Here is a 144,179-nt window from a genome sequence, read left to right as displayed (position 1 = left end):
ACACGAGCCATCAGTGTGCCCAGGTGCACAAGAAGACCAATGACATCATGGTCTGTATCAGCAATAGTGTGGCCAGCAGGACCAGGGCAGTGATTGTCCCTCTGCACTTAAGGATGTACCTTGACTTCTGTGTTTAGTTCTGGGCCCCTTACTACAAGCAAGACATTGAGGTGCTGGAGTGTGTCCACAGAAGGGTAACACAGCTGGGGAGGGGTCTGAAGCACAAGTAGAGGAGTGGCCAAGAGAGCTGGGGTTGGTTAGCCTGGAGGAAAGCAGGCTGAGGGGAAACCTTATTGCACTTACAAATACTCGAAAGGAGGTTATGAAGTGGTGGAGGTTGGTCTCCTCCCTGGCATAGTTAGGACAAAAGAAAGCAGCCTCCAGATTTACCAGTGGAGGTCGAGATTGGATATTAGGAAAAATTGCCTTACCAAAAAGGTCGTCAAATATTGGCACAGGCTGCCAGGGAAGTGGATGAGTCACCATCCCCAAAGGTGTTTAAAAGATGTGGCACTTGGGGACATAGTTTAGTGGTGGACTTGGCAGTGCTCAGTTAAAGGCTGGACTCGATGAACTTCAGGGACTTTTCCAACCTATTCTATGATTCTAGACTCAGGAATTTTTTCCGGGAAATCTTACAAGTTCTTCTTGCCTAGGTAGCTTTGGCACTGCTAAAATTAGCCCTTATGATAAAGTACTTGCACTATCAGGAGGTCAAATTTTTTAAAAAGAGGTCTCCACAGTCCATTCTTAGTCTCATTGCTAATTCATGATATAACTCCTACAACTGTGCTTCTTTCAGAAGTCCCCATTTTGATTGCATTTGGTGTATGAACCAGAAATACAAATGCTAAACGCTTCTGGTATGTGCAAGTTAAATTTTAATGAGATCTCAATGCTTCCAATCTTTAAGGATAATCCTGAAATAATCAGTGAATTAGTGAATTCTTGAGGCAGGACCTACCTGTGGGGTGGGCAAGGAAGGTCCTCCTTGGCCAAACCTGGCAGATGGCAGTAAAATGCAGATCTGCCCTGTTCACCCCAGGCTGGGACTGATGGCCTCAAACTGGGCTGAAATGGGGTGTTGGGCCATGGACAAATGAGGAGGGAGGCTCCAGCAGAGCTAAGAGACAAATCTCTCAAAAATCCTGTAAATCCTAAACTAACATTAGATTTACTTATACTTGTGACTTGTTTGTTTAGTGTTGCAGGTCACGTTGAAGAAGTGTGTTCAAATTTTTTTAACTTCTGTATGTAATTGAATTAAGGCAATAAATGCTTTGTTCCTTTATCTTAATGGGTGATTTCTTTGCTTGGTTTGATTTTTTTTTCTTTTTTTTCAACATGAGTTGCACTGCAGTGAGATGAAAACTAACATCATAAATGTCACCATAGAAATGAAGTATGGATTACAATTCTAGGATATATTAGAAAATTGGATTATCCAGATTCTTTCTTGTAAGAGACAGACAATATTTATATTTTCAGACTTAACTTAGCAGAAAACAAGAAATTATACTGTAGCTTAAATGAACACTGGATTTGGGCCTGTTAAAGATTTGGGAGAGAACATTAAAACGAAAGGATTTTTTTTCCCAGCTAAACTGATATTAGAAAGTCAAACCCACCAGATTTAAGATTTTATCTTATTTTATGTAGAGAAAGAGACACAGGCAGAATAATTTGTCAAGCTAAGGTTCAGATGGCTGTATAAAGTTGAAATCATAAATATATTTTGCTGACAAAAAGCAACCGTAATTTTCTTTCCCCACATTGTTTCTAAAAAAGTAAAAATATGAACCTTCACACTGCACTCTAGACTGATGCTTGTCACTGCACAGCAGTCTGTGCTAAAAAACAATTGCAATAATAAATCATGAAATCTATCAACCCTTGGTAGGGAAAAAAGCTAATGGATCCTGGACTGTTTCAGGAAATCTAAAAGAATATTGAATGAAACTTGGAAAGAAAACTTCTAAGAAAAGTAACCTGACACATTTTATTCAATCTATTAGGCCATTGTTTGACCTCAGAAGTACTGGATTTTCAAAATATTTACTTTTTTGTGCCCAGCAAATTTTTAAAGCCTATTAACTCACATATATTATCTGTGCTGGTTCTAATTTTCCTCTGATCTTAGTTCAAGGTCACATTAGGACAGAAACCTTTCCTAAAGTATTGTTTCCATGTTTCCAGGGTATAGAGTAGCATAAGATGAATATTTGAATACATGCCAGACAGTGTACAGAAAAATATCATGACACTTTACTTCCAAGAGAACATACCGTCCATATATACAATTTAATAATATATACATATACAATTTACAATGTTTTACACTTGCATAGGAACTCTGAAGGATGGTTGCTATACATGTTTACTGCTGTGTGCAAAAGCTAATTCACAGTGTGTTCAAATGAAAACATATGGACCAAGGCTTCTTCTGGATAAAATTAGAACAAAGTCTTTTATTCCATTTGACATGCAGCATAGCTCATTCCTGTTGTTCAAGGACAGTTCTGAGGAAGTTGTTACACTTTAGAATAGAAAATGCTTGAAAGATTTTCCAGGGTACTTTATTTATCTTAATTTTACTTTATATTAAAACTTCACTTTATATTAAAATTACTGAAAATATGAGACATCCATAACTGAAAATCGAATTGCTGTATTAAGAAGAGACGTTTTTTCTTCATGACAGTTTGGATTTTTCTTGGAAACATGAACCAGTGCTTTGAATCTTCAGCCAGATGACTCACTAATTCCATAAAATTTAATACTATTTAATTTTATTTTATTTTTGGTACCCTATTCTTTGGCAGATGGAAAATTCAATTTGTAGGAGTTTGGAAGCCTATTGAATTTGTGATAAAATTTAAGAGAAAGGAGACCACATTTTCCCTCTTATAGTAAAGAAAATAGTTTAGCATCAGACCCTTTTGAAAGGAAATTGAAAGACTAAGATTTTTCAGATCTAATTAGTAAAACAAATTTAAATAGCCCACCAGTCATTATTCACTTGCCATCAAATTAGAGGGTCCCCAACAGGGAGTATTACAAACGGTAGGATTCTGCCTGTGTGTGAGTTCCACACAACCACTACCACAGGTGGTAAGGGTTGAGGTGATGGAGCGCAGAGAAAATGTGCATGAGTACTGCAGGTTACATAATAAGAACCATGATGATCCTTTAGTAAACATTAACATATGTAAGACTGCATTTAGATCACCATAAACTGGATTGGAGACAGACAATGCCAGAAACCTCACCCTGTACCCTGTACCACAATTAAAGAAAATATGCTTTGGATAAACTGCTGATAGATTTTGTATTATTATTATTTAAAATAAAATATTATTGATTCATTGTCATTTATTATATTATTAGTATTCTTCCTCAATTTTCCTGAAGGAAGAAATAAAGCTAGAAAATATGCAGAATTAATTCCTCATCTAGAGGAATTTTAGGGTATTGGAGAAGGGAAAATGAAAGAAAAAAGAACTGTTCAGAAAACCCACAAGGTCATTACTAAAAAGGAGGGCTGTAATGATTTAGCTAAAGAGATCAAGGACAAAAAGGTAACTAGGTGCTCCAGTTGCCAGATGTTCAGTAGTTAGGCTGGCTGGATGTAGCAGAATGAAAGAGCTGAACCATTCCACTGTCTGACAGAGCTAGAAATAGGATGAAGTATGTACAGTACCACATCTTTTCCTTTACTCTGGAAATGTCAGACACTGCTAAGGTATTGGCTTAACGAAAGCACACTATATGGAGAACGTGTGAATTCAGAGTGTTGCAATGGGGAAGAAACAAGTGGGGTGCTTGAAGAAGGGCAAAGCACTTTTAGATGTTCCCTCAATCACCAGATCCAGATCCTCTTCATTGGCAAGGGGTCTTTCCAGTTACTTAGGAGATTCAGATTTGACAAACATGCCTCTTGTGAAAAATGTTTGTAGAGTTGGACAGGGATCTTCACACACATATTCCAAGAATGAATTATGTTAGAAGACCTACTGTTAAAAAGTGTGACTGGGTGGCTTGAGGATCTGCCTGTGGGGCTGTTGGTTCCCTTCAGGCACAGAAGCTGGATCTTTTCAGGCCTGAGTTTGTCATCCACTGGCAGAAGCCATGGGATGCCGAGGAAAGAGTGAGCAGAGGAGAGAAGCGTCTTGGAGCTCAAGAGTGGAACGGCGAGGCAAGAGTGAGACAGAAGAGCAGCAGCTTGGAGCTGAAAAGGGAGCATGAGAAGCCCTCTGGCAAAGTGTATTGCTGGCAGGGCACCTTCTTGGTGCCACAGCTGGCTTTGCGGTGGGCGACCGCCCCATAAGCAGGGATGGATTTTCACTATCATAGGCCTTTTGCCCTTGTGCTCTTTGGCTACCCGGAGAGAAAGGGCAACCCTATAAGGAGGGTGAGAGCCCCTGTCTGCACAGCTGAGGGGGGGAAATGGAGCTCTCCTGGCCGCTAGCCCAGCCTGTAAGAAGGCCAGGGCTTTTTCCCAGCCCAGTGTCTTTCTGCCTGCTGCTGGGCAGTGTGACCCCCTGTATTGGAGCCTTTGTCTCTGTGCCACCACTGGAGCGCCTCAGTCTGTCGAGGCCCCTGTGTCCGTCCTGCAGTGCAGGGGCAGGTCTGAGGCTTTCCTCTCCTACTCAGCAGGAGGGATGGCTCCCCAGCATGTTGGCCGCTCCCTCTTCTGGGACTGTGTTCCCCTCCCCTGTGTTCCCCTTAGTTGGTGCGGTGTGTGAGTTTATGCGTTAGGCCTCCTTTGGAAATAGAGCAGTGTATCTTAGACGTCCCAGGAGGAGGAAAAGAGGAGCTCTGTGCAGCCACAGGGAGGTCCCCAAAAATGCATGGGTGGAGAAACAGTCCAGCCTTGCCCCTGCTTTTTGAAGACAGAGTGAAGCCACTTAGTCATATCGTGGGCACCATGACCCGCCTGCAGCCAGAGCCTGGGTCTCTGCCTATGTTGCGTGGCTACCAGGGCTGTTGGTGATCTGCCAGCGTGCAGGATCTGTACTCAGGGCAGGTGTCACAACTTTGTGGAACTCTTTGTCCCCAGAGCAGGCCCAAGTCCCTGTAAACTGGGCTGGGGAGATTTCTCTAGCCAGGTGACAGGAATGAGCACATTGGCCCTTCTGAACGAGGGGTTGAGCCATTGCAGGCTGAAGAAATGCTGTGCTGCAGGGCGCAATCCCACCTTTGGCACTGCTTTGGGCTGGTGTGACCACCCTGGCGCCATTTCTCCCTGGGCCTGGGCTCCTGTAGATGGATGTGTTGCTGTGCTGCACTGAGATGGGGCCAGGCTCCAGACGGCCCGTAAGTGGGGCACAGGCCAGAGCCTGTGCTCCATGGCGCTTGCTGGGAGTGCCCGGCTGTGGGGGCAGCCCTGTAAGTGGGGTTGTGTGCATCTCCCGCCCTTGGCAGGTGGTTGGAGGGACCCTCTGTAATCAGGCAGTATCCCTGGCCTTGGCCTTTCAGAGGTGTGGGGCCAGGAGTCGGGGGACGCGTGTCCTCCCCGTTCTCAGGCCTGCCCCGGCCCCTTGGCCTTAGACTGTGAGCTGGACCGCCTGGTCTTGTTCTGTTGCTGTGGGGGAAGGCCGAGCTCTGTGGCTCCCTGGACCTGGTAACCAGGCTGTGGGTTTTGGAGCCTTTGTGTTCCCTCAGCTGGAAGCCTCCATGGGGTGACCACCCCGTCAGTGGGGTGTGCCCTGGAACTGGAGAGATGGAGCCTCTGCAGGCTTTGGGGACCAGGGCCTCCCTGTAAGTCAGGGCCAGTGCACTGGAACCCCAGGCACTTTTGCAGTTTAGGGAAATTAATTTTTTTTTACACTATTTTATACATTTTACGGAAAAAGGTCCCTCCATATTTATTGGTTACAGATTAGATAACGATTTCTTAATTAATACTCAAACTCATATTTTCTAGTTTTCTCTGTCATCTGTCATGCTAATAAGTCTGCATGAGCAGTTCTTTCTTTTGTGTCTGGGGTTCCTTCTGAAGAATTGGTGAATGAGTTGATGATCATTATCTCCCACTGCTAATAATACCTTTCCTGAATTTTTTTTCAGTTTTTCTGACTTCAGTCCTGGTGGCTATCATCCAAAGAACTCGTATTTCTTGGCATTGTCTTCCCCTTTCTTTGTAATAAAAGATTAGCTAAGCATCCAATGATCACTATGCAATTGTTTAGTCCTAAGTGTCTAGCTGAAGCTACATTTAGAATGATAAAAAATTTCAAAGTTTGATTCTTAGAACTTCAGGTGATCAGACCTTAAGGGGCTTGATATCACTCATATATGATCAGTAATAAACCTATTTCCCCACATTAGGTCTTTTTTGCTGGTGATGCAATTAGTGAGTGATCTCTCCCTGTCTGTATCCTGACCCACGAGCCTTGTATTTTATCTCTGCTGTCCAGCGAGAGAGAAGCTTTGGTGGTCACCTGAGTTCTAGCTCAGGACATCCTCCGTTCAAAGAGCTGGAGTTTGTCATTCAGTTGTATAGAAATACTCCATTAAATTGAGTTTTTAGTCTTTTTGCTATATAATAATTCTTTTTAAAAAATAGAGACTGAGAGAGAGAGAATTGGATAGTGAACTTCTGACAACTTTTTCCCATAATAAAGTATTGAGAAAATAGTTAAGAAGATCTATATTATGAAAGAAGGTGTTAAACTGTATAATAAAGTTTTAAACTGTAAACTGTAAATAGTTAATCTGTATAATGAAGCCCCTTGCTTTCTTCACAGAGGCCTACCCCAGAAAATCCCCAGGAACTCTGAAGCTACAGGTAAAGGAGATTTTAAGATATTGTGGATGCACCTAGCTACTCACATGGCCATGTGTCCAACAAATGGGTTGCTGCACAACATGCAACAGAAGCAACTTTTATACTCATTAGAAGAATGAAAAGAGTAACGCATTGAATGATTCTACAAATATTTTAAAAGTTGAATGGCAAACATGAGTTGAAATCAGTGTTCTTTATTTCTCTATGGCACAAACTCCACATTGCCGATGTCTTGTATATATATGTACTGACGCTATTTGATGGTAAATGGTTTTTTATGAATTTGAAAAATCGTCTTTGATGGAAATAAAAAGTATTTTTTCTTTATCACCTTAAGTTTCATAGTGCTGCAAGTTCCAATATTATTATTTTTTCAGAAGAGTTTATGTTCTTTTAATTACAGGTTGCAAACTTCTAATTGAATTGCACTGATCAGCACTGATTAGCAGCATGGCAAAATACAGCGTGCAACTCATAAAATTACCTTTTTTCCTACAACCCTTGTAGATTAATTAAATGTCTAAAAGAAGAAAAGATGATGCAGTATATGTCAACAAATTCAAGGGTTACTTCTCAAAATATTTTGATTTAGTGACCCATTATTAGGTTAAGTATTTATTCTTTTGTATTAAAGGATTATTAGAAAAGGCATTTTGTTGATTTCATTAGCTATTTACACACTGCTATATTCATTTGATGTTATCACAGAATTCTATATTTTTCCTGGGCATTTGTGAAACTTCTCTGTCGTTTTTCAAAAACCGATCATATTTCACCATAGAGCTTTAGGCAGAGCAGTAGAAGCATCCTCCTAGACAAGAGTCACTTTAACCTCAGTTTTGTTTCAGTATGGAGGTAATGAATTACAGACCATGAATATAAAAATTCTGGCTTTTTGTAAATATGCAAGTTTAAAATATAACTTTATGATTGGATTTACATTCAAATGAAATTTTTATTAATGGAAAAACAGCAGATAAAAAATTGCTTTTTAGGATTATTGGGGATTTTTTCTTCTAATAGATGACTGCATCACCTATAAGAGAAAGCTGTGTGAAGTCAGGAGAGACAGGAGGAATTTTGCAATCATGTGATATAAATGCTTTAACATTTAGAAAGGAACTTAGCAAGTTTCCTTCTCCTTGCAAAAATTACTTTGGAGTGTAATGATTGGTCTCTACTTATCTACACGGTACATTTATATCAAAGCTCATCTCACACTTTTAAAAATGAAATGTTTTACTCTTTCTGAATAAAAAGATTTTACAAACCCTTACCTTTTCAACTCTAGACACATAGAGCTTTTGATGATATTTTGAACTAACATTCTAATATCCATATGATTTAAATATTATCATTTCTTATGTAATCACACTTAACATTTTTTTAAAAAACTGCATGGTTTTATATTTCTAATTTCCTCTTCCTTTCCTTTGCAAGAGAGTATTCTGTGATGTAAGATGCCTGAGGATAGCAAGTATAATTTCAGAGAATTTAAAACCTACTTTAAACCTACTTCAAGTTTTGAGCCAAATGCAAATGAGAGATTACAAGGAAACCTGTCTTCCAATTAACCTAGTGTTCAATTAAAAAGTGGGTTACCAAGATAAATGTGTGTTCTTGTGTATCTGTGTATATGTGTATCAGCATATATATGTATATTTTAGCATTTGAAAGCCAGTAACTGACAATTAATAGGCCTGCTTTACAGTTTTGTAATACTAACTGGAGTTCAAAGCCAGAAAATATTTTAGGAGTATCTAAGCCTTGTGAAGAAGCCAAATATTTTTCTGGTACTTTGGTTGCCCTAATGAACTGGAAGTTACTGAGGCTTATTTTAATCATTTGTGACCTGCAACTGCAGTTATTAACCAGAATAAAATGTGCATAATGCGAGTTTCAAGGGATTGAGGCTGTCTGAAATGGAAAGGAAATTTTGTTACTTAAAACTTTGGCTCAGTGATGTTTAAAATGTATTTATCTCTGCACACAGATATTAAATGGCCCATGAATGAAGTTGGATTTTTATACGAAAGGTGGAGGAGGATCTTGCTGTGCTAGTCATGCATTCCACACTATCTTGTATTGCCTGAGGAGATAGGTGTCTGTTGCATACACAGTCTTGAATATCCAGCTATGAATCGCTTAAATGATCAAAAAGATAAGCCTCAACATTTAAATGTCTAATGGCTCAAGACAAGTTTTTAAAGCCACTAAGTGTTTAAAATACTTTTACAAAGAGGCTGTCTCATTCTTTAACAGATCCTGAAAACAGCAGGTAGACTGGTAAATGGGAAAGAAGTTTCTATTTGCCAGGATGGTAACAAAACTCAGTTTTCTAAAGGAACTGTCAGGTGTGGTCATGTGACAGCAGTTCTAAGGGAATAAGGAGCCCAACATGGTATGTGTTAAAGTGCAACCTCCTCCAATACTTGCACCTCAATGCTCAGGAAAACAAGTGACCAAAGTTTGATGCGAAGTGGCAGTATAGAAGAGCTGGAAGCAAGATGGGTTTGACACTAATTACTTGACATTGTACTTGGCATTACATCTGGGATACTGTGTCCAGTTTTGGTCTCCACAATTGAAGAAAGACTGGCGCAATTTCAGTGGAGGGTCCCAAGTTGCTTGAAAGCTGAAGCAGTCACCAGAGAGGCTGAGATTCTAGCCTTTTTCAGTATGAAAAGAGGGAGCTTCAGGGATACATAACAGCAGTCTGCTAGTACATAGTGGATGTTATAAAAAAAAAAAAAAAAAAAAAAAGAAACCACTAACATGATAATTAAACATTGTAAACATTGTGACAGAGTGCTCTGGGAGGCTGTTCTTGGAGTTTACAAAAACTGATTGGAGGAAGGAGGAAGTCCTACGCAGTCTGGTCTGAATTCAAGGTTGGTTCTGAAATGGAAGTTTTAGGAGTTTGCTTAAGTTAGCAATATGAATTAAGCATTTAAATTTTAGCTTGTAGAACTGTGTGTTGAATTTTAACCTTTTACTTAAGAAACCTCTGCCATGGTACAAAGGGCATAGGAAAACGCAAATTTCTGAAGCTTCTTGCAATAAAGAACAATACCGGGAGAAGACTAAGGAATTCAAGAAACCTAGATAAAGGAGCTCCTCTGTGTCCAAGCTGATAAAAATCAACAGACATACTCAGATAAGCACCAAGGGACCAAAGCTCACGCACAAAGGAGAGAAGTTCAAAAGCTCAGTCATGAGGAAGACCACAGCCTTCAGCCTCAGAGACCATCAAAAGACCCCCATGCACCACCACCGCAAACAACGCATGCTCAGAAGGGCGTGGATCTACTTGCCATGCGAGGTGAGGACAGGCAGGGCCAGGGATTGAATATGCATAGAAAAGTTGGGCAATGTAATGTATATGGAACACCTTTGTGAATAAAGATGTGGCTCAAACCAGGGCTCAGGGCACAAGTTTTCACAAGAGCTATCTCGCTTGTGCTGGGCACTGTCATACATACACACTTCATAACTACATCATGTTGTGGAGTCTATTTATTCCATATATTGCTTCAGTTCTGCTCTGATCAGGTGGATGTACTGGAGTACCCCCATGCTGCCTTCCAAAATAATGACTGTGATTTCATAATTGAAGATCTGTTTACACATAACCTAAAGGTAACCCAAGAAATGGGTGACAGATTTCAAATGTCATTTATAAAATCAGCAGATTAAGTTCCATGTAAATAATCACCTGTTAATCCATGTCCATACTTCTTCTAATGACATTCTGCACTGCTTTTGTCTGTGTTTTCTTGGTTTGTGCTTTGAAAGAAAGAATCAAGATTAACATCCTAATGCTAACAGGCAGGCACTCCCAACAGATGTGTTCATTAAACTGAGAGCACTTGGCCACCTATGGCATCAAGTTAGGAGCAGGAAACATTTTAATACTGTTCATTTTCCTATACACTATAATCTATATGGTGTCATACCTCAGTTTTCCTGAATTAAGAAGACAGAAGAGTTTGTCTTTGCTCGCTTCCTGAAATTTTCTTTCTTGAGGGAAAAATAAAAAAAAAATAGGGCATAAAAAGAGACATATACCTTTTTTTGTGCCCCTGCAGAATATGAGGATCTCATTCCTTTACTTGTGCAGAGATGTGAGGGTGGAGAAAGAACCGAGACCTTACCTCGACTGGGATAGTGATTTTGAGGACAGCGGGAATTAGCCAGTATTTTGCACAGACATAATATTTCAATATATAATTAAAACAAACTTTCAGCTACAGTAGAGTACAAATGAGAGTTTTTATTATATTGCTTGTTTGATTCTTGTGGGTTGTTGTTTTGTGTTTGGTTTGTTGTTTTGTTTTTTTTTTTTTTTTTTCAGTTTAGATCTGCTCATTTGTTGGTTGCTCATGTATTTAAAGCTCCTGGTTCTATTTTTGCTTTAATTTCAAGTTCATACAAAATTAACATGCTGGGTGTATAGTTCCACATCCAAACACTTTAATTTGGGCTAGAATTTAACTTTTTGAATGTAAAGACAAAAGTAATTTCACCTAAGAACTGTCCCACTTCCAACTTGTTCACACAACAAGGACAGTGAAGAGCACAAGTGAAAATGGACTTTGAGAGTTTGTAATTACTAAAAACTTAATGACTAGGTTAGTCACTGGAAAGCTTGACCAGGAGCTAAATTGTCTTGAGTTTCAGTGTCAAGTGTCAATGGCCCAGACTAGTTATGCAATCGAGTTGACTGCAGATAACTGAAGTCTTGAACAAAAACTCATTAACCAATGCTGAACTATTCAGGCTGAATCTCTATGAATGAATGCCAGTTTAAACAGAGAAGAGATCTGTCTTCCCCTTCTTAACTGTTTTAGCTGTTTCTGAGATAAAATTTTAAATTGTTTGGACATAGCTTCCCAAAATATAAAAAAACACCCCACAACTAAAGAATCAGAAAATTCCTTGGGTAAAACAAATTCTTATAACTCAATCTTTAAGTTTTTAGCCCACATATCTCTCAGTAATTTCCCATCACTAATGCTCAGTTATTGAAATAAAGAAGACTAACTAATGCAAGACCAAAACAACCCAGTTTATAAAATACAGTATAGGGGACAATGCTTTATGGGAAATACAATTATAGGAACTTTGTAATGTTTCAGAGAATTACTTATGACTATGTGGTCAGATGCTGCTGACGTGTTAACCAAAACTATTAACTCCTCAAATCTAAGGAACTTTAAGTAGCATGATAGGCCAAACAAAACTTGACGAATAATAAGGTGAATTCCAACACTGACACAAGATCAGCAAATACCAATGCTGTTATCCAGTGTGGAAAATTGTCAAAATTGTACAGTGTTGCTTCAAGATGGTGAAAAATTGATGAAACTCGTTGAGAAAAACATGAGATGAGCCTCTTCCTTATCTTGCACCTGCCTGGATTAGGGCCTAACAACTGACTGTTGTCTGGAGTGAAGTGGAGGTCTGGCAGTCTGGTGCTGTTTCAGTGAGGCACAGAATAGCACCTGGACTCTGCACCAGCTAATAGCCACATTTACTTTGCTGAGAAAAGCAAGCCTTGTTATGAATCTGCTTCATTAAGGAGATAAGGATGAACTCAAAGAACCTGAGGAAGGCCTAATAGCCTTTACTGTCACCTCAGTAGTGGAGGGCCAAAGTGTTTACCTTTTCTGTCAGCTATAAATTCTGACCCAAAGTAACTGATATCCTCATTAAGCTTCTTTAACATGTTCACTTGCACACTCTTCAGGATGCAAATGAAGGAGAACATGGATGTGTAATGCATGTATGACCAAAGTCACCCAACTCCACTTATAACATGTAATTGTTCCCCTCCCTCGGGAGAGGCCAAAATTTATACTATGAAAGAGGAGTTTCAGGGTGGAAAAGGTGGGTGCAGAAAAACCCCTCTGGAGGAAGAAACCATCTCTGCCTGCTCAGTATGTGTCAATAGGCTGTGTCTTTCTGGAGGGAACACCTGTTGGGTGAGCTTTGCACCTGCAAGGGCATTGGAACACATGCCAGAATTCATTTATATGTCCAGGGAACTATTAGAATCTCTCTTGCTATATTTTCTGTTGTGACACACATTACTGTTCTGTACTTAGTGTATTTATCACCAGCAATCCTGAACCTGCTTTCCTGGTGTTTCAAAAAGCTGTACTAGTCATGAATCTAGATCATGCAAAGTCCTTGTTGAACATGATCATATGTATAGTACAGGATTGGTAAACTGCACTGTTTATGCATCTGTCCTCATGCAAGTTTTTCTTTTGAACTCAACCAGATTTACAGAGCTTAATTTGGCAATAACCAGAAATTAAGCTCAGCAGCATCCAGTTCCTTTGATCTCTGAGGATCAGCTGGAGTGCAAGGGGGTTTATTTTCTGCCGAATTCTTATACCCATAATGAAACACCCTGAAACTTTTAATCTTCCTTATCAGAAGCTGTTGAACACCTTATTTGATAGAATTTACCAGTGTCCTTAAAAATGACAAAAGCTTTTCCAACCTTTCAAATTTCATACATCTTTTATATATGATAGTCTGAGAAGCAGTAGCTGTTCTCATTTCATTCACCAGATGTGAATGTCATACTTTAAAAAGTTTTGCCTTACCTAGGTTCTTATGTGACTACTTTTTGTTGAGTTTTAGTGTATTATCTGTTGTTGCTCATGATATTCCAATGACTTTAATATGTGCATTCCCCACTTTCTGTGTTTAGCTTGAGCCTTTATTTGAGTGTACTGGTATGAAATAATGCATTCTCTGTTCAGTTTCTGTGAGAAACAACTGCTCACTTTGAAAATTTAACAAGGTTTATTAAACTTTAATAAAAATACTACAGCAGGATTACATAAGGAAAAAGTTGCAGCACTGAGAACAGCCCATGCACACACCACACAGCTGGTTTGTCTCCAAGCTGGTCGCTCAATCTTTTATACCTCTGGGGGCTGCATCAGCCAGCCCTGGCCCCACCCAAAGTCTGTCAGTCGGCTCTTCTTTGCCATTTATTGGTGGAAACTGCTTTCTTGTAACTTGATTGGAGATCAGGTGTTGCCATGCCACACCCCTTAAGCCCCAAGCTTTTCTATTCCCGGCTGCCCTAGCTAAGGGATGCCTGCACACCTCCTTTTTTACCTGTCCTAGACAACCCCAGCTGTCTAATGGTCCCAATATGGTGGTGGTGGTGGTGGGGGGGCAGGGAACTATGGGGAGAACAGAGGACATCTAAACTGCAATAACATAACTATACATCACTAAAGCTTTTATTAATATTCACCCATTAGTTATCTTTTAATTGTGAGAGCCAATCATCTCATTATCTATCTATAATATTTTTCATGAAGTAAACCAACCCTTATTCTTATGATTTCTTTTTAAATATGTTTTTATGCTTTGAAAACATATGCACACTGTGTCTTTAAAACTTAAATTTTATGTTTGTATTTATTTTCATGTCCCTTTTTTATAACATTTTTGCCATTGAGTGAAAAAAACAAATTTTCCAGGAAGTCTCATTCTTTTCATATTAATCACCAAGTGCTGTTTTCTGTCACAGTGCAGTGCAAACCAAAATAAACAGCAGGAGCACATAACTCTCTTTTTTATATTTCTGTGATGTTAGCAGTTGCTCTTTGAAGTGTTTTTCCTTGTTTATAAAATCTGTGACACTAATAAAGCATTGCACTATGACTGTACTGTGAGCTATGAATCCCACTGAAACAGAGGGATAAAAGCCACAAGAGTACATTTAAACAAGAACATATCTGAATATTTATAGAAATTACTTTAAGTGTAGTTGAGATAGAAACATGGTGACTCAGTTTATTCTTTAAAATAAAGGCAGACTCCCAAGCATGTTCTGCTGTAAATTCTTGCCCAGAATTGTTGAAGCCAGACATGATGCTTCTTCATTGTCTTTTCTCACATTCAGGATGAAGAGAGGAAAAAAAGTAGTAAAGTTAAGTACTAAATGCTTATCTTTGTGGTGATTTAATGGTAGGGGGAGCTTTCAGAAGAGAAAGATGTGTATTTGTGGGTTGGCAAATAGCCAAAGTGTCACAAGGAGACACTAGGCAATCCTGTACCATTGATGTGGAATTTCTTTTACAGTCTGACTCCAGGGTAATTTTGCTCCCTCTGTTACCCTTACAAAGCGTAGCTATATACCAGTATCTACTTTAAAATTAATGTGGTATTTTCTTTTCAGTTAGTTCAAAGATATTCTTTCCTTAATAACATAAATTTGTAACTGTATTTTGAGTTTCCAACATACAACCCAAAGACCAATTTTGCTAGCCAAGTTTGCCCTTCTGTCAAATCCTGTTTCCAAGCATAAATAGAGGGGTTTTTTTAAGCTAGGTTCCCAGATTCTCCAGTTTTAATTCAGCCTATTATAAAAGGTATTTTTAATTATGTGCTATTATACTTGTCTCATAATATCCATATATTTATACTCACATACCTAAACAGTAATAAAGCTGGAACTAAAGTTAAAATTAGTTAACTTATAAATAGTATTTGTTTAAAAATGTTAACCATTGCTGAGTGGATTGCATTTCCATAATGTCTCAGAGGCAACATTATGTGAACTCATATCCCAAACAGACAAAATCTCCAAATGACAACACATGCTTTGATGTCCCATTGATGCCATTGTCCCACTTTGACCAGGAAACATTAAATAAAATCAAGCCTAAGAAACAGAAGACGATTCACAAATGACAAAATAAATACCATATGTTATTAGCCAATTGATAAATAAAATGTGTCCAGATGTGTTTCTGTAGTGGTGTGTTTACATCATCAATTTCTGCTGGAGAGGTGGGTTCTTTTCAGCTGCAAGTTCATTATTCCTCCAGGAGTCACTATCAGATCCAGCTCTGAGAAACTGCATATATAAGGAAATTCTAAAAAAAAAAAGGATTTTTTTTTCTTGCAAAAGTTTCATACAACATACAGATTTTATAGCATTTCAAATAAAAACTTATACTTTTTTTAAAAGTTGAAGATATTTTTGCAGTGGAAAATATGTCCAAAGTTAGAAAAATTTTAAAATGTTCAAGAATTGCATTTTTTTCATTACCATGCAAATAATTGTAAAATTAAGACATCTTTTAATGAATTTTCATAAATTTTGCTGTTAATATTTAAATGGTAGCTTAGCAGTTTTTGCAGCTGATGCTCTGAAGTGCATAATAAATCTCACAAGAGACAGAAGTGCCTTGGTGGTAATTGAGAGACACAAGATTTTTAAACTGATTTGTGTTTCTTTAGTCATGGGGTGATTCCAGCACGCACAGTGTCTGATTCAATGGTGTATCTTACCTGCATGTCAGAAATCTGTTTTCAACAGAGCTGACTTCAAATTTTCACTTTTGCAAACTACATATGTAGTGAAACCTCAGTTCACCACCAAGACAACGCCAGTTTTTTTCAGAAACTGTTGCTCTAAAAAGGTGTATTGATTTCAGAGGTATTTAAGAGGCATAGAACATTTATCCTTGATCAAACCAGTAGCTTAAATTTAATTACTGTCTTCATGCTGAAAACGTGTAACCTAAAAGTTAAATACCCAATTCTCCTCTTTTCTTTTTTGTTAAATGCACTCAATACTGTTGAACCCATCTTCTGCATGTTTGATCTATAAACAGATGAATATAAAATTGACTTAATAAATCACTAGTGACAGGTTCAAGAGAACCCTGCAGTTCTTATGAACTGAATGCTAAATTAATATGGCTAAACATATAAAAGGAATTTGTTAATGATGTTGTATTATTGCTCTGAACTGCTTGTAACCTTTGCCATTCTTTTGTAAATTTTAATAAAAACATAGTACTGGCTGTGTCACATTAAAATCAAAACAATCAAACTGTAGTCAGTTTACCTTTTTGGTGGTGTTTACCTGGTTTGTATGTGCTTCTTTTTTTCTTGAGTAAAGCTGAACTTCAAAACTTCCATGTTTCTTTTGAGACACAGCAACTTCTGCTGCAAACAGGCAGAATGAGATTTAGCCTCAGTTTTAAGTACACAAATTTGGCATACCCTACAGGGTAAAATGCCCTAGTTCCCTCCATGAATGGAGATGTGGACTCAGTCACACAGCCTCAATCTTTCCATAAAGCTGTGGGTCTTTTGTTCATCCTGTCTTTTTTTTGTTTTCCTCCAGTTCTGTGCAAATGTCTCAGATATCATGAGAGCATTTCAAAAACCTATAGATGATAGCATTTAGGCAAACATCTCAACCTAATGTAAAGAGAGTTTTAGCATTGGGCAAATGTGCAATCATCTTCACACAAACACCTTGATTTTATGTCATTCATATGAACTGATTCTCCCTTTTTGAGGTCAAAGCTGTTTTGCCTTGGATATCTGTTCTTAAAGCCCAGGATGTGTTTTATCATGAGGTCTATCAACTTAGAACAACTTATAAAAATTTTGGGCCAAAATTTCTGTTCAAAGAAATAAACAGTGGCAGGTAAAGATCATCCTGCCCAAAGGTCAATTCCTTTTCAAGATTTGTAGGTTTTTTCATATTTCAAATGTTGGAAAAAAGAATCTGCGTTTTTTTTCAGGTATCATTTAAATCCTAATTTATCCTATTTTTTTTCTCCTGTTTTGAGTATGGGCAAGTAGGATAGGAGAGAGCAAGTAATTCCTTGATTAGAAAAATGACTCTACAAACAACACATTCATCAAACAGGGACCTGCACTTCCACCTCTACAGAGTGTCCCAATGATAGGGCATCAAGAAGGAAAGTAAAATTTATTGTGATTAATGTCCAGGAAATTTTCTTAAAGGCAGAGATATTCTCACTGAACTTTCTTATCAGTGCATTAAGTTCCTTTCAAACTTAATCCCTTCTTATTAACACACTGCTCCTGGGTAGTTCCAAGGAGGGTTCTTTGGCTAATGTTGAAAAGCGTTTCAGCATTGGACAAAATCTCTGCAAGTTGAATTCGGATTCTTCTGTATTAATCTGCCTTATATTTTCTTTTTCTGACTAGAACTTCACTTTAAACAAGTCTCATACAAACATTTTTTTTTACTGATATTAAGTCATAACCAGCTATTTAACAAGTTATTGCAGTTGTAGGGTTAAACCGTGTTTCACATATCCAGAAAGATGCCTCTTTTTCTAAACACTAGAAGTTGACAAAAAAGCTTCTCATATGTAACCTCCCTGTATTACAGGCAGAAAATAGGCTTTGAAAACTGAACAAGAAGTTTTTCAATAGAGGCAGTAATGAAGCATATCTTTCTCTGACTGTCCATTTCATATCTGAATTGTGATGTTACACTGTCCTCTGTCAAGTTTCTTATATTATTCTGTTACAGCATTTTAAGTTATCTTCTGTATTCCTTTCGGGGATTCTGCCAGGTTTGTATGCAGTAATTTGGCCAGTTAATAAGAAGTGCTGATTGCCTGTCTGTCCTCTGCTCTTGGCCTCTGTGTAAACTCCACAAAACACTTCACCTCACAGCAGCTGATAAGTCAAACCAATGACTGTGACCCTGTACAGGCTCTGTGGAAATTCAATATTTTACAGTAGTTCTTCTCTGACCAATCTTTTAAATGTTCAGTAGCTTTCCAAATTTTGAGGGGGAGAAAAGGAATGGAGCAAATGGATAATAATGTATCTTTATGTTCTGATACATAATAATTATGGGTGCATACATTTTTTTTTCTTTGAATTGAAGACCTAATCTTACAAAATCAAATTTCAAAAAAACCCAAAAAAATGTAGTAACACATTTTAAAATTGTACTCTGTATTGGACCAGCTAATAGCTCTGAGGAAATTTATTTTCCTTACGTCACTTTTTTAGGCTCCTACTATCTGCTCAGCTTTCAGTTTTAATTATGAATATACTTATTTCTTTCAGATTACATAAAAATGTGCCAGAATCCTAACCAAACACGCATGGAGTCCAGTATTCTTTTACTATGACTTAATATTTTTGACCTTTATAAAACTGATCTAAAATTCCAGAAATCAGAATCTTAGTCCTGGAAACTAAATTTGTTTTTATTTTTACTCAATTACATATTTTCTTGACTCATCTATGTGGAAAAAGGTATTCACATGTCTTGCAACAGGCATGTATTTGTCTTTCAGCAATTTGCATCAACCTGTTGAATATTTGAGAGCAGCAGAACACATTAATATAGACTGAAACATCTTAGCTTTACATCCTACCACCTTCTTCAGAGTCATTTGTTGAGTTAGGAAGCAGGGACAATGCCCTGAGACTCACATCACTAGCCACTCCATGTAAAACATTAACAGTAAATGGCTGAAGCAAACAGTTGGCAAGCACTCATATGCTAAAAGGCAGAAATGTTCAGCTGGGGTAGACTTTTGCAGTTAGAGTACTGCAAGCAAGCAAAATGACAGAAAGCAGCATTATGCCAATGGATGCAATGCTAATTAACTATCTTTTGGAAGAATTTCCAAACCAAAATGGTGATACTTCCAGCATTCATCAGGTGAGGTGTCTGCTCTTGCACAGAAAACTCAGCTTTAATTTCTAGCTAACTGTTGGTGTTGGGTACAATTTGAATCAATAAAAATTAACAGCAAGATTATTTAGATAATCCTCAGTTCCTGGAAAAGGCAAATTATTTTCACCAGCAATAATTATTTTCACCACCAATAATCACTAGCAATGTTTCTGCAAATTTACTTTTCTCACTAGCATCTCTTGCAGACATTTAACAGTTATTTGGGTTTCACATAATGAAATAGAGTAAGTAATTCTTTAATAATTATTCAACCTACTGGAGATGAAACTGCTGAAATATTCAGTCAGCACAGTGTTAAAATGGGAGACAAATTTATTGTAAGCTCCAAATCTGTCATTTTGCTACGTGACTAAAGGACTCATAGATTGAAGACATAATAGCAATAAAGACTTTGATAAATGTGGTTTGGGGTAAGGGAAAATTATTCCCTTTAAGGGAAGTTTGTTTGCTCAGAGAATATGTCAGCTATTGTGAACAAAGGTGGCAATTATCTACCTTAGCCTTTTATAAAGTTTTGCATTACTCTCACATTTCAGAAATTAAATAATTAAATCAGCAGCAGTCACTAAAAGTCTTTAGAGAGTTTCTAATACTCTTGGTCTGAGGAAGGAGCAGGAAAACCAAGATCTTCCAATAAATTCCAAGATTACTGTCACCTCATCTCTAAAAATATGAACATATTTTGTTCCAATTCATTCTCCTATCATCCCTTTTACTGTGTCCTAAATTTCAAAAATAACAAACTAAAACTTTTGCAAATTTCAACAAAGCTGAATGGAGGAACAAAAAAGAGCAGGTGTGACTGATAGAACAGTCAAAGGAAGACTTCATATCCTCTTCTGCAGAATAATCCATACAGAGGGTAAATTTTTCAGCAACAGGCAAACCTAAGGTTGTATCTATCTTAGATACAAGCCTGTGCAAGTCAATCACAAGCCACAGCACTATTGGAAATCAAGTCAGTTTCCGAAGTGCAGCAATTTATGGTTTATGCCTCTTACAAAACAAACTCCCTTCCCTTTCCTGAATTAGTAATTAAGTGTCTGCAATTTGAAACCCAGAAAGAGAAAAACAGTTATGAGCCTGTTCTCTTTTTCAGTTTTTCTAGAAGCTGCATGTATTTAAGAAGCTCCAACATTTAGACTGCTCTTCAAAAAGTCCATATACTGGTGTGTCTGTGACATCTATTCTTACATAAATTACTCTTAGTGCTTTAAAATTAATTTCCCAAGCTTGAAACTTCATCCACGTTCATCTTTCAAATGTTGGAGATTCTTATGTTTGTCTGCAATTCTGAGCACTCCCACTATCAGATCTCTTTTACTTGAATGAGGATATGCACTCTGGTTAAATCACCTTTTAACCTTCTCTGCAGATCTGCTAAATTGATTGAATTATTTAAACCTCAGATAATAAGACTTTTTCTGATTCCCAGATACCTTTTATGTCCATTCTTTGAACTATCTTCAGTATTTTCATATTTGTCTGGATGTAGACACTAGCAGCAGACACATCCTGGCAGAAGTCTGTTTCTTGCATACTAAGTAAAAATTATTTCCTTACTTTAACTTGATAGTCTTCTCTCACATAGATAATGTTAGGCCTTTTGCTCCAGTATGAGTTTAAAATGTCACACTAAGGAGCTTCTCTGATGATTTCAAGTAGGTTTCTGAATAATTACTTTCTGAGGTAGTGTCCTCTTCTGTAGGTATAGATGTAGTTACTTGTTTCCTTTGTTACTACCCATAATGAAGTGTGTTAAAATACATTTTGGGAGGTTGTGACCATTTGGTTTCAGAGTGACTCAGGTAACTGATCACTTGTCCTCCTCATTAGTTGCAACTCCACACCTGAGTATGTCCAGCTCAAAACAAGGTCTAATACAGACACTTCATAAACATTTCTGTGTGTGGAATCCCAGTCAAAACAGCTCCACTTACTGATCCCTGTGCACTTAGAAATACTAGGTTTAACCAGAGGTGGTTTTAAGCTATTTATTATGTGCCATCTTTATTTTCTACAAGTTTTTAATCAAGATATTATAGGATTCAATGACAAAGACCACTTTATTAAGGTAGAAATTTCTCAGACTGAGCTGCATTCTTTATAAAAAGTATACAATTAATACAGGCATTGTTATGAAAACTGAATCCAATGTAATTTGTTAGATGTGTGATCTATTTTCAGTTACCAGTATGAATGCATACTTTGCATTGTATTTCTCTGATATCTTTGTTGATAAAAGGATAATTTAATCCAGCTGAATTTAACTGGGAAAAAAGGTAACTAGTTTTATTGGAAAGAACTTCCCTGATGCCTTGTAAATTTATTTTTCCAGGTAGTCAAACTTGAAGTTATAGTGGATCTAGTGCAGTGCCACTGTCATACATGCTTGGGAAGAAAAAGCCAATAGCAGCATATCTCTTGCAGGGGAAAGCAGGCTGGAGGAACAGGCAAGGCAGCTTGGCAGCTCAGGAAGTGTGTAAATTAGCCCCATAGTAACTCGAGCTCTGAGAGTCTGTAAGCATAAATGCCTCCTGGAGTTTTAGGTGCCAAACTGTTTGTGACTAGATGCTAAAAAATAGCCCACATCATGTCAAAACAAGATCAGCCTACTCTTCACAAAGTAATCTTACACACACAAACATGCAAATATCCAAACACCCACAACCTGCTGGACAGTTTCTGAACAAAACAATGCACATAAGTCCATGTAGATACTGTGGTCATCCCAGGTTTTCTCATGGATTGAGCCTTGTTTGCTGTCTGAGCTAGAGGCATACGGATCAAATATGTAGGTTCCAGTTACTTGTTCTCTGTCTATTCAGGATGTGACTTTCAAGTATTATATAGCAGATAATGAAAAGGCAGAAGGATTTAACTCACTTGAGTAATCCTATTTCCTAACATTCATTATCAGTAACTTCACAGCTGCTGTATGGCTTACTTATTAAAATAAAAATTAGGAGGAGAAATCTGTTGGTGTCAGATTTATTCTGAGTGGCAAGACTTACCACCTGACATATCTAGGTAATTAAACGGGGCCTTTAACAGAAGGTTAGGACTCAAATATTATACAGAGTTTATTGTTTGTCATGCTGAAATGAGTCTTGGCCAGTGCAAGGAATTTTCTCAGTAGTATTCTGCACCGATATTATGCAGAGATGTTTGAAGAGTTTCTCTCTTTGGAGTCCTTTTCTCCAGATAATTATCTTCCTTTATTCTGTCTGTCCCTGAAATGCCAGTTCAGTGGTTGATCCTTAACTAAGAATAAGCACATGAATGTTTTGACAGAACCACACTTTATTCAGGGGAAACATGTAGATGAGCACAAATTTCTGAATAGGGATTATATCAAACACATATATTTTACTGATTTGGAAGTAGCATCATCAGTTATGCATTTTTTTCTTCTTTCATTATTCTGTTTTTCCTTTTTCTGAGAAAAAAATGGCTTTAAAAAATATACACTCTGTAGTCCTATCTAGTTGTCCTTCTGGAAAGAAGAAGAAATTTGAATTGATTAAGCATAAGTTTCTTTGCTGTGTATTACTCACTCTTCTGAGAGTGAAGAAGAATATAGGTCTTCAAGATCCTTCAATCTTATACAGACATAGTAACAAAATATGGGTGGTATAAACAAAGTACTTGCAGGAAGAACAATCTCCAGTCATTCTAGAGGTGATGTCTTGTCCAAACACAGTCCTATGCATGGCTTTGTGGAAAGGCTATTTGGGCTCAAGCTTTTGTCACTGGTATTTGCATTAGCCCAGAAAACATTAAAGTGTGTACAACAAAGCCTGCTCCATCCCCCCGTGGTGCCAGATTTACATTTCAATCATATCTGACAAGCAGGTGCCATTCTATCTGTTTATATTCAACTCTGTCACTTAGTGATGTTTACAAAATAAAGTGTATAGATGACAAGAAGAACATCTTTTTTATTTAGGTAATCAAAAAACTGCATGATAATGCTTTCATGCTGATTTCCTTCCTCCAGGATAGCAGAACATTTGTCATCAGCAGGATTGAGACAGGTTTTTATAAAAAAATACAAAACTTACAATTTAATCGTCTTTCTTCAGTAAGCATCTAATTCCTACTGCAAAAGAGAAGAAAATTATAAGCCAGCAAAATACTTTGTTGTTTTCCTGGAGGGAACAGTATAATAGAGTGGACTGGGTATGGTAATAGACTTTTCCCCAATATATAACTCCAGCATGTCCCCTGTGGTTCTATAAAAACATTCTAAAGAATGTTTCAGTAAACAAAATAAGAGAGTGATAATGAAAACTGAATTAGCAATCATTTGGACAGCCAGCTGTTTTGGGTTAATGTGTATGCCAGTTTTTGGAGATATTCCTTCTGGTTTATTTGAACATACTTAGTTTGCCAAACTGTCAGATGTTTGCAGTCTAGCATACAACAAAAGCCAGCAGAATTCGGTGAGTGTTTTTGGGCTTCAGTTCAGCATCCTCACAGCCGACCCACAGTGTGCAATATCTAGTAATGACTGATTTGTCTTAAACGTGTTCATTAAAAGGAAGGAATTTATCTCTTATTAGCCTTTTCATTGATGCTGTTGTTTGGCAAAAGGAAATTTAGTATTTTGGATTAGCAAGGTTTGGGATAGTGAACTGTTGGAAGTAATGTTTTTTTTTGGTATTAATCTTCTGGTTGGGTTAATTTGGGCTTATTTTCAAATAGCATAAATAAAAGTTACACAGAAATATTTCTTAACATGACATTTTTTCTGATCCAAACAGAAATGCGTACCATCTGTCATAGCAGAGAAAAAAGCCTGATGTTGAAGAGCCATTGGGGTTTTTTAACTGTAAATGTTCACGACTTTTACAGGTTCATTTAGTACTTCCCATGTAGAAAAGTGCTTTTAACTCAGAAACAGTGATATAGTTCCTTACATGAAGTAAGGGATACAAAAATAAAAATTTGAGTGATGGGCCAAAGAGGGACAGCATTTCACTGGTAATTTCCCTTTCCTCTCCACGTGATATGTCAGAAACTGCACACAACCACAAAAAATAGACATGCAAAAATAAATATGTTAATAAACTCATCTTTTATACATTTAGATTTATGAACATTAAGAATCAGGTTGGTTGCAAAATATTAAAGTTGGATAGCTTCAAGTTCAGTAGTATCCTTTATTACTAGTGGCACAGGAGTTGAGTTTTCAAGTATAATGCAAATATATTCCAGAGCTGAACTACATAACTGCCAATAAAGAAATAAGAACTTAAAAGATCTGTGCTGAAACTTGTTCTCTGTGTTGTCCTGGTTAAGATGTCCAACCCTAGAGTTGCCAAAAACTGTATGTATATTCATGTTCTCTCTACAAAGACAGAAATTGGATTCTTCTTTTTGTACTTAGGGATATTCATTAAAAGAGCTCCTTCTTACTTCATGATGAGCTGTGGTTTAGAGATAATATTTGCCCTGCAAAAGAAACAGGATATTTTTCTACAGCAACAGAGAGAATATTACACAAAATGGTCCACTGTGTACCAACACAGGAGAACACAGCATAAACTGCAATATGAGGAGTATCTCTACACCTTAATTAATCAATGCATCAAAAGAGATGATGGATGGGAAGTATCATCAATTCCACATCTCTAATGTCTTTCCATATATGTATTTATTTTTTTAAATTTAAGTAATGTATATACACCCTACAGCATTAAACTTACACATTAAAGCAGAGATTTAACAATGACAAAGGACCATAAAAAGTGAACAAAAATATATTGAAAACATCTTCCTAATTAGGAAAGATAGACTGACTTCAGGAAAAAGCAAAATCCAACACAAAATAACTCAAATAATTAATGAGTTATGTTCTGTGAGAAAGAGAAACTTGGAAATAATTCTTATCAGCAACATTTAAATTTATATTAAATTAAGCTTTAATGTTTACTGTAAAATTTCAAGTACAACAATAAAATCCGCAATGCAATATTAACTTCTGTAGGTTGTTGCATTATTTTCCAGAAGAAAAGGCAATGATTCCTTTGGCAATTTTGACTGGAACAGTGAAGCTATTTGTGGGCTTGTCCTTAACAGAGCAATGAAGTGTATAAAATTAAGTCGAAACACTGATACATGTGCCAGCAAACAGACTTCACATATGTACTGATCCAGTGATCTATGTTGAGCAATGAGCATATTCTCCTGGATCATTGGAGGGAAATCACTGCAGAACGGCCTTTCTGGGCCATTGCCATGAAGTAGGGTGTGTTGACATGTGACATTCTGAGGGATAGGTCTACCCTTCCTGTTAACCCATACCCACCTGTTAGCTCACTCACTATCTACAGCAAATGGAAGACACAGCTGACAAAGCCGCTTTGGAATCTTGTTTCTGACAAGGGGCACATCTTTCATCAGGCTCTTTATCGGCCACTTTGAAATCCTTAGAATGATCCCTAGCATTGCTTTGAATCAGGCCAAATCACATGTTTTCTGAGCAGTTCCTCAGCACCAATCAGGAATTACCACTGATCATGCTATTGTGCACATGACTGCTCTCTGCTGTAGCTTGTGAAATGTTAATGATATAAACACAGGCCATGTGCTGCTACTTGTTCCAGTCAAAAACTGCCAAAGCCTTCAGGGCTGTTTGGGATCACTAATGTGTCCCAAACCAGGTGCATATGGCCTGATACCAAGTAAGAATTTAATAATTTCTACTTGAATCTGATGCTGCTTTCTTATGTAGTTGTATGTGGCTTCAAGTAAAATCAGTAGGGACTGACAAGCAAGCAGGCATCTGTCTAACCTGAGACAGGAATGTCTTTAGGCAAGAAAATGAAATAGAGGAAGATTTCTTCCATAATCCCATTTATTGGGCATCATGGAGGCCCAAAACTGGTGAATTCTCAAACTGTCAGACAGACACTGGTATTTTATTGCCCAGTGGCTAGCCTCATTACACTCCATTTCTGTAGGGGATTATTTCATTCCACGTGGTTCCCTGGAACACACACTCTCACTCATATGCTCTTGCAGAGTGAAAATGGTAGCCAGATGAAAGGGGACGCTCCTGGGGCCCTTGCCACCTGCTACGCTGTCCCAAATTTAGCCTCTTTTTTCAACTGTAATAATTAACCAGGGACATTTCAGTGCCTTTTCATCACAAAGGTACTTATATGTACCTTATATCACTGAGTAATTCTATACTGAGAAACAAATAAATAAAAATTTTTCTGTGATACGTTATACTACTATCTGAGGGATTTGGTTCAGAACAGATTTCACAATACAGTAATGCTCATGTGGATTTTAAATCTGAGTGTTTTGGAGATACAGGACGCAGCATCTTACTGTACACTAAGGATATAAGCATCATATAATCCAAAATAGTCTGGCCACAAATCTTATAATTTTAAGGTGTTTTACTTAAGTATTTCAGAGAAACAAGCAACAGAAATTAGTATTTCTGGATCCCAGAGTTAGGGCAAGAGTTCCCCTTGCAGGCAGGGTGAACTGGGAGTTTGAAAGGATGTGGGTGTGGATCTCCAGGGGAGGCTGATTAGGATCACTGGGGCCTCTTTTTCTTAGGGTTCTGACATTTCATACCTCAATGTATATAGGGAATTTCTCTCACATATATAAATCTAAAGAAGTGACTTTCACCTCTGGTATACTGGAGCAAGACTCAATTGTTTATAGCAACACTTATTGACAAACTTTCAGTGCTATTGACATCTAAGGAAAAAAATGAAGTAAATTGAAAATAGGTCTCAAAAAAGAGCAATTAATTCACCCCAGGGTTTAAAAACAAATTTCTGTTTTCTGTATTTTCTTATGTAACAGAACACATCAGTTGTGGTACACACTACTAAATCTCTTTACTTCTGATAGATGTATTATAGTTGCCTCTCCTCCATCCACCACAAGCTGCCTTGTGGGATGGTGGGATTCAATCAGTGAATATACAGCTACTTGAAAATAGGTTTCTAGTTTTGGGCAGCCCACTAGGCTCTCCTTATATGGGGACTCATCATATAACCAAAAAATAGTTTGTGTTGGAAGGGACCTTTAAAAGTCATCTCATCCAACTCTCCCTGCAATAATACAGGAACATCTTCAGCTGGATCAGGTTGCTGAAAGTTCAGTCCAGCCTTGAAAGTTTCCATGGATGGAGCATAATTTCTTTTATAAAAGAGTGAGACTTTCCATGTAAGCTTATTCTAAGGGAGATATTCAAAAGAAACACAAAAATGCAGTCTAATTCTGCCTTGCCTCACTTTTGCAGCCACTCAGGGAACATACTAACTAGCTTTGTAGATCACTAAAGTTATCTGCCAAAAGCCCTTTGTCAGTAAGGGGAATGCTCTCTCTGCCCAGTAAATGTTACCGCTTGTCAACAGTTTATTTCATGAGAGAGAATCTTTCCCCTCATGGTATTATACTTTCAACATGTCTCAGTCTTCATTAATGTTTTAAAAGAGTTATATTTTTCTTTTGCTTTGGACCAGTCACTTTTAAAATATTTTTTCCACCATAAATTCTTTCTACTGGAAAGAATAAAAAAAAAGTTTCTTATCATTTTACTAGTGAGGATCGGTCCGTAATAGCCAAAATATAAATTAGAAGCAGAGCAGTGTAGATATTTATACCAAAAGTATTACATGATATGGTTGTATTTGATGGGAAATAGCTGGATTGACAATCCAGGAGGGCCTAGGCCACTTCTTCTAATTTTATGAACACATAGTATTAGGAGAGGTATTTATACTTACTATATTTATTATATTGTACCACTAGGTAGAACATGTCTTAGCATTGTCTTACAGAGGTAACAGAATAAAGTATCTCCCAGAAGAACTTAATTTATGACTTCAGAACACTCCTTTGCCACAAGATTCCCTTTTTTAATATAAATATAAGCAAGTCAGTCCATTGTTACTGTACAATGTAAAACCTTACAATTAGGTGGTGTGGAATCCTCACTAAAAAATAATGGTTCACTACTTTTCACAGAAGCTGATACAAAAACAAGATGCTGATAAGAGCATCATGGTTCTTGTGAGATGATAGAGCAAACAAACTTTTAAATTGAGACATCCTGTGAGAATCAGGTTCATGATACGCTGGTCTGTATTAAACTAACTTAATTACTTCATTGAAGTTTAAGGAATTTTAACTTCTTTTTTTTTTCCTGATTTTCTCTCCTGGCCTTCTCCCAGTAAACAATTTTAATATGCTATTAGACTGATGATCAAGTCAGATTTACTCATAAGCTTCTTAATCCTATTTAATCCCATGGAATTGTTTTCCTATAATAAAGAAAAGACAGTGCTTTTCCAAGCATGTCGTGGTTTTAAATGTAGATATGATTTGCCCTGTAGTGAAGATATGAGATATAAGAACCTACTATGTAGTTTGATTTTAGTATTCTGTTTTTGTTATTTGGACTAATCTTTTGTTAGTTTGCTTACAAATTTTTGCTTGTACAGAGAGGCCAGTAGGGCTGCAGTGTCATTTCCTTAATTACAGCACTGGATTTTTTTCATTGGATAGCTTATGAAGTCATTATCAGGCCAATGAACTCATTGTTCAAAGCAAACAGGATTAAAGTTCCACTGTGCTTCAATAATAAGAGACTTCCTAACCTCCCTTCAGAACCCACAGTTTTGCCTATCTTCACTGGAATTTTGCAAATTAAATTTTGATTCTGACCTTGTATAAGACCAACATTTCCTCTAGGAAAGTTTCAACAAATCCATCTCAACATTTCAGCTCTGACCTTCTCTCTCAGTGGAAGAAAGAACATTTCAAAAAATGTTAAGCAAATACCATGTGAAAATATGGGTGGTTTTTTACCTTCAAATCAGGCAGAAAGTTGGAGCTTTGACTTTATGGGATGACTTTCTGTAGGACAGATAATGAAACTCAGATAAGGCTCTCCAGCTGCTTGAAATAGAAAGGTAAGAACTTAAAACCTTTTTTTTTCTTTTTTTTTTTTACTTGACAACATGCCTGTAAAACAGAAAAAAACCCATTTGCTCTTTATCCATGCTCAAAGGCACTGTTGTGAGTATCTTATTACAGATACTAAACCACATGGTTGTAGTCAAGATGAGTGTATTCTTCGAACAGAAAAGACCAATGGACATGACAGTGTTGGAAAAAATATTCTGTCAAAGGAATTAAAGAGAGAAATAAAAACCTTAAACATTTTGCTTTTGAAAATTGGCATGATGAATCTCAGTAAAACTTTCTTTTATATCTCATGATTTTGATTTGGGGACTTAAAATTTTTTAGACTTGAAGATTTAACAACTTACTTTACCAACTCACATGACTACTGTCACATTTAAATGCCACTGATTTTCAGCATACTGTCAGAGACTATTCTACCTAGAGGATCAGAATCTGTTTTACCTGTGATATCAGTCCTCGTTCACTTGGGCATGTCACTTAGGCATGAGCTAAGAGATTTTCTTGCTACTGAACTGACTGAACAAACAGTCCATGTTCACTGTAATTGCAAATAAGATGAGAGTGTCTGTGTTTGGGAGGAGAGTTAAAACTATTGCAGCTTTTCATGCCAAAAAAAATCTCCCTGTGTATGAATTCAGTGTTGCTGGCAAAACCCCAGTCTGAAATGGGTTTTCTTACTCACTTAACATATTCTTCTGGTGTGAAGGAATAATTTCCAACTAAACATCTTACAGAAAGCTGCTTGCTGATTTTGCTAAGCACACTTACTGAAAATTAGTTCTTCTAATTGCCAAAAATACTTCTTTTACAAATGTTTCTTACCTCGATTCTAGCCAGCAGGCAAGACATACTCTGATGGGCAGAGGAGGTATGAATCAAGTCATGAGGTGAGTTACTACCTTTTATATTGCTTCTAAAATGAATAGATCCTCACAGGTATCAAATTAAATTAAAAATATAATTCTGTATAAATAATCTGTTAATGAGATTTCTGTTTCTGTTAATTTCCATCAGAATGGAATGTAATGATGAGGTAAAAACTAATTACATTATATATGTAGTCTTTCACTTCTGATTGCGCCTCAAATTATTGTTTTAGTAATGTACAGAATACGTGCTTAAAAACTAGTTTTTCAAAAGCAGAACTTACCTGAACTATGTCATGCTTGAGTTCCAGTGCTTCTGAGAGTTATTGAAAAGTATAATACCTCATAACTACATTCTATAGTCTTCTGTTGGAACTATTTTCTTTCCATAAGTGTATGACATTTTTCTCAGATTTTATTAATATCTTTATAACTACTAGAAGGGAAAAAGTAGCTGAGATTACAGTGCCTCTGACAACTTAAGTTCTCCTCCCCAGAAAAGTTTTATACCTGTTAAAATCACGTTACTCTTAAGTAACAGGGGAAAAAAAAGAAAAAGCCTTCTCCGTTTTTACTCTGCTATCTTTTGGTGTTGTGGATACCTGGTAACACTTCAGCAGATGAAAGATCAATGGAAACATACACTTTGACTGTGACAGGGTTCGGATCCAGCCCTATGTGTATGATTGATTTTATTACCCAATTAATCTACTCCTCCTCTTTGAAAAGGGTGACATCCCAGATATAGATTTGGTTTAAAGAAATAAAAATAATGATAAAATCTCAAAACTCAGTAAGTACAATACTTTGGTAATTTTATTCTTAACATTAAGGAGATCAATTTTATAATGGATATCAAATGTTAGCTAAAGTCTATGAATATATATATAGAAATATAAAAATACCTGTTTTATATATATATATATATATATATATATGTATGTATGTATAGGCATATATGAATACATATATATACACACAAAGATTTCATTTGGATTGAATTTCATTTTGTGATGCTTTGCCTACCATTGTTAAAAGTTTGCTTTTTAATCAGCACTTCCAATACTAAAACAACTATTTTAAGAAACACAGAGATGAATGACAGATTTTCCATGACCAGACTGTGTATTAGTTAGCATTCAGATAAAAGCTGATGGTTGCTGGACTTTTGATTTTGAGATGTGATTGTAATGTTTCAAGAAAATCAAAATTATAGGAAAAGGATGATTAAAGATCTCCATCTAAATTAAGCTTTGTTAAGATGTTTAAACTAAAATGTATATACAGAAAAAATAAGAATGCAGCCCTGAAAGTTGTTGTGTAAAACCTGTTTCAGTGACTGCACTCAAATTATATGTCAGAATTACTGGAATAGAACTCTATAGGTAAAGAAATCTTCTCTTCGCTTCTTTGTTTGCTTGGTTGTTGTTGAATGCAACAACAAAACTAACTTTTTATGCAAACTTTAAATTTGCATAAATGTTTCAATCCAAAACATTTGGGTAAACTACCAAATATCTTTAATTTCCCAATTTTTTCTAAACATCTCTGTTGATCCCCTGACCAGCTACATTAATGAAGTTTGAATATGTGCCTGGTTACTGTTACCAGTCATTTTGATGAATAATATGGCTGCAAGCAATTAAAATTTTCATATAAAAAGGAGTTGGCTTAGAATTTGAACTTTCAAATGACTACCAACCAAGTTAAGAAGAAAATTTCTTCTTTAGTACAACAGTATGGTTATACAGGTATGAGAAATTGTGTAAAAAATACTTAAAACAGGGAGTTAGATGACAGTTTTTCCAATTATTATCTTTTCTCTTCAGAGGTGTCTGCTGGAAAGGGAAGGTGATGATGCTCACTGATGATACTGGCAGTGACCTAAGGAAGGAGAAAAAGCAACAGAAATAAATTCTTGTAAAAAACCAGCCTGACTTGAGAGTCTTTATTCAGAGAGCACATAAAGACTTCTTGTATTTTAGTATCATCTGGCAGAGGTTAGCAAAGTAAAGATTCAGGAAGTAAAGATGAAGGAATGCTGGTTTGGGCTGGAGTGAATTTCTTCCCAGTGGCTCGTATGGGGCTGTGTTTTAGATTTGTGCTGAACACAGGATTGATAATAAAGCGATGGGGGTTTTTTTATTGCTAGAGCCAAGACCTTTTCTGTCACACTGTGGGGGAGACTGGGGCTCACAGGATGCTGAGAGGAGACACAGTCTGGACAGGTGACCCAAACTGACCTAAGGGATATTCTGTATGACATCATACCCAGTATATAAAGTGGGGGGAAGAATGAGGAAGGGAGGGGACAGCCAGAGTGAAGGCATTTGTCTTTCCCAGTAACCATTATATGTGACAGGACTCTGCTCTCCTGGGGATGGCTGAACACCTGCCTGCCCATGGGAAGTGAATTAATTCCTTGTTTTGTTTTGCTTGTGTGCATGGCTGTACTCCCTATTAAACTGCCTTTATCTCATCCCACGAGTTTTCTACCTTTTACCCTTATGATTCAATTCTCTCCTTGGTGCTGCTGTTTGTGTGAGTGGCTGCATGGTACTTGGCTCCTGTCTGGCATTCAACCATAACAGAAGGTAAAAAGGAGTGTGGAGCACATTGACATTTAAAGATATCAAGAATACAAGGGTGCAGAATAATACCTAGAGCACAGAATTTTGGACTTTGATATTTACCATGCATGCATTGCAGAGGCAGAGATAGTTGCAACTAACAGTTCAAGAGCAAATTTGCTGGACAGCAGTGATAGAACAAGAAGAAAAAAAAAAAAAGAAGACAAGAAGGAAAGAAACATAGGGAAGAAAGATCAAATGGCAGAATCATTTGCAGGCAGAAAGAGAGAGGGATGAGAGATAATCATGCCAGAAAACGGCAGACATTTGTGACCACGAAAGAAGAAAATCAAAAGGCATGTTGCCAAAGCATATTCAGGAAATAGAAAGGTTTTGCTATCTGTCAGGTGGTATCTGAGAATAGTTCAGTCAAAACAAAATGTCTCACAGACAATTTTTCCTCTTATAAAGCTTTGGTTCAATTGCTAAATATATAGTTTACATCAGTATTAATGTCTCTCGTAGATTTCTGTTGAAATAGGTGAAAAGAATGAAGTTTATGTATTCAAATGGAAAAATACAGTAGAATGGATTATGCATAGAATCCTACACCACATATTTTTAGCAAATTGGTGCAGTAAATGCCAGTGAAATTGATCCTGCAAACATAGAAAAAACTTACAGAATTTCAGATAGTCATGCACTGATTTTATGGATCTCTGGAAAAAGACTGCTGAAGTCACCAAGGATTAATAGCAATTCAAAAAGCAAAAGAACTAGTCTCACATGGAGGGCTTTATGATAGGAATATTCTGTGGCATCCACAGAAAAGGAACTTCTCAATAGACAAATATCATATCACCCAGCTTCAGGATTATGTGGATTATGTGTTGTTCACAGATGAGAAGAATTCTAAACTAAGTAATTATGTAAAATTGTATGAAGCCATGTAGAATCTGATGCTGATTTCCCAGGTGGTTTTGCTTTCCTCATACTTCTCATTACCTTTAAGTTTTGCCTCCTGCTAGAGGTAAACAGGATAAGAGTAATCAGCCACTAGTCAAATCCAGAATGGCAAACAGCCATATTCCTACTACAGAATTTTTTACTAAAGGAAGGTAACAGATTTGTTCAAGTTGCTACATAAAATATGAGTTGCTGAAATATTTTCTTCTTTTAAATGTTCACTACAAAAGGGATCAGAACAAAGGTCTGTAAGCTGAGTGATCTGCACCTCATCTTTCATTTTAAGATTTAACAACCTTGCACAGTTGAATCCATCTAACCAACAAAAAAACAAGGCCTCTAACAAAATCTTTCTTTTAAAGTGTGCTTTCAAGTTTCCTATTTTCACTTGGACACTGAAATAAAACCAACAGTTTTAGTGCTAGTCATTTCCTCCCCACCTAGAAAAACCCACAGCATAACTCCTTTGTGGACTATATGGAATATTGAAATATTTCTGTATTCATAATCCTACAATATATGCTAATTGAATAATACCACAATGAACACTACAATGATTTGTCTAAATTCGGTTTTTCTTTAGACAATATTGAAGACTTCTATGAATTTGAACAGAAAAATACAGTCAACAAGTTTGCAAGGCTTAAGCTTAGTGCACAGAATTTTGCTTCAACAAGGCTTCTAAAATTGACAAAATATATAACATCACATTTGTTAGAGCAGTTTACACAGAGAAAGATATCCAAAAAAATGTACTTCTGATGAAGGTGACAAGTAATCTAATGAGCTTCCTTAGAAAGAAAAGAAAGTCCTTCAAGGATGACTGAACCAGCCTAACTTAGATATTTTCTAAGCTCTTTCTGAAAGAGGCTTTGTTTCTGTGTTGAGTGTAAAGAAAACACAGTGGGAGAAACAAACCAAGAAAAGCAGCCTCTGTGACTAATCTCCTTTGAGTTAAAACATATTGATTCAAAACTTTGTGGTGCAGTGTTTGTTCACTGGTCAAAGCCTGAAATGAGTACCAGAGCAATTCAGCTACAGAATACACATGACTTTGATTAACCATCAAGCTAACAGAGAGAACAATCCCATCCCCTCTAGAGAAGGGGAATAGAAAACAATTTCTAGAACCTTTCAAATCAGGCAGTTAGTCTCTTCTGTCCTCTAGCTAATAAGCTACTCCCTGCATGAATCCTCTTTTTGACTGGAAGCCTTTTAAATCTGCCAGCTGGAAAGCAGGCTTCCATGTGGCTTCTCATCTCTGGCACCTATTTGTCTTGACAAACAGGGCCAGCTGCACTTCTGGGTCTTTAAAGAACTATGTGGCCTCATATATTTGCCCCACATATATCCCTGCAGTTAAAGAAGATGCTTTAACATCCCAGCAGAGGATTCACCTAGTGCAGAAACTACCCTGTACTTGCACAGGCCTTTCTATAGCTCTCCTCCATGCAGAGTCTAACAAGGAGATTTACCTTAAACTTTCAAACCTGTAGACATTCAGCTCGTTTGAAAAGATTGTTACAACATACCATCTGTTCTCAGTCAAAGCAAATTCTAAACAGAATAAAAATAACTTTAAAATCATCTTTCTGCTCCTTCTGACATCTCTTGAGGTTGAGCACAGAATTAGACCTCCATGTTATTTATACAGCATTCTGAGGCATGCTGGATGCTTTGTAGATCAAATTTAATGACATTTTCTCAGACTTTAGAAGATAGTTTAATTTTAAACTAACTGCAAGTTATAAAAACTGAATAAGGGAGGAGTGAAGGAGGAAAAATGTTACACTAATATTAAGAAAATATAAACATACCCATGCTTTGTAATTATCATGTAATAATTCTGCTCACAATTTTTGTTGTAGTTTATTTTTAACATGCTCTCTTCTAGGCTGAAGGTTAAAAAATTGCCCTCTATATTATCTCCGTCCATGATTTTGTGGCATCCTGAACTGGCATTTCTCTCCCTTTTATTAAATTACCCATAACAGAAGCCTATCAGTCTCTACTTATATAGCTTTACAAAGCAGACCACTCAAAAACAAATTTGTGGTGTGCATATAGCGATATAAAAAGGGAGAAGCATGCCATATGGGGGAACGTACTCACTGTTTATCTTAGGTTGAGTTTCTTAGTAAATGGCAAGACCAGTTTAATGAAAAACCCATACTGGAAACACACACAAAGCCATAAAGACTCAGATTGTCCTTTTTTTAATTAGTATTTTCTGTGATCTACTGTTATCACAAGTATTGTTACAATGTGCATCATCACCCTACCAGAGCAAAAACTGGACAGATGGGACTAGATATGGACTTTTTTCTTAATCTGTTACAAAACTTAGAAAATAAAGGAAAAAAAATGTTTGAGTGTAATCTATTACACTCAGCATTCAACAAACTCAGTTGCCAAAGTAGTCAGTCTAAGTCACTGGGCAACTCCTTTTTTTTCATAGTTGAGGAGGTATGATGCAGAGGATCAGCTCACTTGCTCTCCCTCTTTGGCAGAGGCTTGTCTTCTTTGCCACATCTTGGTCTACATATCTGGTTATTTGCTTTCTTCAGAGATCTGCAGTTTTCATTTGTTCATACCAATTGGGTATGAGTCTTATGTTTCATAGGGCAGAGGCATTTTACTTGTACAAATATTGTTTCTAATGCACATTGGACTTAAATAATTTGTAGTATATTTGTGTAAAGTTATGAAAAATACAATGGATTTATTGAGGTAATTGGAACAATGAAAGTTTCTACTTTATACTATTTTTTTCTACTGCTAAAATATTTTACCACTGTACAACTAGTGATACTTCAGTGTGTAATCTGTATTCAAAATCTCAACATATGCACAGTTAGCATGAATCTATTTACTAATGTGCTCACATTAGAGCTCACAAGATTTAACATCACATTTGTGTTGATCTTTATACATCAGCTGCTCCTATTCCTCCCTTGGCTTGTAACAAGGGTTCAATCCATCAGACATTTCAAAGTGTGTGACAACTGAGCAAAACAGATTGGTTATGCTGGATTGGCTGCCAATAAGAAGGACATGACCACCATGAAGCTCTGGTAGATGTTTGATGCTGGTAGATATATACCCCAGTGCTTGCTGTGCACTCAGACGTAGTGACCATCATTGTCAGCTTGATCAAATTCCCATCATGGAAGAAAGTGTAGGACTGCAGCACAATTCCATTAATGTGTGTGAAAAGGTTTGTGAGTCATGAGCCAGTGTCTTGAGTCTTACATCCTGTATGACACCTGGCACGCCTGTAGTGTTACAGTGCACGTTTATAGCAAGTTATGGAAGACTGGATCGCCAAAAGACCAACCATGCATACATGATATACCAATCTGCAATGTAGCAATAATTTCTAACAACTTATGTTTACTTATATCTTCTGCATAATTGGAGAGCAGTTGACCACATGACAATAAAAAAGTTGTATACTTGTAAGATGGGAACTCGTTGAAAACTTCTGTTCTAAAGCAGTTTAACAGACTGTGATGAGAAAGTACCTCTTCAATATTGTTTTCTGCATAGCTTGGTTCAAAATCTCAGTTAATAGAGTATTCTTGACCTGGACAGAAGCTTCTTCAAAAATTAAGTACGTCTGAGATGTTGTAGAGATTCCGTAATAAAAATACCAGCAATCCTATGGCATAGACTCCTCTTTTTATAAAATACCATGATATATGCCGAACAAAGAACAATAAAAGGCAAAATACAGAATTGTTTATGCATTTACATGCATAAACATTTTTAATGTGTAAGCCAGATGGAAAATTTCACTTCCCACGTTTTAATATCTTAAAAATGGCTTCTTTTCTTCCACATAGTCCCATCCCTTTCACCATCACCACCATCCCGCACCCTGGCCCAGGGAAGTATTTCCAAGTCTTTTACAAAGAACTGAAAGCTAAAATACTTTGATCTAGAAATTCCACGGCTGTATTCTCTGGAACTTTTAGTTTGAAATACCCCATGATTGAATTTCTATTTTAGACCCCTATTCAGGCTACTGTCTGTAATGCTTTTATGTGTTTTCTCTTCATTGAGTGTAACAGGTGACATGACCTTACCTATACCACAGGAAAGGAAATCTGGTGGAGGAGTAGAATTTATGCACTATTACTTATATTTAAAGGTTCCCTTCTCCTCCAGCACGGCTCTAAACATTTCTCATGACTCAGCTGCAGAAGAAAGATAGAAAAGAGAGTGAGACATTTTCCCTTAGTATAAAAAAATTGACACTAAAATAAAGAAAGGAAAACACTTCCTTTAACAACTATGAGGTTACGCTATGAGAAGAGAATTAAATATTTTTTTTGTTTTATCTCTCAATGCATTTCAGCTAAGAGAAAAGCTGAATCTTTCCAGACTTTTTTCTAACATAGACATAATTTTTATGAATCTTGAAGGTTATAGTGGCCTTTGACCACAGAACTATGATAAAATAAGTGACTAATCAGTATTCATTCAACTTTGTTATACTTACTAATTGTTATGATACTACTTGCTGTTTCAGTATTGATATTCATGCAATGCAATTTACAAGTTATTTATTTCACACACAGTGTTTGCAGCATTACCCAGAACACAGTGACTTTAATTGAACTGTTTCCAAATGTCACCACTTACTAAGGACATGTCAAGAGATAAAGGTGAATGCATGATAGATGAGCAGATATAAAGGTGCTTAATTTCCTGTCAAGCTGCACTAAAAAGTCCACACAACAAAAGTCCATACCCACTCACCACTTCTGTCTCAGTTTACAGAAATTATAACGGTCTGCCTCTTCATTCAAAAATATATCCTGTTTCTTTTCAAATTTCTTTTTGTTTCTCTTTTTGATATTCACTTTTTTACAAAAAGACAGGTATCAACCTTTTGAGAAAAGATCTTGACACTAGTCAAAGATGTTTAAAAATGGAAAACATTCTTTGGGTGAGAAAGACACTAATTTTACCAGTTTTATTGCTGTGAGACAAGACAAATCTTGTGAAATTCATATTTGCTATGAACTTAGAAATCTGACATGTAACTTAAAGCACTTTTCTCGAAACAAAGACAAGACATATTTGAACTGTAGGCAACATGCCCTTAACAGTGGATAGTAACAGAATTTTCTAAGTATTGTAGTACCAAAAGAATCAGCTTGCTCTCAAATGGAAAAAAATACCCCTAGGAAAAGGAAACATTTCCTTATTTTTCTGTAGAATTACAGTTGTTGTTTTTTTTACTGGAGAAAAAGGTTTTATCAATTGCAGTGAAATATAGCAATCAAACTGTCAATATATTGCTTTCTGTGATCTTCTCACAGATAATATTATTACTTAAACACATTTGATAGTTGAAGTTATTCACCAGCTGAAATCCCAATTTATATCTTCATTGTCATAATTTGTATTTTAGTAATCCCATAATGGAGCAAACATATTTGCTTGGAAATATCTTTTTAAAAAATTAAAACTTCCACCATACAAAATATGGTTTTTTAACTGAAAACTCCATTAGAAACCACAATCCCCAATGTGAGAAGCAGGAGTAATTTGCTCCACGTGTTGATCTGCGACATATCGGTTCAGTTCTTCAGGAGTGAGTCAAGTTCCCTAACCTATCAAGAAAAAATTATTTATGTAGTTTTCTATTTAATCAACCAATAATTGTTAAAAAAACCCCAAGAAAATGTGCTGTGTTTTTTTTTATTTTCCTCGTGATATCGCTACAGAGTGCAGGAAGCTATATATGGGCAAACAGTGAAAGTCAGTTCAAGTCCTAGAGAGCTCTCAGTCAAACACTACTCTTCTGTGACAGCAAAAGAAGGTTCTCTCTGAAGCCATTTAGTTCCTCAGCTTTAGTTAGATGAGAAAGTAACCATTAGTCTATTTTCTGGTGTGGTAAATTTAGACAAGAAGGAGAAATGAGTGACTTCATGAGGCTGAGGAAAGTTGATGAAATCAAGTGGGAGCATATAGTTAATTTGGCTTAACAAAGAGGTCAGTGCTGTAAACATCATTCTGTACACCCATTGTACATAACTGAGTTATGGGAGTATTTTGTATCCAAAGTTCAAACTGCTTTATTCAGACAAGAAGCTTTTGTTTGAGAGGTTTCTCTTTCTGACTAAATGAACACAAATTACATTACAAGTAATTGCCATTAAGAATTTTGACATCACCTTCTATGTGTTGTCTTTAACATCTGCAGAAAATATTATTTTTCTTTCTTTCAACATTTGTAGTGGTGTATTCAGCTGAAAGAGTATCTATTGACATGAACTAATGGAGGTGAGAACACAGCTTTCAAATTCATTTTAATCTCGAGACTTTCCCTCTCTGAGTACTTGATTTGAGTGAAACTTTGATTGTAATGTTTCAGATTAAATGAAAATTTTTTTGCTCTTGGAAAATATTAGTGGCACACAAAGACATACCTTTTTATGGGTTACAGCTTCACCTATATGAGCATTGCTACAATGTGTTTGATCTGTTTACATTATTTTAGGTAAATAGTGGAGGAGCATTTAATTTATTTCCAAGTGCTAAAACCAGGAACACTGATCAAATATATGCAAAAGCATGTCCATTTCTGTATGAGAATAAGGCTTGCAAGTTGCTACTCAAAATTTGTCTTTTGCCCATGTTGTAATTTGCATTCTTAGTGCAGGTCATAGGTGTCCTGTAAATTTGTCAGTATTTTCATGGGTGCACATGTAACAAGTGTGGCAACTGAATGGTTAAATACATGTCAGATACAAATTTTTAATTGAATACAAATGAGGGAAAGAATCCCTCTATATGTCTAGCTCTTTGGTGTAATTAGGAACATGATTCAGTGGTAAATTAAGATACAAGAGGGATAGAAAACTTTCAGGCTTTCCAAAATTAAGTTCCTATGAACACCCATTCTTCTGCACATGTAAGAAAGATTAGAAGCCACAAGCAAACAAAATCCAGTGATTACATAGAAAGAAAACAGCCATTAGTAGTGCCTTTTGGGAAAAGGTCTATGGCATCTTGTACAGATATTATACTGTGGAATGACACCGGGGAAAGTAATGTTCATTTCTATTCAGTTCTGTATTTAAAAGCTGTGGTTTGATGCTTGCCAGTAATCCATACATTTATGTCCATGGTACTGTATTAATGAATAGCCCCTGGGAATTTAACGTCTTTTGTTCATGTAGTCATAAACTTTAAAACAGATACTAAAGATGTTTCATATTTACAATATTACATATTTGCCTGAGATTTTAAGCAAGGGTCTTGTTTAAACAGGATAATTATCATACAATCATAGTTTGGAAGGGAGGGGACCTTAAAAAGATTGCCTTGTTCCAATCTCCCTGTCATGGGCAGAGACACCTTCCACTAGACAGGTTGCTCAGAGCCCAGTCCAAACTGGTCTTGAGCACTTCCAGGGATGGAGCATCCACAGCTTGTCTGGGAAACTTGTTTCAGTGCCTCACCACCCTCACAGTCAAGAATTTCTTCCCTAATGCCTAATCTAAACCTACTCTCTCTTGGTTTGAAACCATGCCCCCTTATCCTATCACTGAATGCCCTTATAAAAGGCCCTTCTTCAGCTCTCTCAAAACCCTCCTTCAGGTACTAGAAAGCTGCTCTAAGAGCCTTTTCTCCTCCACATTGAATATCCCAACTCTCAGTCTGATTTCAGAGGAGATGTGGTCCAGCCCTCTGACCATCTTGGTGCCACTCCTCTGGACTCATTCCAGCAGGTCCTTGTCCTTCTCATGTTGGAGGCCCCAAAGCTGGATGCAGGTGGGATCTCTCCAGAGCAGAGCAGAGGTACAGAATCACATCCCTCAATTTGCTGGTCATGGTTCTTTTGATGCAGCTGAGGACACATTTGGCTTTCTGGGCTGTGAGTGCACATTGCTGGGTCACATTGAGCATCTTGTCAACCAACATCCCCAAGTCTCTTTCCTCAGAGCTTCTTTCAATCCATCCTTAATTCCCATAATTATATGGGGAACAATTTAGCCTAATACCCTTCTAAGACTATTCATAATGGATTAATTGGAAATGCTATTCAAGAGAGTCTGCTTTGAGATTTGCCAAAAGTGAATTTTAATCCAAAATGTGTGGGTGTTACTTTTCTTTGATTGTTTAAATCCCCCATCACATGCCACTGCATAGCATTATTACCGCTTCTTGCTTCCCAGCAGCAACTTGATGCCATCCAATTCTCCAAGAGAATTTTAAATATTTAGAATACTGTCCAAGTATGAACTCATCTGGAACACCAAGAACTACAATTAAACTAATTAAACTCTTGCAATCTGGCATTTCAAATTATTGCAAATAGGTAGAAACCTTTAGCTGAATGACAAAATCTGTAACACACTGCATTCTCTTTTGTTAATTGCAGTTTATATTGTCAAGATTTTAATGAGCTGATAAACTTGTTCTCCAGCACTGTTCAACAAATTATGTTGTGTTTATAAGTCCATAAATTAGTATATTGAGTAAGAAAAAAAGCCGTTAAATTCATTGCATACTTTTCTTCTACATGTATTGCATGCAAATAAGACCAGCTAGAGGAGATTCTGTTGAACAGTCATATCTACTGGGGCAAAACTATAATTATTTTTCTCACTTCCATATCTCCTTTAAGTCATATATGTAGGAAAATTATTGAGATGCTAGTTTGCTATTTAGGACTTGAATAAACAAGAGCTAATTTTCTAATGGTTAGAAAGTAAAAGAATGCAAAAAAAAGACAAGTCAAAATCAAAGACAGTACCAGTCATACGTAGCACAAGTACAGGATTGGGCTCTTTGTCATTCAGCTCTATACACTCTGTCAAAGTCATCCAATATTTATATTTTTTTTCCTCTTTAAAATGGTCACAAATACTATCTCACTTGCACCCAATATATTCACATCTCATAGCTGAACAGGCTTATTGCTCTCAGTTTCTGACTACTTTGAAAGTGTGAACTGTTTAGTGAGACATAAGTGGTGTGCCAAGAGCCTGGAGCATCAGCTCTGAAAGCACAGGCTGCTTCACTGATCGCCTGCAGAGTCCCAGATGCTGGGTCTCTGTTACTGTGCAGAGCAGCCCTCAGGGAAGCCTCAAGGCCAGAAGAGCTTGCCATCTACCTTGATTGCTTGTTCAGTCATCCCAAAGGCGAGCTCTGGGGCAAACCTGCTGATACTCCTGGACGGCACTGGGAATTGGTGATGTACCCAACCCATCAGCAATATTTGCACATATCCTTTAGATAGTCTATTTGCCATTTCATTTGACATCAAGTAGGGGAAAAAAGAAAATAGTCTGGGGATTATTCCTTGAAGATGCCCTCAGGTTCTTCCCAAAAGGACTCAAAATGTTTGCTCTCATAAGGGCAACAGGGACCTTAGACAACCTTAATTTCTACCGCTTATAAAAGATAAAATGAATGCAAAATATGTACCTCTTATTTACAGGAAATCTGAAGTCTTCACCTTTAACTACAGCATGGAGGTATCCACAGAACAGATGAGTCTAAAATAATGAAATATTCTATATAATTTAAAAATATTATCTTTCTGAAAAGCATGGTGCCATGATTCAAAGGGAGTTATACTCAACCCATTGATGATGCATGTATTCCTGGCCAGATAAAAGCACAGTGCATAAGTTAATGTCAACCATTAACTACTGATGAGGGTGACATGGTGAAGATACTCTAAGCATACACATTTTATTTCATAACTTAGATAAGATAGGGACAGTCATGAATAACTGCTGCAGCTCATACAGTTCACTTAAGTCTAGCAACATCATTTTATTGCCTGCTCAGATGTGAATTTACCAGAGCAAGGAACCTGCAGCAGTTGGGCTTTGGTTTTGCCTCTCTGTGCCCTGAAGTTATACCCTTGCAGTTCCTTTTCTTGCTGTCTCCCCTTGTATCTTCTTTCACAGAAAAAAGCAATGGGATTAGAGTACATTTTTTCCTCTGGAATCAGACAAGATCATGAGTCCATATGAGCTTGAAACAAAAAAAAAGAAAAAACAACCAACCAAAAAAACCCCACAAAAAAAAAAAAAACCAAACAACCCCCCCCCCCCATAAAACAAATAAACAAACAAAATAAAGGGGTATATGTAGATATGCCACTAAAGACAACAACTAATTCAAAAAGACAGTTGATTAAGTTGATCACTGCACTGGTTCCATTGCTTCCTTTCCTTCCTTTGTCCTACCTTGTGATAAGCATCATGCTAGAAGAGGGTTCTGTATTCAATCAAAGCACAACTTCAAGAGACAGTCCTCAGGCTGGACCTTTTGACAAAATAAAAATCCATACCTCCAACCCAATAATTTATAACCAGAATAGGAATAAAATATTTTTTAATGAAAGATCATTTTGGAACACCCATAACCACAATGAGAATATTCTATGGTTAGTTTGCTTTATGAGACCATAACATGCTGCTTTCTTTTTCTTTTTTCACTTTTACTAAATGCTATTATTGTGGTGCATAATATTTTGGCATCTCTAGGGTATCTGACTAAACACAAAATGGCACTTGATTTAAACTCAGAATATTTGAAATTAGGAAGGCGTAAATAATATATCTTAAAAATTAGTTACTGGAGGATCCAATGCTTTAAGTGTTGCAAGGGAGCTCTTCATAAATATTTCTGGTTAAGTGTCCTCTGCTATATTCAAAAAATCCTCTTTATAAATAACCTAGGCAATGCTACTGAAATCATTGTGATTAAATGTACAAAAAACAGATTGCAGGTTCAATGGATAGTGAGGTTCACCACAGCTACAAAAGTGATTGAAGCTCTTGAAGACATGGTTACTTCATTTCTGTTAGAAAGTGTCCTGTTACATGGTATCTGGTAGCTTATTAAAGAGTCCATATTTACAAAACTGAATGTGCAGACTTTTAAAGGAGTGAGTTTAATTATTTGATGATTCTGTTAGATGATTGTCTCATGTATTCTTAATGTAATGCTCAGTGAAATTTACCACTGAAAATCTTTCAAAAGTTGAATTATCTTGCTCCATGGTTAAAGTAAGCAAGTTTTGTGGTGGAATACCATTTATTCTTATGATATCCACCATTCAACAAATCATTAGCAAAAATTCAAATTAATTCTAAAATGATCCAGAAACTGTGAGAAAGACCTCGACCATATAGCTTCATAAACTAATACAGTAATCTATGAGAAAAGAGATTAAGAAATGAACTGGATCAAAGAATGTGGGTGCTTAAATATGGAGCAAATATTTAGATTGAAAGAGAAAAGCTTTCAACATTACTAAAAAAGGAATAAAAAGTTCAGTAGTAAATAAAGGAAATTTAGAAAATTCAACTCTAAAGTGAAAAGCTCCTAATAGTAATGATACAGCTTATTTCTGAAGATTGTATCTTCAGGATTGCTTGCACTCTCTAAAGAAAAACTTGTGATTCTCTGATGCGAGTTTGAGAGGCATTCTTCAGCCCAAAAAGCAGAAGCAGTGCTCTTTTTAGCTCTGAAGGGCTGTAAATATGGGCATTTCTTCTCATTCTTGTTCTTCTGCTCAGTTTATATTCTGAGTGATTTCTCCAAGTACATTTAATTGTTGGTGTTTCATCGCCATTTATAAGGAAAATGGCTTTAATCAAATTTCTTGCTTTATGCCTGTTCTGGTTGTGTGTTTTGGCTTCTGATTTTATGAAGATTTTTATTTGGGTGAGTTTTAATATCATAGAAGGTGTCCTGTTTGTAAATGTCCAGACAAGCTTCTATTTGGCTCATTTAATTGTCTCTTTGTTGGCCTCACTAATCAGATCTGACTACTTTTACAAGCATTGTCTGTGTCCAAGAAGCAACCAATGTTATTTCGTTTACTTGAGCATAATATTTTTTGTCATCCTCACATCAGTGAAATCATGTCTTCACAGCTGGTATTAGCTGGATCTGTTCTGGTCACTTTTCTGTCTTGTTTTTCTTTGAACCAAACACAAGTTGATGTCCTGAGAAACTCATGTCCCTTTCTCCAGCAAAAGGTGTTCTATTCCCATTGCTTTATACTGCCAGAATCTCTACACAGATATTCAAATTTTAAATCCTATTTGCTTTGAACTGAAGGACAACAATTTATTTCCTCAATTGACCTCATGCAAGTAAAATTCAGAAATATTCTACTAAGGTGTATAACTAAAAGACATGCATCACATAAGCATAAACACATTAGATGTTCAGCCATTTTAACTAGACATGCTTGCAGCTGCACTTGCATTTGCAAGTGTTCTGACACTTTGCTTGTATTTACCACTCAAACATGGTTTTCCTCAAGGTTTGGAGACAACCAGGACTGACTTTCAAACAAAATTGTATGTGTACCCCTGATAGACATATAGCATTAATAAAGGGATTATTTTGCTCTGAAAGAAGTTTATACAGTAGGCAAAGTCCTTAAGCCAGTCCTTAGCTTGCTGTGTCATTAATATATAATGTAACAGGACCAGTATCAAATATAAAGTTAATTATGCATGCAGATGAACCTTTAATTTTGTTGCCCTGGATTACAGCAATGTTAAGAGAATTACAATGAAGCTATTACAACTGAAATGAAAATAAGATGCATTTTCATATTGCTGGTTTAGAGACCTGGCTTTAGCAGTATTCAAATCCTGCTCCAACTTATTCATTCACAGAAAATGAGTTCAAAGTAACGCCATAAAATGTGTTTGCACTCTCTCTGGGCTTTACACAGCTACTTTATGGTTTGTTTTAATAACAAACATTTTTACTGTTGTGATGTGTAATAAGTATGACAGACCACACTCTGCAGCCTGCAAGGCATGAGGATGAAGAGGTTCTGTATGAACTGAGGAGATGAGGTAGCCTGTGTAAGACTGGAACTCTGAGGCCCATTTATCTTCATATAGAGCTTGTTTCTGTGTGGCAATCAATAGATAATTTGCTTTAGCGGCAAATATTCCTTTATGAACAGTCCCAAGCTTTTATCATAGGATTCATTTCACCTGATTAATTTCTTTTCCACTGCTAACATAATTCTATTACTTTGGTAAAATCAGATACATTTGCGGCCTACATTATGGCAAAAGATGAATTTTTCTTCCTACAAGGACATTAGAGGAAGATGTAGGTTAGGATAAATATATGAGCCATACTATGAAAAGTTTTATTTTCTTAACTGGGGTGTTGAAGATCCTTACTATTAAGCAGACCTCCATTTCTACATAGGGATTTAAGCAAACAGAGCATATTGCCTTTGCATGACAAAGTCTTGGCAGCAGGGCAGATTGCAGAGTGGCATTTGTGAGAAGACTCCAGAAGCTGTCCCTGTGTTGGAAGAAGACCATTCCAATAGGGTCTAAGATGAGGAGGTAGAAGAGTTAAGAATTGAGTTGAGCCCAGGAAGAAAGGAGGGGTCAGGGAAAGATGTTTTTAGTTTAATTATTACTTTTTATCCTGCTCTGTTTGCCAATAATTTGCAATAAATTGAATTCATCTCCCCAAGACAAATTTGTTTTCCCTGAGACACTAATGGATATGTCAACTCACTAGCGTATCACTGCATTTTGTCCCTCTGTCTTGTTGATGGAAGAGGAGTGCACCTGATGTCCAGTCAAGAACAATCTACCACAGAAAGGTCTCTCACTCTCCTTTAGAAATGTCTGATCTCTTCATTACTGATTACATATACATCCAGAGAGTGAGGCAGATTTGGCTTTAATGCCCTTTATACCATAAAGAAAGTTCAGTTCACGTTTGTCTTCCTAGAAGAATGTGTTGTGTACAAGCATACAGAAAAACTTGTTTTCCAAATTTCCAATTTTATCACTTTCCTCTGACATCAGGATCCCAGAACAGAATTTGGAATTCACTGAGTAAGAGAAAACAAAACAAAACAAAACAAAAGAACATGCTCTAACCCAATAACTGAAGAACTTAACTGGCTTCTGTCTACTCCATCTTACTTAAAGACATTTGGAGATTAGAAGTCAGAATCCTTTTTGCAAGATGAAGGCTAAATTCCTTGAAATGTTTCGTAAAACGCTATGTTGAGATCCCTAAATATATTTTATCTTTTCTACAGGAAATTTGGAGGTTTTAGATTCCATTCCAAAATACAAGACTGGCATTCAACAAATCAGTTAAGCAGAGCTTAAGAGCCTAATTCGAGACTGATTTGAGAAAATACTAGCTAACCTACCATGTAGCCTGAGATACTTTGGATGCTTGAAATAGGATTTATTTGCCTGTCTATTTGTATTTAGTGCCAATTTAGATATGCAAAAGTGTCCTATTTGGTTTCTGTTCGCCTTTCTAAAACTCTCTTGAGCCTTTGTGTCTGATACCATGTATCAAATTTGCCAGCCATAAGAGAACAATGGGAGATGAATAAACTGAATTCAGCCTTTAGGACCAAGGAGAAAAATTTCTCTGAGTACATGTACTTGTGTTTGTAGGATCCTAAAGGTAAGTGGTAGATCATTTGGTTTATAATTATCCAAGGATCTAAGCCCAAAGAAACAGATTTCCTTAAATCATGCCTACCTCACTAATGCTTAAAAACACTTGAACTGAGTGCAAATTTTCAGCAGGTTTCTGCTAAAGTGTTTCATGTATTAGAAAGTCTAGCTTTAATATTCACCTTCAGCCAGTTTATAGATGAAAATAAAATTTCAAGGAGAAGCTCAAACAATAGGACTGCCATTCAGAGGAATCTTAACAAGCTGAAGAAAGGGGAGAAGATGAACATCATGAAGATGACGAAAGAAAAGTTTTAGGTCCTGTATCTGAAGAGGAATAAATCCACACACCAGTAAACAGTGGAGGCTGATTGTCTGCAAAGGAGCTTTACGAAAAAGAGTCTAGTGTTTCTGGTGGGCCATGAATTGACCATGAATCACAAGTGTCCTAGGAGTGGAAAGAAAGGGCTAGAGCATCCTAAGCAGGAAAAGCATTTCTAGCAGATAGAAAGAGGAGATCCTTCTCCTCTGCTCAGCACTATTGAGCGTGTCCATCTGTGGGCTCTCTGGCAGAAGAGTCCTGTACTTGCTGGGGACAATCTAGTGCAGGACCACAAAGACATTTATGGGACTGGAGCACCTTTCATGCAAAGGCAGACATGTAGGACAGTTCGCTTTGCAGAAGAAGGTTTGGGGCAAGGGGCTGGTGCAGGTCTTGCCATGTTTATAAATATTTGATGGGATTGAATGAAGAAGTGGGAGCCAGATCCTTCTCAGTGGTGCCCACTCACTGGCAGTACAGAAGGCGAGATAGAAATTGAAAAGCAGTAAAATTTCATATTATCATAAGAATAAACAAGTCCAATGCTGGAAGAGATTGTCCAGAGGCTGTGCAGTTTGCACCCCTCAAGATATTCGAAACCTGAGAGGACAGAGACTGGGCACTCTGCTGTGGTTGATAGTACACTGTGCAAGGGTGTTGGACTCCCTCCATGGTGTCCAAAGGCCCATTAGGACTTCAATCAGTGGACCTTTTGAACTGAGCCAAATGAAGCCTTAATGGAGAATGCACATTCTCTTATCACCAACTGAACTACACTAGATTAGCAAATATGTCCTGCTGTTTGATCAGTCATCTGTGTTTTAAAATGTTTCTGTGGGAATTAGAGCAATATTTCAAGAATTTTCATCATTTAAATTGCACAGAAAAAATTCTGTAGAGAACAATCTTTCATTGGCAGATGTTGGACTTTGTGACTTATGGAATAATTTTTAAGCCAAATTTATTATTATATCAACAAAAGATAAACACAAACAACAACTTGCTCTAGTAATTTGTTATATCATGGAGTGAATCTCTTTAATATTGTAAAACTGTATAAGTAATGACATCTTGTATTAATATTAGATCTGCATTTATAGTACCATTGCTGTTACTGCTGTTATGTTTTATGCTTTACTTGTCTATGAAAGTTGGGAGATGTTAATCAACTGAACAATGCTGGTTTAGCAGGCATGAGATAATAAAAGTACAGGTTAATAACAATCATTACTTTAGAACTAATAAAATCTGTTGTGTGCAATTTACCTATAAAAGTTAAAGCTCACTGTAATAGGTCTGCCATTTTTTATTACTGCAAAATATGCTCCTGTTCTCACTATAAGAGTTGTTGTTGTAAGGCAGTTTGTAGGTGCCATAGTCTGGCTCAGTTTGACCTCTCAGAAAAATTATAGATGTCATCTCTAGGAGAAGAAAGCCAGAATGGGCCGTATATGCTCTTTGTGCAATATCTTCAGGAGGAGGCACACAGTAGAGAGGATATCAGCCCAAAGTTTCTTAGCTGTGAAAAAGGTTAAGGCCATTTCATTGCATATCATTAAGTTGAAATGTTGATATATGAAAGTTTTAAAGCTAGTTCTTGAGGAACATATGCCAGATGGTTATGGTGAGATGAGGGTAATGATGTGAAGTACGTCCTTGGACAAGTCTTCCATTGTATTTCAAGGCTGAGAGATATTACCATTATGTCCTTTTCCTTTCCATTTTTCTCACTTCTGCCTGTGATTTTTGGAAACCACTTCCTTTCTTTTAGTACTTTACTGTACAAAAGAAGTCAGAAGAAGCTTACAGGAGGATGAAGTGAAGGCTAATTATGTGCTGAAAAGAGTGCCACCATAACTAACAAAATAATACAAGGTCTGCTGTTAATAAAATGAGGTCAATTCAACTGAGGTCAAGACTCACCATGGAATTGGATTACAACTTCATCACACTCTGGTCAGTTTAAGATGTAGTTGTGAAATAAGAAAATAATTGTTGCAGTAAAATGAAAACACAAGGAAGGAAGTAAAAAAATTTGCCTTTGGATTCAGATAAGTTATTAAAAATTAGGAAAACAAAACACTACTTTTGTAAGTATTGCAAATATTTTTTTCTGTCTTGGGGTTATTAAACTCCAGCACTGATTGCTTGTGATGGTTCAGTAATCATCTGACCAGTGATAAAAATGATAAAAAGAATAAGACATTCCTGTTTTCCTACAAAAAAAGGGGCTGATAGACCAAGAAAATAAGGGAATATGATTAGCTGCCTGATCAGACGCTACATCTCTTATTTTATGAAGCAGCACACTAAGCAATTATCTAGTTTGTGCTTTTAATCCAGTCAGTACAAGATAAGTAAGTTTTTAAAACAAAATGATCATATTTCATATGACTATTTTTACTGTCGCAAAGAATTGATTACAGAATTCAAGGATCATTTCAGTTGGACAAGACATTTAAGATTATTGAGTCCAACTGCCACCTAATACTGCTGTGTCTGCCACTAAACCATGTATTTAAGTACTGCATTTACACATCTTTTAAATACCTCCAGGACTGGGACACAAGCAGTTCCCTGTGCAAAAGGTTTAAATTGCAGAGAAAATATTGCTTTCTCACAACTCAGAATTTAACTGTGAAATTTCTTCACACAGAAAAAAAAAAAAAAAAGCTAGAACAAATTCATAAAACTAAAAACAATTGAGTCAAATTAGAATAATTATTGTATATTTGAAGGGGTTTTTGTCCAGGTATGACCTGGACAAAAGCAATTCCTACGGTGGTGGCTGACAAACACTAGAAAATAAAATTGACTTATGCATGACCTTTCCCTTATGCTTCTACTCCTGGCATGCAAGTCTATTTTGAAGAAAAATATCAGAGGAAGCATTTTGATGAAAAGTACCAGAGGAAGCAGAGGTCCTTTTTGGTCCAGCAAGGTCTTTGGTAATTCCTACATCCCTGGGAATGTAGGAATTTTAATCTTACCTTCAGATTATGAACTCTTTTATTCTATTTTTTACAATAGTTTTTGGATTAGATGTAAATTACATTTTAACTTTGATTTTTATTTATAGAATGCTAAATATTTACTAATTACTTAATAGAATTTTTTACTTCTTTGTTATAAGTTTTCACTTTTCCATATAATCACAAAACTTAATATTAAATATGAAATTTTGTTACGCTATTTTGCACATCACTTTTGTTCTTCCTAAATTTTAGTTCAATTTCATGTTACATATTTCAGCTGTACTTCAGGTATTGATACCTAATAGTCTTTTTCAGTTTCCATTCTTTTGAGGCTTTAATAGCAAGTATGTATCTTTCTGCTTGAAGCCAAAGTGGCATTACTCCATTATTGTTTATTGAACATGTTATATTGAAAACAGCAAATATAATTTTCATTTCTGTGAACTCTGTAAGTGAATGTTAAAGACCCAAGGGCCTAGTAAAATTCTTACATGAATCAATGACTTGAGGTTACTTTGGAGAAAATGGTCTTTTCCAACCTAAATAATTTTATCATTCATTGATTTACAGTAACACCAAACAGTTTTTCAGCCTTCTTAGATGCTCTCAGAAATATTTTACCTTTCTTAAATAACACCAAATAGCATCAAATATTTCTATATCAGTTGCAGTGAAATGAAATTCTTTTATTATGAGTGTAGAGTTAGCACCAGTGCTCTTCTCCCATCCTTTCTACTCTCTGTAGGTATGGGTTTTAATTTTTAGATTTGGTACTATTTCTGTAGGGTACGCTGATGGAAAACCTTATTAAGCCTCAGTAAATATATGCACTTCTAACAATTAGATCTTCATTATTCACAAAGTTTGGGATGTATTAACACCAACATATTTAATGTGCTTACAACTGTTCTCTGACACTTGAGCTCAGAAAAGGGCACAGTTTTAGTTTCATATTCTCCAAATCACGTGGCTTCATGTTGAGAATGCTCTTTGGGGATTGTGTTAGTTTTTAAATTGTGAACAGGACAGTGATAGTTGGCATGAGTCACTAGCCTTCCGTAGAGTATTCTCACAGTTTACTGGTAAATAGAATCAAGCTCCACTGCCTGGGAATGTTCCCAGAGTAGCCACTGACTTTTTTAGAGTATCATATTGATTTTAGATGGAAAGTATGCTCTCTATAGAATCTCCATTGATTCTTTTCCCTTTTCCATCTCCCTCTCTGTCTCTCTCTATCTCCTCTCTCTCTCTCTTCTTTCTCCCCCACCACCCCCATCAGTCTTAGAGTTCCAGTCTTTACAGTTTGCCTGAAGTTAAATCAGATTTGTCAGTTCATTTTCCTGGTTCTCTCCTGGAGTCTTTTAAAATTGATGTCCTATTTGATCCTTTCCATCCTTCTGATTTTAACTGGAAGTTAGCAATGTCATATTTGATTACCTTTAGTGTTCCTGGCTGAATATCATCTCTTCACGTCAATGTCCTATTAATCTTTTATTGGTGTCTTAATAGTCATTTACTGACAATTTAATTTGAGACAGTTCCTAAAGTCTTCTCTGATTAAAAAAATAGAAAACCACTATGGAGACACATTAGGAGAACAAATACACTACATTTTTAGCTGTTCTGATAGACATATTTCTTCCTTGAGTGTTTCTTTAGCACTTGTATCATCCTTTGAACCTCATTTAATCTCTGACAGTCTTCCTGTGCTTAAAAATCCTCTATTAAAAGTTTTAATGATGTTAGTAATTCCCTCCTAAACACTTTAAAATGGCAACATTTAGCTCAGAATCATATATTCTCTTTTCTCCTGCTTTCTTTATTTAGACTCAAACTTTATCTTTTGAATAATTCCTGGGGGTTTTTCTTTGGTTGTTTGATTTTGTGTATTTTTTCCATTATTATTCATTTTGGATGTTATTTTTAAAATTTTTCTAAGAATCCCCTACATTTAGCTGTTTACTAGCACCTTTTAGCCTTTTAAATCAGTATTCATAGAGTTTGCCTCATGTAAGGTTTTTATTTTTCTATACTGTCTCTCTGAGAGAATTTAGACATTGACTCACTTCAGTTTCTTTCTGACTTTAATTGTAACTTTTTTTTTTCCATATGTAGCTTATTTTTCTGAAGTGAAAAATTATAGAGGTAGCTTTTTGTTCCAATTTTATACCGCAAAGCTTTTTATCATGTTTAATTCTTATATTTTTTTAAAGGTGATCTATTTAGTTCTTTGCTGGACACTTTGCACTAGTAAGGCACTGTAACACCTCAGTCTAAGGAGCCCAGCAGGGATATTACACAGGAGTTTAGACTCATAATTCAATGCTTGACTTCTTTTACAACAGCTCAAGAACTAAGCATCTCACAAAATTAATGCTAAAACTCCTATGATCAAAAAAGGTAATTAAAAATTCCAAACAATCAAACTAAAGAAGAAGGCTTAATATGGTTGCCTGGCTTAACTTCCCATTTTCTCCTTGCCTGCAGGAGGAATGTGAAGATGATCTATCAGCCTGCTTAAGTTCCTCTACATTATGTCCTAAAACCAGGGAAACACTAACATTCTTGGATAGAGTTTATTAAGCATTTTGGGCTTAAAATAGCAATAAAGGTAATGGTACTGTCTGTAAAGCAGCTTGGCATCCAAGCAGACTTCAGCTCTTGGCCTTTATCCTGTGGGATTTCAAACATTTATGAAGTCAGTTGAATATCTTCATCATGAAGTTAACATAGTACATTCTACTCTGTCTCAGAGACGAGCATGTAGAACACTATTGGAGCTAGACAAGCAAGAAAAAGCATGTGTATCTGTAGAGGAGAGAGCCCACTGTGAGTCAGGAGTTCTGCTTCTTGATCTGTTTATACATTTAGGTGCTGCAAGTTAGACCCATATAAGGAATTCTTTTTAGAGCTAAAAATTCTCCCTGCTTCTGACCTACTGCAGGGATTTCTGATGTCTGAAATACAGAAACAGGTAACAACAGTAGCTCCCTTTGAAGCAGCAGCATTTGAAAAGGAGGTTCTTTGAAACAGACTGTTGACAGTAAAAGAGAAAATATTTAAAGAAGACATAATGGTGAGCTGATTCCTCTTTTTTCTGTCCTCTGCACCCTCACTCCAAGCACAGTTCTTTCTGGCCTACCAGCTGAGTGACTGTCCCAGTTCCTACTTTCATGTTCATCCCTCCAGAGGAGCCTGGTTCTTTGCACAGATTCTTTACAAGGCAGTCTTCTGTTTCACATCATCTTGTTCAAAAGTGTTCACTAAGCTAGTATACTAATTTCTTTATCTATATTCTTGGCCCAACCTTCCAGAAGCCATTGCGAAATCAGTGTTTGTTTGTAAGTGTAATTAAAACATTTTTTAAAAGGCAAAATCTCTAATATTTCAGGGAATTTGATTGTACTTGTTTACTTGTCATTTACTTGAGAAAACTTTTAATTTTCTCAAGAGGGAAACAATGTAAAATGGTTACTCTTAACTTTTCTTGCTTAAACATCAAGTTTATTATGGGTTATGAGCTAGTACATAAATAAGGAAAGAAATAAGCAGGGCTCTCAATTTTGAAACAGCTATTTACTTCGATAGGTGTCAAATTTAGACATAATCATCATCCTATTGTTTCAAGAAGGTTTGGGGTTATGTCATAAACTCCGTGCAAGTTTGTTACTAAATCAGTTCATGACAGCCAGCTGTTGGATAAAACCAAACATTGAGACAGAGCAAAAAGATTCTGATTTGCTTCAAACTTCTTCTTCCAGTATAAAATGTATCGAAACAGAACTTACCATGCTACCATGAAACATGAATCAAAACTCTGTATTAGATGAAGGATAAGAGAAGATTGGAGCTTTAGTATATCAGCTAGTGGAATAATCCAATGAGTTTTTTATATATGAAAAATTTATATGTGTCTTGAGAAACATAAAATTTGTGCTTGAAGTACACCAAACAACTCTAAAATAAAGAGCAAATATACAGCAATGGAGTGTTCAGTGTGTTAAGCAATAATTTCATTATGCCATTCTGAAGCACAATTTGGTTTATTTTTTGTTGCTTCCAAATGCTATTAGGACAAATACTTTTTATTGATGTTTATGAATAGTAACTGACATTTCAAACTAAACCTTAACTCTGCAGATTGTTCTTTGTTAGATTTGTACATGACTGAAGGCACACAAAAATGTCCTGTAATGAAAGCATTTTACAGTGGTTGAATATCAATGTGGAGTATGCAAAGTTCATTATACTGCTGAGCATACTAGGAAAGGTGTCAATTTGTTGTGTTTATGGCTGATAATGTCATCAGAATAAGTTCTGATTTGTTGCCACATACACAACAAGAAGAAGATGACACTTAAAATTAGTGTTTTCATGTTTCTTTTTACTGGTTTGCTACATAGCAGAAACAAACACTTATCATTAAGAAGGTTGAATTAAAATTTAGTGCAATAACCATGAAAATATTGTCATTCACAGCATACCTGTAATGTAATACATCCTGTGCAGTATGACTCTGGAGAAATTCTCCTTATCTTCTTTTGTTCATTCACTTCTATTTCAGAGTGCACTCTATTACAGTATCTTTATTTAGGACAGTAGTGTGGCTACCAACTCCAGCTGTGTTTTGAGAATGACTGAGAGAATTTTAGGGTCTTAGATGTTCAAAACAGATATCCCTATTGAGTAGCTACCCAGAAAAGCATTAAGGAATTTGACAACATGTTGCAGTGCAAGAAGTTATTAGAATTGATACGTGGAAAAGGAGATAAGAAGCAACTCTAACAACAGGTGAAGAGACTCAGCTGTTAAAAGAAAATGCCAAAATCACAATGCTACTTTGCTTTGTGGCAGATAGACATAATTTGTTTATTTTCCAAAGAGGAAAGGAATGCCTTTGTTATCCTTTACTCAAATCAAACTTGAAGTATATCCAAGGTACTTCTATGCATTTTTGATAACAGAAAAGAACCCACAATTTATATAGTTTGAGAGTTTTCCCATTACTGTCATAACCAAGCTGCATTTTCAAAACTAGCTTCAGTAGTTTTGAAATATTTTCTTTCTGTACCAAATAAAGTTTACAAATATGGTCTAAATGTTGCGACTATGTATAAATAATCACATTCACCATCCTAAAGCTTGGATTCCTATCCTTTCCTCCCTTTATGTTCTCAGGTAACAAAACACAAGAATGATTTTTTGAAACTAATTGGGATATGCTTCTGCATTATAAAAAAAAAATTACTTATGAAAATAGCAAGGTTTGACATCATGAAAACAGCATTATTTTTGAAGAATAATCTAAGGAGGACACCCTCAAGACCTCATACTGAACCTACCATCTTAGGTCTGAGTCCCGTGTTAAGGTTTCTGATTGTCATTATCCATTTCAGCTTAGTTTATCCTTTCACGGAAGTTTTTAAAGCTTCTGCTTATGTGCAGAGATGACCTAGCCAGAACAAGAGCTTAATTCTCAGCTGCTGCTCTCACAATTTAGAGTTAGGTTCAGATATATTTAATAGAAGTGTCTCCTCTGAGATACTTGACATACAGAAGTTGCCAAATACAAGGTTAAGAATTGTTCAAACACCCAATGTTGTAGCTGCAGGTCGAAGAGGGTTTTGCTGCTTGGTCAATGCAATGGGACAGAACTGACTTCGGCTCCGTAAAGCTGGAGAAATCACCTCTCTGTCAGTGACACTTTTCCTGTGCTTTCCATTACGTTACAAAGACAAGTAGAAAGGATCAGACTAAATGGTAAAAATTTTTACCGAAAACTTTTTCCTTTCTTTTCCTTTTTTTTTGGAAAGGAAGACATAGCTGGAAATAGCTGAAGATTCATATGTTAATGATTAGTAACAATTACTAATTAATATCCATTCTTAAAATGAAGAAAAATCTAAGACGCTTCTTTGAAAAAAAAAAAGATTCCATCAACACATCATGTGATACAGATTCCTCCATCATTATGGCTGTAAAGTTGAAAGAATTGATGAGTTGTTTCTGCACGAGAAGATGGTTCCTGCAGATTCGAAGACCTGCCCTGGGATATACCTTGTAAGATATTGCTCATCCTTAATCCTGTAATAGTTATGATGGGGTCAAAGTACTCTGTGCCCTTGCTCTACAAAGAGATGTAGATAATCTCTCTTGACTGCAGGGTATGTTGTACACCACTCTCTTCCTTAGAGTCTGGAAGTAAAGGAACGAAGGATGTAAGTACTTTTATCTCTCTCAAGGCTGAAAGATAAAGAAGCATCCTCAGACACGGAAAACCCAACTAATTGGTGGACAGTATGTACAACATGTTTTATTTACACTCCTTATCAATTTCTTAAGAACCAAAAATTAATGAGAGCTAAAGCTGGCTGCTCTCAAATCCTCTGTGGCCAGAGAGCAAGTTCACTTTTCAGGCTGCAGCAGTGGTACAGGATTGTTCATGTAGGCAACAGCTGTCCAAGGGTGGAGAAAGGACCCTGCATGAGGATTTCTGGTCTGCTACCGCAGGTTGCTTGCCAGCACATCTGTGTCAGTTCTTGATTACTTCTGGCATACAGTACTTGGGGGAGAGCTCAGCAGGGAAATCTCATGAAATCTAAAATAACCTTGATCAAAATAAGTAGGTTGTTTTGGACTGCTTACTTTAAATGTCTAAGAAACAGTTCAGGATATATCTACAACCTCCTTCCTTCTCTGAAATTTAATCTGACTCAGATATTCCACATGATCAATCCTTCCTCTCAGATATCCAGAAGAGATTTGTTGTTGTGTGTGCTTGGGGCAGGAAGAGGGCTCTGTTTTGCTTTGGGCACAGTGAGCTCCTGTGCATGCAGCAAATAACCCTCAGCATGTTTTTTTGGCAAGGGTTAGCACTACAGGACTATGACTGCTGTCCAGGATTTTGTTTTCCTAGATGAGAAATGTTGGATCAAGGCAATGTGATTTAACCTATCTGCTCAGAGCAAAGGCAATTATTTCTTTCTCTCCCTCTCAATCCTTCATGGCTTTGGAAAATCTATTAAAGTAAACTTTACCTTTGCTGTTGCCACCTGCCCTTCTCCCACAGGAACACTGTCTTCTTCTATTTCCGTCTTCACTATCAGGGAATTCCAAAATATTTGACCACTTGCACAGTTTTCAAGAACACAGAAAAAAAAAATCAAAGGTCAAGTGAGAAAGAGGAAGGACTGAATCAGTAAAAGTCAAACCTACCCAGAAGACCAACTGTTCCCACTCTGTGGTATTTTTGGCAATATGTAGCAGGTGCAGGTTTGCAATGTTATTTCAGCAACAGCCACGGTTTTAAAGCATTACCAACCATGTCTGGAAAACACATGTGCTCTGGCAAAATTCATCCATCACAGCATCTTCAGCTGTGAAGCTTTCCTAGCAAACTGTCCTGTAAACCAAAGTTATTCCTCTGAATGGGAGAAATATTTGTTAACCTGAAGGCATCTGCTTAGAGAAAAACTGTGATGGCTATTTTAGGAAGTGTGTCTAACAAATGTTAAACTCAAAACTTTGACCTTTTAGACACTTGCAGTATATGGTGCAATTTCTTCAGGCTAAAACTATCTAGATGTATAAAGCTAAAATAAAGTCAGTTAAAGCAAGTTAAACTCTAGTCACCCAACTATTGTCCAAATTTCTACTTCAACCAAGATTAGCTACATTAAGATCAGACAAGTCTAGAAATGGCCAAGCAAATGCTTAGGCCTTTATATACCTCTCATGAATGAGTGTTTTAAGGTTGTTTAAAGAATCACCATCAAAGGCATCAGCAAAAACAGGTTTAATATCAAAGAAGCAGCATGACAAACTTTGCTGGCAAGATTCAGTCTACTTTTTACTAGATGGTTAAAGCACACCAAGAAAAAGGAAGCAAAAATCTCAAATCAATCAATTAAAACCCAAAACTGTGTATACGGAGACTTGAGGGGGGTGTTGGGGGTGGTAGGGTGGGACAGGAAGAAAATTATAGGAAAGGATAATGGAAAAAATGTACAGAAGCCCCTTCTGTTGAGTCACAAGTTTCAGAGTAGATGCCTGTGCTAACTGAACCAAGACTTGACTCATTATGCCCTAAGGCTCAACAGCACTTAACAACATTTAAACTTACCCACAGCTGGTACAAGGCTGTGGTCCATTAATAGCAATGGGATCAGCACAATAAGAGCTACACCACTTTGAACCTTCTTCTGCTAAGGGAGTTCTTCTGCTAAGGGTTGGACTTTACAAAAAAAACTTGTTGATTCCAGGATTTAATGTGTTTACTAAAAACTGTGCTAAGCATCACACACCTTCACTGTCACAATTTATTGCAAAATAAATCATATTCAGTAAATCAACTGCTAAATCATAGCACTTGTATATAAGAGAAATAATTTTAAGCATTCTAGATCAATGAATGTGTTCATTTGTGTTTTTCATAAACAAAGTCAAATAACAGGATTGTGAGGCTTAGTTGGTAAATATTTTTTACAAAACAGAAGTGTTATTTTCATGCCACTAACAGGCTTAGCTAAAGACAGTACACCATTTATAACACCTTAACCACAAAGCTTGTGTTTTCATGAACTGTGTTAATTTAAAATAAATCCTCTGCTGAGCTGATTAAGAAGGTGTATTAATCCCAAATAATTCCATGTTGAGCTCACTTCTTCTTAGATGAAGGGCCTAAATTCCCATTGTTCTGAATCTTTTCTGCTTGTTAATATGATAATGGTGGAAATACTACTAGAAAGATTACACCAAAAGTTGCTGTGATTACTAACACATGTCATATTATACAGCTAGATTCTTCCTCCAAATCCTCAATACGTGGTAATGTGTATGTAATAGGTGCTGTGTACACAACCCTGATTCTATACCTCAAAAGAGAAGGGTCAGGTATAGTAATGCTCCTGAACAATACCCTGAGGAAAGCCAAGTCACAAGTTAGTTTGGAAACCTTAATTTATGAAATCTTAAATAAAAAAAAACCCTCTCTATTTACAAGGAACACTGAAGAAATTCTCTCTAGGATAAAAGAAAACTAGAGCACTTCAGTAATGTAAGCCTTATTATTATAATACGTTTCTGTTATACTAGAACACCTCTGTAATGCCACTAAAAAACCAAGTTAGTGTAAGTGTCAAGTGTGTGTGCTATTTAGCTTGGTTGTTTTACTAACAGATACTGATATTTTCTCCCAGGCATGATTGAGAAATAAGGAAGGTGGAAACTTCCTATAAATGAATAATGCCCAAATGCCCTCTCAGGAAATGTTTGTCTAAATGTGAAATGCTCAATTATTTTCTCACACCAAAGTTTCCCATACAGCCTAAAAGATAAAAAGCAGGACATAAATGTTTAGTCGTGATCTGGAAAAAACCTATTCCTCTCCCTGAAGAGGAACTCTGATTTTCATGTCAGATCATAAATGGTTTTCCACCCTCATAAGGCTAAACAAAACATAATCCTAACTGAATCAAGCTTTACAAAGTCACTTTCCAATGTTGTTGACATGGCCTCACTCAAAGAGGCCATTTACTATGTAGAAAGACAACCCTTCTGAAGGCTCCCCAGCTGGCTCAGGGCCCTTCTCTTTGACCTGGGAGTAGTCTATCACACAAAGCTCTGAAAGAAACAGAGGCTTCAGTCTTCACTATTCCAGGTAATCTAGTCAGATTGTCCATAGGGAAAGCTGGTTGAATATCCATTTACTGTAGCTCATTCACATGAATTTGTCACCAGTTCAGCTGCCAATAGCTGGTCATGGCAGTCCCTCCTTTCATAAGCAGTCTCATTCCAGACACCCTCACTGCCTGACTTTCCAAGAATTTTGACTACTCAGAATTCAACTCCGAATTTAGAACTAAAAAAGTATCTTAACCTATCCAACTCCAGTTGAATATTCTGAGACTAACTTTCCCCTCAGACAAACAGCATGAAGACAATATATACCAAAAAGTTTACTTACAAAGAAGGCATAACAAAATTTTTTTATAAATATATGTGCAATCATATTTGTTTGCAAATAAGATCTTTAAGATTTTAATCTTATAGTACTTCTTTGAAGTTTGTAGAAAATTCTTTAGAATTATTTTTTGCTTTCCATTGCTGACATACCGCTGTAATGTGTAATTGTATAGACAGTATAGAAAGGCACAGTGCTGCGCTTAGGCCATATAGTACTGCCTTAGAGGAGTTCCAAAGAAGTGTATACACCATTTGACCCAACCTACAGTGCCTACAGAATCCCAGGGAATGATTTTCTAAGTGCCACTTAGAGTTCAACTTCTACAATCAATTCATATAGGCAACTGTCACAATCAAGTCTTATTGTGTCTACAGATGTGCATCCACTGACAAGAGCACCTGGTTTAGTACCAGATCTTCAGCAGTCAGGCTACCAGATAGATCATATTTCAAGTTGAGTTTTCAAATATGCAAAAGCAATGCTAGCAGAACCAACATGGTAAATTAGTTAAAATCTTACTTTAGCATTGTCTTATGCATCCTTTTTCTGCATCCTTGCATCTTCCATGTCAGTTTTTGGTTATGTATCAAAAGTTACCTTAGGAACAAAAGCAAGCTTTAGACAACTGTTCCAAGATCAACTGTTTAAAACCACTGCATTCTGGGCATGCTAGTCTAAATTTTGCTTACAGAGGCTGAGTATATTTAGGGCAAGAAATGAGCATGTATCATCTATTAATCAAAATATTATTAAGCCATACAGTGTCTTCACCAGTTAGGGAGGAAAACATCTATAAATATCATTTGATGTTTAATCATTATAATGAGGTTTTGGCACATTTTTCAAAACACCTGCTAGCAATACTGCAACATCCTTTCTAAGAAAGTGAATTGCTACGAAATTATTTCTGATTTTGTAGATAATATTGGATTGTCAATAGGCTTGAACTCTTTAGGGTGCAATAGTTTTTCATCACCATGTCTAGACTAGTTTATAATTTGTTAGAACGGGATAGTTTCTGAAGCTATATCATCATGCAGGAAGTAAACATGAAGGGTCCTGGTGTACAAGTGATCCATGGGACTGTCATGGTCAGGCCACATATACCAGTCTTCTTGTTTCAGCATTCAAATGCTGTAGCAAATTGTCATTCCTACAACAATAAGAAACATAGTTACAACCTGGAAGTTTGACTATGATCTATTGTCCTTAAGATAATTTTCTGCCATGAAATCTAAAAATGCTGTCTTTTTACATGTCGTTGCTTTCTAGCCAAAGAAACCTTTATTAAACTGCAAAGAACTCATTCTCTTCCATATCTTTTCAGTAACTTCATTCTTTGTCAATCTTTCTCCAAGTGTTCCTAGAGAAAGCAAATTAAGTAAAGCAAAAATGTAAATTGCATGTCAAGAGTTATTAGGACAGAAATGAAGTACAAAACATAGAAAATTACTGCGCTATGGAATAAATTTATGTTTCACCTGCTACTTAAATCCTGGTTCCCTATCCCAGGGATATAAGGACAGGTTGAAAGGTTAGATTCAAGAAGGTCTCTACATTAATCACAAAAATGGGCCTTCTTGCATCCAAGAAACAAATAAATAAACTAGGACTATCAAGCAATCAAGGGAGATACGATACAGGTCTACAAAGTCAAGGTGGTTATAAGAGAGTGATTCAAATATACTATCAGAAATTAAGTAGTGATGGTAACAATATCAGTAAAGGTCACAATTCCTCCTACAATATCCACTCCAGAAAGACAAAAATTTAAACTAGTTGAAGGGCAAAATAGATGGGTGTAACAAAGAGAAATCTAATGGTACATAGAAGTGAGGCATGGCTTAGAAATCTTCCAAAATGGTTATGGATTGACAATGCACAAAATCGACCATACATGCTAAATTTGGTTTCCTATCTTTGTAGTTTTTTAGCTGCTAATATAGGCAAGGCACTTAAATCTTTGACCTAAGCCAGTAGAGCTGGTTTTACATGCTCTGTGACTTTTCCTGCCATTTCTTTCAGTGCCTCTGAAGCCTTACCAACAGGCCTACAACCTCTTTATCTACTGTCACTATTCTGGTTTTGCTACAGTTTTTCAGAGCAGATGTCTGCAACTGGGAGCTGTCGCCGGTAGAAGTGGAGATCATTCACCAGGGCAGTGGAGGAAAATTCACTGCATTACTATAAGGTTATCATTAAGCTAAAACTAGTTTGATTATAATTTTATGAAGTTCATGCTCTGCAAATACTGACATTGAAAATCATTCCATAGGTTCATTGTCAGTTATCTGGTTCAAGTACAAGAATCTGTCAATGATGAAAAAGAAACAAGCTAGTAAAACATGCACTTTATGTGCCTTTTATTACTGCATATAAATACTGCTAAGGACTTGAGTTTGAGACTGCACACCCACTTCAAAACTTACATTCTTTAATCTTGTTCTTTGAGAGAAACAGTCTTTGCTCATTTGTTAAACTAGTTGATGTGCAAGCTGCTACATATTCAGAATGACTGGTAGGTAACACAACATCTTCTCTATTAGCAGTAAAGCATCCCTAAGATTGCTTTTTCCTGTAATTATATTTTAACTTTATCCTTTCCAGGTGACTCTTGGCAAGACTCTAGAAGCAGCTATTTGAAGATTAAATGTTTCAGCTCTTTGAGAAGTTATTCCTGATTTGTCCTTCAATCACAGATTTTCTACAGAAACTGCAATTTTACAAGCATTTTGGCTTAGCAATCAAGGAGTGGAAAATGATTGGAAATAACCATTTTTTTTTCTTTTCCGGAGACAGTATTTCAGTAGTCCATAAAAATGCTCAAGGAATTCCAGAATTGTCATTACCCAAAAGCCAAAGTTGCAGGAACATCGTGACATAAATGTGATGAACTGATGTCATCCAATACCAGTGGAAACTAATTGGATCTGCACAGCCAATTCAGTCCCCAGTGACAATGGAACACAATGATATGAGACTTCTTAGGATGAGGAAAAAAAAAAAAAGGGCTATAAATATTCCTGGAAAAAATTTGTAGAGAAATAAATGTCACTGCAAAAACCATTATCTATTTTGTACAGAAGAAAAATAGCTGCTATTGAAGGAGTGACCATACAGAAGTTCTACTTACAATTCCTGGCCTTCAGAAAAAGTTTTCTTTGATTTATTTTTGTATCTGTTTCAACTTATAATCATACCTGTTTGTACTGAACTACTCAGCCTGCTGCTCACTTCCTGGAAAGAGTATTTTTGGGTTTTGAGTAGTTGTTGAAATAAAGAGAAATAATATTTTGACTAACACATCCAGATCTTATGACATTGTCAGCTGAAGGTTACTAAATTGAATGAGTAAAATAGATTCTCTGGGTTGAAAGCCTTGTAAAATTTAGAAGCACAAAAACTTATCAACTCCCACTAGACATTTCGAATTTGAACAATAATAGTCTTGTATTTAACTGATTAACCAACAGCAAGAATTTTGAAGTTTAGATTATTTCATAATGCCATTGATCTTATAATACAAGATTTAATCTACAGATAAGAGCTAATTATAGAGCTCAGAAAAGAAAAAGCTTACATTTCAGGATGTGCTAAAACTGTTTTGCATAATGTATCTGAAAAAAACCTTCGTGAATGTAGATTTGTGGCTGAAATTTCATCTGGTAATGTCTGATTTTATACCAGACCACCTGTTTTCTACTGTAAAGCTAGATTAAAAAGTAGAATATAGTAGCTATTGTAATAATCTCCAACTGGAAACAGTCATTTTTGTGACAAATAAATGCTTGTCTTTTATGAACATTATTAAATATTATTTGAAAGACTTGTTAAATACATCTATAGAATTGGGTTTAAATAATAGCATTCACCAACTTCTTCAGACACAGGGTGGGAAGGACTTCCCACAGCTCTCCAGAAGTATTTATTCAGACACAACAAGACCTATATGGATGAGTCTTCTCACAGACTTCCATTATCATGTGCAACAGGTGCACTTTATATTCCTATGTGTTTATGGAAAGTAGGTTTGGTAGCACTGAGTTTTGCACTGCAATATGATGAGAATGTCAAAAGAGATCTGAAATTAATAAAACTTTAATTTTCCCCAAACTTATCAAATCATACAGAGAAACATCTGCATGAAAACACGTTAGTCAAGCAAAGAACTGAGACTGACTGAGAGTTCAACCAAAAATCTGTGGTGTATTTTCTTTAATTTTCTATTTTCATTTCTTGATCAAGTCCTGCACACTCATTTTCGATAATTTTTTCCTTAAAGACATATAACATACATATATATCTCTAGAATTTTGCTTACAAAAATAGTTCATGATCATTGAAATAAACATACAATTTTGAAATGTATTTCAAGAAAACTCATCCTGCAGAATTTGAGCTAAATTCAATTTTATGATCAGTTCTTTATTGTTCAGAGATTATTTTAAAATAGGTTCATGAGAGACTAAAAATCATTCAGCAACTATAGTCTTTCAAGACAATAAGAAAATATTGGAGAGCAGATCCTGAGGAAGGATAATATCATAAACAATGTCATTTGTGTGATTTTAGTCAGTTGATTGCACCCCACATAGACCATGCCCCTGATGGAGGCTGTGACAGCAATGCTGCTGAAGGTGGAGGAACTTTCTAGAATAAGTAGAGAATTTTTTTTGCATGGCTCAGTAACATGAGAAATAGGTATCATGAGGTGTAGTTTTTGATGTAGAGGTTTCTCAGCTCGTTGTAATAGTCACATGTAAACCAGCATGTGAATAGGTAGAACTATTAACATAATCTAGCATAACTTCTGAGAACAATATTACTAAATAATATTTTTTAAAAACCATCAGTTTACCAAAGAAAAGGCAAATTTGTGCCAGTGAAAGGAAAAATAGCATACTACAGTGTCACCCATAAACATTAAAGTGGATCAATTAACTCTGAACTTGTGGTCTAAAACCTACATATTGCTGAAATAATACATCTTGACATGACAAGACTATCCTGTATTGCCAACCATTTATTAGCTGTTAGTTGAAATGGTCATCTTTTTAGACTAAAGCTTGATCAAAAGACTGTAATTTTCTCTGAAGTAACTCATGCCTTAAATACATGGAAATATCAGAATATTTTAAAGTTTTTTAATCACCAGCCACTTGCAAGAGTCATAGTCCATTCTTTTCTTGATGACTTTCAGGCCAGTAATGAAGCATCACTGGAACTCTGTCAGAAGATTGATAAAATCTTATTATTGGTAAATGATAACTCTACTGCTAAATTTGGGAGACATAATTCTATCCAAAAATTAATGAGAAATGAGAATAAAGACATGTTCAGTTAACAATTCCGTTCATATTCTGCATGATATTGAAAAGTAAGCTTTAGGTGATCCGTAATTTAATCTCGCAGGCACAAGTCACTAATCATTATTATTCGTTTCTCAAAAAGTTTTAGAGTTATAGGAGATATACAATTTGTCAGATGTGGAAGACATGGAAGTTTGTCAGACATGGAAGTTATCAGGCAAGGCCCTATATTAGCTACCTCAATATTCTCCAGTTGCAAGGTTTTAAAAATATTAAACTACAAATTTACTCTTTTTTTTTTTTTTTTTTTTTTTTTTTTGCTAATAACAATTGCATAGTTGCTGTTTTTGTGAAAAATATGATAAATTTAGGAAAGTTGGAGTCATCCTTTTTTTCACAAAAGGCAAAGAGTTTTTTATTGTATAGTCTTTACAGCTATCTGATTTTTTATGTTATTTGTGACATGGTGCATTACTGTGTGTTAAAACACAGAGAAAGATATTACTACAATTCTTTGTTGCAAATTTGCACCATGGCAAACAGAAGAAGAAAAAAGGAATTTAATTTTGTGAAATGCATCACATTTCAAATGCCTGACCCTATATTTTGATCTACTCTAACTGAAGCAACTAAACTTAGAGTTATATTGGTTAAAAAAAAAAGGAAAATGGCAACCATTTCTGAGAATATATACAGAATAGTTAGAAATTTTAACTGAAACATGTACACTCACACAGGTCAGGAGTTATGGATTAGGTTTAAAAATACATAGTGAAATGCTATTTTTCTTAATTTCTCAAAAAGCTGTATAACTTTTAATGCTTGCTTCCATCTCAGAAATAGCATCAATATTAGTCACTGTGAAGAAAATTAACTCTATCCTAACCAAACCAGCACACCTCCCACCCCCCTGCATGAACTGTTGTGATTTTCCCCTCAGGCAATTCTCCCTGTTTGTGAGTTTGGCTACTTGGGCTCTGCAGTTTGGATTTCTACATTTCAGCAGTAATTAATTTCCTGTAACTAAGTTAGTTTCAGATGAAGGTTGGAGAGGAAGACCTAATGTGTATTTTGTATATACTGAAACATCTGAATCAACATTAAAATGAGGTCACATCTTGGTTCTGGCATAAATAATCTGTTTTGTCTCATTTGAATCTTTCTGGCTCTCCACCGCGTTCTGCCCTTATTATGAAATGTGTGTATTTTGTGACTGCACTTTTAAACAGAATCAAGTGTATAAATCTACTCAATACATAAAATGTTACCATTTCTGACTAACAGATAAAGGCCCCTGAATAAAATGTAGTCACTTTTTAATGTTAATGGAACTGAGAATCACACATATAATAGACTTTGGCTTTTAAAAGGCTTCATATCGAAGCAGATTTGGACCCTGCCTTTTTAATTTACTGTATAATTGAATCTGTAAATTACTGTCTCAAAATGCACAACAATTCCAAAAGAGCATTTCTAAAATCTTATACTCAAAAACTGTGAGGATGAAACAGGTGCTTATCACATTTTTCTAAAACTTTTTTTGGTTAATTTCTCATTTTAGTCATGGAGGAATGGGATGGATTAAACAGAAAACATTTAGTTTGTATGTAGTTTCATATTCCACCACTGTGCACATTTATCTGACCTTTCATTCAGTTAAGATACATTCATCCTTGCCTATTTACAAAAAAAAGTTCTGATAAACCACTTTTAATTAAAGAAAAATAGGGATTGTGGGAATACTAAACGATGAACTAAGATTTTCAAAAATATTGTATCAGTTCATGATAATATAGTTTAAACATGTCAACAATCTGAGAGGAATCATTGAGGGGCCAAGGGAGCTCTAGAATTCAAATACTAACCTGTTGTTTCTTTATTTAATGAAAGGAAATATTGTATCATATCTTTGCAGCATATAACATTTTTCTCAGGTTTAAGGTTTAGGGAATTTTCAATGCTGTAGATGAAAAATTAATATAGGATAATTTATTTGCTAGTTCTGAATGGAAAAATTGTCTACATGAACTTCATTATGCCTTCTTCCCTTTAAGATCATATCATTCTTAGCAGATGAAAAAGACTAAACTTATCTTGGCACCTAGCATAGTATTATTAAAGAATATTTTTATGAAATTCTGTGCTCAAATAATCTGGTACAGTATAACTTTTTTTATAATTAAACTTTCATTTTCCATTGATACTCATTAGATAAAAGGAATTAATTTATTAAGGTGGCCATCTTGAATACCTGGATAACTGAGTGACTTAGACTACAAAACCTGTAAAACCACAAATGTTGGGCCATAATCCTACTTCTTGATGTTTTACTGTGAAACAATGGGGATCTTAGGGAAAATTTATAAGAAATGTGCCTGAAAACTTGAATGAAATCCTTTGCATAGAGCAAACAATTTAGAACTACAAATAAAATAATTTTTCTTTAATTCTACTGCCCTTCATGGATTAACATTGATTTATACCATTTCCAAAGACCCAAGTCTTAAGAAACTGAGAGATTTACTCAAACTTTGATGGTTGGCAAAGTAGATGAAATATTCAACAATATGAAAAATATCTTTAAGTCCCCAAAAGAAAGATTTGAAAATGTTTCACTACAAGTATAAATAAACTGTACACAGCCATCCATGAATCTCACCTTAATGGTATTATGTCCTTAACCACACCATAAAAATCAGCAGTTTTGAATATGAAGAAAAAGAAAACCCAATGAACTTTATTTTACTGTACAGAATAACTAATCATCATTATTATCAAATTCTAATAGACAATTTAAATCAGAGAAATGTGAATTATTTCTATTTTATCTGTAGATATTTAAAAATTGCAATTTGATGAAAAAATATCATGACATTTTTCTCACACAGAATATTGTGCTTCACATCATATCAACATGTTAAATTTTATTTATTTATTTTTAGATCTTAGAGGAATGGGGAAAAAAAGGAAAAAGGAAAAAGAAAAAAGGCAATGTAACTACCATCGTACTTTGTTCAAAAAATTTTTTGTGGAGCTTCTTATCTGAAAAAGCACATCAATAAGACAGCAAGTTAACTGAGAGAATTGCAAAATGAAATGGTTTTGGGGTGCTTATTGGATAAAAGACACCTACAACTGATAATGAATCTGTGTGTGTAACTCCAAGAATAAATGTATAACATAAAATTTAGAGCCTGTTTTTTAGAAGTCATCAAACTTTTTCTAGACATGTTGTACAAAGGTACTTTGGCATCACAGAAATCTTTTAACTATTTGAACAAAAGTTCAGGAAAATTTCCATATGTCAACTTTTAGCTCACTTGAGAGACAAGCAACCATGCTTCAGAAACATTTTCTGAATAATTTTAATATATGTAAAGAACAGTCTGATGTGGAGAAACACTGCCCATGGAGTAACCATAGATTTAAAAGTTCATTCAAATTGATTGTCAAATATTTATATTCTGAATTAAGAGGGGAAAAGATTGTTCTGTGTTCTTTTGTATTCTGGAGGAATATCAGAACCATTGCCTTGTCAAATTTGATAAAATTCTAGCCTGAAACCTTATTAATATGTTTATTTATCTGTATGTATAATTTTACATGTATATATAAAGATACTGTCACACAAATATCCATTTTGTTCCAAAATAAAAAAATGTTCCATGAATCTTGCCTTTTTTTTTTCAACCAAAATTGACATTAAACTTGGAAAGATTTTCTGAGGAATATATAAATCCTTCCATCCTCCTTGTTTCTGGTCCTGGGCTCTTTGTATCTTGAAAAATAACTATGGAGTACAAGTTTGCTTCCAGGCTGTTTACAATGATTGAAGGTAAAACAATGTTAAGCAACATCTTCTACCAGTACCCTTGATACCTAAATTGTTAATGTGCAAAAAAGCCAATAATGAAAGTAGTCTGAAAGAAGCAGCATAATTGCATATCATATGAAATTTGATTTAAATCTTTGGTGAAAGGAGAATTTGAGATGTTTAAATTAGTAATGGATCTTTGTGTGTGTTGAAAATTGCATCAAATATTCAAGTTGAATGGAACACCTGGGGCTAAGTCTGCAGAAAAACAGCAGTGTCATGGTACACTGGTACAGCAGCCAGTGTTTAAGCTAAATACAGTGCACTTTATAAAATGTTTGGGGACAGTTGCATAAAGAAGTAACAGCAAAGGTAGTATTGAATGAATAACCACTAACACAGGTTATAAAATACGCCACGTGGAGGAATTTGGCTCAGCCTCTTGTGGATGTGAATGACTCACTGTAAAGAGCAGAGGGAAAAATCATCTTGAAGAGAGAGGAGAAGTTCCCAGTAAAACGAAGATTTAGCACTAGGATGGTCGGTCAATGCTCTAGACTTACTGCAGACGTGCTGCTCCGTGACACTGCCTGCTCACAACTGTCTCACCATGGAATTCTGTCTTCAGATGCAGAAAGGTGCAGAAAGTTTCTCTGCAAATAACTTTAGATGGATTGAGAAGAAACAGTTGTGTGTAATCAACATGGAAAAAATCCAAACTCTCTCCGTTCTTTAGCCACGTGTGTTTCAATAGGTTCAGGCAAAGGAGGAAGGAAAGGAGAGACAGGGGATATGATGATAACTGCCTCTTCTGTCTGCAAAGATTTGAAATCACATCCCTTCTGTGAATATTTTATTCTTGCACTCCAAGGTATTCTGAAGACCCTCCTGGAGGTAATATAGCATGAAGTAGTTCAACACTCACTGGTCCAGAGAATATGAGCATGACTTTAGACTACATTTAAGAAAATCACATGGGAATCGGTCTGGTTCTACCTCTGGCCCTGGCTCCATTAAACATTTCAGATAAAAATATAGGTCTTTAGAATCAGGAACGGAATTCAGATTTACCTGTCTTAGGCAAGTCCTCTGTGGACTATGCAAAACAATGAATTTTTTTGGCCTGTTGAATCAATATGCATATATTAACATAGTTTAGATAAAAAGAGTAAATAAAATTGCTTCAAGGGGGATAAGGAACAGAAAATAAAAAGGCCCTATATCTTAAATCAATGTTCTAGCCATTGAAGTGCTGGTTGGTTGAATTTCCTCCTCCCTAAAAATGATTATCTCTTCTCTGATTTAGAATCAAAAACTTAATTGCTTGAACCTAACAAAAAGACAATGAAAGAGGTGTGAAAACACGTGAGTTTTTTAGTATTCCTTAGTTTCTAGCTTAAGGTACTGAGCTATACCATGGCATTTTTGGCTGCCATTCCTAAGCTCTCAATGTGTTTTATAAAGAAGCTACTGCCTAATATGGCAGTTGTAAAAGTCATGTGCTGCAGGACTTCGTGTTGTGATGTCTCCATTCCCTTCATGAACCTACAGGAAAAATGGATCAACTTGTAGACAAGGACAGTATCCTAATCCATCTGGACCTAGAGAGTGGCTGAACCAGGTGGGAGACATTCACATTCTCCTGCTCCTCTCTCAGAGGAAACTAATTCCAGGCTGACACAACCTAGATGAAGGCTTATTTACTCCAGCTTTGGATCATAAGGGACTTTATTGCTGTTGTGTTTTGTTGAAGATCTATTTAAGTGCTTATTTGAATCTCTGCATTCTTAAAAAAAATTAAAAAATCAACCCACAGTTTTTTACAGTCTTGAAGATTTAATTCTAAAGTTATGGAAAAGTGAAACAGACTAACTTGCACAAAATAACATTTTGTTCAGCATAAATAAATTGCTAAACTAGGCACCAAATAGGTAAATGTGATATAATGGCCTACCAATTCAGTTAAATAAAGAGTACAAAATGCCATCAGAATAATTTAAGAAATAACTGTGTCACACATTTTGCAGTGTGACATTTTTAAATTGTAAAGAATTGGGGGAAGGAAAACTGAGGGAACGAGGAATTCAGAATAAAAAATGAATCTTTAGAGACTAAAAGAATGCTTTAAACTGGGTTAAAAGTTGACAGAAGTTAAAAGAGCCTGATTCTATAAAATACTGGAGCTTCTTGTGTGTTTTTTTATGGAGCTGATCTGGCAGAAGAGAGGTCAATTGTTTCAACAGGGTTTCAATCAGGGCATGGATAATTTTAAAATAAATTATTTGAATGAATTACTCCTGAAATATTTATTTATCATTTATTCCTTTCCTGGAGTGGATAAGGGAACTTAATAGGTATGGTTTCTTTAAAGTTTGGGGATAATATATTCATGAATAATTTTTCCATTATTCACATTCTTCTACCAGTACAACTTGAAATTTATCATACTGACTGCATAAAGCACTTCTGCACAATTTCTCTGACTGCAAAAGTTAGTAAATGAATGACTTAAATTTCTTTGGAAAAAAATAATTCTGAACTACAATGGATTTCTACTACACTTCTGAAAGGAAAAAAAAAGAATGAGTTTTTTCTTGAGTGGCAATGACAGCCTATGAGAGATCAACAATAAACAAAATATTCTACAGAATGCTTTTTAAAAGGAAAATGATATAAAATTGCCTTTTACAGTTGCTGAATTTCACTATTCTACTATAATAAATTGTATGTGTGGTACAAAAAGTAAGAACATGTGGGCTATGGGTCAAAGTTAGCTCTGTTCAAGAGAAACTGGCTATATCCCCAAGCTAAACTGAATGGAGGTTAGAACGACATCAAAAACTTTGAAAATTTTATAGTTTCAGTAAGCAAGGATACAGAATGAGCATCTGTTGAAATACCCAAAATAATTCTGGCTTTCTTCTTTTTTTGTCTTTTCAAACTGGGGTGTTTGATATAGAAAAATTATTAGCAAGCACAGAGCACCCTGATAAGTAAGTCTTGTGAAGATCATTCAGTCACCATAAACCAAGATACTGAGAGACTCCAGCATTTCAAGTGTGGAGAAAAAAATGTTTTATTTATCGGACTGAAATAGTTTCTGATAATAGCTTCAAACAAGGATTGTTAATAAAAATTCCACAAAATAATAGCAATAGAGAAATGCAAAGATGACACAAACAATTTTGCTTTTTGTGTGCCCAAGGGTCTGTCACTCTTGATATGATAGAAATTTTCAGTCACTGCATCATATAATAAGTCCAGATGTAGTCAGCACTTACCTATAGCAATAAGCCCCTAAAAAAGTGCCAACAGCTTTTGGAGAAGCATTTATGCTGGAGCTTTTCCCCCTCCCTCTCTTGAGTCCTGCGTGGTAAGTAGGAAAATCACACATTTGTCTGTTTTCTGCCTATTTTCTATTCTCTTTAGGCAGTTCTACTGTGTCTTTCATACTTCAGGCTACTCCTTGGCAGGAATCCTTATCTATGGAGGGGTTGCAGCGCTGTCCAGTGGCATTGGACATGTCACTGAAAATTCAACACGAAACCCTAATTCAAAGAAAAGCCTTCACAGCATGGTCTCTGCCAGAAGCATGGTGCACCAACACAGTGTGCCACAGGACCTAGCATTCTTCAGTACGCACAGATCCTCTGATCCCTGTATGCAAACACTGCACTGGGCTTTCCCCCCTTCATTTGGCCTCATTAGATTAATGGTGTGTGCAATATCATGCACTTTTGTTCTCATGTTTTTACTGATCTGTGCATAAGTTACACTCTACTGTACTATGTTTGTACTCTTGAATTCTGTTTTAAATTATAAATGGTATTTCTTCTACTAATTCCTTACATTTAAGCTTGGACCTATAAATATTTTGGCCATATTTCTGCCTGTTTTCATAAGGTATGAATCTTGTACTTTTTCTTCTTTTCAGGTTCTGTTTTGAGGCATGATACACCACTTTCCTAGCCAGTCATTTTCCATTTATGCTTTATGTCCTCACACTAAGCCAATATGATGCATTGAGTTGTCATGTTGGTGTGTGTTATTACACAAATGTAACCAGATGTGACACAACGCAATGCTAAAGGGCAGCTAGAATTACTCCCATTTCCAGACCAGGAAATTATTGTCACTGTGAATATCCATTCATGGAGGATGCTTCTGACCTGCAATGAATGCTCACTCTCGTGTTTATTCTGGCTTACATAAGGGTAAAGAAGACAGGCAAAAATGGAATGACAGAAGTATCATCCTCAGATTATAATTCACTTCCTCATCATTCCAGATCATATCACTCTTTCTATAATTTATATTGATAAGAATATTCCAGTTTAGAAGGAAGTGAAGCAAAATAGTGCGACTGCTGGTTTGCAAATTCCCAAGTGTAAATAATTATTAAGAATACGAAGAACAAAGAATAGGGAACCAATCCAGAAGTATGGGCCCAAATGACTTTTGCAGTGACTCACTGAAGACATCTAATGGAACCTAAGCATGGTTAAATGGGAGGGACTTAATTTCATTTTAGTCTACCCATCAACACTACTGTTAAGGGACTAATTGCAGTAATGAAAACATTTTTGTTTCATCTAATTTAGTAGGGGCATCTTTATTTGCATAGACCCAGACAGTACTGTGATGGATGTGGGGACAAAAAAAAAAAAAAAAAATGGAAGAGAGACATCATTGACATTCACTTGTCAGAGACAAAAGAAAGAACAATCTGCTCCTTGAGCATGAGCAGAGAACAATCTTTTTTGCTACCACCAAAATTCCTATGACATTTTTGCATGGGGTGCCAGTAACAAAGAATGTGCTTCTTGGTGGCTCTCAGCATGTGCCCTTGAACAGCTCCTCCAAGTTGCTGGATGGTGCATGGGGAGGAACTGTCAATCTGGTGAGCACTCATGATTCCACTATAGCTTGTGAGGATAAAACAATGCAGAGAATTGATTGAAGGCATTCCTATAATTCTTGTTTTAAGCATAATCATATGGACCAGGAAACATGAATGTGTGTTTCCAAACAGACCTGGGAAGCCCACACTGCTATTATCTGTGTGCAGCCTAAATTGAGGATAAATGATGGAAGAGACACTTTCACAGTGCATTTTACAGTGCTTACTTATGAAGTAAGTTCATTAAAAAAGTGTGTTGTCTGATTCACAAGCAGAAAGCCAGCATTATTTCATGGCTGTCTGATGAAAAAGCCTGCCATAAAATGCTATCTTTACCAGCTTGTCAGCACATTTATTTGAATGATGTTATCATTAGAATGAAGTGCAATTTACTGTCTGAGATATGCTTAAATGCATAATGCAATAGCTTTTGTGTCTTAACAGAGTATGTGTATACATGCTAAAAGGAAAATATATTGAGATAGTTTGATAACATTATCTTCTACCTTTCCAAGACAAATCTTTATTAAAAATCATCTTGAAGGTATTTCTCTTTTCCTTTAACTCTGGAAGTGAAAGTCACACATATTCCTGTCTGGGACTATGTCAGATTGCTCCAAAGTTCTACTTTGAAAGCTCAAGGCAAATAAACCCTAGCTGAAATCTTGGCATTATTCAAAGAGACATTTAGGGCGTTCTAACTCACAACATTAAAGCATCTGTCAGGAAAGGTGCTGTCATTTGCCACCTGATCTAATTACTTCTGACAACAGATGTGAGTTAACTGCAAAAACTCAACATCTTTAATAAGCTGATCAAATTTCATTAACAAAGCGTGAATGCTAACAAGATTATAAAATATAGGGCAGTTTATGCTCAATGTATAAGTAAGAGTGCAATTACATTTAATAGGTGAAAAGGCAGGTTAATTGGAGGTAAAAGTTACCTTTTTGCTCATCCATGTATTAAGTTCGATTACCAGGAAATTAACTGTTTATTAACAATCCATAATTGTATAGCAGCTATGGTGGTTAAAACTCCTAAAATAGTAAAATTCCCCCTATCTTCTAAGGAATATCCCAGGCTATTTGCTTTTCTGCAGAGTTATTTTAGTTTGAATTTTGAACACAGGTTTTACTAAAGGTTTTATGGAATGTTTCTTCAGGACATAGAATCTCAGACTTGCAAAACTGAAATATCCTGGTAAACTTTTCAGACTGTAATACCAGGGTTGGCTGAGGAAAAAGAACAAATGCCCAGAAATAAAAATGTTTATTCTCTACCTGCTCATACCATGTTTAGCTGTATTTTGTTACATATTTTCATTCATACCTTCAGTTCTCTAAGCATTAAAAAGCACTACAACCCCTTCAGTTTAAAAAAAATTTCCTTCATAAATCCTTAAAATTATTACACTGAAAAAATATTTTTGCAGTAGGCATATTTGATATACAGCCACTGAACTGTATTTATTGCCATCACCATGGAGTGATAAAATTTATTATAAGTTTCTGGTTCTAGGCAAAATTCTATGAGAAATCTCACACTGCATCCATCCTTTATAAAATTAATAAATTCTTAGTTACTGTTATTCCAAGTGTTTGACTATAGTTTACATTCTTAAGTATTAAAAGCTTTTTAGGAAAAGTACCAGTATGTTTGACTCAGTTATGAAAAGGTTATTATGGGATATGAAGTGGTTCACTCTATGTTTAAAATAGTTTAATGATATATGCTTCTATATTTCTATACCTGTAATCTTAATTGTTATGCACCATATACACAATTAAAGCTTTCATTGTAAACTGCATCAACTATTATCACTGTAATAAACATTTTAGATTAATTGAGAATAAGTATTGTGTCACCTTTTGGGTTATTTTCAGTTATATCAACCAGTTATGCCACAAAACTGGTCTGTACTTTGTTAATGTCATTAAATTAATGTATCCACCACAATTTGGTTGACAAAAAGTAAGTCTGTTTAAGAAAGTTAGTGGATTTTTTGTGAGAATTGCATAAATAAGACATACATCAGGCCCAAACTTAAAAAATGTACTGTGTGAACTTGCAAATTGCCTTAAGGAAACTGCATCCAGAAAATTCTGAGTATCAGCCACTGAGAATCTCACAGGAATATCTTAAATTTTTCTAATGGCAATAAATTAATTGAGCCTTCTCAATATTTTAAGAAGGGCTTCTATGATCCCCTTTGCTTTGCACTTCTACTCCTCAAAGATTTTTAAAAAATGACTGAATATTTAAAAGTGGGTTTGGACAAGGACAAATTCAAAATGAGATCAGTGTTTTTGAGTGTATATTTGGTGATGAAGGCATCTTATTTGTGCTGCATAAGTTGCAGCCATAAATTTAAACCAAGCAAATACCTCTACTTGGACGTGAAAGCATAACTTCAGATCTGATCCAAATTCTTCTAACAGAAGAGCTGATTTCTCACCACCTCCTAGTCAGTAAATTGAAAGAGCAAACATTGACACAAACATAAAGAATGATGACAGCTGCAGAAGCCTGTTCTACATTAGGATTGCCTCTGGTAGAATTAAATATTAAATATTTTATAATTCTGTTTTCATAAAATTAATTTAGAGAAGGTTTATTTTTTTCTTTTTAATTCTGTGTTAAACTATCTGAAGAATATAGCGACAATTTTTTTCACTAAAAAACATTAATTAAAAGTGATAATTTAAATCCTATGGATTATGTGAGATTGTAGAGCACGACAAATAGATTTTCTAAATGAAGCCATTAAGGACATGATACAAAACAGTACAATCCAAGAATAATCAAGTAATTTTGGTGATTTCAGCTACTGTTAATCTCTATTTGAACCCTCCTCAACTTCAGCTCTATTCTTGCCCTTGTCCTCTTATGCTTTGTCCTGTGTTCTTGGCAGCCCCATGCCACCTAACCCTCTCCTCTTTGCTATAGGTAGGAATCAGGATCCTGTGGTGAGAAAAGTAGCTGTAAGAGAAGATGGAACTCGTATTCCAATTGCTAAATTCATAATGAGGGACAGAGGATAAATGAATACCTTTCCTACATTAATTCTACTATCTGCTTATTATTTTTAAGAACCGAATTTGAAGTACAAGAACACCTACCCCTTCACCATACTCACCTGAATTATTTTACATTTCCTAAATTATTGGGTAACAATATAAATTATCCTTGAAAATTATTCTAGTTAATAAGGATTAAAAGAGTTGCTGCACATTTCTGTAGATTTCCTAGAAGTTGTATCTTAAACAGCACCTTATTTTTCAATCGTGCAAACAGCATGTCCACAGCAAAAGATGAGGGTGTTTACCAAGATGTTTAAGCAATACCATTCTTTTTATACATAGATCTTGCCACTGGTCTTCATATATGCCTTGGATTTCCATCCTGGCTCTTTTTTTCTTCCATTCTTTTTTCTAGTATTGTTTATGAGTGGGATTTAATACTTTCCCTGATATCTGCAGAAGTGCACTGTGTACCATGTACCTATAATTGCACAGACCTTGAACAGGTCTTCAATATCCTTCCTTCTTTTGCCTAAGTATACTCAGTCTGTCAGCCTCTGTTTCTGGCTATGAAGTCCAGTGTCAGGTTTTCTGGTCAGACTGGGAAAGTGTTTCAGTTCTTTCAAAGAGCAGTCTACTATTAGCTACAGGTAACATATGACAGAAAGGGAATACTTAGTGGAGTTTGTATGCACTGTAAAATCAGAAAGTAGAAGGAGATTTTTAAGTTTTCTACATACATTTGGCTTTGGTGTTGTTTCTCTGTTTCCTACTGAATTACTGAGGTACAAAGTAAATAGCATTTTCTTAAGAGGAAAGAGCTCAGTGATATGTGTTTCTGTTAAATGCAGACCTTTCACTGTCACTGCCTGGTCTTCACTGACAGGTACAAAAGTTCATACGTCTCATACAAACCACATGCAGATATAATTTGAGAATTTCTTATCTCTATTTGTCAGAGAGAGCCTCAGTTGACTCTCCACACAGTTTAAGATCAGACCAAAGTATGTAAAAAGACTTCCTTAGGCAGTGAAGCTGGGGCTACTTTTTCCTCAAAGGATAACTTATGCTAAGTCACAAATTATCAAAAGCAGACAAGTAAATGCCTTGATTGTTAAAACCAGTATCCTGGCTGAGAGTGAGGGCTCTCCTCCACACAATCACAGAGGTATTTATAAAATAAATTGCCTTGCAATTTCATGTTATTCCTGATTCTCATTATATCAGTATGAAAATGGAATCAGATAAAAAGTGATTTTGTGGTTTATGCACATTTTTCTAAAGTGTCTTTTTCATTTGTTTGTTTGTTTCAGGAATCAATAGTTGATATAATAAACTTGCCAATCAGTCAAAGGAACTTTCACTTCTTTTTTCAGTACAAACATTCATGCACTGTTGGTCATGGATTTCATCTGAGAAAAGCAAAATGTTTCTATATCTTTGGGAGCCTGCAATAGCCTGGAAAATTATTATGTTTTCTGTGCACCCACTCTACTCTTCTGCTGTGCATGTGCAGCAGTAATTTTCCCTCCTAAAACTCTCAGCACATAGGATATGCTAAGTATAATCAGTAAAATACAGTTGCACTTGAGACTAGCAAGACTTTTGTTTTCTTGAAGGTGTTTTTGACCTCCCTCATTTTAAAGTTTTCATCTATTGCATATTTTGAACAATATAAGCATGTTTTGTTACTCCTTGTGTGCTCAACTGGTGTTTCTGTAGATATTGATATTGATATTTTAGAGATATCTTGAAATGGCAGTCTTTGACTAAAAATTACGCAGGGTTTTCTGCTTGCCTTCCATTATCAGGCCTCTTAATTTGAATTAGTCAGCTTTTTACTCGTGTCAGTGATGTCACACTGTGGTAATTGGTGTGAAGGTTTCATTAGTTTCCTTCATGTTTTGCATTCTTATTATTTATGATTACTAATATTTATTATTCTTGATGTTAATCATAATACCTTCAGAACACTGGCCACTTGGATCAGACTATGGAAAATATGAATATCACATAACCAGCAACAGTGAAGTGCTTCAGTGAAGAACTTACGACTAAGTCAAATATGAAATAAAAATTATTTTAATCTTCTCTGCAAATAGTTTGAAATACACTTTGTGTAAATTAATATTTATATGAAAATGGGAAAATGATGCAGAGAAGAAATGAGGTTGTGATCTGGAGAAACTATGACTGCTAGGATAGCAAATCCCTCAGCTTAATAAAGCTCAGCTTCAGAGATGCTTCTTGAAGTTCATTTTAAATTTTACCTCTTCTGAATTACTTCAGTTCAATTTAATTATATACCATTTTACTAAACTGAATCAATTTCTCTAGTTGTAATTATTTATTGCCCACTATTATAGGAGGGGTCTTGCAAAAAGCAGCTCAACTCCACAGCCAGTTCCTTGCCCAGTTCCAGTGCAACTCTTGCATCCATCCTTTGGCTGACAGAGACATGGCTTGTAGGCAGGGAGTATTATACTCTCTCAGTTCTCTTGTATTGCTGTAGTCTTCAAACTTTGAAGTATTTCTGTATTTTACAACTAAGTGGTAGGGGGTAAGGTGGCTGATTTAAGATGATGGTACCATTCCACACAAAGGGAAAGATCAATGTTTGTACAGCAACAGTCTACTCAGATTCTCATTGTGTGCTCCTCTACTTCCTCTATTTTTTATTATTTCTTCCCCTGAATTTTATGTTAAGACTCATATTTTATTTTCTTTGTGCATTTATAAAATATGTTATCTGGATGTATAAAAAAATCCAAAAACTATTCTAAAAACAACAACAACAAAAATTTATATAATTTTTAAGCTAATAAAATGTTAATGCTACTAAAATCAAAAATTTGGTCATGCATGTAGGTGAAATATCTTGTCATGAACAGAAATATTAAAAAAGAAAACAAGCACCTGCCTGTAAAAGCATAATTTGTCTCATATTTCTTTCCTTATGTGTTTTTTCTTTACTGTTTTGTTTCATTTTGTTGTAATAGAACAGTGGTGCTTTGCTAATAAATCGATTTTAATTGTCTTTTTTGAAGAGGAAGAGTGAGGGATTATTTTCTCCTAGAAGCATGGCTTTTCTTATTAGAGTTCTAAACAGTATACAAAACATCTAAAAATTTCTGAGACATTTTAATATATATGTTTTTCCTGAATATTATTGGTTTCCTGAGATTTTTATCAAGAGTTTTATACTATTTTTATATAAACAAGCTTTATGCTTCTGTTTGAGAAGGGCAAAAGTAGAAAAAATATGGGATATATCGGGTCTTTATACTCAACACTGCCCTTGAATAAAATTATATCTACATCTTGGAAAAAAGTTCAATAAAGTAGGGCTATGAAAAATAGGAAGTGCGTTTGCAAATAAAATTCTTGCTCTTAACCATCAAATATATTTCATTTTTAACTCAACTTTAAATAGACAAGGTTTAAAGAAAATAATAACTTTATGCATCATATTTATATGAAAAAATTACAGAGCCACCAACAATGGAAACCCATTTATTGATGTTGTTTCACTGCTTAAATATAAATATGGCCATTTTCTAACAGGAAAAATAATATGGCTACATGAAACATTTGTATGTCCCTCTAATAAAAAATATACATAACAGCTGCAGTGCTATCTTTAAGAAGTAAACACCAGCATATTTGCCATCTGGTTTAGTGACTTTTTACAACGGTTGAGAGTTGTCCTTCTCTGGTGACTCCAGATTTACCATTAGAAGTTGATGTTACACCTCTGATTTCATTATCTATGCTGTAGAAAAAGCTGGCCAACTTTTCAAAGTCACTACTTCAACAGTTATCAAGACAGAACTAGAACTAGACTGTGCCACTGGGCTTGGCAATACATTTTGTGGCTCCTTTTTCTGTCACCCATTGCTGGTATCCAGCTGTCTGCCACTAAGAAAGCGATAAGAAGAACACTGCTATGAGTATCATCCAAATAACATTAAGCACCAGGCTAAGCAGGCCTTGAAGCTAATTTCTTCTCAACAGGAGGAAGGTTTGCCTCACTTTTGTCACACTGGCATTCAAAGAGACTGAAAAAGAGACCTGGATCTCTGCACGCCTGGGAGTCCTCAAATTGCCAACCTGATGCGGCACTGAAAAGGCTGGCCAAATGGCCATACTTTAGGAAATTAAACTGAAGATTTCTGAAGTTAATTCATTGTCTATCTGAAATATAGTTCGCTGTTAATATTGAAGATATATGTTCAGTAAGTTCAAAGCCATTAATGTCAGAGTCCCTGCCTTTCCATTCCCTAAGTATCTTACATATCTTCTGCTGTGCTCACAGTGTGCCTTATGCTTTTATTTTAAACAGTGATTCCATTTCCAAGTACATGCTGTAGCTTCTGGGAAACCATTCATAATTAGAGCAGTTTAATAACCAGAATGAATATTTATAGTATAAATTATTTGATGCATGATCTTAGTCATAAAATTATTTTCTTCACGCACTTTTGACTAGCTTTAGTGACAGAAGCACCAAAACATTCATGAAATACAATTGGCTATAAACCAGCATGTTACACTGACCTATCTATTTCTGTGAGACATGGTCTCTCTCTTCATTGTAAGAAACAATATTTCACAGAAAAACAGGAAATTGTTATATGCCATAAATAAAATAGTTTTTATTTCTAACAGAGATATGCTATTTTCACTCATAATCAAAACTGTTCTATTAAGCGAGATTTTCCTAGAGACAAAATGGACCACAATGTTGTAACACTATTTTCATGTTGGTGTTGTGCCCATTATATTTATTTATTCATATACTTCAAGTTTTTAATTTATTGGATATGTCTGAAATGGTCTATCTGGCTCACCACCATCAATTTGAAATATTAATGCTTCTTGCTTCTTTCTTCTTTTAACTTCTTTTCAAATTTTTTTTTTCTTTAAATGAAATATTCCTTTTTGGTATCTAAGTGAAAATGGTCATATTGTTATTTTCTCTTCTGTTCTGTTTGCTTCTTTCTGATGAAGTACTTCATACAATGTCATTTAGCATTTCAAATATATAGTTATAGTCATTAGTTGCCTTGGTGATGAATGTGTTGTGTACCTGAGGGACAGTTGTGTGTACTTTTCTGATGTATTGATTTAGATCATAATTTGACAGGAACATTCTACATATCAGAATTTAACTGCAAAGAAAATGCCAATAATGAATTTTATGACACTAATTAAAAATATAATTAAAAAAAAATTCCTTTAAGTTTGTATTACACATTAATTTGTCCAAGACAATTCATTAAAGGGTCCACTACAGTTTTATAATGGAAGTCTGCATCTTTTGGTCATCCTAAAATTTCTTTAACAAACCTTAGCAAGACAAGCTCACTGTAAAGATGAAGGCACAAACACATTAATCAGAATATAGCTAGGATTTACTGCAGAAGCCCCAGAAGACTAAAACCCAAATATTTAGCTATGCTGCTCATATCAAGCTCCTTGGCAAGGAACTGTGTAAAGGTGGCTTGCACATCCATCGTGCATATGTCAAAGGAAAATCCCTAAGCCATTCTCAGGTCTCTGACAGATAGCCCAGACCTCTGAGCTGCCATTTTAAAGTGGAATGGAAATAATAAGGTGGGTAAGGCTAAGGGGAAGCCTTTCAGACATACCCTTCTATGTGGCATTTCTCCCTGGATTGGCTACTCAAAATGTGGTTTTAAGTGATTTTATGTTAAACTCTTCCAATTTCCAAACAGTAAGAAGAGGGGCCTTACTTTCTGCTCTGTATTCTGTGTCAGATCCAAAGTAGTTTAAACACCATATTGAAACATACTTAATTTTTATTGTAATAAAATATTTATTTTTATTATCAAAATATTTTTCAGCTATCTTAAAGAATTCAACAGTACCCCATAAATACACACAACCATTTTTTTAATGGCCATATTGTGATTTCCATGTTCTTATCAGGAAACAGTTATTTCATGACCATGCAATACATGCTTTCAGCCTGGCCCTGAAAGAGGAGTATGATAGCAAAAACTTAGAATTTTCAATCAATCAGAATTCAGTATATCTACCTTTTAAAGAATTGCCTTGGGACATTCTTCTATATTGCAGATCCTTTGTTCTCAAGAAACTTTAGATTTTATAGTGATAGCTTTGATAATAAAATAGACATATAATAGATGAAGACAGTAATTTAGTAAGAAATAAGTACGAAGAGGGAAGCTTTGTGTAGAAATGTGTTCTCATGGTGTAACTGGCAGGAGGTATCTTTCGTGAGCTGAGGGAACTGTTGTGCAGAGGTTTTGCAAGAGCTCTTCTCTGATGGTTCAGGTAATGCATACTCACCAGAGCATCACTCTCCATGTTTTGTGGCTCTGGTCTGGAAATTCCTTTGATGTCATATACAACCAATTTTTTAATTATCTTAAGTAATTAAAAAAGTTTCTGCTGCATTTTCATTAGGCTCTCAACTCCTGCCACTATCAGCATGCTCGACCTTTTAATTCTTCTTGTAAATTAGGTCTCAGATGAGCAGCTTGTATTCTAACCTATTAACTGCCAGGAGTCTGAGAAATTCCTCACAATGAATTAAGACTAATCAGTATCACACAAGACTAATCAGTATCACAGAACTGGCAACATCAGTACTGCAACTCCCTCAGCTTTGTACTTCTTAGGCAGTGACTGTTGCAGCCATTTCTGCCAGTTTGGGAGATTGTGATGGCATATTTTCCCTTTGTTTACGCAAAAATATGGTTTATTACCTTCTTGTTTTCTTTGTTTTGGAACTTTTTTTCTAATACCTTATGTATAAATTAATGCTGAATATTACTTTTTCCTAGATAGATCAGCAGCCTATGAGCAAATAGAACTATAATGCTCTTGCTTCAGAAACCCATGATAGGAGGAACTATAGCCTGCTAATGAGCACTGAGGGACCATTTGTAGCCTCCCAAGAAATTCAGGGCACTGTACTGTTTAAATTTGTGAGTATTATCATCATAAAGGGTTATGAGCTGTTGCATGTATTGTGGAAAGTTAAGCCCTAAAATAATCTTTTTAAAATCACTGGAATTATTCACTGGATGCATGTAGTCTATTGTGTATGGTTTAGGGGATTCCCCACTTGAAAGGAACCATTTTACTTTAATTGATTTGAATTTCATTGAATTCACAGTACAAATATGCAAAGGGAAAGGGATCTAGGACCTTTATTCTTTCTCTCCATACCACATGGTTCAGTATACAGATCCCTCATAGCACAGAATCACAGAATGGACAAAGATTGCAGGGACCACAGTGGATCATCTTGTCCAACCTTCCTGCTCAAGCAGAGTCATCCTGCAACATATTGCAGAGGATTGCTTCCAAATCTTTCTTGAATATCTCCAGTAAGGGAGGCTCCACAACATATCTGGGCAACCTGTTCCAGAAAACATAAACTAATTATTTACTGGCTTTCACAGACAATGCAGGTCTAAAATTTAAGAAGCTATCAGCCTAAGGATTAGAATCTTCGTTCTTTGGCTAAGGAACCTGAAAAAAAATTGAAACAATCAGGCCAATAGGTGAATGATTTCTAAGGGAACTTCAAGGTGTTGTGCTGGGTATGGGAGAGAAAAGCTGTAGAAAAATAAACAAGGATAAAACTCACCCAAGAAAACTTTGCTTGAAAAAGTAAATACATTATAAAACCACAAAAAAAAAAAAAATCTGCTGAACTTCATCAGGAAAAATCTCACCACACATCTCTCACTGCATCATCTGAAAGCTGAAGAATAAAAATCAGAAAGAACTGCTGAAAACCCTTCTCCTTCCACAACCCAAAATTTTGGTTATTTTACATTGTTTAAGACAAAATTTGGTTTTAAATTTCATGAACTGAGGCAGCCACTGTGCAGAGGTTTTCCCAGAGCTCATCTCTGATGGGTCAGGTCAAGCATACTCACCACAGCATCACTCTCCATGTTTTGTGGCCGCGGTCTGGAAATTCCTTTAATGTTATGTCCAACTAATTTTTTAATATTCTTAAATAATTCACAAAATTGCTTGTGGAACCAGGCCTGCACCAGGACCTCTCCTGTTGCTCGGTATTCATTCAGGGCCCCCTCCCTACCAGTGCTGTGGCTTTGCTGCAATGCTGCTGCCGCTGCCTGCCAGGCTGAGACGCCTGACTCTTGTTCTTTGTCCATTCTGTGGGTGGAATGCACAACCAGTTGGCTTGAAAACTGGAGTAGAAAATAATAAGTGAGCTGCTTTCTAATTTTCTAAATGAGAATATCTTATTTATGTGTACTTGTATGCAATAAAAGGAAAGGTAAAAATCAATGCAGACTTTCCCTTCAACATAATGTATAAGAGCATTCCACTGATTTCTTCCTTCTCCTGTCTATTAGTTAGGAAAAGCAGATGAAGAAGAATTATGTATGGCCCTATGTGTGCTCAGGGGAAAAAAATGTTTTCTGTTGCTTTCTGTTAAAATGCACTGACTCTCAGTTTTAGGAAATACAAAGTGAGACTATCATCTCACTTGAAAGGAGGTGCAGGTGGAAGCCAGCCATACTAACACAGCTGTATATTCCTTCCCTGGCTGCAGACCCAAAGCCATCAAAGCTCTTTTGAACTGCTGGCCAGTCAGGATAGTTCTGGAAGAACAGAAGGTCAGTGCAGACCAGGCTTAGTGCTGAAAAAGATTGGCCCCTTATGCATTTTCCAAATTTACTCAGAAAAGGGAGAGAATAGGCAGTTATGTACATAATCATGCAACATGCTCCTAAAGCTGTAGCTCTTAAACAAAAATTGCATTTGGATTACAAAACTGCTTATGGATTATGACCAACTTGAATAATTTAATTTCCTTACCAGAGCCTCAAAAGTTCTGGTAATTAACCTCATTCTTAACTGAGGCTAGCAGTGAAGCTTTAACACTCCCTTTGCCTCTCTTGTTTGCATGAGTTAAGAATATCACCCACAGCTTCTATAATTGTATCCTTCTGTGTTCTACGTACCATTTTGCATTCTGGATTTTTAGTAAAGAGAATTGAAATTAATTGCTTTAGGAATTTCATAGTTAAAATATTCTATTTAGCTTGTGGAGTGTTAGAAGATAAAGGAAATCATATTTAAAACTTTTTGGACATGTAAGTATTATTTCTATTTTTGCTGCAAAATAGAGTGGTTTGCCCCAGGCACAAATAAATTCAGTAGGACCTTTTCAATTATATGGTGTGATTTCAGATCATCTGCCAAACCTGATGCTACGAATCTATCCTGAATTTCTGAAGCTCCTTCAGGTTACCTGTCTGTTCCATGATATGAATGTCAAACTGACCCAATACTCCATTACAATACATTGAGTTTAGCTCTGTTCCAGAAACAGAAATAATTATATTAGGAAGTTTTAAAGATAAACAAAAAAGACTGTTGGTTTTTTTTTTCTGACACAAATAATTTTGTAACTATAACAAAAAGGAATAAAAATTATGCAATTGTCAAAATTTCACATTTTATGTGAGAATATTTTATGATTTTTTTTAATTAAAGTAAATATGCAGTTAAAATAATTCAACTCTACCTGAAAAATAATATTTAAAAGATTTCTGTCACTAAAATAAAATTTCAATTAAAAGGGCTCTTTAGCTTGATATCATGTTCATGCATACTGAGTACCTCAGTGTCTTCAAGGTCTAGAGTGGCAATCCTGCAAAATGAGAAAAGACTTCCCCTGATACAAAATTTTTGAAGAGTTTAAGAGAATTGTGAGAAAGCACATCATATTTTAGCTCTGTTAAGAAAAAATTGAATTTTAATTAACTTAACAAAACTAAAATACATTCATAGGCTTTCCTCATAACTGGGATCCCCAGCATACCAGTGCATAGCTTAATTTATTCTGATTCCTGTAATGTCTTCAAGCTCAGTCTACACTCACGTAATGCAACCCACAGAAGTATGAAATTAAATCAGTGTACATGAGAATGCTTTTTATTAAAATATTTTTAATTAAATAAGACTAAAATATTCAGCCACTTTTTTGAAATCATTTTGAAGATTAATTTTGTTTTCTTTCCTAAGGTGTTATACCAAATATAAATAAAAATATATATTATATAGATGTCCATTATATTTTTGCTTATTGTTTTAGTAGAAAGAACACATTCACTGATTTAAAATTTCCTCTTTGAGATTAGTTTTTCAGACCTTTTTTTCCTGCTAGTAGTTTCCCATGAAAATACCATTTTCAACAAGAAATTTTTCACTGCAAAATAATCCAGGAAAATCTTCATAATTCTTTGCTGAAAATCAGGGATAAGCAACTTACTGTGCTTGACTAGGGTCTATTTGCCAGTATTGCTTGTTTAACCAGCAAGAAGGAAAGTGCAGACTAAACTACATTAACTTTTTAATTCTTGCTTGTGATGTATTTTTCAATGCCTACAGACACATTTTTTTCTTTATAAAATGAGTAAAATAGAAGAGTTAACCTCCACAGTACTGAGAGGGTTTGATTGCATCAGCTGTTGACAGGATGATAATATTTTTAAGTAACACAAAATAATTTCATTGATTGACAGAACGCACATGAAATAAACTAAATCATAAGAAAAATTCAGACTAATTGCTTGAAATGAAATAACATTCAAGCAAGCTAAAAGGATAAAAGATGCAGTCCCAAATAGGAGGCTAAAAAGCAAACATATAGAAAAATGTTATGGACATATTTTAATGTGATTTTTTTTTCATCCTTTTCAGTCTTTTCATTTACAGTATCAGAGCCATCCCTAAGACTTTCTTCCTCAGGAGAATAGAAATATAATTATTTTAATTTACATCAGTTTGTCTTACTTTGTCTTTACAGGAGATAATGGGTACTAACTATATGACCAATATATTTATAATCTTTGTTTCGGAAAGATGTTTCAGAAAGAGATTTTAATGTAGTTCTGAAACACATGTATTATGTTCATGTGTCTGAAAGACAAATATTTTTTCAGATCCATAGAGTCTCCTTTGAAATTATATTGTGCACAAGTAATTTTGCTTTTCTTGTTTGCTATTTGTTCAGTGTCCAAAACTGAAATCTGAAAAAGTATTTGTAAAGAAAAGCAAAAGTAAAACATTATTATGATCACACATTTGTAGGTCATAGACAAAATGTCAGGAGTCATTCGAACAATGGAAACTGCAAGAGTTGAAAGTACTGATTTAAATCAGCCAAAGGATTAAAATATTTTGTCATTTTTAAAACAAGAAAATCTCCCTCTGTGAACTGGATGCTTAAGCCTTCCTTCAGTCACTAATGTACAGTAATCCAAAGGCTGTTTACATCTGTCTCTGAGCAATAAATGCTGAGGATGTATTTTCTGTTCGCAGCACTGAAGTTTGCATTCAGGATGATCATCTCAGCAGAGTGAGCACAGTGCAGTCTGCAACACCTTAGGAAAGACGGTGTCTGTGCTTTTCCTTAGTTCTTCTTGCTCTCTGTACATCAGTTCACAGACCTGGACTGAGTTCCTGCTAGGGGACTCGTTCAGGTAACTTCACAAGCAACATAGGGATAAAGGTTGTTTGGGGGAACACATTTGTCTACCGAGGATAATATGATTTCTATACCTTCTTTGTTGATCTTTTGGCCTCATTTACTATAACAGAGGAGTTACACATTGATGTAAAATGGAATATGCAGGTCAGATTCAAACAGTTTGGTATGGAGAAATGACATTGTACAGTACTGTGAGGAGATCCTTACTGAGGCCATGAATGCTGCTTTAAAGTAATTTTTCAGCTTCTAATTTTGAAGCTGGAGAAAATAAGGCTTCCAGGCCAGTGGAGAAAAAAGCAGAGTACAGCCTTAAACCAGGGAGAATAATTCAATGTTTTTATAATAACCAACAGGACAGGAGATAGTACAAGATAGCAGTTGAGTTTTTGTGTCAATGCAGATGATTCCCTGATCAAGAAAAAGGAGAATTTCTTTTCCTCTAGTGTCTGAGGGACTCTGACCCTGAGGGAGTCATGAAACTTGAAATTTCAAGAGACTGTTCCATTTATATATTTCCTACTTTTCCAAGGTAAGGACACACAATACCTCATACCACCTGTTCAGTCGCTTTTGGAAAGGGCAAGGATGACTAGGAACTGTAAAAAGGGGCCAACCCATTCTTGTAAATCAATAAAGCATTTTGGTAAAGAGCAAGGAGAGGTAGTTCCCATTAGGCCACTGAAACTTTGCTGGTGTTTTTGGAATTTTAGCAGTTTCAAGAAAACTGTCAGTTAAAAGAAAGTAGCACTACTGGTGTTGCTTGTGTGACACTTCATGGCCATGAATGGAGAAATGGGATTAAGATTGTTCCCATACTTTGTCACCTTTAAAATAAATGGGAATATTTCAACAAATTGATTTGGAGTTGCCAATAATTCTCTGTAGCCCATTCTATTTTTGCAGCAATATGTGTTTAAGAAACATCTTTTCAGCAGAGGTTTTGTTCTGAGTTTATCCTCCTTGATCCTTCCACACACTGTATTGATTTGCATGGCTTCTACAGTCTCTGCTTTGCGCTGCTGTTTTTATGCATCTTCTTATCTTAGCATATTTTTTCAACACTACTTCAAATTAGTTTATCTCCTGCATTTTAGCTTGTATCTAGAAACTTATCATTTACCTTATGATTAGTTTTGGACATGCTGTTCAGAGGACTACGTTGACTCCAAAAAAACCCTGACAGTCCTCTTACTTTAGACTCAACATTTCCTTATTTACCATGTAATTTTAAAGTATTTTCAGAAGTTAATTATTTTTTTCATATTCTCTCTTAGTTCATAGAGCATTTGGCACAACTGGATGCAAAAAGGAAATCCATTTGGCTTTTGAAGTTTCCACAGGATATTCGACATGACTTTTTACTTATGTAATGAGAGTGTACGGATTTTTTTGGAAACACTTTTTATGTGTGTGATTTTGAAATTCATTGTTATCTTTATTGTTGTTTTTCATAAATGATCCTGATGTTTCTGCTCTCTTGACCATCTTTGACTGCCTTACTTGGCTGAAAGACACTTGACACCTTTACTTCAAGGTGTGGATATTCTTGGTGGGCACCATTTCCAGGCATGGGAGGAGCGAGATTAATTATCACATTATGATACCCATGTATGTGTTGAAACATGGACACAGCATTGAATGTTGCCATGTACTATCTTGATCAATTGTGCTATGGCAAAAGAAAATACCATAACACATAGCCAGCAGTCACCTGGGGTGTAGGAGTGTCTCCCAGTTGTGCTAGTTTCACTTTGTTATTTCCCATAGAATCTGTAGGGTGTGATTCTTTGATATATATCTTTGCTGGTATTTGTTTTGCATTGCTTGATTTTATTTTGTATCAAGGGTTGTATTTGAATTTGCTTGTTAGCAACCCATACTACACAAGCAGAGGTTATGAGATATTGCTTTTCATTAATACATCTTCCATTAGAAAAAGACAGTCTATTCAATATTTCTGCAATTTCACCTAATACTGCACCATCTTTGTGAGTAAACTGGAAATAGAGTAATATCTGTGTATGGATGCTACACAAGAGTTTCTGTCTCCAGCATTCTCATCTGTTACTCTTTTTCATTTAGGAGCTGTACATTTCACTGATGATAGGTGGACCACCTTCTACACCTTTTAAATTAATTTTTCCTCTCCTTTTTGATTGTGAATTGGAAATAAAATTGCCTTCTCTCCTATCTATATTTTCATTCCTCTGATACTGACACTGGATACTATCATTTTCGCATTACTTCAAGGAAGTTGATTCTGTTTTTTGGGCTTTAGGGTTTTGGGTTGGCTTAGGGCTTTTTTGGTCAGGTTTTTTAATGAGACACAAATAATTAGAATAAATATTTACTGTAATAACAATATTAAAATTTCAAATCCAGCGACCAGAGAATTTTCTTAAAAGATATGCTACTGAGCTGGGATTTTGATTAATTCTTCTGGTTTTAATTCTTCTGCCTCCATATTTTTGAAAAATAATGTACAGTATCTTGAGCAATTGTGCCATGGCAAAATAAAATACTATAACACATAGCCAGCAGTTACCTGGGGTGTGGGAGGGTCTCCCAGAGTGGGTTGTTGTGCTAGTTTCACTCTATTATTTCCCAAAGGGTTATATTGGCTCTCCCCACAGTGTCCATAAACACTCTGTTCATGAGAAAATTATTCTCAGCTTGATTTTCATCTCTTTTTCTGTTTGTCCCTCAGAATCAAGCTTCGTACACAACAGAATGGCAGATAGAGTATGTGGCAGGCAGCTAATGACTCATAATGACAGACTCATAAACAAGCTAATGCGTGACAGGGAGGGTTATTTTTTCTTTCAGAACGCCCTTCCTTGTCCCTTTTGTTTTACTGGGGTTATGTGCCGAAAGTACAGGAAAGGTGCTTCCTCAAGTACTTAGTTTTTGAAACACGTCCTTTAATTTGAAATGAACATGATACCTGGTATATTTGATCCAGAAAACAAAACTGCGCTTTTGAGGTGTGAAGCCTCCCCTCCATCTGGAGGTTTGGTTGGTGGTAGAATAAAGCAGCAGGAGCAATGGATCTCAGCCCTGCACAGGCAGAGCAGTGACAACCACAGGCTCCATTCGAGTCTCTTCTGGAAGGAAGAGCATAACTGCCGGAGCACCTCACAGCTGTTGCACAAATATACAGTGTAGAATGAGCTGTGGATAACAAGTCCCAGTAATTCATGGACTTACAGATGCGCTGAAGCAGCACTGTTCTGCATAGTTGATGCAAGAACTTTTGAATATGTTTGTTTTCCTTTATTGACTGTATTGTTGTTAATCATGCAGCACTAATACTTTGTGGCTGAGCAGCAGGAAACCTGCCTGTTTGCTTTATTCTGCCTGCTGCAGTCTGAAGTCCTCAGGAAGAGGAAATATTGCACCACCCTAGGGTGAGATTCCTTTGGTAAAATATGAACCAGCAATTGAAGGCAGCACAGAGGAGAAGTTATGGCCGAGCCAGGTAGAATTATTATCAAAAGAGATTTTTTAAAAATCTCTCTCCTAAGCAGAAATGATTGTTCTGTCTTTAAAAACTTACTTTATTCTTTTGTATTCATCTGCTAGTAAAACATAAATTTAGATATTGAGAACACAATTGTGGTAGTTTTAGTGTGTTTACTTCAATGAAAAGCTGTGGGTATATCCACCTCAAAGCCTTGGTTCATACAAGGACCTCTCAAAGAAAGTTGTCGGGGTGCAAGCAGGGAAGCTTTTAATCAGTGACAGAGGGACTTGGTTTTTTTCTGATAAAGGAAAGTGTTAGACACTGATAATTGGATCATCAGGCTTTCTTGGCATGTAGTTTCCTTCAGGAGAGCTAATATCAGTAGCTGTCATTCAGACGAACAGATGGAAATTTGAAGATGACTTCTGCAAATAAAACCCTCACTAAACTAATAATGCTGAGACTTAACATCAAGTAACATAAATTAATGAGATTTGAGATAAAAACATCCATGCTCATACAAAAACATGACACAATAGAGACTTAAGTGGCACGACTGATTAATATAACTGTGCCCAAATACCTTTTTATTCCTTTGAACAGGAGCTATTATACAATACAGAGCCAGGTTTCCAATGCTTTATATGTGGGGTATACAAGGGAGAGGCAGATGCTACATCATGTTCTTTTGCTGAGACCCAAAGCTTTGCCAAATTAAACATTCAATGCCATGAAAATAACTTTTGAACTACTTTTTTTTCCCCCTCAGAATGATGCAGTTGATTCTCCCTAAGTACTGTCAGTTCTGTCTTCCTTCCTTGAAAGGAAGCTGAAAAGTTGAAAAGTTAAAAATTTGCCAAGCTAGTGAACAAACCCCCACAATTTGGAGGAATAAAGGAAATTGAATCAGGGCTAAAGTCAAGGGGAAAGAAAGAATGTTGTTTCTGACTAAGCATGCAAGGAAGTCAGGTTCATTGGAGATGAATGGTAAGACAGTAGAGGAAGAGGAAGGAGCTATATGGAGGATAGAGCATTGTAATAGAAATGGGAGAGGAAACAATTATGCAAACTGCTGTTCAGCAGAGATGGAATGTGTAGGCAGAAATGGAAAATGGAAAAACAGAAAAATATCCCAATATCTATACCTAAAATTTTGATTCAGACATATAGCATGACAAAAAGAGCAGGTTGAGTAAACAACAGCCACTGAAGAAGCAAGCAAAAGTACAAAAATATTTGGAGGCCAAAAGACAGGAGGGAGCAAGCCACAATGTGGTGGTATTAAGCATGTGATGGTCATTTCTAGACACATGAAGCAAGAAAAAGGAGAGGAAGGACACAGACATAGGAAAGAGGTTCTGAGCTGTGGTGGGAGGGAGGAGGCAATATGATGCGTGTGGATGATGCACAAGATGGGTAAGGTAAAGAGTATCCCAATTGCAACAGATATCACCACAAGATGTCAGACGTTTAAATTGAAGTGGAAATGTGTGTGCAAGGCTTGGGAAGAAACAGGATAGATCTGAGAAATGAAGAAAGCAAAGCTGGAAACAGTCCAATATAAAATAGGAAAGAGTCAAGTTAGGCATTAAGAAGATAGGAAGTATAAGGATATAATGCAGAAAAGGGTTGTGGGGAGTGGCAAGTGGTATAGGACAGAAAACCAAAGGGAATATCTGAAAAGCCCAGTGAAAATAATCTGTGCCACTTCACCACACAAGCTTGCACTATGTCAGCCTGACACAGATGGAGAAAAGATGTTAAGTTGAAGAACACTTGCAGGAAGTGCCCTGCTGCTTTCTGTTACCACTGTGTATCCATACAACCTGGGACACAAACCCACCATCATTTTTACCAATATTCCTCTCCCAGAGGACATTTCACAGTCATATGGCCTGATTTGCCTTAAAAAAGCCAATACAGAAGTCAACAAATATAGTGAGACATTTTGTGTCAGAAGACGGGCATTTTTTTTAATGTCACTTTGTGTTTGTAAAAGAATAGGAGACATTAAGCCTCTGTCTAGTTGCTCTTCTGTAAAGACAAAAATAATGTGCTTGAACAGGACATATTAGAACACCACACATTTGAACTCCCATCTGTGTTTTGAAGTCAGCATTTACAATCCTCAGACTTCCACCTTTCCTATCTCTGTCACTTTCTGCTCCATCATATTAGCATTTCAACAATGTACAATGACATTTGGAAAAATGCAGCTTTCATGCTGCTCTTTCATTTACCCAAAACAGACAGTGTCAGGCATTAAATTCTAGCATTCATTTCAGAGTTTTCTTTCCTATAAGACAGTCTACATTTGCATGAGAACAATATAAATCAAACCCCCAAGAAACCAGAAAGCTGTCCTTGAAGTTGGAAGTAGTATTATCTCCCAGGGGTTTACTTGATGAGTTCCAGTGTCTGGGTATGCCTGGGTATATCGGGTGTGCCTAATAAAAAGCCCATATAGCATGGCCTCTGTGTGTAGGATAGATATGTAGATGTGTAGAATAGATACGTAGATGTGTAGGATTTCTTTAAGTCAGAAAAATGTGCACCAAATAATGTGCTTAAATATAAAATATTAACCCTTCATCATCACCTTATTTTAAAAAGTCATTTTGCACAGTGGCTCAGGTGAAGCACAGTGTAAAATCAGACCATAAACACCAAATGCTCAGCATGTAGACAGATCAGAGCCACCCACATTACCCTACTGAAATCCTATAAAAAATAAAAGAATAAAAAAATAAAATAATAAAAAAATCCTTTGCATTATTAAGCTAAACACACAATATTAAATGAATACATAAGAAAAATGTAGACATGTTCAGAAACAAATCCTGTGTGTTTTTCCACTGAAAATCTTTGTATTTTCTATTAGGAAACAGTCACACAGTTTTCCATTTAGAATGGATAAACCTGCTTTAGAAAACTGGTTGCTTATTGAGAATTTGAGGCTGCTGAGGCAGCAGGGGTTTGTGCACCTGAGGGGCACTTCTGTGGGGTATCAGCCAAGTCTATTAGCACCTGTGAGAGTAGCACTATGTGGAGTGAGGCAGGGAGGCTGCCTTGTCTGTTCTTTTGGTGCATGTGTCCATACAACTAGCAAGCAGAGACAAAAGAAGCCTGCTTTGTCCCACAGAATAATAGGAATTCAAAAACATATAGGACAAAAGATTCTATGGAACAGCAGGTTCATGCACTGTAGTCCTCTTTTCCTTGTGAACATGCAGCACATGCCAACATTCTCTGTCTGTATGTACGGGTGAATGACCCACCCAGAGACTATTTCAGATATGGAACATCTGGGTTTCCTTAGTTCAATCTAATCATCTATTAGCAAGTCCTAATGCAAATCATTTGTGAGCTTGAACACAGTCTCTTCATAAGTGTCATTATTGCCATTATCACTAAGTTATACAAACAAAGATGTAAAAAGCCACACAAGCACAAAAGAACAAACAGGAGCCTCTCAGTAGATATAGATTATATCCTCAGAAACAATTGAAGCCTTTCAACTGAGTCTCAGGAACTGAAGCTTGATATTCCTATACCATTTGGGGCCAAACTTTGTCTAGTTCAAGGATAAAAGAGCTCATCAGAACACATGGAAATTTTCCACTTGTTTTAATTGGCTTTGGATTGGGTCCAAGGAATGATTTTTTTTGTCCCGTGCTATTCATGTGCAGCTGTTCACAAATGTTAAATTCAGTTTAAAAAGCTATGCATAAACAAGGTTATTATGGAATCCAGCTCAAAGCCAAGTCTCATCCAATTCCTTTGTCTGTTTTTCTCTCCATAACTGTCACTGGTCATGGTGTCTTAGATGTAATTATTTTACTCTTTCACATCCTAATTACTATTTTTGCAACAGGGCTGAGGCAAAACAGGTGCAGTCCATTTTAGAAAATGAGGTTTCAGCATTTGTTTTCATTCTACATTAGAGCAAAAGACTTCTGGACCTTTTGAAATTTTTCATGGGAAGGGAGATCAAATCTATCTTAGAATGGCTACTAACTTTGCAGCTGGGGAAACACTTATTTTACTGTCTCACTTTTTGTTGGTAAACCACTCATTAAATGGTCATTTTCAGTAGATTTTGTTTATGATCTGAAGATCAAGTGTTCTTGATTGTCTTTGCCTTCAGAAGCCTGATGTCAATGAAAGAATCTATCAATAAAACTTAAGTTTTCCAAGAAATGTTCCCATTTCAATCAACTGTAATGTCCAGTTTCATCTAGTATGGGAAAGAAAAAAAGAGTTTTCCTACAGGATGCAGTATAAATGCAAAGAAGGCTTTGCTAAAAGTAAAATAAAAGAAGCATTCCATTAGGTAGGTTTTATTTTCATTCTTGAAGTCCAAGATCTGACCAGTAAAACTCTTAATAATTTTAATAGTTCTCCATACTTCAAGAAAATGGGACTTTCAAAGAATATTACAAGTTACTTTATATTCTTCATTTGCTCTTCTAATAAAATCTAAAGTTGAAAGGCAAGATATTTCAGTTTCAAAATACTTGATGAATTTTTTATGAATTTTCTACTCATGCAACTCCGATGAGACCATTCTTGTTGTCTTATTGCTTTGCTTTTGGAAGCCTCCACCTCTACAATTTAGTTTTGCTTTTCTGTAATTCAGCCCTACAACTCTTGTCCACAGGTTTTCTTGTTCTTAATTATACCTCCATCACTTTTAAACTGTTTTCCCTTAAGGATAAAATTTTAGGTTCTAAATATTTCCTCTTTATGTATTAACTTTTTAGATAGCTCTGATCTTTCAACAGCTTTCATCTCTAACTCTGTTCCTTCTCTTCCTGCTTGTCTATTTTATCATTATTTTTCACTGTGAAGAGCTTTTACCCTGTATGGTATTCCAGGGGTGCCTTAGCAGTGCTGAAAGTAGATGTCTTCAAACACATTTAATCTCACAGTCGGTACTATTCTTTAAATAATTCTTCTTGATATTATTTTATGCTAAACCCCCAAGGACCAAATCTTTGGCTGTTGCAAATTGCATATAGAAATGATTGTAACTCCATGAATTACACTAACCATCTCTGTGACACTGATATTTTCCTGAAAAGTTAAAAGTCCAGTATTCAGAACTAATAAAAACCCCTGAATCCAAGCATATAAGCTTAGTCAAAGAATAATGATATCATCAATAATTCTTGTCTTCTGAGAGGCTAACCCTTAGCTAACAGAAAGTGTGCATGTAGATGATTTTGGGCTTTCACATGATTGTTCATTGAAAGTTTATAACTGTGAAGTGTCCTGAGTAAAAGTGTCACATTGATGGGACATGTTGAGATTCTAATTAGTAACTCTGCTGTATGAAGCTACTGAAGAAGCTGCAAATCTTCCCAATTTCCAGAATCAAGATAGATAGAATTACAACTGAAAGGCATATTCTGCTCAGTAGGAAAATGACAAAAGCATAAAGTAAAGATTTTTTGCAGCTTTTGTGCTAGAAACAGGCCACAAAGTGACTGAACTTCCAGAAATTGAAAGCTGCTCCAGAATAAGTTATATTCTGTGCTGAGTCTTTCACTGCCTACATATTGTGGCCTTACAAAGGGCAGAAGCTAAAAGGAATACAATTCGAGAACATCCATTTCTCTCATCACAGCTGCAGCGCTACCAAGAAGACATATTGTGGGTGATAGAGGCAAGAAATTAATACCATTTTTACAGCACGAATGCTCACACTCCCGCACTCAGTCTCTCTCTGACTCTCTCTCTTATGTCTGATGATAAAAATCTCTTTAATATATCACCTATTAAGCTTCATAACCGTGCAGAAATTGTCAGCAAAAATGTTAACATTTTCTTTTGGTATTCTAAAATTTAAGCAAAGGGAAAATAGAAAGGAAATAGAAAGAAAAATGCTTTACATTTTCTTTGAATTGGTGTAACTGGTTGTAACTGTAATTGTTTGACATGATGTAATAACATTCAATCACTGCATCCAAAGGCATGATTCTGAGAAAAAAATTAATATTAGAAGCTTATATATTCCAAAACCTGTAATTCAATGTAAAAATAAGAAAAACCTAAACTCAGTCCCTGTGGAATTATTATCAATATTTTTTCCTCTCTAGAGTTGTTTTTTATCTAAAACTTTTTAACTATCAAGGAATGAGAAACTTCAAATTGGCAGTTTGGTTATCCTTAGGGTTTGCTTATCTATTGTCAGACCTAAAGTTACTTTTCAAAAAAAATCCACAATAACACTCCCAGACCACTTGAAGTAGTTCTGTATCTTTAGAAGTCACTATTCTTGTCCTCACAGGACATGGAATATGATGGCAAAGTTTCCAGTTGTAGGTACACAGCCACTGTAACTACCATAGCACTATTCTATGAAACTTCAGTCTCAGGATGCTGCAAGACTTTGAGACTTTTAGAACATCTGGGTTTTCTTAGCCATAGTGGAGTGTGTGTCCTTCTATTTTCCATGGATTCTTCTGAGTACTGCCTGGGTCATTAGGCATCCTGGGGAAAAGAAAGAGAATCAGAGGAAAAAAAGCTACTCCCCAGATTAAGGTGAAATGCAGGACCCCGGCATTATGGATCTGCAGCGTGTAAATGAAGGTACAAAGAAACAAGATGGTTCAACGTATAAAAGAACTAATGGGCTTGCAGAACAGGAATTATTTTTGAACTCTTGTAATACTTCACACTTAAAGAAATTACAGTGCTTAGAAATATCCATACAGAATCACAGAGTATTCTGTGCTGGAAGAGACCCACAAGGGTCCAGTCCATCTCAAGTAAATGTCTCATAGGGAGTTTAAACAGACAACCTTGGCACTATTAGCACCATACTCAAACCAACTGAGCTAGTATATTATCTGAGAAGTTATTGGACCTGAGTAGAACACAAATAAAATCAAACATTCAGTTTAGAAACAAGTATCTGATCATCTTTTAAATCCTTCAGGTATTCTTGGTCCCACTACTCTTTCCCCAAGGGATAGGCAACATTTCAATACTTGATTTTGGAAAATAAATCAGAGGGGGATTCTAATAAAAAGAAAGCTGAACTATACCTATTTAAAATTCATTTTTAGCTTAAGACCTGACTTTCACATTCATCAAGTCACTGTAAAGTGACTATGTTAAGAAGGTATGAATCATGCTCCACATTTAGCTATCCATCTCTTGAACTGGGGCCAGAGCCAAGACACTCTCTCTAGTTTGCATGGGATGTCTAACTTTTAGACAAGCTAAAATTAAGTGACATGAATCAAATCCATAAGTTACTCTAGGCTTTAAACAAAATCTGAAATTGAGCTCTGTCCCACAGGCATAAAAATGTTTCTTAAACATAAGACCATATTTCTTCCTAACATTATATGTAAGAATACTGTTATCTCTGGCACTACTTGAAGTTTAAAAGCTTAGCCTGAAGTTAACATCTATCTCACCATATGTGTTGCATAGGATTTTGCAGTTTTGTTTGGTTTGGGATTTTTTTTTAAAGACAGAAAAAAGGAAGACCAAACATAAAAAGATGGAGCTGTAATCCTCAGGATCTGAAGTTCTGTTAGTTTTATCAGCTCCTAGAGGGGAATGATCCTTACAAGGGGGTCCATTCTTTCAAGTTCCTAACAAAGTCTGATGGTAACCATCCCTAAGCCTTCAGAGAAAAGAGAAATTCATGTGATTTTTTGCACTGCTAAGCTGAGAAATGCTACACACTGTATATTATAACCTTTCCTGTGATTGCCTCAAATATGTTTTGTCTTATTTAACCATACTATTCATTATGGTTTTTCTATACCTATGGGGAAAAAATATTTAAACACTTATCTTGTGCCAGTTTCCTTCCTCTGAATGTACTTGAGATAAATCATACACATGCAAATCCTTTATTTTCTTGAATCCAAGGAATTCTAAATTTCTATAGAGAGAAACCTTTTCAAAAATTTACAAGGACCTTTGGTTCATTTTTGACATGTTATCTTTCTATGTAAAACTGAAAAATGGGAAATCTCTGTTGTTTTTTGGGTAGTTTTAAGAATTTTTGCTCCTATCTATGTTACATGTTTTTTCTGTCCACTTCTACATAAAAATATGGAGAAATATTTTTCATTATCTTTCTGCAAGAAATTTCTTGCATCTACCATATGTTTAAAATCAAGCATATTTCTTTCAATGAATTTTCCATTTTTCACCTTAAATTAAATTAGTCTTCAAAAGCAAATAAATAATTTTTGTCAGATAAAACATCTTTAATGATGAAAGTTGTGTTATAACTGCTAAATTAATTTCAAGCAGAAAGAGATATGTTGTTTTGGCTATAGCTTTCAGTCTTTTCTGCTATACCACCAATAAAAATTGTGATAATTTTCCTGAAAAAAGTTAAATGTCTTTATTTCTATCTTAGATTCAAAGAGAAAAGTCCAAAGATAAACAGTAATTTTTGCACAGTTAAGAAAAGTACTGTAATATTACAGAGCTATACCATTCTGATCACTGGACTATCCTAAAAGGGAAATTATTATAAGCAGTAATATTAATTCTTCCTCTGAACATAATTTGAATATTGGAAAAGAAGTCAGTTCCAGAATGTGGGGGCAATAGAGGCATTATGGAAAGGACATTGTGTCAAAGGTTTTTGACTCCCCTGGAGACTGTGGTTCTGTGCAGATGCAGCTGAGTGTCCATCTGACTGTGCTCCTGAGCTCAGATGGGCCAGAATTTGATTTACAACAAACAAGCAGCTCTTCCCATGAATGCTGAAATTTTAAGAGAAAAACATGCTTTCAGCATCTTCAGTTCAAACCCAAAGAGATTGCAATGAATCTTTCTCTATGCTTTGCAGAAGGGAAACTGGGGATTTCAGATATTATTTAACCACAGATATTTGGCATGGATCTATATTTTCACTTAGCATTTGTACACTCATTTTTGAATTTCATTTTCTTTGGAAGTGAAAAAGAGAATTCTAGAATATAGATAATGCTTCTGCCTCTGCTTAGACTTCAGCTTTCTGACGAATAAGCTTACCTGCAATCTGATAGTTCAGTAAAATTTATTGAAAAAAAACCATGTCTTTATTGAAAGCTTTCATGTGTTCACCCCAGTGCATTTGAGACCTAATTGGACAAATCCCTTTGGAACTAAATCTGTTATCATTAGCTTATTGGATTGTTTCCTGTCATCACCAATACTGGTGATGAATCTCCCACAGGTAAGGTAAACCAGAAACAATTGTGTTTGCATTTTAAAAGTAATTAAATATTAGGGCATGCTAAGGGAATAAAACAGGCTTTCTTTTTTTCATTAAAAACCTTTGAACTTTTAAAAAAAACCTTTTGCTTGAAAATTATTTTTTTACTCATGGATTCATAGAATTTTCTTTACCTCTTATAAGCAATTCTACCACTGCAGGATACTTTGTGAATGAGCAGCAGCAGATATATTTGTCTCAAATGAGTCATCTGCCTTCTTCTGCTGAGATCAGCAGCAGGCTGCTCTGCTTTGATTTGCTCTGTACTAGGACTTGCTCTTTCCCTTCATTCCTCAATAAAAAAATGTTCATGACAATCAGACCTCTAAAGTCATATCATCCTGTGGACTGGCAATCAGTTGTAGGGAGGTTTTGTTCTTCTCCTGCCCTGATAACTGTTTATATTTGGTTTTCATTTAATGTAGATACACTAGGGCAAGATACTGGTAGAATTCACTGAATCTTTCTCATTTTTAATTCTCAGAGAACACTTGAATGCCTAAAGAACTCCATAATATTTTAGTTCCAGGGGAAACTAAACCTCTGTCATACATGCACAGCATTCATTAGGAGACAACCATTAAATCTGCTGTACAGAGAACGACTTTTCTGTCTCCTTTGTAAGGATCCTGGTTGTGATCTTTTATTTCCTCATTAAAATGATACCATCTTCTTTCCTATATGTGACCTGCTTCAATCTTGCAAATGTTGCTAGTATTGATCTATACCTGACTTGGAGATAATAAGGCTTCGCAACCAAACCTGTGGGATTCTGAAAGCTGCCTGCAAAGCCTGATCTTCAGCTGAAGTTAAGTAGGTTCTGCCTGTGCTTCTGTTTCCCCCAAGTGCTTTTGTCAATTGCAGCTTTAAGATATATTCAGTGCTTTTAAGGAGTGCCTTTAGTTTATTGGTACTTTATTCCTAATTATATGACCAAGCTATATACCTTTGCTTTTAAAGCGCATTTATTGGCATCCTGTCAGGCAGTACATTGATATTTATGCTTAAATTGTTTGGTTTAATGTATGACTTGGCCTTGACTCCTGTTATCTAGAAGAAGTATCGATTCTTTCTGAACCCAGTTGGCTCTGCAGTGTTCTGATACAAGCTTATTAACTGACCCACATCTTAGATCAACAACTTTGACAGAGTTTGCCTTAGGGGAAAAAGGAAGGTGCTACAAACCCCATGTGTTGAACTATGTGCCTTTGTGTCTTACAGAAGCCTTGGTGGTAGAACTACCTGTTTCTGAATTGCTACAAAAATAGCTCAGTTCACTGACTTACACTGAGCTGTATTTAAACAAAAACCAACAAAGCAAATCTCTACATTTCTTTGGATAATTGCAGTATTTTTCCTTGCATTGTTCCTGCATTACTAGTTGAGGAGCGTACCTATAATCCAACAATACCAAATCAAGTAGCTCAGTATTTCAGTCTTTTATTACAGGTTTTGCACTACTCACTGTATTTGAGTTCCCCCAGCGGGAGCTGACCCTGAGATTAGCTCATTTGGGTAGGGCAGGGTGGTCAAGGTTCCAATCCCCATAAGGGCCATTCACTTTAGAGGTGGACCAAACGGTCCTTCTGGGTCCCTTCCAACTCAGGCTATTCTGTGAATGGAAAATCTGTTTTTCCTTTGCTAAGATTATCTGATTAAGGACTTTTGCTATGCAAATGCAGATAATATAAAAGGCATAAGAAAGAAAACATAGACACGCAGACCCGACACACAAATGTAAGACCAGGACAAAATCAAAGCCTCATCAGTCACACTAAATTACTGATGGGCTATCAAGAACCCACAGGCAAACCGAGGACTTCTGACGATTAATGTTGAGAACTTGAGATCTGGGATACTGGAGGTTGGAGAGTGGTGATCAGTGGGACTATGAAAACTAATGAAGGGCTGAAAATCATGAAGGGTCCCACACCTGGACAATGGCAATCCCAGACATGGCTGGAGGCTGGAGCAGAATGAGAGCAGTCCTGCAGGAAAAGGACTTTGGGGTGTCTTGGTGATGTAAAGCTCAACACAAACCAGCAATGAACAAGGAGGAGCATGAGAAACAAGGAACAAGGGTGGACTGTTTAATTGACTGGCATTAGAACATCAAACCAGTGTTTAAGCTATACCTCTTTTACTGTTCTGTTTTAGAAAAAAAGTAGATAGTTGCCACTAGAGGACGATATGAAAAATTTACACTGAGGCATCCATATCAAAAGTAATATTCACTTCAGTGAAATTAATTTTACTTAGGAATTAAAATTTGGCCTTTTAAAGCTATATCTTTATGCATTGGTAAAGGTTAAATACTAAGGCTGGGGACTTGGACAGTTGTGGAAAATATCCACAGAAATTTCTAGGTATAGTTAGACAGTAGAGACAACAGAGACAAGCAATATAGGTTACAAATGCATTTGTGACCATGCATAATTGGGAAGGAATTTTTGGATACTTGGGAAAAGTCAGATTTATCTCTGCATGAATTGCAAGACCCATGGAAAGAGGTTGTCATAAGAACGAAAATAGTCTTGTCCACTCTGAAAATATGTGGAAAATTCAAAAGTTCTGTCAGATTCAGAACCCTCTAGCTAGCAAAGTTAGGCACCTGCAGAGCCAAGCTGCACTTCTGGACTGCCAGGAGATTGTTTGATGGGGTTTCCAAACTTTCAGGTTAAGTAAGTATAAGATTACCTGAATCCTGTCCTATTTTCCATCACATTTATTTATAATTGAATTTCATAAATCATCTTCAGAAGTCGTTCTCTGAATTCAAACATACAGATTGCAACACATGCAGAATTTTGAACATATTTAAATAAAATTATACACTTGTTAAATGTCTTCAAGTGCCATGTGCCATATCAGTGTGATAACAGTGTGATACAGTATGGAAACTTGGGAATGTATGTAAGAATTTGAAGCAGATAAAGTGTCAGAACATGATAGCAAGACAGCAATTATATTGTGAAGACTGGTTGGCAGGATTAAGCAGGAAAACTGGGTAAATGAAAAGGGGATAAAATAGTATGCTTCTATATGTGAGAAAACACTGGTGGCAACCTGGTATGTGAAAATACAACATAAGTTATTTCTGAAATACCTCTGGGATTGCAGACAAAGAGGGCATTATCTTAGAAATATCATAGCATTATGTTATGATGAGGTAAAATATTTAAGAGAAGAAGACTAACTAATTAGGCTTATATAGCTAAGTTTATAATAAAATTCCAGCTTTCCTTTTTAGCAAGAAAATATCAAGAAAATGACTGCATTATTTTACACAGTCCTGTAATACCCCAAACTCTAACTTTCAGCTCAGTTCTCAAAAATAGTTCTTGTTGCAAGTAAACCTTCCCAAAGAGTTTGCATACACCTTTATTCAAAGTTTATCTTTGTATTAGGGGATGATTTTATTTAGAAAACAGAATCACTGGGGTAATTGAACTAGAGCACAATGGCAGTATAAGCTACAAAATATAACCACAAATTCACTATGTGAGCCTTCCCCCTATTTGCATTCTGAACAGTATGATTCTGAAACACGTGGCAAGACTGCAGCCATGTACTAAGAAAACCGAGTCTACAATTGCATAAAATTACACCAATGTTCACAACAAGGTTTCCATGAGTGGAAGCTATGATTAGTGGAAGGTTTTCTCATACGGATTGGATTTTGGCTATCAGGTTGTGCAAGGACCTTGTTTTCTTATTAGCTATGTATGTAGAAAGAGAAACCTCATAGAATGAACTACCTCAAAACCAGCTATGTCTGTCATTGGGTCTACTAACTATGCTGTTGATGTCTGTCACAACAAGGTTTTATCTTCCTTTCTTTAAATCTTGATGCTGGCAGAATGGAAACTGGAAGACTAGCATCATGATTCTGAAAAGAAGAATATGAAAAAACATCTGTTTCTACATGTCCAAAAAGTCATGAGATCTTCCTCCAATGCATTGCACAAGAAAGTTTGTGCACTGGTAAGTAGCACGGAAGGGACACTCCCCCACAACAGGGATTAGAAAACAGTGAAAGCAATGTCATATTATTTATGACATTCAGATGACAAGCAATATGCTGTTAAGATATATGCTTAGAATTTTTGCTTGTTTCTGCTTTGGGTTGTTCCTTTCTGCTCGCTAAAGAAAGAGTATGTTCACCGACATTTGAAAAAATATGTCAGATCTTAGAGTTTTATTATTCATACTTATTGTTAAAATATATTTTATGGGGGTTTGAGCCTAAAATATCCCTTATTGAGAAAGTAATGGTGAATTGCACATTAAAAAGATGACTGTAAATGAGGAGGGAAGGGTCTTCTGAATAAATAATTGTTATTTCAAAAAAACCCCCAAAAACATCAAACCAAAAGAAACATGAAGCATTGCTTGATGCCCAGAGGAAAGCTTGTGATAGTAGAGAGAAATACCAGATGATGCACTTGAAGTTTCTGTAAAGAAACAACTAAGCTGACCTTCTCTACTACATAACTTGATGAAAATTTGATATGAGAAGTTGAGACCTAAACTTCATACTAAAATGCAAGTTTATAGTTTTTAAATCTCTCTCCTATTTTGTAGCATAAACCTGTGTCTTGACCTTTGTTATTTCAGTAAACCCAGTTTAAAATCATCTTGTTTGAAAAAGAAATTTAGGGTAGATTTGATTTTGAATATGTTTTAATAAAATGCAAAAAGAGCAAAAGTCAGACATTAGTGCTAAGGCCAAATTCTAAAAAGGATTAACCATATTCCTATTGATTTGAGTGATGCAGAATCAACTACAGCTGACTAACATGACATTATTTTATTTTTATTTTCACCTACTTTTAGATTTAAAACAATCTTTTAGATCTGTGTCTGGAAATAAAAGAACAAAATACGTCACGAATATACTTTTTTCATATTTTATGACATATTTTATACAGAATGAAGTGTTAATCTGCAGAAGGAAGCTTGTCAGCACTCTACAAAAGCAATGCAGGTCAAGTCACTCCCTCAAAAGGTAGGTACCTAGCACTTTTATGCAGGAAAATTGTTTTGACTCACTTTGTTTATATTGCAGATAAAGTGACAAAATAGTAAGCAAGAACATGAGGAATTTTATTTATTTGCAAAATGTAGGAAAATGTGAGCTTGAGAAGAAAAGAATAGCATCTTGTAAAGACTGAAGAGCTAAACTGCATGGAAGATTTGTTGCTAAAGGCGCAGAGTAAGTTAAATGACCTTTGATGGAATTGTATCAGCAAGAATGGATTATTTCTTAAGATGATTTGAACTGGTAACTGATTTTTTGGTCCCAATCAAAAAATTACTGATTTGGTTAAGCCCAAATTTCAGCCAGTGGTATTCCACTCAAGTATTTGTAAATTTTCGGTCTCTCAGGCAAAAACAAGATCTTTACCCTCTAGACTCAGTAATTATTTTGCGATGTGGTACTGCTCTGTTTTTAGACGATGAAAAGGGGGAAGGATATAACTGTCTTTGGGCAATTACTGGTACAGTTGCAGACATTCTGCCACTGCAGACTCAAGGCTAGCTGTGACAGAGTTTTCAATCCCCTTGAAGTTCCTTCTCAGCCCAGCGAGTTTTCATGTACAGAGATTTTGTAGGCATATTGTAGAATCTTATAATAAGGCACATTAGAGCTTTGTGTATACTAACTAAAAAGAAAACTGCTATATACTAAAATTCTTTGAACACTTTTCCTCTGAAATTTAGAAGTAACATTTTGCCACTGCGCTATCAACTACAGATGTGTAGATAAAATTGCAATGAGCTGTTCAAATACTTAAATTTAATTGACAAGAGAACTATCAGAGAGAGGAAATATCATAAATACAGGGAAATAGAATGTATTTTTATTACTTAACCTTGCACAGGCATTTAATCGAGGCATAAAAATGTTTGTGGGACAAGTAGTGACAATAAAATTTTGAAACAAGGCATTTTCAAGATGAGAGAAAATAAAAGGTGTCATCAAAAAGGAGAAACAAAACTATGACATATAAAATGAGGAAAGAAAATTTTGAGAAACTGACAATAAGAAATAAAAAATTATAAAGAGAAGATGTAAGTATAAGATTGCTCAGTATTTCACATTTACTGATTGCTTCTGTGTCTAATTTTCACACTTGAGTTCCAGGTGATACAATTTTCCCCCCACCCAGAGCTGATCTATACATCATATGTCTCATTACTTATACTCTTATTTTTTCCCACATTCTCAGCCCTTTGATCATTCCTTCCAGAGTTTGTTTAATATAATTCAGGGCAAACATTAAACAAAGTGTAGCGTTACTGCCTCTAGCAGGGCACCTTTCATACAAAATGATGTTGAAGTACCCTCCAAACTGGTTTACAGGTTTGAAATTACAGTACAGTTTAACTTCTGGGGTTGGTGAAAAGCGATGGGTAAGTAATTAGGAGGAACTCTGCATTTCCCTTGCAGCCAGGTATCCTCAGGATTTGCTCACCTTTACACCCATAAGAAAATTTGGACCTGTGCCAGCCAGTGTGCTCTGGTGTGTAGGAAGCCTCCCAGGAACTGGTCTCTCAAGTGCTACAGAATGAGCAGGTAGCTCTGGTAAGATACTCCAGCTTCTGTGGGCAGATTCATTGTTTTGTCCTGACATGGTGCAGATGGTGTCCAGGCCAGCTGGACAAACAGGTGCTTATTCACACCTTGCTCAGCCATAAGGGCTTTGATTTTGAAGTTAAATAGAGGAATTACTCTGTGTTTCTGGTACCATAAAACAATTCACAAGAAAAGAGGAAAAATATAGCTCCTGAAATATTGGCTACTGTGTCTCAGCACAGCCGGTATCATGGAGAAACTGCCCAAGTAGATCCTAACTCCTTTTTTTTTTAAACAAGACAGTTATACCTGATCTGCAAAACAATTGAAATGTGAGCTGACAATATCTCTTGACACTAAGATATTCAGCATAGTATAAACGAAGGGTCACTGTAAAGAGTTGTGGATAGGTCACAAAAACAGTCAAATGATATCTACAACTAAATATAAATACATGGGATAAATGTGAAAAGGCTTTACTGCTATGATGTGCACAGTAATGGGCAAGTCAAATGCTAGGACTAACAAATGACTAAAAAAAATAAAAGAAACTAGAAAAATCATTTAAGGAAAATCTACAAAGAACAGCAGGAAAGACATCTGTAACTGTAGGGATGAATGGTCTTCAGTCTACAGAAGAGATGATGGAGACGATCACAGGTAACAGTTTTTAGAAACAGAAGGAGTTCGAAGAAATCGGCCTCAGCTGATTATTGTCTTGTGCAGTACATAATAAGGAGCTCCACTAGGACTAGCATGCCACAGACAAAACAAAAACTTCTTCCTATGTAGCTGAGCTGGAATTTCTTTACCATGGGATGCTGCAGAGGCCATATGATTCCATGACATCAAAAATAACACAGTAAGTTTGTGTCAGAAACACCCCACTGATGGTTATTAACTACCACCAATCCCTCTGTGGCCCAAAAAGCAGCAGAGCAGTAAATCATGGGAGGTGAAGTGGGTATCTTGGGGGCTGTAGCATTGCGCTGCTCATATTTGCTTTTCTAAGTGTTTTATTACTAGCAGATGCTGGAATGGGTTGACCTTTGATTTGACCCATTATGACCCCATTATGGTCTCTATTACTTTTATCAACTTGAGATCAAGGTATTTCCGTAATAACAGAGAAACAATAATGGTTTGGTCAGTAAGGAGAGCTCAGGCTGTAGTGTGCCAAATTGAAATCACATCAGAAGAAATTAAAGTCTGTTGTTCTATTTGTAAACAGTTAAGCATAAACCTCTCATACTCTGCAAAGCTGCAATGTAATTCAAACAAAAAAACCTTTTATACATACTCTTCCTGAATTTCTGTACTTATTAAAACTTGAATAGAGTGGCATATTAAAAAAAGTCCACATGTCAGTATACTTTCAAAAAACATTTCGTTGTGGATAGTTTAATGGCCAACAGTATTAAGAATTGAATACATTTTGATGCAATGAACTAAACATTAAGAAGGCAAAGAACAGATTCTGTCTCAGTCCAGTACAGCTACTGAGCTGGTTGTCTGTCTGTCACCCATGCAGAGTCATTCTGTACCAGCTCCTGGTAGCGACTGTGGCTCACAGGGGACCCTCACTGGAGCAGTCTGTTCCTGAAGGAATCACCCCACGGGAAGGACCCATGCAGGACAACCATACTTTGGGTAATTCAGTCTTTACTTCCCAGGATGAAATTACTTGGATCACATTTCTTTACTTCTAGATAAAATCTGTACAGCTATTGGAGCCACTCTAGTGTGATTTTCACTCCACTTTTCATAGGATCAGATTAAGTTCTTGCAAGAAATCCCTAGTTAAGTACTTGGAGCACTGAGAAGATGTAAGAGGGAAATATGTGTGGAAATAAGTGTGAAAATGCCAAACTTTCCATTATTTCTGTTGTGTAAGGTGGCCATGTGACTTTTTAATTTAATTTCTGCTATCCTGTGAAGACAGCTAAGAAGCATGTGAGTGTGTAGGTGTGCACTGTATCACAGCAAGGCTGATTCATCTAAAACAGTCAAAGGAGACTTATGAGCTTTTGGTCTGCATCTTTGCCAAGAGATCTAATTAAAATGAAGAATTACATGGATGCTGAGGCAGGAGCTGGACTCGTCAAGCACACAATTCTGCATGCTCAGCAGTTAAATGTGGGTGCAAAGAATTTCTCTATTACTGATTCTATATGGATGTATAAATTTTACCTTCCTAGTAAAATAATAAAATATTTATTTAAGTAACTTTAGTGCTATTAATAATGCTACAGCTAACAACACAACAGAAAATGAAATACTGAAATTAAACATTTCTTTTTGCATTACTGGTATTTTCCACACGCAAGTATTGGTTAAGAATGCAGACCAGGCAATATTTTCATTTTAGTTATTCAGACATAGATTGCAAATAAATTTAGACATTATTAGGAAATTCTGAGATGGACTTTTAGTGATTGTATTAGTCAATGTACAGTGGGTGTCAAGAAAGTAGTGATTACAAAGCATGAAAAAATTAAAATGCTATGAAATGACATATAGGGGTTTTAAAAACAGTGAGATATTATAACATGCCCCATTTTACTTTGCACATTATTTTTCGATAGTAGGTATGTTGATTAAGTAATTGGCTGGAAATAGAAAAGAAATGCATCCAACCCTGTCTTGAAGTGTTCCTCATAGACAGCTATGCAGGGTGACCTATCCTTTAATATTACTCCATTCAGCAGCTATGAAAATGTTGAGCAGAAAGTAACAGCGTTAGAAAAATCTATAAATGTAAGGATGAGTTGAAAATTAGGCCAAGGAAAAGACTGCTGCGAAGTTAGAAAAGGAGGATAGATTTCCCAAAGCAAGTGTTTGAAAAATTGATATTTTATCAAATGGTGCCACTTGACCTAGTCAAAATAGTGCCTATTTTGGAGATAAGCAATACTAAGTCATAGAGGAAGCCCTCTGTGTATGGAAGGGGTTTTTACGAAGTGCCTACTCCAAGTTGCTTTAACTAGAAACTGCAGCATCACAAGACAGGACACCAGATTTCAGAGAATTCATCAGATTAAAGCAGCAAAGGGCTATGAATATTTTCTCTGACTATTAGCATTAAGTGATGCCACATCTCCAATGAGTTTATTATTTATGACACTGTTTAAGACTTGCCAATCTACAGGAGGAATAAGCATCAAAATATTTGAACAAAAAGAACTAGAATTCATGGGATGTTTCCCTTACTTAGAGAATGACCCAAAATTATAAAGCATTAAAATTTTATTCCAGCAACATTACTGTAAATGATTCAGCACTAAGATTTTTTTCTAAAATGGTATAAGCATGGAAAATTCCTCTTCTTGAAGTGACCAGTTTTGCAGCATTACAATGACACATAGAAAATCTTTTTATCAGCAAATCAATCCTCCAGTTTTTCCATACAGTGCAAATATTTGATGTTCATAGAATTTTTGTTTATGTAACATAGGATTGCACTGCATTTCATTGACTGTTTCATGCAAAAAGAAGTTAAAGAGATGTTAAATCATGATACAAACAGAAATCTTCTAAGACATGTCTCTGTAACTGACTGAAGAAATTGATCAATGTAATCTTAAGTGCATATCAAATATTGTATAGATTTTCTAGTAATATTAAATTAACGATGCACAAAACAAGTTCAAAATTAGTTTGCTGATGACTGTAATTCATTTTCATGCACATTGAGTAACATCTTCCATATTATTTATTGTACATAATGCAAATATTGCCTTATTACAGAAAGAATTTTTGACAGACTTTTTTTCTGATCTACCACTACCAGATCAATTTTTGCAGAGTACAGCATCTAGTTTGTCAATCTTTTTGTTTCTAGCGATAAATTATTTAGTTCAAGCAAAATATTGACAACATTCATGCTTGAAATCAGGGCATAAACTACAACCAGAGATCTTAGAAAACCATAATAAATCACCACATTATTTGTATAAATCTCCACTAATGATCTGATATATAAAGATGGCAGGTCATTCATACAGTTTAGAAATAAAACTGAGTTCATTCAAGGGCTTCTAAAATGAGTAATCATTATTTATAGCATCAAAGTCATTATAGTAGTATTTCATCTACATATTTTTAAAATCCAGCTTCACTGTTTTCTAAAATGTAAAGAAAAATATAAGTAAATTCTTACACAATGGGCCAATATTAGCATTTTTTACTCTTTATTATTCAATTGATTATTCGTTATTTCTCTGACTAGAAAGAAAGTGTTAAATGAATTATTTAACTATGTGCTTATTTGGAAGCTGTTGTACCTCAGGAGTGACTAAAATTGATGCAGGTGATATCTGTAAGAACTGAAGAGAAAATGTTAAACACCACAAAACAGAAAACATTGACAAGGAAGTGAGAGGAAAAATCAATGGATCTGTCTCTGCTCTGGTTTACATCCTTTGCAAATACACAAGGATGGATTTCAACAGTTATAAATCACTATGTCTCTTCCAGAACCAATGGAAAGATCCATGTTTAGGCCATCTGAAACTCCATCCAATATCTGGAAGTAGATGCTGCCAAGAGCTAGGGCACAAAGATGAATTTGGCCCAGTCTGATCTACTGAGGGCCTTGGATGTTAATGGCAGTATTGGCTAAAAAAAGTCTTTGTTTATTTTTATTCTTTTTCACTGATGACTGTCAGCAGATGTACATGTAAGGCCTGTCTCTTTTTCTCTCACTCATTTAATATTACCTTATTTGTATCTCCAGAACAGTCAGTGAAAGTAGACATATCTATTAATTTTTTTATTCCATCTGCTCACAGACTATGCCATTTTTGCTCTGTCAGCACTCTCACGCTCATTCAATACATATCAGCCAGTGCACACCATCCTCTTCCTTAAAAACTGGAAGGACTTTAAATAAGAGGAAAAAAATGTTTTTGTTACGGGATGGCAATTCAGAAGTGCCCTCATCAATAATAGACATGGTCTCTTGGAGTCATTGTTATATTTATTTTCCCTTACTTTGCAACAAAAATTGATCAAAAGACAGTAAGTAGCATTTCTGGGTTACAATAGCATTTTGTGTTCTGAGTCCTCTTCTAAAGACAAGTATTTCTCTAGGGCAGATTAAAGGCAAGATAAACAAGCAGAGTTTATGGGCTGTTACTTGTTTTGGAGTATCCAGAAAAAAAAAAAGTCCTGAACTGCACTAAGCAGTGAACAGCAAGAGAAAATACAGGTGTAACAAATAGCAAAGGAGTAGATGTAGAAGAGTAAATGCAACTGGCCAAGGCTTACTAAACTAAGATGACAACAACATGAGAAATGGCAGAAATGAAAAACTATGTATAAAAAGAGGCATTACCTTACAGAACTGCTGACCAAGGTGGAATTTTCCAGGGCAACCGCATCATGAATAACAAGAAGGTGTAAAAAGTCAGCAAAACTGAGATCCCTGGGGAAAGAGGAAATAGGAATAGCTGATGGTAAAGATGAAGAAACTGGACTGTGAAAAGAGCTGTAGAAAAGGGTAGTAAATCATGTAGTTTGGGAGTGATCAGGAACATGTCACTCAGCCCAGTGCTTCATCACCAGAATTTAGAGCAGGACACTGGAACCACTCTTTCCCCTATAATCATGTACAACTTACCTCCAAGACTGTGAGAGGCATGAGACAACTCTCCCTATCATCAGTGAGGGAACATCAGGACATTATTCCTAACATCAACCAGCAGATGCCTGGACAGTGCAACATATCAAGGCCTTTTTCTCTCTTTAACATCTGAACTGAGTGTCGCATTACAATGTTTTTTTACAGCTGAATTAATATATAGAATATATATTTATTTATATTGTTTATTTATATTCAGCTTTATGTATAGAATATATATTATATAAATACAAATATATAAATATTTAAACAATAGCTTGTGAGCTAAGAATCCCACCCTTTCTACCATTTTTAGGCTGCTTTTACTTTGGGGATGGTGTTCATCCCTAATGCAAGGGCAGTAATTTAAACCTTTTAATAAGCATAAGATTTTGTTGGTTATAAGGTTTTTCTTTCAAAGGTCTCTGTATTTTGTGATGAAAATGGCAGAGGTCAATGACCTGGGTTCCACTTAAAGCCCTTCCCAACAATTTCTAAACAATGACAGATATTTTGAATATGTTGTACTGTCTTCTCCTCTAGTGGAGATTATTTACATTTGGTTTTAGCTAAGGTATTATTTATTCTCAGCAATAGGTGAGGACTGAACCCACACTTTTGCTCTTGCTGATAGAACCATATGCTTCAAGCAGTATGGTTGGAGAAGAAATACTGGAGGAAAAATAAAGCAAACTGCATTTTAAATGGTATAATGATGTAGGATTAAGAATTTTGGTAGTTCAGTAAAACAGTTTAACTTGAAATGTGTACGGATAATAGTTGAATTTTATTTTTTTAACCTATCACTTTAAAACATGCTTGCTTGCAGTCTCACATTTGGAGCATCTAGAAGAGCTGGGCATATTTTAGGTTAACAGTATGCATCTTTAATTATGTTCTCTGCAGTTAATAGTTTTGAGAACTCTGCAGTATTAAAGAGCTTTAGCGTTTCAAAAAGGTTTTCCAAGCTTCTGTGACTCATAGCCGACACCAGTGTCACACCAGTCCCCAGGGGATTCTCAGATGCATACACCCTAAATTTCTTCCCACAGAGATTAAAAAAATTACTGTCTAGTACTTACACTCGAGGTTTGTTCTCCATGTGAAATCTTCAGCTCTGTACTGCTCTTTGTGACTGTACATCAGTTGATAGCCAGCTGGACTAGGTTTTCAGATTAAATGGTCTTAGAATAGTATCATAAAAAATATGTAATGGTATAATAAAATATAAAAATAATATAGATATATAATACATACAATGACAGTATAATTTAAATTATTAAAATAATTATTAAAATTAATTTAAAGAAATAGTATCCAAATGCTGAAATTGCTATCCAAGTTGACCTACAAATACACAGATCTGTATAACTACCTGTTGTGCATACTATGATAATCATATTTTATTGCTGCAGCTCTCTAGTATCAAGTGATAGCATGTGTATAATATACAAAAAAGAGATTATTCTTAGTTGCACATCAGACAACAGACTCATTTATATTTTCCTAACAGTTCTAGGCACAAGAAGCTCGGAAGTTGCATAAAACACATGGACTCAAATCTGCTGTTCTAAACATTTTTTTATATACCCACATACATTCAGAGACTTTAAGAATAAAACAATTTTCTCACTAGGTACATACATGGAGGAATGGGCAAATCTCACAAGTACCAGGTGCTATACTGAGTTTGCTAATTGTAGTTGAACTTTGGGATCTCAGTCTTCAAGAATGAGTTTGGCAAACCAGAACAGATATGAGATAAAGGGTTATGTTTGTTTTATGTTCTGGAGTGGAAGGAATTTCTAAGGTACTCCAACTCTAACACAGGCTGAAAGCAGGTCAAACTCTGAAGCTAGATCAGGCAACCTAGGATATATCTTGATGAATTTTTAAATCTTCAGTGATGTAGATTCTGTAATCTTCATGGATATATTTTTTCAAGGCCTCTAGTGTTTACAATTATTAATACTTTTTTTTAAAACTTAATACATTGCTAAAAATTCTGCTACATCCTTTTGATATGCAGTTCTAGGTGGGGTCTCACCAGAGTGGAGCAGTGGGACAGAATCCCCTCCCTTGACCAGCTGGCCATGCTCTCTTGATGCAGCCCAGGCTGCAATTGGCTTTCTGGGCTGGGAGGGCACTCTGCCTGCTCAGTGCAGCCTCTCATGCACCCCAAGTCCTTCTTGGCAGGGCTGCTCTGCATCTGTTCATCCCCCAGCCTGTGGTGATACAGGGGTTGCCCTGACCCCGCTGCAGCACCTTGCCCTTGGTCCTGTTAAAACTCATAGCATTCCCATGGGCCCACTTCTTGAGCTTGTCCAGGTCCCTCTGGATGGCATCCCATCCTTCAGGTGTGTCAACTGCACCTCTCAGCTTGGTGTCATCTGCAAATTTGCTGAGGGATCCTTTTACCTGTGTCAATGATGAAGGAATTAAATAGCTCTTGTCCCAGTAAAGACCCCTAAGGGACACCACTTGTCTATGATATCCACTGGGATCCCTAGCTATTGACAGCTACCTTCTACATGCAACCACCCAAAGATGTCCCTGCCACAGCAGAGGGGTTGAAACTAGATGATCTTTGAGGGTCCCTTTTGTATTCAAAGATTCTATGAAGTAGAAAATATAAAATTAGAATAAAAGTTTGAAAGAAAATGAAAACTGCCATAAAACTGTCTTTTTTATTTCCACAACCCCTCATTGTCTGCCATTTATTTACATTCTTCTGACATAAACTCATTAAAGCTTTAGACTGACAAAAAGAAAAAGACAATTTTCTCTGCACTGAGTCAGTGTAATCATTGCAGAAAAGATTACTAATGCAGTTTTATACCTGTAGATATGAATTCAGATTGAGAAAATAGTTATTTTCTTGTACACTTCTGCATTGTTAGCATGAAAATTCTTAAAATTAATTATTACTTTTGTGTTTTACTTTTTTTCTTAGTTTAACTCATGCAGATATAGACTGCATCATTCAGAGGTATATTAATATAACTAAAGAAATAATGCTGTAGTTACCATTCATAATTTTCTAAGGTAAATAATTTCTTTCCTAGGAAGAAATGGGAATGAGTCACATTCCCTAGTTTCATGGCTCTTGATATCAGCTTTATACCACAAATCTTTTTAGTTTTATTCTTGAAATCTTCCTGCTGTCATTTAGTATCACTTTAGAAAAGCTTGAAGTATGTTGATAAAGATCAACTGTTAATAAACTGGTTTATTTGTATTATACTTGTTTCATATCATGCAATCCAGGAACAATAACACTGAGGTCAGATTTTTTTAGAGTAAAGAAATGACACAGAAATTAATGCAATCAGAGGAGGAAAAAATAAGTCTTATCTCTCAGAGTTTGCTAAATAATCTTGGAAAATATCTCACTGCAGTGTCTTAGACTGACATGAATCAGGTAGTGACTTGATTTGTCTAACATGAAAATATTTGGGTTTTTGGAAAAATCTATTCTCTTTGGTTTTCATGGAGTGTCAGGAACTATGAAATTGCGTTTTCCACTAACTTGCAGCACATAAAAATTACTACACAGTAAAATTTCAATTACTTTGTCCCATGACTTGGTAAAGTTAAATGAGGCAAGGGCAGAACTCTGACAGACCTTTATATCTCTGTTTTCATATTGTAGCAGCTGAAAGCAAATAATGAGTGTTAAATAGCCACGTCTGGACTTGATAGCTGACATGCTAAACATCAAAAGCCTGGATCTGTTTCTTCTACTAGAAATGTTTTCTGTTAATGAATCCCAGGTCTAAGAATAGGCAACTCCCAGGCTGTCCAAATTATTCCATGCACAAAATTCACAAAGGAGAAAACAAACACTGGTGCTTTCTGTGTTTGAGAGATCAGGTCTAAATCTTATGACCAAATTCCTGCCATTCAGATATACTTTTCTGAATACTTTTTATAAGGTACCTATTTTGCATACATCATATAAATGTCACGTGCACATTTGTGAATGTACATAAATATATTAGTGCACTGCTCTGCTCTAAGAAGCACAGCTGAAGAGGCTGCACAGCCCCAGTTAGGTGGTCTGGACATCCACAAGACCTTTGTAAGGCTTCTGGCATTGAAGTGCCTACCTATTGTCAACACCTTCAGAGCACATGAGGAACTATGTGCCTGTCTTGCGATGGGATGAACTCAAACCTCTCAATTATTAAGCAGAAGGTGATTTAAATAGTTGCTCCCTTGTGGTCTAGCCTGGTAAATAGTTTTCTTTAGACCTGGAGTCTGATGTGCTAATTCACAGCAAGTTTTCTTGGGGACTTGGAAAAGCTAAAAATAGTTCAACATGGAAATATGATTGGGTTAAGCAGTACTAATTTTTCAGGAATACCATAATTGACTATTGACAGCTGTGTAGTGTAGTGAGCAAGTGATCTTAAAAGATCTTTGGAACCTAGGAGTATGAATCAAATTAGAAAAAGACAGCACCAGATGAAAAATAGAACAGTCATCATCAGCTGAAGATTAAAAACATAATGGAAATTTCCATGGAAAAAAATCCATAGAAAATGGCTGGAGTATAGACAGCTAGACTGAGATAAGGTTGTGCTGACTATACTGGCAGAAAAAATGCATAGAATAGAAAAATTAAACAAATAACGTTTTGATTTATTTTTAAGAACTCTGCCCCACCACATTTTGGGGAACACCTTGCAGGAATTCAAATACCTATCAATCAAATATCAAAAATCACTGAAAAGGAAGCCTTAAGTGTGTTTGAATAACAGATGGGCTGTCTCAGAACATCCTAAGTTTACTCAGAATTGTGAGTGTAATAGATTACAACAGCACATCAAGGAGCACAGAAGAAAATTTACCTGGCAAGTTTTTATTACAACAGAGTTATTTGTTAAGAAAATCAGCCCTCTCCTGAATCCTTGAAGAAAATATCTGTTTGGTATTATATTATCACCATTTTTTCTAATATTACCCTTTGATTATTATTTATCATGACACTTATGGACCTTCCTCATAATCAGGTCTTGCAGAGAGCACTATATAGGCAAAAAACATCAAAAACTAATGTTCCACAGAACTAGTAGATTTTCTAAGTTATCTGAGTGGAAGGAGAGAAGTCCTTATCCTCTTTGCACAGTAAGACTGGACACGAATAGGGTGGCCCCACTTTTTTGCTGTGCCACAATCTTCCATCCAGAAGTGCTGAGCAGTTTTTGCTTTCCAGTCAAACCCCAGTTCATTCCACTTGCTTCCACACCATGTCTTCTGCACCAGTCACATCATAATCCTATTGACATAAAACATTAATGAGCTGTAGCAAGCATGGTTTACTTTTTCATTGAGCCTTTCTTTTCTCCATGTTTATTACAAGCATACTTACCATCTTCACACAATATGTCTATTTTCTTTGCAAAAAACCTTATATATCCAGTAGCTAAAATCTTCCTGTATTTTTCAGGTACCTCTGGTAGCTGTTATTCTCATCCAGAAGCACAGTTTGCTGGATGGAAGTTAACCAAAAAAGCACTTGGCCACACTGACTGTCTGCCACATCTGCATCCTGCAGCTTCTAGGGGCATATTTTGAAGGCAGAAATACCTGGTTTTTAGCATTTGCCAATTTTGACAGAGTATTCACAAAGTGCCTGGCTAACTAATCTGATTTGTTGCAACAGATTACTTATTGTTGATGAATAGAAGCTTGATGTATTTGTGTCCCCCAAGTCTTTATAGGCCTGTGCAAGCTTGAGTCCAGGGGTTTTGTTCTGCCCTATATCTCTTCCACCCTTTCTAGGATATCTCCTTCTCCCCTCCTTGACTTTCATACGTCTCCTTTCTACTCACAATATTCATACAATGAAATCCACTAAGGATATTTTGCTGAATTAAAATTCACTTCTCATTAATGTGAATAAAGCTTAAATGAATCATTTATCCTGTAGTGTTTACTGACTTACAGATAATAATCTTGCATTACAACTAATAGGTAAAGGTCAGCTTGCATGATTCACTGTTAATTTGTTTTCATTTAAACTAATTTACTTAGAATTTGTACAGCATTGGCTCCCTGAGGGAATGCAGCAAAAACTATGACCTGATGACAAGTAGAACCATTAAATTATAACAGAATCATTAATAAAAGAGTCTTTTTAAAATTTGTTTAAAATCTTGGGAGATATTAGCAACTTATTTATGTAAGATATGGAAAGTACGTCTGTAATATAATTGCATATAAATTAAAAATTTGCCCGGGGAGCCTTTACAGTGGTCATAGTTTTCAAATGATTGGCAGATACATTAACACTGAGTGCCCCAGGAAAAAGATAATGAATTCTGGGGTTTGATATTTTTTTCTGATTTCCAAGGAGAATATTAGTGTGTTCTTTTGTTTGTGATGCTTGACATTTTCATAACTAGTTGACTTAAAAATGAAATCACTTACGATGCTGGTCTTGTTAATAGCTAACTGGATTATTTTGACTTTCATTTGGCTTAGGAGACAGAGCTAGAAAAAAGAACGAATAACAGTCTCAAGAAATAGAAGGAAACTTGTTTCAAGTACATGTAGATAAGATATTTTAGGTGTCATTGAATCTTTTATTAGGGTATAGCTTCTTCACTTGTTGACAGGAAAACCAAAGATATGCTTTATTATGCTTTCTAAATGAGATGCCCTAGCTCTTTCGTTTATTTATTGTGACATGAGAAGTAATGTATTAATTAAAAAGTCTTGCCAGCCTAGATCTGACCTAGGTGATCTGACTTAGATCAGGCTGTAATCAACTAAAGACTATAATTGATTTATAGACTTCTGCATGACCGTAGGATGGCAACTCCAGATGCCTGAAAATAGCCAGAAGTGGTAGATCAAAACACTCTTTTATTTCCCATTAACAAGACACTGACATGTTTGCACTCTGCTCACTCATCAAACTTCTTCACTTTGTTAAAATATTTTTTTCATTGTTAAAAAAGTAATATTTGGACATATTCTTAGATGTCACGTCTTATGACAGTGACAGTTTATGCTCATCTCTAGTTAAAAATATAACTACTGATTAACAGAGTTCTTAATAATACAAAACAGGATGCACTGCAATGTAGTGGGAAGAGCAGAAAAAGAACATTTAGAAGACCAGACATCCAATTTCTTGGAACTGGCACATGTTGAATGTGCCTTTAATACGTTTTCAAACATGATATACCGGATATTCTACTTTATCACATGCTTATAGAAATCCGTTTAAATTTTATTTCAAAAGCTCTTCTCCAAATTGTACTGTTAGAAATGAGAAGCCTTATCAATCTCTAAATGCTTATCTTGTCTATTTTGTCATGTAAACCCATTAGTTATAGATCCTAAATTTTATTCTAAAATATCATAATACCCAAAGTAATCTACCAACCATTTGAATAATATTGTAAAGTCTAAATATTTGGAAGATTCCATAAAAAAATGATTATTTAACAAAGAGTTAATTAAACATAATTAAACACCTACTCTCTGTTAACTCAATATCTCATCTCCTCTGAGGAGCAATAGAAAATGGTCAGAGACAAATCCTTAGCCAAAATCAGTAGGGGTACTCTGGCAAAATAAGTCCCCCTGAATTTTTGTCTTAGTCAAATTGATATTTAATTTGATATCTGAAGTAGGTATGGTATTAGGGGATATGACTCTGCAAAGTCTCAATATAATTATAAGCTTTTAATATCCTTACAATCTTTTCCATCTCATGTCTCCCACCTTTTTCCTGAACAATGAATTTCACAGTCTTAATATATTCACTGGAAAAATCAATACCTCAATTTTATGTTATTAGGTATACAGAAATATCTACTTTATTATTTTTAATGTCCTTAAGGACTGAATTTTCCAGAGAGGGAACATTTTAAAGATTGCAAATAGTAAAATTATACAAATAGGTTTTATGGAATTACAATTGAAGCTACTAATTTTCTGTCAACTCTGCACAGCCATCTACAGCAGGCAGTTTTATGTCTACTGGAAAGACCTACAACAAATATTATTTATGCAATAAAGAATTCAGTACTGTAAATATTGCTTCCTTTGCTATCTTTCAAATAATTCTGGTTTGATTTCTATCACAACTAATATTCACATTTAATCAACAATAAAATATTTCTATTCCTCGAAAATTGTTTTAAAATTAGAGACTACATAAGAAAATTAATTTTATAGAATGAGTTTAGAGTTCAAATTGCTTTCTTTTTATAATTTTGGGTATAAGCTATGGCAATTTTTATTATGCTGCACTTTTCAAATCCATCACTGATGAAGAGTAAATCTTGCTGATCAAAGCAAAAAGAGGGATTTTACCCTGTTGAACAGAGTAAAACCAGGAGAATTTCTGTCATGATTTTGTGGATACCTTTAACAATCTGTATATCTCCATTGCCTTGCATTTGGGTACAGATCACCAGTTTTCATAAATAAAAACATATCAGGGAAAATTTAATTATCTAATTCTGAAATAAATGAACGAAATGACAAGAAACTCCTAGTGAACTAACTCTAAAGAAGTCAGGCTGGTTCAGTAAATTACAGTACCTCCCCAGAGACTCTTGTATCAACCCAAAGAGCAGTACAAGGTGAGAATTAAACACCCAACTGGATAACATTTCTAAATGAAATGCATATTTCAGTCAGTGAAAACTAAAAAGTGTCTATTTATACAATGCTTTTTCAGCAGGTTTTTCTGTTAAATTAAGGAATTCACAAGAGTATTCTGTAGCTATGTAATAGTAATGGGCTTCAGAAAAAACATTCTGTTCAATATGTTCTGTGTTGTTTATAAAGGCTATATAAAAATAAAATTTTAGGAGTTGATGTTTAGGAATGTACTATCATTAGTTGCTATATTTAGGTGAGAGGGTAGTGAAAAATATGTATCCTTTAGCACACACCAACACCAAGAGTCCTCCCTTAACCTGTCAGTTCACGAGAAAGGTTGGAGGCTAATTCAGGGCCAAGGAAGACTCTGAGACCTTGATTTGAAGTGGAGATGAGACTTAAAACCTTCTGAATTGTTTGTTGTCTCATACACAGTATTGTGACTGTCATTACTGCATTTTCCTGAAGCAAGGAGCTGATGTGTCAGCTCTGAAAGACTCAGGTGCCTTCCTGAATGGTACTGAAGATGAAGCAGGGAAGGGTGAGCAGCAGCACTGCAGAGCAAGAACACGTCAACAGACTACCATGCCACTGGTTAGAGGGAAAGATCTATAACCAAAATAAAAAGAATGGGTGGACTTTGCAGAGAATTATTTGCATTGAAGTATTTACTCTTCTGGATGTTCACTAATGATTATTTTGCCTCATTGCACAGCAAACAGCCTTAAAAATATAAAGCATTTTACAAATTCAATTAATGGATTTTCAATAATTTGATTTTCTTGTTTTCTGTGACTAGTAATGGAGTCATCTTGAAATAAATTTTAAAATTAAAAATGAAAAAAACATCAGTTAGTATCAGCTAAAGTAAAGTTAAGACTGCACAAAATTGGTCCTGAAAGCTGAGAAATACATTGATACTATTGAATTGTGTTTGAAAGATGACCCAAGAGTTAGGAACACATAGCAACATTGGAAAAGTACCCTGGCATAACTGTTTAGAACTTTATTACAGCATTTTTACAGGACTCATAAATGCCTTTCCAAATACCTTACACCATATGTTTGCTTCATATTGCCTATAAAGCTCAAGTAATTTATAAGTCTGCCACTTCTCCGTAAATTGATGTTATGAGTGGCTTAAATTTGTCTGATGCTGTGGGAAAAAGCCATTGGATTTTATGTTCTCTATTTTCTGGATGAGCACATCTGCCAAAATAGGTTGCTCCAATGAGTTAATAGAGCTTAATGTAGTTTATAGGTTGCCATTGAACACTTCTAATTTTGAGATGGGCTTCACTCAAAAATCAAGGCTACTGAAGAGGAAATGGTTTAAGTAATTTAAATGCTCCTGCAACCTTCAACATTCTCTGATAAGTATTTCTGAGGTAGTCTATTACGGGAGAAAAATTGAATACAGCCAAATGTGTACAATAAATACAGAGAAAAAATATGTAATTCCACTGAAATCAGGTGGCTCCTGGGCTGTGAACTACTCACCAATGCTCAATTAACCAGTCACAAAAAGTGCAGAACCAGGAGCTGAGTAAAACCAATTCTGGATGTAACAGAGAATGAAGAACAAATATACAAGTGCAAAACATTACATATGGTGATTGTGGATGTGAATTTTGAGGTACTGTGCACTTGCAGGCCAATAAGTAAAGCATGACAATAAATGTCATGCAGGGCAGACCCCGGAGGGATTAGAAAGAAACTGTCAGCACAACATCATCCTCATCCCTATGTCCAGGAAAAAAATGGAACGCCAAACATGGCCATAGCCCTCCCTCACAGCCTGAAACCATTGATGAATTCTAGAAATTTTGATTAGACATATCAACTTGCCTGTATAAAATATGTGTTAATATAATGACAACTGGTCTAAAAATAATTATTTTATTAGATTATTAAGAATTAGACCAAAACTAATTTCTTTCTTGGTACTCACAGTCTGCTACTTTGGCTCATAACAAGAGTCTCACTTGTAGGAATTCAGGCAACATTTCTGTAACTTGGGTTCAGCAAACTCAACATGTACTATTACAACACTTTGGACTTGAGAAACCTCACAATAACAGTTATTTTGTGTGTGTACAAAATAACTATTATTTTCTGTGTCCAGAGAGCACCACCTGGAAGCTAGGAAAGGTTTGAGACAGATGCCTTGTATTTCTAATGCACGCTCCGCTTCAATGCAGAGCGGGCCCAGTCCGTGGTGCATTCCTTGGCCTGGGGACCAGGGCTCAGTCCCTGGGTGAGCACAGGGAGAGCATACACTGGGACACGGTGATGGAATCCAAGCTGCCAGTACTGACAGGATAACAGAACCCACCTATGCTCAGATTCAGATCTTTGTGAATGAATCCACTCTCTCTCCTGTCTTCTGACTATTCCAATTTTATGTTCACCAGAGAATAGCCTGTACTGCAAGATCCTTGGCACTGAGGGTTTTTGATAGGGATTGAAACCTCTGAACTCTACTGACACATAAACAAATAATATCAATGGCAAATGACACTCATGAAATCAAATAAAGCAGGTAATATTGGAAATACCACAGGCCACATATAGAAATACAAAAATTGTGGTTCAAATCTCTTTTTCAACACAGTATTTTCATTGTAAAACATTACATTTGTAAGGAACTGGTATGGAATCTGGAAAAAATCCCAACAAACTGACCCATAAATAAAAATCAGACTTCTGTGTTTTGATCCAGCTTCTCGGTATCCTTTTGGGTTTTGCCATAGGAGTGGAATAGATTCCTTTTAAAAAAAAACAAACTGACTGCTACAAGGCTTTAAAGAGTAAATTCTATAAAACCCAGGGGCTTTTTCAGTGTTACTGAATATTTTTTTTCATATATTTGCATATCTTTTTTATTTCCTATTTAAGAAGTCATGTAAATCCAAAACTATTGCTTTCTTCCATGTTCATTCCACATTTTATGCATTTCAATTTTACCAACTGGTTCTTGCTCTTTCATGTATCTGAATAATTTTCTATGCATATAAAGAATTGATGTATATGTGTAATATAGAGTGATTCATTTTCCATTTAAAAAAATTGTCCATTCCATTGACAAATATGTTATGCCCAATAATTTATAGATAAAAGTGTAATTTTTTGTAAGCAATATTTTTAGGGACTATTTTTTAAAAACAACCCTGCTGTCTAGCTCGTTATACAGGGCAACTAACAATTTTCATCTTCTTTCAGCTTTCCAAGCATTTTTGGTTTTGACAATTGGTTGAAACGCAGAGAATTGGATTGCCATTAAAATGCTAGTGTAATTGGTCCAAGTCACTCTCTCTTGTGATGAAAACTTGAAAGGAGGCAATCTTTGTAAATTCTTCTTCAGTTAATATCTCCATAATCATTGTTTCACAGGGAGCTGCATTCAGCTCATTCAAGACACATGAGCTGCAGGCTTTATATGGAGATCTACACCATGTACTTACTGGAGCTGCACTGCAGAACACCCTCTTTTACATAATTTCTATAAGGATCCCAGGGAAAAGAGAAGGGAAAAAAGAAGATAATACAATTGATTGTAGTAATGCATATTTACTCAAATATCTGGTATATTTGCAAATATCTGTTAAGGAAGAAACCCTTCTTGATTAACTGCTAAAAAGTTAGGAAGAGAGGAGATCTGTAATGAATATTATTTATGCTTTAGGTAGGAGTCCAAAATGGAGAGACAATAATGGAAGCAGGGAAGATCATGAGGGGAGAAAGGGGTAAAGTTGCTAAAGTATACCAAAGATCATCTTATTGTATTGTAGGAATGAATGATGAAAAACTTCAGAAGAACTAAGATGAAATACTGATATAGATGATAGATGATATACTAAGTACTCAAAACAATAAGAATTTTCCAGGAATTGTATAAAAAAAACCAAATGTATAATTAGATTCTAAAGACAGCTAACCATGATACCTTTTGCTGTCAGAAGGCAAAAAGTAGAGGCATCCTTTGACAGCGCATCAGCGTTTAGTGCTGAGGGCTGCTTCTTCCAGTAATTCTGGGGTTGGGTTTTTCTCCTTCTTGGCCACTGAAGACTTCTGAAGGCACCTGGGGTCTCTATGCCAGACTGATCAGCACAGCCAGGCACAGAAAGGGTGCTACATTTACCTGCATCCGCATGCAGGGCTGGTAAAACATCAGTACAGGCAGCAACTCCTCCTCTTCAGCTGCTCTGGACTGAAGGTCACTAGAGAAGGCACCCTTGCAACATTTTCTAGATTCACAAACACAGTCATGTATCCTCCAAGTACAGCGTGTCCCTTCTACCATTCCACCTTGCCTACCCAGATCCTGTGTCTCTTACCTGCCCCGTGGGTCCCCTGCTCACTGGCCAGCTAACACACAGACTTCCATAATCACAGGCCTCCCCCCAGTGCCAGCCTGCCTGATGCCCCTGCAAACCCAGGGCATCCTACTTGTCCCTGGTCCAGCCTGAGGTTTTTGAGTCAACCAAACACACACTCAGGCTCATATCAGGTTTGGAGAAGATACAGAAACTTACACAACCAGCACCTGGCCCATGGGCTGAGACCAGCGATCTGTCTCCAGGTGCCAGCGCAGAGCCCCTCACTCACCTCACTCTACCCCAGTTCCTCCAGCAGATCACACTGGGAACAAATCCCATTCCAAACCCAGTGGCTGGGTCAAGACCTCCACCTACTGCAGTCTTTAGCACTGAGCCTTTCTGCCTCCACTTGATGACAGGGAGCTCACACCTTGAATATCCTAATTTCTCATCTTCTTCTTGTTTCCACCTTCATATCAATTACAAAGTCCAGCTAATCACCTCCAGAGCTGTACCTGGAGTCTCTTGGTGGCTCCTCAACTTGTAACTGCAAGCCAACCTGTCTTTGGCTTAACCTCTATTATCCCTCATCTATTAGGGATGTTTCTGTCTGAAAGTTTTTTTTTTGCTTCCCCCTTTAATGTCGCCTTTGCAGTGAAAAGGCCTTTCCTTGGATAACTTTAATGAGGCATCTTCCTCTGAGCTTCTGAACCATACCACTTCATACCATGAGCTTCATATCATTATTTTTAAAAAGTGACTGGAAATGTATAGGTTATCCAAATTACATATAAAAAATCATGTGTAGGGCTTGATTTTTATTTGTTAATGGAAAAAAAAAATATGTAAAGAGGTATGTCAACTCTTGTAATAAATTCCTTCAATGTATTGGAGAAATCCTCTGAGAAATCATCCAAAAAGGGGAGGAAAAGATGGAACTTGCATATTTTTAAAATATTACTGACTGTTAAGCCCTGTCCCTTTATCACAAATTATCTCCACAAGAGAAAACTGTTCACAGTTTCTTTTTCCTTTGTGCTGTAAAGCATGTGGAAAGAAAGGAGTTAACAGCTCAGATAGTTATATACATAAAAGGTATGTGAGACTCTTGCTTCCACAAATGTCATCTGAAATGGAAAGAAAATGACACACAACTTCAGTAACATGCTAAGGGTGAAATATCTTTTATTAAGCTGTCTACAGAATGAAGCATCAGTGAAATGTTTGACAGGGAAGAATATGTGCTAAGCAATGTTGTCTGACTGATTTTTAAGACAAAATGAAAATCCTTTTTTCCAGAGAACGCTGATGGGAAAATGTTCTCATAAACAAAGATCAGGCCGTGACATTTTATTTGTCCTCTTTTTTCTCCTCCACTTCTTTCCATACAGTACAATCATCTTTCTAGAGGAGAATTTTTGAGATTCAGCTTTTCTCTAATTCAAAATAAAGTCTTGCAAAGTAATATATACTGGCAGGACATCTACAGTAAGAGTAGCACAAAGACAACTACTTAAGAGAAAGGAGAACATAATTAGACCATGAGATAATAAAATGGAAGTAGTTTGTGAAGATGTCTAAAATTGCACCTCACATTAAAAAAATCTCTTTCTTCTGATGGTGCATCTACTTTAAGCTTCTTTTCTAAAAAGCACATTTTTCAATGCTCAGAAAAAGTAATGATGATGCTTTAATTCAGTTATAGTCTTATAGAGTTATAGTCAAGTTATAGTAAAGTTTAGAATTTGTCATGGTGTAAGGACTTCACTACCATCTTCTTTTAATAATTTTTGTCCCTCATTCAATACTGGTTCATTTTGTATTTTTAATCTCTTGGGGGTTTTGGGCTGAAGCCCTCCTGTCAATTATGAAGTTCAGTAGGAGTAATAAACTTTCTGGAAAATTTTCAAGGACTGCTGAAATCAATAGCCTAGATTTGATATTTCTTTACAATACTGAAGTGTGATTTTTGGAGATGTGACTTGTGAGTGAACCAGCTTGTGTTAGGATATGCTTGGAGGTTTGCCCCACAACAACATCCATGCAGCTGGATGGGCAGTATGAGCAAAGGGACATGAAAAGGTCAGACTACATAAAAGTCTGAAACAATGCAGTGGGTATTTTGCCTTAGATAAAACACCATATAGATGCAGCTGCACTGACCCTGTTTTTCTGCCCCCTGATTTTGCAGCCATGCCCACAAGTAATATATGAAGTTTTTCTTTTTTCTACTTTAGTTTCCCACCTTGATGTTATATTAAACTGTGTTCATTTTGACTCAAGTTTTTCTGAAGGTAGGTGTCTCTAAAATCAATATTCAGCCATAGTGAATGAATGCATGAAGGTCAGTAGCTGGGAGCACTAAGCCCTGATACAGTCAAAGCACTTTTAGCAGGATTCCATTTAACAATGAAATCCATTTACTTATTTCAAACCTACTGTTATGCAGTCCATAGGCAATTTTATTTATGCATTCCCACAGGGTTGTTATCCCAAAGACACTACATGGTAACACAAACTATGTGAAAACTAATGCTGATGATAGTCAAGAGAAAATCAAGATAAATTACCTGTGACCCCTCGTATTTCTGGTTCTTATTAGGCATAGCACACAAAACTCACCAACACTCCAGATGCAAGTATGGCATTACTCAGGGTTTTTGCTATACGAGAAAGAATCTATTCTCAAATTGCAAAACCATCGGAAATATATTTATTTTGTTGTTCACACCAGTATGTTTTACTCTTTCACAAATTTTTAAAATGCCACTTCTTGTAATAAATTTAGTATTTTGAATATCAAGGAAAAGTTTCCTGTAGGTTCTTTAGTGTCTAAAGCTACTTCCAGTGTCAATAATGTGTTATAGAAATACTGGTAAAGAGATGGAGATAAGTGGGTGGCAGCTAGGAAAAATAAGTACAAGTCATTCATGCTTTTGAGATTCCTCAAAATGTCTGTTCCATGGGCCTCACATACTTCTCCATCCTCACCAGGACAGCAAAGTGGTTCATATATTAATAGGAGCCGTGGGTAGGTGTGTGCCAAACAAATTGTGAATAATGCAAGATATTGTCATTCTCAAGCTTTCACTGTTCATTGTTTTTTTTTCCCCACCTGTTTTCTCACATAGTGAAATCCTTAGATGAGTGTAATTAAATATAAAAGTACAAGATGTGCTAAATGAGGCTTTTGGTGGCTAATATTTTTTCACTTAATTTATTCTTCTAGAATGCAAGTATCTAATCTAAACCATACATTCTGAAGTTACTGGAAGAACATCAGAAGAAAGCTTTAATTAGCTAATTTAAATTATAGTGTCCATTTTAATCTGGGAAGAGCAAATTCATGACTTTTCTTTGTGTTAATGAGATCAACACTACTCAAGTAGTGTCTGGGCATGTATTTTCTTTACAGTGAAAACCACAAAAAATACAAAATCTAAGCATAGTACAATCTCACACAATAACTTTATCGATTGCCCTGTTTTGTCTAGAATTTTTAATAGGAATGACAGTCATAGGTGTACAATAATAGCAATCAAAATATTTTTTATGTCATATACAAAAAATCAGGGCAATTCGACTTGCAATTTTGTGGTTTTGTTCTTTGTTTTTTTAGTTTTGTCTTCTTTTCATTTTTACCAGTTATCTACTTTTCAATATCCACTGGCAGTTTACGTGTTTACGTGTTTTGTGTTTGTTGTTGTCATTTTAACATGGACAAGGACACAAAAAATACAAAAAACTTTCAAATACAAATTATATTGCATTTTTTAAGAAAGAGCACAGAATTTAAATAGTTGTTTGAGTATTTCTGTATTTTGATAAAGTGCAGGTGCAGTTACAACCTTTAAAGCTCTGTTCCATCTTCAAAAACATAGTACCTTGCTATCATACATTAAAGAAATATAGAGCATAACAGTAATAGTAGGAGTCATGTTATTTGTATGTGTGCCAATGATCAATACAATATTGATGTTCAAGGTGTCTTTTGTTCAAATTTTCCAGGAGCTTGTTCTACCAATACTTTCTCCGATTAAAATGAAATACAAGGAAGCCGAATCTGAACCTTTCCTGTTTTCTAGCATTTATCAAGTTGGAAGATGTAAAGGCAAGGGAGCAGTTCACAACAGACTGCAATATTGCTACAATATTACTAGAAATTAAATACTCTGTCATTACTGTAACTTGAAAGGAATTCTGAGATTCATGCAGAGTGACTGAGATTTTTTTCTCAAACCCTTTATCTACTAATCTCGCTACTCCATATTTTGTTCATTCAATAAGGCATTTTAATTTTTTTAACATTTTTTTAAAAACTTCAAAAATATTTTCACCATTAGTGTGCCTATTTGTCTGTTCTCTCAAATTACTTAGTCACTTTTTCACAAGACCAGACTGGAAAAGAGAGGAAAAAAAAATTTAAAAAGTCTGGAAGAGGACTTGAGAAGGAAAGACTTGTAACCAAATATATAGGAAATTCTCCACATTATATCTATTCTATGATATTAAATTAATCAAGTTCATGGTGAACAGTAATTTTTATTCTTATGCTTAATGCTGAAAAGTAGAATTTTATTGAGCCGGAAAATAAATATTGAACCTGCAGATTACTCAAACTTTTTGTATTGGAAAGATGCCTTTCCTGCTGTCTGTCCATGTGATTTACCAGCTGTGCAGTCACCATTCATGGTCTATGAGCCTTAGTGAAGCAATGCCAGGAGCGCAGAAAAGTTGTTGTGATTTTAGATTGTGTCAGGTCAGGACAGCCCCCTGCTCGCTTATGTGCGTGCAACCATCCTTCCCACTCTGATTGCCATCTTTCCAGTTGTCATCTCTGCTTGTTGTATTCCAAGAAATTACAATTATATTCTTTCAAAGTAGAACCACTAATAGAACATAAGTTCACACAATAAGAAATAGGGTTCGATTTAGGGGTTTGTTTGCTTCTTTCAGCTCATTGCTTGGAGACAGAAAGGGGCATGTTTTCACCTGAAATATATCTCTGTTCAGCATCAGTCTTTCATGTTTATTCTTTTGGCCATCCTTTTGAAGTCAGTCTGTTGGGGATTCTTTAGTTAGGTGCTTTGTTTTAAAATTACCATCCTGAAAATGACATGAAGACCAAAATGAAGGCAGTATTTCTCCAAGAGCAAATAAACAGGATCAATTGTATTCTATCCACATTCACAATAAAGAAGACAACCAGTATTTTTACCAGGACAATATAAAAAAAGGGAAAGGTGACTTATTTGATGCAATAGCTGATATAAAGTAGGTCAGAAGAGGACAGTAAAAGATATTGCTTGATTAAAAATAAAATTAAGGGAAACCTAGCTAATGTGTCAATGTACTTGGACTATATATGGGCATTTAGCCAAGGACTTGAAAGATGTTATCAAAGGAGCAAAATATAGCTCCAAATCACAATTCATTTTTGTTCCCAAATTATGTGGGCAGAAAAATACCAATCAAGTTAAAAAACAAGAAGCAATTTTCTCATGGCACCCTACATTCAGTGTAGTATGTTTCCACCTGAGGCCAAAAAAGGAACACCAGGGTCCAATATGAGGAAGAAAGAAAGAAAGGGAAAACTGTCTCTGATCTGTTCATCTTGCTGACAACATGAGAAGTAATTACAGTAACACTGTGTAACCTGTGCAGAGGGCTGTGTGCAAGCATTTCAAACGAGTGTGAGAAAGAGGGTGCAGAAATTGAATTTGCATAGCATATACATTGTTACATAATATAACATCATTCCATCAGCGATTATAACCAAGAAATTTTAGAAAGATGGCTCTGTATTACACATTGTATAACTCTATATTGTATTAACTGTATTTACACTTACAGTAGTAGATGTCCTCTCCCCAGCTTAGATACCACTGCTATTCATCCCCTGATTATGGAAAAGAACATCACCAAAAGCACATCAGCTTTTAATAAAAGACTTTATTCCTAATTCACAGCAGTGCCTCCATTTAGAAAAAATCACAGCAGTCTCACATTTCTAAGAACTAACTTTCCTAATGGTAAAAGTGATCTGAGGCTTAAGAATATGTATTTTAATTTCCCTCATGTCACATTGCTTCATTCATTCACAAATAACTGTCATGGGCAGGTGCATTTGCAAGCCTTTGGGGGCTGATACGAAGCAAGACTGCTTCACTGGACTCAAAGTAGCTCTGAACACTCTTGCTCTAAAATGAGAACTCTATATTATTTACTGAATTTGTAAACAAGTAGGATGAATAAGTCAAGGCAGAACATTGCCAAAAGTCTTTTTGCTACTTTATTCAATTAGCACTTTTACTTCATCCAGAACTCTCCACAACTCTGTGTTTTGCTTTTTTGAAATATTTTGCTTCCTCTCATGTTGTTGGAAAACTTTTTTTTTTTTTTTTGTTTTCTCCTCCTGTGCTGGGTAACATTCAGGACTTCCACACAGGACATATAAACAAAACATTGGTGAGAGCATGACACACTCAACATAACATCAACACTGTCACAGTTTAACCCCAGCTTGCAGCTTAGCACAGAGCTGTTTGCTCACCTTCTTCTGGTTGGATGTGAGACAGGATCAGAAGAGCAAAAAGGAAAGGACCCATGGCTTGAGATAAAGAGTTTAACAGGTAAAGCAGAAGCTGTGCATGCAAGCAAAGCAACACAAGGGATTCATTCACCACTTCCCAAGGGCAGGCAGGTGTTCAGCCATCCCCAGGAAAGCAGAGCTCCATCACAGGTAATGGTGACTGGAGCAGACAAACACCATCCCTCCAAACATTCTCCTCTCCCTTCTCCTTCCCCAGCTCGATGTGCTGAGCACAGCCCCACTGGTCTGGGGCATCCCTGTGTCAGCTGGGCTCAGCTCTCCTGGCTGTGTCCCCTCAGAGCTCCTTGGGCACCCCCGGCCTCCTCACTGCTGGGGTGAGAGCTGGAAAAGGCCTTGACTGTGGGTGAGCTCTGCTCAGCTACAGCTGAACACCCCTGTGTTATCAGCACTGCTTTTGTCACAAATCCTAAACACAGCTCCACACCAGCTACTGTCAAAATTAACTCATATAAGTGATTTTATATGACTACATGGAGATTGGCATATTTCTGGAATTGCTGTTCAGAGGCTTTCCTAGCTGTGATAGGATATTGGTATTTTGTTTCAAATCTTAAACACAGTCAGCAAGAACATAGTAAAAAAGGGGCAAGATCTTCTGCCTGTGTTAACTGGCATAGTACCATAGAAATCCATCACAATTGTACTGGCTTTGATAAGCAGATAGTGCAAACATTAACTAACACACTTTATTCTGGACAAAAATTGTGAAATAAACAACAAAATTAATTTTGGACCATTATAATATTCTAGAAAACAAAAGAAAAAAATCAGGTGAAATTAAGTAATATAAATAGTTCTATTCCATGTAAAAGAGGTTTTTTTTTATGAAAGCAAAATATGCAAATAATAAACAATACAAAGGAAAAAAAATCAAACACAAAATCACCTTAATAAAAGAAAATACGTGCCAAAAATACTGATATGCAGCTTGTATACTATATTTGTGAGGTAAGGTCCAATTTAATAAAAAGAACATCACAGTTCTGAGGAAACCTTTCAGGTGTTACACTTCCTCAGTGGATCTGAATAAAATAGCTATCTACTGCTGGGAGAATTCTCTTTCTAGCAATGTTATTTACCCCAGAAGAACCTCTGCAGGTCCCAGGGCTGATGTCTCCACTGAAGGCTCTCTTTTTCTGTTGAGTGTTTAGTTCTGAGAGAGACATAATTCTTTAAAGAATTCATCCTTGCCTCAGAAATTGTATCCCTAAGGAAATGAAGACAATTTGAAACAATTTTTTGTTCTAAGAAAAACTCCACCATAAAAGCAAAATTATCTTTTTATGCTCAAATTAGAAGTTAAAGAAACAGAAAGAGATTTAAAATAAATAAATAATTATGCACCTTATAGCAGCACATACTCTCACTTGAATTGAAGCTAATCAGTTTATTTCTGGAAGCAAAATTAGCTAATTCCCAGGAGGATTGTCATAACCCATAGTCTCAATTTCAGGCCTTGAGACCAAAGCCATTCTTTAACTATTTCTCCATAAACAGGGTCATTACTTACCTGCCCTTCTCTCAAATTCTGCCATGGCAAAATACTCCCTTAGCAGCTTTCTGCTACTTGCTAACCTGAGGAATGATTCTGTGCATTCAACTCAATATACACAGCTGTCTTTGGCAGAGCCCTGGCTGCTGGGCAGACTCAGCTGGAACCAACATCTACCCGGGTACAGGAAAGCACTCACTGGATAGAATTGAAACAGACTCAGCGTTTGACTGGAATGGTAAAGAAACCATTTACCTACAGTGAGCAATGTTCTCTTTTCTTACCAAGAAAAGAGTGTCTGTTTTCTGGAATGACTGAAATTATATTTTACACACTGAAATTCATAGTATATTCAAACACAACACTGTATTTTCCTTCATACAAAGATAACAGCAATGAAAGCAGGGTAGCACTAACCTTCAGTAGAAACTAGGTGTTACAGCACTTTGGAGTAAGAATTATTCCAAGTCCCAGCTGCTTCCCTCCTAGTTTCATGTATAGCATCAAAATTTTTCACAACGTTTAGTGCCTTCCACCTTGCTGTTTTGAATTCTGAGGCATGCTGCCTTCAGGTGTCCCAAGGAGAGGGAAGAGGGAAAAAGAACAAATTAACAAACAAACAAAACCCCTACAAAAACAAACAAGCAAAGAAGTATAGTGAGGTAGCTGGAAGAGGAGGAGTCAAAGGCTCAGGAGCCTACTGTTCCAGACTACATTACATGGATATTAATGTAGGTGGCATAAATGAGCTCTTGAGCAGAACCTACCTCCTGTGCCAGCTCTACAAACAACAAGTTATCATGAAAAAGGTGGTTACCACCCTTCACTGGTGTCCTCATCCACAAGAGTTAGTTTAGCATCAAAGTCAGAGAATAAACTGTAGGTTGTGAAACCGTCTCACATAGGTTTTAGGTAAGAAGGGAGGGGACTGTAGGGATAAAAAAGGCGAGATTTGAGATAATCCCATTTATGAGTTTGGCTCAGATATCCTCCTGCCTCTATTCTCCTAAAACATGGACATGATCTCCTTCATCACTCTATAGAGAACTCTCTTAAAGAAAATGACTACTTCTATTCAGAGACTCTGTGTTAAATGCTTCTTTTTTTGTTAATTTTGATAATTGTCTTAGAAGGCAGATGTCATATTAATCTGGATCACTCCTGGGATAAGTGGACATTGCATGTTAATCCTATGCCACTTTGACTATGTGGCGAAACTTTCTTCAAGTGTGAAACTTGCATCCACTGTACCATAGCTCCATAAAATATTCTCTGGAGGAGAACCTGAGCCGGTCTTACTGAGTTCCCAAAAAGACATTATCCCCTGCAATGAAACAGTGATGTAACCAAGAGAGCTGTTTACCATTCAGTTTAAAAACATGAATAAACAGCCTTCAGTCCCTCCTTCATGTTGCCCAAAATGTGTTTTTTGTGACACTTGCAATTAAACTGTCTTCAGTGTACCTTTTAGAGTAGGAAAATATCATAGAAATGGCACATCATGTCACAATATCATTAGACCTAAAAGCTGCAGAGAAAGGACAGTCTTTTTCTAACACAGATACAGGAACAGTAATTATCAAGTCAACTCTTTTATTAGCTATCCAGGGCTTCTTTGCTGTAATTATTGTATCTTTTCTTTTTTTGAAGACCACGATAATGTAGCCCTCTGGCAGTCAGCTCATTAAACTTGTGCCTATTATTTCTCAGAATACAGTGTTTCACTGCACTAATTTTGTTATTTTTATGAAAGAAAATTATATATATGACAATGTGGAATAAGAAATAGAAGGTAAGAATTCCTGAATCCCTCACTTTTTATTCCAAAACCAATATTTTTTACAGTACAAATAATAAACAATTTCCAAAATGCATTGTGTTTTTTCCCAGCAGCATCTAAGAGCTGTGCTGTGGTTTTTGTCACAGATCTGCATATATGTGTATTGCTATCCAAATAACACAAACCAAACTAAATCAAACAAACAAGCAAAATCCCAAGACAAAGTAAAGTCAACAAAACCCCAATGAAAACAAACAAACAAAAACAAACAAAAAACCCTGAACCTAAAACTACAAAAGGATAATTGCAATTCTGTAGTTTCATATGTTCCATGTGAGCCTGACACAGCAAGGCAGTGAATTTTCAGGAATTCACAGCACATCATGAAAAAGAACTGAGTTCCCTAATAACTTTCAAAGATCTTTATCTGCTATGCAAGAAGCAGTCTGAAAGTGCAATCCAGGTCTCTGAAATAAGGCTCCTGATTGGAGGGTTATTGCTGAATAAGTTTCAAGGTGATATTTTTCTGTAAACTATACTGTATTGCTTACAGCCCCTTCCCATCCTCCAGAAGGAAGTCTTGACAGAAACAAGAAGGAAGCAAATGAGATTTCTAAAACTAACCCCACTCCTATCTAATTGATTATTTTTTACAGGGGAGGGTTATCACAAGTGCTGATCTATCTTCTCGCAGGCCTGAAACTTGTAAAATTTTGACCAGTGTAACTTAAAGACTTTTTATGACAGCTTTTGCCATGCATTGAGATAATTCCCACTACCCGAAATGAGGAGCACCATGAGCAATATGTGACATCATTTAAGCTTTTACAGGCTCCAGAAAGAAAGCAATAGATCACACTGTTCTGATCCTAGCCCCAGAAGTGGCTATTGTTGGTCCATAATGAAAAATACCACTTTTCTCCTTTATTTGACCCAGCGTATCACTAGTTTCATTCACATCTCAATGAATCAGTCCAGATAGCAGCATAAGAATGCAAGGGTGAATGTTAAAGAGCAATATTTTTAGGACACCTTGTAGAGATGAAATATCCCAAAGAACAACCCTTAGGAGTCTGCTTGTTCAGAGGCAGAGAGCAAAGGATAAGGAGCAATCCCATTGTGTGAATTTTTCATATTCAGTGTCACAAATATTTAATGTCAAACTCTGGTTTTAGCTGTATTAATAGCAAATCTTAATCACTAAATAGGGAATTGGGAGAAAGGCTTTTCCTTGCACAGAAAAACACTGAAAAACCATGGTTGTCATAGAATAATAGTAATGTTAATGTGAGTTCATCCAAATTTGAATAGATATCACATCTCAAAAAATTGAAGGAATTTTTACCACTAACTGAGCTCGCAGACATCTGAGAAGCAAGATTGAAAACACAGGGAATATTAGCATCAAAAAATGACAACAGCTTTATTATGTGAATAGTTTTTAGATCTACAAAGCTGAAACTGCAAAAAATACTGTGTGTGGTGTTTGTCTTTTGATATTTTTCTGCATGTTAAGGGTGCCATACAATCAACCTCTTCAACTGTTTAAGATGAAAATTACATGTTTCTCAGATAAATGCATGCAAATTTCACAGCTCATTCTAGACCATTAATCAATAGATATTCTATCTAATCAATAGATATTCTAAATCTAAATGGATATTCTAATTTACAGAACTCAGAAATAAAGCATATTGTCTCATTTCCTCTGTGTTGAAATCCTTAGGTAAAAAAGGAGAATGTCTTGGGTTTCTCCTTTTTCCTATTCTTACATAAAGGCTGTGCTTTTAGCTTCAAAAAACCTTTGGGATTTGGTTATAGCAGGAAAACCACATGCCTCCTAATGTGTTTTTTTTTTTTTGTTTTAATGTACTAACTTCAATAGAAAATGAATAATACACATTCATTTAAAAAAAGCACACACATTCAAAAATTTGTATTTATGTACACTGGAATCTGTAGGAAAACAGAATATGAAGGAAAAAGGTGACTTTAAGGATATGTGGTCCATCAAAGATTAACATTTACTGGGTGAAATAATTGACAAATATTTAAGTTGGCCACTGAGGTAATGGGCTTCTAGATAAGGACAATGCAATCATTTGAGACTGCACAAAAGCCCTGTTCTGAAGGAAATGAATATTTTATTCTTGAATTTAAAAATTCATTAAATAAGTATTTCAATACACTGTAAAATTATTTTAAGTTATTTGAATTTAGCATTAAGGTGTTGATAAATGGAATTTTTAAATTTCCATTTTTAACGCCTATTTTTTGTTTCCTTTATTCTCTTGAACAAATTATTAAATTTGTTATGATTTATAACATAATAAAACCTTAGCATGCTATTAAACATACCTTTAGTCCAATAACAATATTACAAGAAATCCTCTAATTTATAACCTTGTTATAAATTATAACTCCAATTATAACCTTGAAAACACCTAATAGCTAATATTTTGCTTTCATCTCATTTTTATAGTAGAGCTTGAATTGAATGTGTAAATGATCTACAATGAAATTAACATTACTCCAAGACATTAAATGCCTTGGTGAAGAAAAGGTGAAATGGTAAAAAATACTTGCTTGTGGGATCCATTCTTGCAGTGGGCAGGGCAGCAAGCACAGCATTGAGGTTTGTATGACAGCCTTGTCTCTCAGTTACCTTTTAAGGCTTAGAAAGACCCTTATTAAGTGATTAAACCAAGTCCATGGATGTCTTAATATTATTCCTATAATAGATGCAAATATTCTATAGCCTGCATTAATGCAGAGGAGAAAGAGGAAGGAGAAGAAAGGAGATCCCATTAGAGAAATTGCCAAAGAACTGTGAAACATGCACAGAACAAGTCAGGGAGACAGGCTGATCAAGTTTACATACAAATTGCAGGAGCTATTGCACAAACAATGCATAGCTTCCCCACTGTGCTCCAAAATCTCAGGCCAGGCTCACTTTCTTCTGATAGAATGGAAATGGAATTTTGAAGCCTGCATGACAGTAAAAGTATTTCTATTTTCTGAAAATCTTTTCCTTTGATCCTTTGTTATACAAGTTTAGAAGATTCTTCATTTTTTTAATGCTCCTTTAAAAACTTCTCCCCGCGTCTTTTAAAATGTCTCATTTTGAAAGTTCCATGATTTTCAGAATTCTTTTAGTATAATATGTGTATGTTTGTGTGTTAATATTGAGATCTTGGTAGGAAAGATGGACCCTCTTGCCCTGGCTCTAGTTTTCCTTACCATTTTCAAGATTATGAAGCTCAGAAAGATGCGCTGCTAAAACAGCACCTGATGGTTTTCCTACCTGCCCAACATCAGGTCAAATCCTGCCACTCAAAATCAACCTGGCTGGAACTTTTAACCACCAGAGCTTCATTCAGTGGGCTGCTCATGGAGATGATTTTTATGGTGGTCCTGGGATCCCAGTCAGTGTATGGAAAATACAGAACTCATGCAAAATTCAGCAATGTGTTCCCAAATGTTTCAGTATGTAAGGAATTAAATAATGCTTTTTTTTTTGTAAATAGCTTCATACTTATATACACATATCAATAATAAAAGCAAGAAAAATTATATCTGTGGATTGCTGGGGTTTTCTATACTATTAGTAGCTTGAGCAACATGAGAAACTAAGCATATTGGTGGTTTAAATTTTAGTGATGTGTTTACAGTTAGAGAAAAAGTCTGATCAATATCTGAAGATAAATATCAAAGCACACCAAGAGTAAAAGTAATCTTGCTGAAAGCTGTGTGCTGGACCTGAATAACCTTTTGTTCTGAATCTGTTTCTGATATTGATAACTCTTTATGTATGAAGTCTGATGACTTCAAAACAACAACAAAAAAAATCCAAGACAATCCAATATTTCCAGAGAAACTATGTGTGTGGGAATTACAGATAGGAAAGAAGCACACAATAAGTTGTGTGTATGTCAGGACTGTAATTTCTGCCTTTGCTAAAATATTAACTATGTTTAAATATCTTGATATTTTTAAGTTATTTATCCCTTTGCCATTCCTTTTTCACTACAGATTTATTAAAACTATTGTCATAGTTCACATTATTTTTCATGGTTTCCCTCTTATTTGTTTTTTTAGCATATGCCAATAAAACTAGAAAACTAAGTCATAAGTCTGAATTTTAGGACACCAAATTTCATACTAGCAAATGGCTAATTTCAGCTGCCAAGCAACTTTTCACGAGCATTATAGTGAGGAAGAAATTAAAGAAATTGCTCTGAAATAAAAATCAGCCACAATATAAATAAGGTTCAAGTAATGGTAAAGTGTATTTTGCAGGGAATTTATAGATTAAAAATAAGAGCTACATCTACACAAAACATTCAAGGTCTGCAGCTCAACTGGCCATCTTGCTATCCTGTGGATTAAGTATTTTCCCCCCAAAACTGAGGCCTCATCCAGAGCTTAGCATGAGCTAGTGAGTATTCCTCAAAAGACTAGACTCTTCTAGGGAATAAGGGAATTTTATAGGATAAACCTACACAAGACTATGCCAGTTTGCTTCAGGATAAAAAAAGTATCATAGCACTATGTAGTTTACAGGCATAAAAAATGTCACAGGGTTACAGCTGTCTTTGGACATCATTTGCTTCTCTTCTGGTGTCACAAACCTTCCCTAGACTTGGGAGGAGAAAGTTGATTGATTAAAACTTGATAAAATGTATCTGAAACCTCTGTATATATCTTGATATTTTGCATCTACTGCTTCCTATCTGTCTTTTGTTGATGTAATTTTCTTTATATTTGTTTGTCCAAAGTAATCTCTTATTACTTCTTCATAATCTACTAATTTAAATTTCTTGTCTATTTTCCTATGTTTTTCTTTTTCCTTTTCCTTTATTAATTTCTCAATATATTTTATAATTTCATTGGAGGATACATAGTGGATCATTGAAGCATATACAAACACTTAAAAGACAGACTCGCGTATTGGAAAATTGAAATTATCACAGTGCAAAACCCACAATGTGCTCTACGTACCTGGCGTTCCTTAGATATTTTTTTTAAATTTTAGGGACTGAAATGTCAGTAGACTTTTGTTCACCAAGTTCTCAAGAATATTCTCCATTCCTTACATATACACAATTTTCTTACTTTTAGAAGGAGAAGTACCCAGCTTCATCAAGAACCCATCATTCAGCATTCCTGTCAGGATATCACTAATAGCTTTATAATACTGGAATTTCAATTCACATATGCAGCTCTTACATTAATTCCAGTAGTTCCCTTTCCTATATGTAGTAATCTATAGTGTTTTGAGTAAAAAGGCTAGATATACCAATTGGATATATCTAGTTTTCTAGAAATAATTGAAGACTCAGAACAGAATGGCTTTGATACTTAACACACAGGAAACATAGAATTACAGGTTTGCCAAGGAAAACAATTAAAACACTGCTGGATATCTTTGAAGTAATATTTCAGAAGACATATAACTGCTAATACTGTCTGTGACATTCCCCCTCCCCCCTCCCATTTTAGCTATTTTGAGCATTTTGATTTTACAAAGTCTAAGGCCTGGAACAGGGATCCAGATGTCTTTCCCAGACACAGTGATTGTTATTCTGTTATTTTCAGCAGATAATTTACATTAGAACTGGAAGTGGCTGGCTAGAAGAAGGACAAAATAAAATGAAATAACAGAGCATGAACAAAATTTAGTGGAAAGAAGTCAATGCTGTAAATATTTAATTTTAAGATTTTGTTTGAATGTAAACATGTGATATCCCTTTTAAGATATTGAATAATTTTAAATTATTGCTCTCCAGGTTTATTTTTTTCACTAATTTTAGTAAAAAGTTGCCAAGCAACTGTCTCTGACCTTAGAATCATAAATCAGTTCTTATTAGTCATAGCATTCAGTCTATTTACAGTAAATCTATAGCAAGAATTTGGCTTTTGTCCTGTAACATATCGAAGTTTAGTAAAAGCTATGTAATGTTTTTTTTTCAATATACAATATAATAGGCAAAGGTCAGACTGTACCAGACTACTGGGAGCCTTGTAGAAGACCTTGTATTCAAGGAGTAAGGAAATTTAAACAGGCCAGGTATAACCTATTGAATCATGTCCATTCGAGCTTGAAAATCCCCTGTGACTTCTGTAACCTGCATTGATAATATCTTTGGAAAGGTAAACTGCGTGCTGATGAAGGGTGTGGGATGTAGTGATTCTGACAGGTTGACACCTGAACATTTCACAGTGTTGTGCTGTGCTCAGCCTGGTCCTCAGGCTCCCTTGTGCTGCACAAATCCCTGGCTGCAGGACAAGGTCAGCGAGTTCACTTGGACAGAGGAGTCCGAAACCATCCCTCACTTGGCAGCTGCATTATGCTGCCTCTGTGGCCTTGTCTATGAGACAGGGCAGCAAGAAGTTCTTAGGCACATTTTTTGTCAGTATAAATGATTGATAAACTTGTTTTATTGTAAGA

The 144,179-nt window shown here is 35.9% G+C and overlaps 1 long non-coding RNA gene across 1 annotated transcript; it reads left to right on the top strand.

The window, feature by feature from the left end:
* Window positions 1-29,888: 29,888 nt before the first annotated feature.
* On the top strand, window positions 29,889-122,926 carry LOC134418092 (uncharacterized). The gene is made up of 6 exons (XR_010027689.1): window positions 29,889-30,178; window positions 106,556-106,680; window positions 107,628-107,704; window positions 109,151-109,285; window positions 110,808-110,926; window positions 120,349-122,926. It is a non-coding gene; the product is annotated as an uncharacterized LOC134418092 (long non-coding RNA).
* The last annotated feature ends 21,253 nt before the right edge of the window (window positions 122,927-144,179 follow it).

The sequence above is a fragment of the Melospiza melodia genome, chromosome 4 (assembly GCF_035770615.1).
Source record: "Melospiza melodia melodia isolate bMelMel2 chromosome 4, bMelMel2.pri, whole genome shotgun sequence".
NCBI lineage: Eukaryota > Metazoa > Chordata > Aves > Passeriformes > Passerellidae > Melospiza > Melospiza melodia.
The sequence above is the reverse complement of the archived record's forward strand: the minus strand, read 5'-3'. Positions and strand labels throughout refer to the sequence as shown.